The following is a 144,179-nucleotide window of genomic DNA, read 5'->3' on the forward strand; positions in this document are numbered from 1 at the left end:
TTCCATTTAAATCCATGAAACAGAGTACGCCAGGGCGGGCATCAGCATATGTCAGGCAATTACAAGTTTTCTCTTTTTCTGGGACAATAAAAAAAAACCCTTCTGATGGCTAATAATGCTACTTTATATTTTACTTGGTGACTATGTACAGTATATGTTACATTTTGCATCCACCAACTTACCCCTCCTGGCAGCCACAGCATACATGTTGCTCTCCTCCTTGGCAGATGCCCAGCTCCACTGACTGTTCGATTACTCACAGCGGCCGAGAAGGCACATGCATGCACTCAGCTGCACTCTTAACATGCCAGCATGCACCTAGCAAATTCCGGTCCTGCCAATCATCTGTGATCCCTGGCTATATCAGGCATCCTCCTCCTATAAAGGGTGCCTGAGTATTGTATTTTTCTTTGGTATTTTGGTCCTTCTTAAGGTGATTTTCCAATTGTCTCCTAATTCTCTGGTCCTGATTTTGGCTATTCCTGACTACATTCCTGTCTTAGCGACTAACCCCAGCTGCTTGCTCTGGCCTTTGACCTGCTACACCAATGTATGTGCCCTGACCTCTGACTTGTTCCTCAATCGGAAACTGTGCCTCCTACCCGATCCAGATCGTCTGACTACATTTGGGTTCACATTTTCAGGTACGACACCTTGTCTATAGTAGCGTAAGGTGCCACATTACTGGGACCACCTCCAGAGTAATGGCTTAGGGACCCTGCAGTGAAGCCCACATACCAATTGGTGGGGTTAAAGGGGGAAGACCAGGGTACCTCAGGTGTCGTCACTGGATTTGACAATGGAGCAGCATTCCGATGAACCACTTGGGAGTCAACTTATGATATACATAGTGGTTAGCAAGTGGAGTATTTCCTAAATAAACTGGCTGGCTTTGTAGCAGCTCCACTCATTTGTCATGGTTGGCATACATTTCAGCTATAGCCCAGTCAAAAAAATAGTAAAGGAGGCGATGAATTTTCAGTTTTTGCTGAGTTAAGATGGCTAACTCATTAGAACATCTACTGTGTATAGGACCTCCCAACTCTTGCCTGATGCCAGGTAGCTTTCAGTATGCCCAATCCATTTGTCCTTAGGGAGAACAACTGCAGGTAATGTACACCCTACCTCATGCAGTCCCAGGATAAAATTTTGTTATTAAAGGGGTTGTCCCGCGCCGAAACGGGGTTTTTTTTTTTAATAGCCCCCCCGTTCGGCGCGAGACAAACCCGATGCAGGGATAAAAAAAACAAAACGGGTAGTACTTACCCGAATCCCCGCGCTCCGGTGACTTCTTACTTACCTTGTGAAGATGGCCGCCGGGATCTTCACCCTCAGTGGACCGCAGGTCTTCTGTGCGGTCCATTGCCGATTCCAGCCTCCTGATTGGCTGGAATCGGCACACGTGATGGGGCGGAGCTACGAGGAGCCGCTCTCTGGCACGAGCGGCCCCATTCAGAAGGGAGAAGACCGGACTGCGCAAGCGCGTCTAATCGGGCGATTAGACGCTGAAGATTAGACGGCACCATGGAGACGGGGACGCCAGCAACGGAACAGGTAAGTGAATAACTTCTGTATGGCTCATAATTAATGCACAATGTACATTACAAAGTGCATTAATATGGCCATACAGAAGTGCTTACCCCCACTTGCTTTTGCGGGACAACCCCTTTAAGGTTAAGGTCTACATGAGGTTATAAGGGTGTAAGGGCCTTTTAAAAATCACAATATGGAGTAAAAGTTTGCAACAATTGGCTAGTGTCAACTTGTTCAGCGATTTCACGACCAACATGAAATTGCTCACTTGTTGCTGATTGAATCTTTTAGGATTCAAATTATTGTCACTGCTATATCCGCACAAGTAAACAGACATCAGCTGGGCATTAGGAAACCAGACAGGAGGAAAGAAAAGAAAGAACAGCGATCTGTAAAGCGAACAAAAGTGCAATGCAGCAAATGATTATTGCTACATTTAAACTTTAATGACCTGCGATCTTGTCAGTCAGCTCTGGGTTTCACCAATTTACAGTATCTTCACGTATGAAAGGACCCTTAGGGGTAGAATTAGCATGAAGGAGCAGATTAATGATTGCCTTCCTATAGACTACGAAGATTATCACCTCCAGTACACTGTACCTTTAACAATCTTATGGAGTTCTTACCTACATTTCATGCTTACACGCCGGCTCTATACATTACGGATACATGAAGCCTTTGGGGCACCTTTGCTTTTCTTACCTGCACTGTCTTGTCTTGGAGAAGGGTCAAATGTAAAAGTTGAATAGTAATCCTGTGGATTTATAAAGTCTATAAATGATATTTACGAGAACATACTGTGATATTTACAACCGCTGTACTACAATTTGATAATATGATACATCTATATATATAAAATTGAATGTATGCGTGTCTGTGTGTCTGTCTGTGTGTGTGTCTGTCTGTGTGTCTGTCTGTGTGTTTGTCCTTTATGCGCTACTACACCATTCATCCGATCTCCATGAAACTTTGGGAAGTTGTTGAGTACACTCCTGGGAAGATTATAGGCATAGTACAACTATCCTATGATAAATGGCGCGTGCGACCATCGTCGACAGTTACGCCCCCCCACGTAGATCGTTTAATTTCCATCATTGCCACTAATTCTCTCACTTCCCGATGTCGTAGAAACATGAAATTTGGCATGAGCATTGATTATGTCATAAATAGGAAAAGGTAATGGGTCCCAACTCGATTATTCAATTCTAAGTGCCAAAGAATTAGCGTCCAAATTTAACGTACAGAATCTAATTTTCTCGCTTCCCAATGTCATAGAAACTCGAAATTTGGCACGAGCATTGATTATGTCATAAATAGGAAAAGCTAATGGGTCCCAACTCGATTATTCAATTCTATGCGCAAAAGAATTAGCGTCCAAATTTTACGTACGGAATGTAATTTTCTCACATAGAAACTTGAAATTTGGCACAGGCATTGATTATGCCATAAATAGGAAAAGTTAATGGGTCCCAAGTCGATTATTCAATTCTAAGCGCAAAACAATTAGCGTCCAAATTTTACGTACGGAATCTAATTCTCTCACTTCCTCATATATATAAATGAATGTATGTCTGTCTGTCTGTACGTTATGCATTACTACACCATTCATCCAATTGCCATGAGACTTTGGGAAGTTGTTGAGTACACTCCTGGGAAGATTATAGGCATAGTACAACTATCCTACGATAGGTGCCGCGCGTGCGAGCATCATCGACAGTTATGCCCCCCAGACAAAGATCGTTTGATTTCCATCTCAAGCACAAAAGCAAAAGGCATTACGAGCAACGGGATGAGCGTTGAACTACAAAATGATGCATCCGCCGAACGTTTCGCAAGACAATTGCTGGATATTGAGAATGCTGAGGTAAAATGAAAGCTGTGCTGTGATTGGTTGCTATTTCTTATACTGCTGAGGTAAAATGAAAGCTGTGTTGTGATTGGTTGCTATTTCTTATACTGCTGAGGTTGCATGAAAGCTGCACTGTGATTCGTTGTTATATATTATACCACTGAGGTAACATGAAAGCTGCGCTGTGATTGGTTGCTATATATAATACCGCAGAGGTAACATGAAAGCTGCGCTGTGATTGGTTGCTATTTTTTATATTGCTGAGGCAGAATAAAAGTTGTGCTGTGATTGGTTGTTATTTCTCTTACTGCTGAGGTAATATGAAAGCTGCGCTGTGATTGGTTGTTATATATTATACCACTGAGGTAACATGAAAGCTGCGCTGTGATTGGTTGCTATCTAGATATATAAAAACGAATGAATGTATGTCTGTCTGTCTTTGCAGCAACGCGCGACGGGTAAGCTAGTCATTTCATAAAAGAGTTATAGCGTATTCTTTGTAGCCGTGCTTGGTCACTGAATAATATGCGACCAATTATTTATGTAGCTGATAAATTACATAAATTGAATGAATATCAGAAAGGAGCGTCTCTTTAATATGAAAAGGTCATCAATAAATCTCCACTAACAGGTGGTATACCCATCGCAACGGAAAGGTAGAAGGGAACATTTATCTTATAGATAACCTGTAATATCTGTTGTCATAAGATCTGGTGGTAATATCATACCTGGTTATAGGTGGGATTGTACCACAGAATTCTTGAGTATTGTTTAATAATAAATACATTATGGAAAACTTATAGCTGTATCGCTGCTCTATACGCTATCCTCTGAAAAGTAATTGGGCACCTGAGCAAGCTTCAAAAGTAGTATTTGTTTCCATATGTTAATTCTTAGTGGAGCTCCTTTGGCTCTAAAGACATCAGATACTCTCCGGGGTATACTTTCTGCTAACGTCTAATACACTTCAGCTGGTATTTCCCTCTATTCATCCTATAAATGTCTGCTGAGTTCCCTAAAAGAAGCATTCATATTTCCTGACCTGATGTTCCAGTTCATCCCAAAGATGTTCAGTAGGGTTCAGATCAGGACTCTGTGTAGCTCAGTCTAATCATGGAACATCCATATTCTCAAACTATCGTAGAACAATGTTGGATTTGTGACAAGGCACATTGTCTTGTTGGCGGTATTGCTGACTATTCCCAGAGTATTACCACATTGTCAGCAGCACATTATTGTCTATATTGCAGTGTCATACTGGGCTGTAGTGGGCCCAGCAGTAAAATTCCTCTAAAGGCCGACTAGAAAGCTACATGACTCCCCCAAACACTTGATTTGGCTGAGTATTAATTTGTTTTACATGGGAATAGTGGAATAAGCCACTCTCCGACAGCTCTGTCAGTGACTTCCTTCCAGTGGGGACAAATGCATCGGGCTTTTGAATTTTGTTGGTTCCCAGCAAGAGAAACCAAGTAATTTTGTAGATATGATACCTTTTAATGGCTAACAAAAATACATGATGTTATAGCGAGCTTTCCAACCTACTTTGGGTACTTTCTCAGGCTTATGATAATAATAAGTACTCTCAAAATTTCTCTGTCACGGTGTGGCTGGTGTCGAGCTGCATGCGTGGGTCTAGTGTGACATCACAGCATCAGCGCCAGACTACATGATGCCTCTGCCAATGCATCTGTATCATTTGGTGCTGGACATTGAGGTAACAACACCTCTCCTTGAGTGCACCTGTGTTTAGCTGTTTAACCTTTTCCAATCCAATTTGTATCCTGGTTTTCCTAGGGGGCTTACTCTTTTTCTGCCATTATACAACGGCGCTATCTGCTGGCTAAAGCCAGTACTGCATGAGGCGACACGTTGGATAGGCTCCGACAGCAGAGAGGCTGGCAATATACAGTAAGAGAACCCTGACGGACGTCTTCCAACATCGGAGCTGTACAGCCTTAAATCATAAAGTCTTCAGAGGTCAGATAGTGGATTGAAAAGGGTTAAACTGACTCCTCGTTTCAAAGGATGCCAGTTATTCTCAAATGTTTCTGGTGCTACTTAGTTGTGGAAGATGGTTTCTACCTTGCATTTCTGGGTCCTTCTTTATTGTGAGTTTGTTGGCGTCAGTTTGCACTGAATTTTGTTCTTGTTCTCTGTCCCTATCTCCTGAGTTTCTTTCCTTCAGCCTGGTTTATTTCTATCATTAGTATCATTCCCTCTTTTAGTGCTGTTCCTTTTAACTTTATACATTTTTAGGGACTTGCATGGTTTCCCCTAGGTTCCTGTCGTGGGGTCGCTCTTCTCAGGGTGGATTCTATACTTTCAGGCAAGTTCCTTCATGGTCACATTATGGACAGTTCCATCTTCCCCTGAATTTGTGTCTGAACTCTTTTGCTTTTTCTGTGCTCTGCCTCTGTAAATTGGTTATCCTCCAGCCTGTTTCCTTATTTGGAGAGGTACAATGGGACAGTCTCATCCCAGATCAACCTTTTGAGGTGCAATCTATATCTCTAGACTCTCACCATAGTTAATTTCGCCAGTTAATGTGTCATTGACTTTCATTTGCTCTGAATTGGCCATGACTGAGAAAAAGTAGTATTACATGTGGCCATTCAAATGAATGGCTGTGTGTGTAGTACATTGATGAATCGGGTTAACCAGAGTGAGGACTGCTACTTCCTAATGGATGTCCACTTTGGCTCACAGAGAAGAAATCCCAAGCACAGAACCGCCTTCCTCCCAATGACGTCCATACATCCTTTATGACAAAATTGTTGATGTGACGAGGCAACCCTTTTAAATCCCTGTATGAGATAATGAAATCCTTATAAATACTATAGTCGATTGTCCCAAACCTAAGGAAACATTTCAGTTCCATTACCATGACTATTTCCCATTTACAGAAGGATAACCAGTCATTCCAGTAAGGGAGAGGTATAGCTGGCTAAAAAGAACTCAAGGCATTTCACTTACCATGATCATACCCAGCGGATATTTATAATTTACATGGTTGTTTATTCAAGCTTTTTGAAGCCACCTTTAGCATTATTAGTAGAAGATATTCAAATGTGACCCATTCTTAATTTAATTAGAAGTTAATTAAAGAGCTGTAATTCATTTTCTGTTTTCATCCTCTCATTCAGCATTTTGTGATTGCATGCCAGTCATTGCCAGCATTTGCACATTCTCCGGCAATAAGACATATTCTTTTATTATTTCAAAGAGCCCTTTGAATTCCTTAGCATAATTGTCCTTTTTCCCGTGAACGGTGCTGAAGCAGCGGAGAGCTGAAGAATGTTTTCACTGATCAGATTTGTTATTTGTTCTCAAAGAGTAATTTTGTTCTTTCTTATTTATTTATATACATCGTTTCATTTTTTTTTTCTACCTTTATGTCTTTTCTTCCGATGAAATTCTAAAGTTTAGAGCGGTGTAACTGGAATGGCAAAAGGTTCTTCCAAAATAGTTCTTTGAGAAATAGAAACTGGCGTTTCAGAAAGTTTATTCTTCGCAAGAATGTCAGTACCTTCAATAATAGGAAAATAAATTACTGGCTACTGAAGTCCTAACAATAGCAGGGGATAAACCTCTGGGGTTATGTCAGAGATGTGCTTAAACCAACAAATGCAGACTGTTCGGTGACTTAGTTATTACTTACTAGGTATGAGAATGTGTACAATTTGTAGGCCATTAAACCCTTTACGGGCTTTTTTTGATCATGCAGCTTGATGCTTTCTCTTTGGATAGCCCCTTTTCATCTTTCTCTCTCTTTTAAAAATTGAATTCTGGAGATTTTTTCTTGTTAGTAATGTTAAGTTAACAAAACCAATTGGATCCTGTTTCAGGTCGAACTTTGCCAAAAGTTCGGTTTGGCATGACCCCAAACCAAGCCTTTAGCAACATTCAGCCCGGAATAGCGTTCTACTAGTTTGGTTCGCTCAACGCTACTCCTGAACACTGGTGTATAGCACTGTATAAGAGCCATAAAAGCCATATATAACACTCAGTGTTATACAGGGCTCTTATGGCTCTTACACAGTGTTATACATTCATTTTAGAGGGTTTTCATGAACTTACGGTTTGGTTTCAACTAATTTCGTAAAGGTTCGGTAAACCGCCTGGTTCGACATTTTCAAAAGTTCACTCATTGCTACTTGTGGGACTCTCTCCTTCCTTTAATCAATTCAAATCTGTAGAATATATTGTTTTCAGTAAGTTTTGTGAAGTCCTTTAAAGGGATTGTCTTTTCATGTTCAGCTGTGAAAAAAGCTGGTTTACAGCCGAAACATGTCTGGCACTTTGAAGGTTGTCATTTCTCTGTTTTAAAAGTAACATTAATAAAGATTGCCCCACGTGAAACCGACTTTTAATGAATCTTTTCATGTTGCTCTCTCTTCTGGAAATTCAATGTTAGGACTGCTGAGACTGTCTCTCATCCAGTTAATCAGTTGAAATCTATAGAATATATTGTTTTTAGTTATTTTTGTGAAGCCCTTTAAAGGCTTGACTTGTCTGTATATATCCTGTCCATATATCCTATAAAGGTACGTTGATGACATGAATAGTGATCAACTGCTCTGGAACCCTCTCTAGGAACCAGAACAACCATCTGTTGGCCATTTATTAGAAGTGGACAATGATTAACCATTATGGACTTTTCCCCAATGATAACAACTGGTCAGCAAAGTCTGAAGGTTCATTTACACAAGCTGAAAATTGGCCCTCTGTAACGATCACCGAATGACAAAGCATGTTGATCAGCAGCACTTGTTCATTGCCATTCACACATGGCAGTTGATCCTTTGAAGGGATGTTGAATGGTTGAGATTTCACTGGTAAGACCCTATTTTCTTCCCTTAATCAATTGAAATCTATAGAATATGTTGCTTTCAGTAATTTTTGAAAAGCCTTTTAAAGGGATTGACTCATCTGGATATACGCTGTTCATATGTCCTACTAAGGTACATTGATGAGATAAAACATGGTCGGCTGCTGCGGATCCTTCTCTATGGGGCAGAACAACCCTGTGTTGGTCATGTATTAACAACTGATCAACAAAGTTTGAAAGTTCATTTAGACAGGCTGAGAATTGGCAATCGGCAAAGCATGTTGATCAGCCCTTGTTCACTGCCTTTTACACATAGCAGTTGATCAGTTTTCTGTGCATATATCATTGTTAATGCAATCATTCATCCCCATAAGCTGTCATTAGTTGGCTGTACACATCTTCATTAACTTGAGGAAATGTACAGTCGACCAGTTAGAATTTTTATGCTGGCATTAAACACGTATATCACCTGATGAACGATCGTTTGCTTGTGTGCCAGCTGATCATTTGCATCTTTACATGGGCTAATTATCAGGGAAACAAGTGTTGAATCTCTATAGTTGGCCCAAATAAAGGCACCTTTGAAGAGGCAGGTTGCCTGGGTTACATAGTTGAGACTAACTTTTTAATGGTAAGATCTGTGAAGTATGGAACACCAGATAAAAGCCTGGCACTAGGCAAAAACCCCTAAAAACATTCTCAAGGCAGATAGGTGAAGTCAGTTTTTATTTTGATAAAACCAGCAATAAAACATGCTTCAAAGCAAAAAAGTCATAGAATCATAGGTTTTAAAAGGGGACTTCAAGGTCATCGGATCCAACCCCCTGCTCAATGCAGGATTACTAAATCATCACACACAGATGTCTGTCCAGCCTCTGTTTGAACACTTCCATTGAAGGAGAACTCACCACATCCTGCGGTAACCTGTTCCACTCTTTGATCACCCTCACTGTCACAAAGGTTCTTGCAAAAGAGTTCTTTGAGAAATAGAAACTGGCGTTTCAGAAAGTTTATTCTTCGCAAGAATGTCAGTACCTTCAATAATAGGAAAATAAATTACTGGCTACTGAAGTCCTAACAATAGCAGGGGATAAACCTCTAGGGTCATGTCAGACATGTGCTTAAACCAACAAATGCAGACTGTTCGGTGACTTAGTTATTACTTACTAGATATGAGAATGTGTACAATTTGTAGGCCATTAAACCCTTTACGGGCCTTTTTTGATCATGCAGCTTGATGCTTTCTGTTTGGATAGCCCCTTTTCATCTTTCTCTCTCTTTTAAAAATTGAATTCTGGAGATTTTTTCTTGTTAGTAATGTTAAGTTAACAAAACCAATTGGATCCTGTTTCACGTCGAACTTTGCCAAAAGTTCGGTTTGGCATGACCCCAAACCAAGCCTTTAGCAACATTCAGCCCGAAATAGCGTTCTACTAGTTTGGTTCGCTCAACGCTACTCCTGAACACTGGTGTATAGCACTGTATAAGAGCCATAAAAGCCATATATAACACTCAGTGTTATACAGGGCTCTTATGGCTCTTACACAGTGTTATACATTCATTTTAGAGGGTTTTCATGAACTTACGGTTTGGTTTCAACTAATTTCGTAAAGGTTCGGTAAACCGCCTGGTTCGACATTTTCAAAAGTTCACTCATTGCTACTTGTGGGACTCTCTCCTTCCTTTAACCCCTTGAGTGGCACGCCCGGAAATTTTCCGGGACGAGCTCCACTGCTCATAGTGACATAGCCCGGAAGATTTCCGGGCTATGTATCACTATGGGAGCTGCAGAGCACAATGCCACAAGCTGTGACAATGTGCTCTGCCTGCACAGACCCACACAGAGCAGTGCAAGGGCTTTGAAAAACCAGCAGAAGATATTGCCGATATGTCGGCAATCTCCTGCTTTGTTTACAGGTTGCCATAGAGACCATCGCTTGTCAGAAGCAAGCCGATGGTCTCTGTGGCAGGGAGAGCTTGGTGCTTGGCTGTGAGAGGACAGCTAGGTACCTGCTCTTACAGCAGAGATCAGAGAAAACCTCCGATCTCTGCTGTGTTAACCCTTTACATGCTGCAGTCTATGTGACTGCAGCATGTAAAGGGCTGTCAGTGCAGCATGTAAAGGGCTGTCACCATCGGACCCCTGGAATGTGATCAGGGGTCCTGATGGGTCCCTGTGGAAGTCCCCTAAAGGGACAAAAAAATAAAAATTAAAAAAGGTAAAAAATTATAAAAAAAATAATAAAAACACTTGTCTCCCTTTACTTTGTAAAAAATCAAAAATACAATCACACATGTGGTATCCATGCGTCGTAATGACCCAGAGAAGGAAGTTAATACATTATTTAACCGCTTAATGACATGGCCCCTTTTTTTCTTTTTTCCCCATTTCTTTTTTTCCTCCCCCCTGTTTAAAAAAATCACAACGTGTCCCGCAAAAAACAAGCCCTTAGATGGCCATGTCAATGGAAAAATGAAAAAGTTATGGCTCTAGAGGGTTTTTCATGAACTTACGGTTTGGTTTCAACTAATTTCGTAAAGGTTCGGTAAACCGCCTGGTTCGACATTTTCAAAAGTTCACTCATTGCTACTTGTGGGACTCTCTCCTTCCTTTAATCAATTCAAATCTGTAGAATATATTGTTTTCAGTAAGTTTTGGGAAGTCCTTTAAGTTTAAAGGGATTATCTTTTCATGTTCAGCTGTGAAAAAAGCTGGTTTACAGCCGAAACATGTCTGGCACTTTGAAGGTTGTCATGTCTCTGTTTTAAAAGTAACATTAATAAAGATTGCCCCACGTGAAACCGACTTTTAATGAATCTTTTCATGTTGCTCTCTCTTCTGGAAATTCAATGTTAGGACTGCTGAGACTGTCTCTCATCCAGTTAATCAGTTGAAATCTATAGAATATATTGTTTTCAGTTTTTTTTTGTGAAGCCCTTTAAAGGGTTGATTCGTCCGTATATATCCTGTCCATATATCCTATAAAGGTACGTTGATGACATGAATAGTGATCAACTGCTCTGGAACCCTCTCTAGGAGCCAGAACAACCATCTGTTGGCCATTTATTAGAAGTGGACAATGATTAACCATTATGGACTTTTCCCCAATGATAACAACTGGTCAGCAGATTCTGAAGGTTCATTTACACAAGCTGAAAATTGGCCCTCTGTAACGATCACCGAATGACAAAGCATGTTGATCAGCAGCACTTGTTCATTGCCATTCACACATGGCAGTTGATCCTTTGAAGGGATGTTGAATGGTTGAGTTTTCACTGGTAAGACCCTATTTTCTTCCCTTAATCAATTGAAATCTATAGAATATGTTGCTTTCAGTAATTTTTGTAAAGCCTTTTAAAGGGATTGACTCATCTGGATATACGCTGTTCATATGTCCCACTAAGGTACATTGATGAGATAAAACATGGTCAGCTGCTGCGGATCCTTCTCTATGGGGCAGAACAACCCTGTGTTGGTCATGTATTAACAACTGATCAACAAAGTTTGAAAGTTCATTTAGACAGGCTGAGAATTGGCAATCGGCAAAGCATGTTGATCAGCCCTTGTTCACTGCCTTTTACACATAGCAGTTGATCAGTTTTCTGTGAATATATCATTGTTAATACGATCATTCATCCCCATAAGCTGTCATTAGTTGGCTGTACACATCTTCATTAATATGAGGAAATGTACAGTCGACCAGTTAGAATTTTTATGCTGGCATTAAACACGTATATCACCTGAGGAACGATCGTTTGCTTGTGTGCCAGCTGATCTTTTGCATCTTTACATGGGCTAATTGTCAGGGAAACAAGTGTTGAATCTCTATAGTTGGCCCAAATAAAGGCACCTTTGAAGAGGCAGGTTGCCTGGGTTACATAGTTGAGACAAACTTTTTAATGGTAAGATCTGTGAAGTATGGAACACCAGATAAAAGCCTGGCACTAGGCAAAAACCCCTAAAAACATTCTCAAGGCAGATAGGAGGTCAGTTTTTATTTTGATAAAACCAGCAATAAAACATGCTTCAAAGCAAAAAAGTCATAGAATCATAGGTTTTAAAAGGGTACTTCAAGGTCATCGGATCCAACCCCCTGCTCAATGCAGGATTACTAAATCATCACACACAGATGTCTGTCCAGCCTCTGTTTGAACACTTCCATTGAAGGAGAACTCACCACCTCCTGTGGTAACCTGTTCCACTCTTTGATCACCCTCACTGTCACAAAGGTTCTTGCAAAATAGTTCTTTGAGAAATAGAAACTGGCGTTTCAGAAAGTTTATTCTTCGCAAGAATGTCAGTACCTTCAATAATAGGAAAATAAATTACTGGCTACTGAAGTCCTAACAATAGCAGGGGATAAACCTCTAGGGTCATGTCAGACATGTGCTTAAACCAACAAATGCAGACTGTTCGGTGACTTAGTTATTACTTACTAGGTATGAGAATGTGTACAATTTGTAGGCCATTAAACCCTTTACGGGCCTTTTTTGATCATGCAGCCTGATGCTTTCTGTTTGGATAGCCCCTTTTCATCTTTCTCTCTCTTTTAAAAATTGAATTCTGGAGATTTTTTCTTGTTAGTAATGTTAAGTTAACAAAACCAATTGGATCCTGTTTCAGGTCGAACTTTGCCAAAAGTTCGGTTTGGCATGACCCCAAACCAAGCCTTTAGCAACATTCAGCCCGAAATAGCGTTCTACTAGTTTGGTTCGCTCAACGCTACTCCTGAACACTGGTGTATAGCACTGTCTAAGAGCCATAAAAGCCATATATAACACTCAGTGTTATACAGGGCTCTTATGGCTCTTACACAGTGTTATACATTCATTTTAGAGGATTTTGATGAACTTACGGTTTGGTTTCAACTAATTTCGTAAAGGTTCGGTAAACCGCCTGGTTCGACATTTTCAAAAGTTCACTCATTGCTACTTGTGGGACTCTCTCCTTCCTTTAATCAATTCAAATCTGTAGAATATATTGTTTTCAGTAAGTTTCGTGAAGTCCTTTAAGTTTTAAGGGATTGTCTTTTCATGTTCAGCTGTGAAAAAAGCTGGTTTACAGCCGAAACATGTCTGGCACTTTGTAGGTTGTCATGTCTCTGTTTTAAAAGTAACATTAATAAAGATTGCCCCACGTGAAACCGACTTTTAATGAATCTTTTCATGTTGCTCTCTCTTCTGGAAATTCAATGTTAGGACTGCTGAGACTGTCTCTCATCCAGTTAATCAGTTGAAATCTATAGAATATACTGTTTTCAGTTATTTTTGTGAAGCCCTCTAAAGGCTTGACTTGTCCGTATATATCCTGTCCATATATCCTATAAAGGTACGTTGATGACATGAATAGTGATCAACTGCTCTGGAACCCTCTCTAGGAACCAGAACAACCATTTGTTGGCCATTTATTAGAAGTGGACAATGATTAACCATTATGGACTTTTCCCCAATGATAACAACTGGTCAGCAAAGTCTGAAGGTTCATTTACACAAGCTGAAAATTGGCCCTCTGTAACGATCACCGAATGAAAAAGCATGTTGATCAGCAGCACTTGTTTATTGCCATTCACACATGGCAGTTGATCCTTTGAAGGGATGTTGAATGGTTGAGATTTCACTGGTAAGACCCTATTTTCTTCCCTTAATCAATTGAAATCTATAGAATATGTTGCTTTCAGTAATTTTTGTAAAGCCTTTTAAAGGGATTGACTCATCTGGATATACGCTGTTCATATGTCCTACTAAGGTACATTGATGAGATAAAACATGGTCAGCTGCTGCGGATCCTTCTCTATGGGGCACAACAACCCTGTGTTGGTCATGTATTAACAACTGATCAACAAAGTTTGAAAGTTCATTTAGACAGGCTGAGAATTGGCAATCGGCAAAGCATGTTGATCAGCACTTGTTCACTGCCTTTTACACATAGCAGTTGATCAGTTTTCTGTGAATATATCATTATTAATGCAATCATTCATCCCCATAAGCTGTCATTAGTTGGCTGTACACATCTTCATTAATATGAGGAAATGTACAGTCGACCAGTTAGAATTTTTATGCTGGCATTAAACACGTATATCACCTGATGAACGATCGTTTGCTTGTGTGCCAGCTGATCATTTGCATCTTTACATGGGCTAATTATCAGGGAAACAAGTGTTGAATCTCTATAGTTGGCCCAAATAAAGGCACCTTTGAAGAGGCAGGTTGCCTGGGTTACATAGTTGAGACTAACTTTTTAATGGTAAGATCTGTGAAGTATGGAACACCAGATAAAAGCCTGGCACTAGGCAAAAACCCATAAAAACATTCTCAAGGCAGATAGGAGGTCAGTTTTTATTTTGATAAAACCAGCAATAAAACATGCTTCAAAGCAAAAAAGTCATAGAATCATAGGTTTTAAAAGGGTACTTCAAGGTCATCGGATCCAACCCCCTGCTCAATGCAGGATTACTAAATCATCACACACAGATGTCTGTCCAGCCTCTGTTTGAACACTTCCATTGAAGGAGAACTCACCACCTCCTGTGGTAACCTGTTCCACTCTTTGATCACCCTCACTGTCACAAAGGTTCTTGCAAAATAGTTCTTTGAGAAATAGAAACTGGCGTTTCAGAAAGTTTATTCTTCGCAAGAATGTCAGTACCTTCAATAATAGGAAAATAAATTACTGGCTACTGAAGTCCTAACAATAGCAGGGGATAAACCTCTAGGGACATGTCAGACATGTGCTTAAACCAACAAATGCAGACTGTTCGGTGACTTAGTTATTACTTACTAGATATGAGAATGTGTACAACTTGTAGGCCATTAAACCCTTTACGGGCTTTTTTTGATCATGCAGCTTGATGCTTTCTGTTTGAATAGCCCATTTTCATCTTTCTCTCTCTTTTAAAAATTGAATTCTGGAGATTTTTTCTTGTTAGTAATGTTAAGTTAACAAAACCAATTGGATCCTGTTTCAGGTCGAACTTTGCCAAAAGTTCTGTTTGGCATGACCCCAAACCAAGCCTTTAGCAACATTCAGCCCGAAATAGCGTTCTACTAGTTTGGTTCGCTCAACGCTACTCCTGAACACTGGTGTATAGCACTGTATAAGAGCCATAAAAGCCATATATAACACTCAGTGTTATACAGGGCTCTTATGGCTCTTACACAGTGTTATACATTCATTTTAGAGGATTTTGATGAACTTACGGTTTGGTTTCAACTAATTTCGTAAAGGTTCGGTAAACCACCTGGTTCGACATTTTCAAAAGTTCACTCATTGCTACTTGTGGGACTCTCTCCTTCCTTTAATCAATTCAAATCTGTAGAATATATTGTTTTCAGTAAGTTTTGTGAAGTCCTTTAAGTTTAAAGGGATTGTCTTTTCATGTTCAGCTGTGAAAAAAGCTGGTTTACAGCCGAAACATGTCTGGCACTTTGTAGGTTGTCATGTCTCTGTTTTAAAAGTAACATTAATAAAGATTGCCCCACGTGAAACCAACTTTTAATGAATCTTTTCATGTTGTTCTCTCTTCTGGAAATTCAATGTTAGGACTGCTGAGACTGTCTCTCATCCAGTTAATCAGTTGAAATCTATAGAATATATTATTTTCAGGTTTTTTTTTTTGTGAAGCCCTTTAAAGGCTTGATTCGTCCGTATATATCCTGTCCATATATCCTATAAAGGTACGTTGATGACATGAATAGTGATCAACTGCTCTGGAACCCTCTCTAGGAGCCAGAACAACCATTTGTTGGCCATTTATTAGAAGTGGACAATGATTAACCATTATGAACTTTTCCCCAATGATAACAACTGGTCAGCAAAGTCTGAAGGTTCATTTACACAAGCTGAAAATTGGCCCTCTGTAACGATCACCGAATGACAAAGCATGTTGATCAGCAGCACTTGTTCATTGCCATTCACACATGGCAGTTGATCCTTTGAAGGGATGTTGAATGGTTGAGATTTCACTGGTAAGACCCTATTTTCTTCCCTTAATCAATTGAAATCTATAGAATATGTTGCTTTCAGTAATTTTTGTAAAGCCTTTTAAAGGGATTGACTCATCTGGATATACGCTGTTCATATGTCCTACTAATGTACATTGATGAGATAAAACATGGTCAGCTGCTGCAAATCCTTCTCTATGGGGCAGAACAACCCTGTGTTGGTCATGTATTAACAACTGATCAACAAAGTTTGAAAGTTCATTTAGACAGGCTGAGAATTGGCAATCGGCAAAGCATGTTGATCAGCACTTGTTCACTGCCTTTTACACATAGCAGTTGATCACTTTTCTGTGACTATATCATTATTAATGCAATCATTCATCCCCATAAGCTGTCATTAGTTGGCTGTACACATCTTCATTAACATGAGGAAATGTACAGTCGACCAGTTAGAATTTTTATGCTGGCATTAAACACGTATATCACCTGATGAACGAACGTTTGCTTGTGTGCCAGCTGATCATTGTCCACTTCTAATAAATGGCCGGAACAACGATCTGTTGGCCATTTATTAGAAGTGGACAATGATTAACCATTATGGACTTTTCCCCAATGATAACAACTGATCAGCAAATTCTGAAGGTTCATTTACACAAGCTGAACATTGGCCTTCTGTAACGATCACCGAATGACAAAGCATGTTGATCAGCAGCACTTGTTCATTGCCATTCACACATGGCAGTTGATCCTTTGAAGGGATGTTGAATGGTTGAGATTTCACTGGTAAGACCCTATTTTCTTCCCTTAATCAATTGAAATCTATAGAATATGTTGCTTTCAGTAATTTTTGTAAAGCCTTTTAAAGGGATTGACTCATCTGGATATACGCTGTTCATATGTCCTACTAAGGTACATTGATGAGATAAAACATGGTCAGCTGCTGCGGATCCTTCTCTATGGGGCAGAACAACCATGTGTTGGTCATGTGGGGGGTCACAAGGGGACCCGTCAGCTGATGCTGTCTGCTTCCCAATCAGTTTGAATCATGCGAGTATACTCGGAGGAATTCTATGGACTCCACACCGTATGTGTTAACCAAAGAAATGCCTGTTTAATGTACAATGTATTCAATCTTTATACAGTTCTTACGAAGCGAGTGGCTTTATGCCAGATACAATTAAAATTAATAAGCACATATATTGATTTAAAACATCTCGGCCTCTTATCAGTATGTCTTCCTCTGTGTAGGTATAATCGGGAGGTACATTCCTGTAAACTTGTTAGTAAGTTTCAACTAGAATTGTTTAAAGATAAGAGCAGGACAGAAACCTAACGGTAATCCAATTAATATTTCCAGGTGGATCATTCTAACTGAAATCTAACATTTTTCTCAAGTGAAAGTTGAAATGAATACAGATATATATGTGTATTATAGCAGACAAGCAAAGAGACAAAATGGAGTCTCTGTAGTCTATTTTTAAAGCGTCAGCCCTTACACGTATAAGCTTAAACCTTTAGCAGAAGAAGACGCAAATTATAAACACATAATTATTCTGTGAAATACACTTATCTTTCTCTATTTAAAAGCATAAGCCAGAATTAACCCCTCACAGTCCCCCCATTTGGACATAGGATCCACCATCATGCTAGGTACTTCACCCGAGTGGTGCCGATTCCTGCCAGATTCCTTAGAGTCATGTGGTGGTCCCAAAGTCCATCTGGGTTATAGTTTAGCAAAAGCCTTTTCACTACATTTAGTGACACATGAGATTACAACTTTTATGGCTATATACATGCATAATAAAATCATCACAATTTGTAATATACTTTGTAAAATTCCCATGAACCACCCTCCTAAGCCAGAGAACCAATTGGCAGGGTTCAAAGAACTAAATGTGTTACCCCACCAGCTATCTCTGGTTTCTGAGTTTTCATTTGTCTGTGCAAGCAGTTCTTTCGACGGAACAGGAACAGCCAGGAAAGGAAAACTAGTGGCACCAGGTGTGTGTACAAGTCCAACAGTCTTTCACCTGTGAGGTGTTCAGTCCATCTACCAGTATTTGGTGGTGTCTAACAAAGTGGTTCTGGGCATTGTCATTTTGCACCCTCTCACAAGGGCGAAGCATGGAGTGAGGAGTCCAAAAAGTCCATCAATAAACAAAAAATGTCCTTAGTGAGGAGTCCGAAAAGTCCATCAATAGACAAAAAATGTCCTTAGTGAGGAGTCCGAAAAGTCCAACAATAAACAAAAAATGTCCTTAGTGAGAAGTCCGAAAAGTCCAACAATAAACAAAAAATGTCCTTCATTTCCCTTCTCATGAGGGGGGGCAAAGTAGGGCGTGAAAAGTCCCATTAGTCCCAAGACAAGCAACAGTTCCTTCAACTTTCACCGAAGTAGGTGTGGTCAGCAGGACTTGATAGGGCCCCTTGAGTCTGGGCCCTAGGGATTTCCGGACACACCTCTTTACGACCACCCAGTCTCCAGGTTAGGGAGTGAGATCCCTTTAAGTTATCTGGGTCTGGAATGGGAGAAAAAGACTAGATTCTGGGTTATTGTTAGTTGGTCACACAGGTGTTCTACATATCCGGCTATTGTGTCATAGCCCTGCTGTAGGGCCTGTGGATGATACAGCCCCAATCTTGGCATAGAGCCAAACAACACTTCTTTTAACGTAAGCGTACCATTTAGCCTTTTCACTTTGCCTAAACTCTGCGGGTGGTATGGGGTGTGAAACACTTGTTCCACCCCAAGGGCTGACATCACCTCTCGCATCACTTCACCTGTGAAGTGTGTACCTTTGTTTGAGTCAATCACTTCTGGTGCCCCATATCTGCAGATTACCTCATTCATGAGCTCCTGTGCGATTACCTGCTTATTTACTTTGGTAACAGGGTAGGTCTCTGACCTGAAAAGAAATCAACAACAACAAGCACATATTCATACTTCCCAACAAGTGGGAGCTGAATGTAGTCAATTTGCAGTCCCTGAAATGGGTAGAGTGGTCTAGGCAAGTGTTATGTGGCAAATTTATTTCTGCCCTGTTGCTTACGGCAAAGATCATGCAAAATTGGACAAATGATGCAGCAGCTACAGAGAACCCAGGTGTCACACATTCTTGTTCAGTGTCGACGTCATTGCTGTTTTTGATTCTGTGTACCAGTTGGGCCATCATGGGGGACAGGGACCTCTGTAGGCTGTTCTGCTGACTGTTCACCATACGCCGTCCTGTTCTGTTGCTCCCGTCTTTTAGCCCATTTTGCTTTCCTTCCTCGTTGGCTTGTAACTGTAAAGTCCTTGGCATATCAATGTCCAAAGTTTTTATAAATGTCCAAAGTTTTGTCAATGTCCAAAGTTTGGTCAATGTCCAAAGTTTTGTCAATGTCCAAAGTTTTGTCACTGACTCATGCTGTCAGTATCTTTTCTTCTTTCTTCCATGGCTTGATCGCCGCTGCCTTTGCTGTGCTGTCGGTGAGGGTGTCGTCTCTCGCTTCTCCATTGTAGAAATCCGTGTGAACTCTCCATTGCCATGTAGTAGTAGTAGGGTTTCCATGAGACTCTGTACCGCTGCACCATTCTTAATTGTCTGTCCTACTGAGATAACAAGCTGTCTGGCCTTCCATATTGGGCCGTAATCATGAGCTATGCCAAATGCATTCCAGGAGTCAGTGTAAATGTTTGCCGTCTTACCTTCTACCACTCTACACGCCTCAGTTAGGGCCTTCAGTTCCGCTTCTTGTCCTGAGACATGCGGAGGCAGAGCTTCTGCTTTTAGGACATCTTGTTGTGTGACCACTGCATATCCAGTGTGGAGTCGTCAATCACCCCTGGTACCATCTATAAAAAAAACAACTCAAAATATGCATTGTTAACAAGGGCTTTCAGTTAACATAAAAAAGAGACAGTGTCTGCAATTGCATCTTCCTGGACATGTGCCAGGGGGTACTGATGGACCAAGGGGGCTAAGAGCTTGTTCCTCTGCGTGCGTAAGAGTGAGGACAGGGAGAGGTGTCGCTTGGTCTGCTGCCATCCGACAGAAGGTCGGGTGACTTTCAGACCCGGGGTGTATACGAGCCTCACCGGACGGGTGAAGTTTGATACAACATCCCAAGGGTCCCATCACGTTAGTTCCCAATATGCTTTCAGGACCTTCCAGCACAAGGAAGCACGTGAGGCATCGTGACCCTTTAAACATTACCTCAAGCGGTTCAGTTTCTGCCAACTGAATTGGCACTTCTGAAACCCCTTGCACCGATTACCGCTAGACAATCAGGCTGGTATTCTATTTCAAATAGATCATAACCTTGTTGCAAAAAGGAAGAAAAGGAAAAAAAAAAATTAAAAATAGCTGACCTGCAATACCTAGATCACCTATGTCTTCTCCTCCCCCCCTTGAACTAGGGTACCTAATTGGAAGAGTAGCCAGGTTCAAGGTAGTAACAACAGTGAAAAGAATGACAAGAGCACATTGTAGCTGGATTTGACGGGCCAGAAATAAGTGCTTGGGTTGTACTTGCGTGTATATGCTCCGGATGTCATGAGTGGTGAGGACCACTAGGGGTAGTTCAATACCAACTCCGAAGATTTGTCAACCATTGCCTGTACTGCTGCCACCGCACAAACACATGAGGGAGCTCCGCGAGCCACTGGATCCTGCCTCATGGTGTAGTATCCAAGTGGCCGTGGTTGTCCTCCGTGCTTTTGTGTCAATACTGTCGTCACATGGCCAGAAAATTCAGTACAGAAAAGAATAAAGGGTAAAGTGTAAAAGGGTGAGAAATGAGCTTGAAGGGTGAGAGAGAAAAGAATGATTGAAAGACAGTCATAGAGTAGTTGCATAAGAGAGGAAACAGAGTGGATCCATGGGCGGCAGTATGAAACAAGGCCCAGAAAGGTGCGGAGTTTGGCAGCAGGTGTAAGTACAGGTATGGCTGTTTGCGCATTTCTCCTACAGAACATTCTCTCAGAGACAGTACAACACTAACAGCATTTAGCAGTGATACAGACGTCCAACCAATCACAGAACTGACATTTACCCAAAAAGCAAAAATGTACCTTAAAATCCCTATATGTTTTCTATTTTTAAAACCGTATAATTCACGTAATTCATTACAAGTTTCTTATTTTATCAACATCTGTCTTTCTTCTATGACTTTGAATTTTTATCTCGCTATGAAACAGATTTTTGGAAAGCGGCCAGAACATTCAGACTTTACACAACATTAATCTTTTAGTAATTATAAGAGGTATATTTCTCTACACAGACTATCAAACACAGACGGCAGGGGAATAGTTAAACATATAGAAAAGACAACATGCTAAGCGCTTCTAACAGCGCAGCATTTTTAACTCTTGTATTCTTAAAAGCCCCCACCGACGTGAGTGGGGTATAACTTTCTTACACTTTCTTGTAGAAGACTAAGACGTATAACAAAGATTAGATTACATAACATCAAGACATACAAGACAAACAATAATGGTTATTTGTCACATAATTATCCACAGATTCTGCATGAACTTGCTTTATGTCCCAAAGGAACACAAACTATAGAGGATTCCCTTTCTCTGATAACTGCCGTATCTACACTTGCCTCAATCCATCTGTCTACCATGCTTTTATCCAACCTTCGACTATCTCTGAATCTTTCCCAAACTTGTTGGTCTAAGATTCCCAAAATTCTAACCTGCTTTTCTCAACAATTCGCTACATTCTCTCCCCACGGCTAACTTGCTTTCTCTTGTCCTTTGCTATTTCTCTAGCTGTTTTCCATATTGTCTGTTCTTTTTTTTTTTTTTTCTAAACCGGCGTCTCTGATATCTTTAATGCTTTTTCCCGTACTAATGCCAAAACTCATAGTTAAAGGTTCCCGCCTTTTTACCTGTCTGTTTATATATTTTATAGGCTTGCCTACAAATGTCCTTCCCTTCCCCCAATATTATTATTTCAATTGGTGTCAGGAAAGTCTGAGACCCCATTCTGACTATGGACTTACCTCTTGATTTACCACTATTGTCCCTACTGCCGAGTCCGCAACTGGCAGGATACTTATGGACTTTTCAGTCCCTTCTGCCTACGTCCGCAACGGGCAGGATATTTGAGGGCCCTCCTGCCAAGTATTGGCAGGATATTTCTCTTCTGCGAGTCCGCAACTGGCAGAAATACTTTTGGACTTAAATGTCCCTTCTGCCACGTCCCTAACGGGCAGGATATTTATTCGCAATATATTACGAATATATATAACTTCTTACGGGGATAGAGGAAGGACCACGGCTTGCCTTGCTGGGCGGCTTATAGTAATCTTATTACAAATTACAGCTAACATTATGAGTCTGGCAAAAAAAAACAATAATTTCTACAGCACACAGCAGACAGCATGGCAATATACACACAAGGGTTCTTCCGTCTAGCACGGTTACTAAGAACACCGTACATAACAGGCAGAAGTGTCCTATAAACATGCAGCGACTAACCTTCTGTCGACACGTGACTGAAGTCAGGGGAACCCAGAGCTGGAGTGGTAAGTCATGGGCTTACCTTACACCGGTGTTTTGTAGATCTGGGGTCCCGTGGCCTCTGGTCCGGCTGGTCGGCAGGTAGGGTCATCAGATATCAGCTGCAGGTAAGGAGTTAGCTTCTGTCCCTCGTTGGAGCGCCAAGTATTGTGGGGGGTCACAAGGGGACCCGTCAGCTGATGCTGTCTGCTTCCCAATCAGTTTGAATCATGCGAGTATACTCGGAGGAATTCTATGGACTCCACACCGTATGTGTTAACCAAAGAAATGCCTGTTAATGTACAATGTATTCAATCTTTATACAGTTCTTACGAAGCGAGTGGCTTTATGCCAGATACAATTAAAATTAATAAGCGCATATATTGATTTAAAACATCCCAGCCTCTTATCAGTATGTCTTCCTCTGTGTAGGTGTAATCGGGAGGTACATTCCTGTAAACTTGTTAGTAAGTTTCAACTAGAATTGTTTAAAGATAAGAGCAGGACAGAAACCTAACGGTAATCCAATTAATATTTCCAGGTGGATCATTCTAACTGAAATCTAACATTTTTCTCAAGTGAAAGTTGAAATGAATACAGATATATATGTGTATTATAGCAGACAAGCAAAGAGACAAAATGGAGTCTCTGTAGTCTATTTTTAAAGCGTCAGCCCTTACACGTATAAGCTTAAACCTTTAGCAGAAGAAGACGCAAATTATAAACACATAATTATTCTGTGAAATACACTTATCTTTCTCTATTTAAAAGTATAAGCCAGAATTAACCCCTCACAGTCATGTATTAACAACTGATCAACAAAGTTTGAAAGTTCATTTAGACAGGCTGAGAATTGGCAATCGGCAAAGCATGTTGATCAGCACTTGTTCACTGCCTTTTACACATAGCAGTTGATCAGTTTTCTGTGACTATATCATTGTTAATGCAATCATTCATCCCCATAAGCTGTCATTAGTTGGCTGTACACATCTTCATTAACATGAGGAAATGTACAGTCGACCAGTTAGATTTTTTATGCTGGCATTAAACACGTATATCACCTGATGAACGATCGTTTGCTTGTGTGCCAGCTGATCTTTTGCATCTTTACATGGGCTAATTATCAGGGAAACAAGTGTTGAATCTCTATAGTTGGCCCAAATAAATGCACCTTTGAAGAGGCAGGTTGCCTGGGTTACATAGTTGAGACTAACTTTTTAATGGTAAGATCTGTGAAGTATGGAACACCAGATAAAAGCCTGGCACTAGGCAAAAACCCATAAAAACATTCTCAAGGCAGATAGGTGAAGTCAGTTTTTATTTTGATAAAACCAGCAACAAAACATGCTTCAAAGCAAAAAAGTCATAGAATCATAGGTTTTAAAAGGGACTTCAAGGTCATCGGATCCAACCCCCTGCTCAATGCAGGATTACTAAATCATCACACACAGATGTCTGTCCAGCCTCTGTTTGAACACTTCCATTGAAGGAGAACTCACCACCTCCTGTGGCAACCTGTTCCACTCCTTGATCACCCTCACTGTCACAAAGTTTTTTCTAATATCTAATCTGTGTCTCCTCCCTTTCAGTTTCATCCCATTGCTTCTAGTCTTTCCTTGTACAGATGAGAATAGGGCTGATCCCTCTGCACTGTGACAGCCATTCAGATATTTGTAGACAGCTATTAAGTCTCCGTTCCTCATAGGACATGGTTTGCAGACCGCTCACCATCCTGGTAGCTCTTCTCTGAACTTGCTCCAGTTTGTTGATGTCTTTTTTCAAATTTGGGGTGCCCAGAACTGGACAAAGAGGGGGATAATTACCTCACATGATCTAAACACTATGCTTCTCTTAATACATCCCAGAATTGTGTTTTTCTCTTTTGCTGCTGTATCACACTGTTGACTCATGTTCAGTCTATGATCTATTAGTATACCCAAGTCTTTTTCACATGTGCTGCTGCTTAGCCTAATTCCTCCCATTCTGTGCTTTTTTATTTTTCTTGCCCAGATGCAGGACTTTGCATTTCTCCTTGTTAAATACCATTCTGTTAGTCATCTCCATTCAAGCTTGTCTATATTTTTTTGAATCCTCTCTATCTTTTCTCTGGTGTTAGCCATCCCTTCCGACTTTGTGTCGTCTGCAAATATGACCAGTTTCCCATCAACTCCCTCATCTAGCTCATTTATAAAAATGTTGAACAACAGTGGGCCCAGGGCAAAGCGCTGTGGTACCCCACTTGATACATTCTTTATGTGCAGCCATTTATGACCACTCTTTAGTACAATCACTAAGCCAGTTGTGAATCCACCTAACAGTTACCTTGTTGAACTCATATTGAGTCATTTTTTTTCAATAAAGATGGTATGAGATACTTTGTCAAATATTCAACTAAAGTCAAAATATATTCCATCTACCTCTGAATCTTCATCAGTTACACTGGATAGCAGACAACACATGCTTGTTAAAAATAAAGTCAAGATGGAGAGGGAAAGAAAAGGGAGCATAGGTATATATCGAGAATTAGTGAACATGCTTATCAATTAAGGGCAACACATGAAATAAAATGTAATGATATGTCCAGATTCATAAAAAGGTACCCAGGTGTGTAATATATAAAAAAATATGATAAAATTAAGCTTGGTTGTATAGAGTAATGATTACATAAGGGCTATAATGAGAGACAAGCAAGTCTGCATAGGTCTGGAGTAAAATATAAAGTATAAATAATAAATATAGATTTAAATATGTAAATATAGTTTAAAAATGGTGTTAATAAAATAGCACATTCATAGTAAAAAAAAATAGGATTGAGAAATTGAATTGTGTAGTATTAAGAAGACAAAATTGTTCTGTTTCACAATCATTAAGGATCGACATGGTGATCATAATAAAAGTAAATCTCGGAACATAATTCCTGATACAGATAACACAATATGTATAACACCAATAAATGTATAAATAAATAGATCCAAATTTGAATAAATAAATGAATTTATAATGCAGAAACAGTAGTATAGATACGAGGCATAATTCATAATACCATGTAATTGGAATAAACAAAAAACTGAATAAATTAAGAAATGAACGTATGATGCATAATTCACAATACAATTCATAATGTAGTAGCTATAAAAGTGGAAAGATACGAACAAAGGTGGCAACGTGGACTTACCAGCATATCACTGTGGAATGGAGCCGGGGTAAACTAAGTAGTGAACAAACCCTCAGGCACCTGTAATGAGGATGAAGATGTGAGTCCATCAGTAGGATAGATCATGGAAATTGAGGAGGATAGAAAGCTGAAAAGAGTCAGATAGCATTACTCAACGATTTGGGTATCAGATATGGTGCCGCTGTGGGTGCCTCTATAGTGGTGGCTAATAGCGGGACATGCTCGTTATCTGGCATAAATAGTTTCCCCCAGCATTGGACATTATCAGGAAGGTCATGCACTGCTCATTGTCAGGGACGTCGCCGCATGCGCAGGGGATGGCAGCGTCCACAAGGGCCAGGAAACGTGTAGAATGTGCATCGGTCCGAGATAGTGGGGGTCTGAATAGAGGATATAGGTACTTTTGGTGTGAGAAGCGGAGACGGAAAAATCAGGGAGATGTGTGTGATGTGAAGTGAGTGAAATATGAATTTTGTTCAGGTGGAATTAATTAAAAGATGGTTGAAAATATGAAGGATTGCATATATGTATGTCTACATAGGAACCTGGCTAATGGAGTAAAGAAATAAAATAATGGACTTATGAATATATAGAATGGACACGGATGGTGGGGGATAGGTTGAGCCACGGTGTTGTAATTAAGTAAATGAATAGGTATGAATTGGATGCACGGTTAGAATCCATTAATAAACTGATCAATTGATACACTAATTACATAGATTAATGAATGAAATCATTAGAGAAATAATGAATTATACAATGAATAGTGTATTAAAATAATCTAACAAAATAATGTAATAGAATAAATAACATACAGAATAATGTAAAATCCTTGTAATAAATTAGACCAATAGGAAATCCTCAAAAAAATGCAATTTTAAAACAGGGAATATAAATATAGCCAGAGGTTCCTAATTGTCTAACAAATTACGATATAAAATGATGATCAAAGTCAAAATAAAACTTTCTGGTCAAACAAATTATATAGTACTGGAATTTGTCAAGCTTAGGTAGGTATTATTGTATCTTGATGCCACCGGAAATTAGGGGTTTGACGGGGCTTAGATGCAGAAACGCCCCTGTCATGCCCCTAGCTCCCGATTGGCTGCATTCTCTAAGGTCCTAGCAGCACAGTGTGTGGATTGTTTTTTGCCTGCCGTGGAGGGTTAGGGTTAAGGAATCATTCTCGTTTTAGGCTTACTTTATTACCTGTAAATGCATCCATGTTACAGCGGTAACAGGTAGTAATGTAAGCCTTAAACGAGAACGATTACCTAACCCTAACCCTCCACGGCAGGCAAAAATAAATCCACACTTTGCCCGGGGAACATACACCCCACCCCATACACTGGAAGCCAAAGTGCAGCGATGATGACACCGCGCCCCACCGGCGCTTACCACTGCTGACATGTGCCAAGCGCAGCCTCTCACCTTCCTCCATGACGGTAATGAAAACGGCGCCAGGGACACCAGTAACAGGACATAAAGTGTAAGGGTAGGATAGAGTTATGGGCTGCAATGATATTTATTTAAGTACAGATAGTCCATTACTATAGAAGTACTCTGGTTCAGGGAATAGTAGTTCGCTTCTGAAGTTAGGATAATATTGGGAATCTCAGTGGATGTTGGGCCCAGGGTCCATAAAAATTCTGTCTTATATTGGGCAGAATTAGCCCTGATAAATGTTTTCCAGGCGTTCGTTTAGACCCATGGACGTTAAGGTGTTTAGTTTAAAAATACAGAATAATTCATGTTTAGTCAGGACTTAAAATCTGTTTATTGTGGTCTGAGAATTTGTTCTATTGCCGTTATTGTGAGGGCACTGAAGTCACAATTATGTGTTACTGCAGCATGTCTGGATACACTATGTTTTACATAAGCTTCGCTGACGTTCGATCTGTGTTTATTGATACAACACTCTAAGGCTGTGTGGTTCATTCCACGTTCTTAGGTGGCAAGACCATTCTAGCACATAAATCACAAAGTCGGATCAACAGTTGAAAAACGTTTTGATCTCTCTGGTCACACTACTTGTAAAAGACCTTTTTCTTTTCTATATTGAACTTGATACTGTCAAAGCTGATACTGGCATGGATATCCGACAACTGAAAGAAGCAGTGCAAAACCAAAAGATATAGAGGGAACTCGGCTTTAGGGTCACCGAGGGTTGTGAACGACTAAACGGCCAAGAGTTTCTTTATTAAGGCAATAGAGGCATTTACTTCATCAGAAGTAACCTTTCATTTTAGGAAATAATTGGCTGCAGGAGGAGTTTTTAGGGTTAAAGCAGCAAAGATTACTAGGGGCCAGTGATGTTTTTAGAATTCTGGCTCTCCTGAAGGCCAGTTGAGATGTAGATGGAATTCTCCCTCTAGATACGGATCCTGAAATAAAATTGGCTAGTCTTTTTCTAGAATGGTCCATACAACCTTATGATTTGAATTGAATGTGGTGATAAAGTTGTGGCTATATATGTTTACTTTCCATTGTTTTCGGGTCCTGCGTAGTGCTAAATAATTGGCTAATAGATATGTGGATTCCTTGCTTTGTTTAGGGCTGATTGGATAAGATTAATAGGATACTTCTGTCTAAATCTTTCGGCTATAGTCAAAATCATTCCTTTTCGTACATTTTTGTTTGACCCATCTAAACTGGCCATATGTAATGTTTTGTTTCCACTTCTTGTAGTGGGCACTGCGAAATTCAGTAAGCTGTTACTGCTGATTGGCTTGAAACATGTTTTCGTAATGATGGTACTTCCTTTGTTACTTTGGTGTGTGTGGGAGAACTTTTGCCTGAGAATGTGAGGTTTCAATAATTATTTTTGATTCAGATATGTTTTGAAGACTTCAAAATCTTGCTCTGATCCTTCCTAGATGAATATAAGGTCATCTATGTAGCACTTGTAAAACCTAATGTTCTTAAACCAGTTGTGATTGCAAGTAGTGAAGATTTTTTTCAAAGGCACCTACGAAAACGTTGGCAAAACTGGGCATGAATCTCGTGCCCATTGCTGTTCCTTTCATTTGTATGTAGAATATGAAGAAGATCTTCTTGAGCATGAAGAGAATACCATCAATTATTAATTTCTTCTGTATGGGTGGGATGAGTAGGCTGTCTGCCAGGACTGAGGAAATGACTGCAATCATATAAAATATTGGAGTACAATGAGGAGATACGTAAGGTGGTCCAAATATTGGAGAATATACATTCAATTTCTGTTAGCATAGATATGAGAGGGTTGTCCTGGAGGTAAGATCCCAAATTGCTAACATATTTTTGCAAAAGTATATCAATGTAATGTGATAAGTTGCATGTAATGGAGTTGATGCCTGATATTATGGTTTTTCCTGGAGAGTTATTAGCAATTTTCAGTAGATGATCGAATATAGACAAGCCGAGGGCCTCAATTATTAGATAGTCTCTTTCATTTTTCATGATTACCTTGTCCTCATAAGTTTTGAGAATTCATTTAAGGGATTCCTTTTTGGCCGGTGAGGTGGGGTCAGATGTTAATGGCAAGTAGTATTCGGTAGGCAATATGATGCGCATGGCCTTATTTAGGTAGGTTGATTTGTCCTGCAGTATGGTATCACCCCCTTTGTCTGCATTTCTGATGACAATATCATGATTGTCCTTTAGATTGAATAGCGCAGATTTCTCCTCTTTGCCACATTTCTTGTTTATGTTTCTGAATTCGGCAGAGACCAGGAAGTAAAAGTTCTCTATATGACCCCCTCTATTGGATAAAACGCTCAATTTTGATTTTAAGGTGGTCTGGACAGGAAGAATAGAAGAGCAAGTCATGTTTGTGGTGGGATCTAAACTAGTGGTTGCTTGCTTGGATTTGAAGATTTACTTGTATTATTATCACTGTATCCACACTTCATGATTGTAGGGAAAATAGTAGAGACAGCGCCTTGGGATTCAGAAAAAGATTAAAAAAAAGCTGTGGGATGGTCAATCCACCTGTAATCCACAGTGAGTGGAGAGCTGCAATAGTAAAGAATAAACCCCCCACCAAGAAGAGGGGGGGTCATGCAATCAGAGAAAAGAATATCCTACTGCGCTCATACATAGATGGATGAGACTATACTCACTCAGGAGAGGGGAGAAATTAACCCAGCGATCCCAGGGTAGATATCCTACTGCGATAGATATCTACCTTGGGATCGCTGGGTTGATTTTCTCCCCTCTCCTGAGTGAGTACAGTCTCATCCATCTATGTATGAGCGCAGTAGGATATTCTTTTCTCCACTTCATGATTGTGAAACAGATCAATTTTGTCTTTTAATACTACATGACTCAATGTCTCCATCCTTTTTTAAAATTTTATTATGAATTTATTAACATCATTTTATTAGCTATATTTACACCTATATTTATTATCTATACTTTATATTTTACTCCAGACCTATGCAGCCTTGGTTGTCTCTGTTATAGCCCTTATGTAATCATTATGATGTACAACCAGACTTAATGTCATCGTATTATTTTATTGTATTATATATTACACACCCGGGTCCTATTTATACCTTATATCAACCTCAACATGTCTTGCTGCATTATCTGTATTCATATACCCATGCATTTTTAGATTATTACATTGTATTTCATGTGTTGACCTTAACTGATGACGAAGCTGACTGATTCTCGCTATGTGCCTATGTTCTCTTTTCATTCCTTTGTAACTGATGAAGAGGCTGTTTTGCCTTGAAATGTGTTTATTTACTGGCTTTATAAAAAAAAAGGCAACTTCACCTTTCTGCTATAAGAATGTTTCGTTGGAGATTCGAGCAGTGTACCAAGCTTTTATCTCATTTTCTACATTGTCACTCATGAATGAATGTTCACCTGGTTGGTAGCACCTCCAATTCACTCCTACCTACACTTTCTGCCTCAGGCACACACCTAGGTTTGCTTCACCACAAGCTTTGTGAAGGACGCAGCTTTTTTCTTTGTCTACTGCGTAGAGTTTTAAGATGGGACCATTATCTCTTAGCTATAGGACTTATGACCAAGCATGGTCCAGGATAGGAGATAAATGGGTAATTGCTAGGACTCTCACAATTACAAGAACAGAGGCACTTGGCACATTGCAGAGGCATTTGAATGGAGTGGCAATTAAACATGCATGATGGCACTCCATTAACACTAAATGACGTTGATGAAAACAGCTAAACGCAATCTCTGTAAGCTTCATGAGTTTCTGTTAGCCTCACACCAGTGATGTCAGACTTGGGTATGGGTATCACTGCTATGATGTAATAATGAGCATTGCTTAAAGGGTAGATTTTGGTTTTGTTGTAATCTGTGGTACTTTTGGGACAGAACTTTTGCACCAGAGCCCGTGAGCCCTGGGCATAGCTAAAGGCTCACGGGCCCGCGTGCAAAACTTTATCTTGGGGCCCCCCAACTTCTCTTAACCCCTTAACGCAGAGGCATAACGTGAAGCTCCTGGGCACCAATGCAAAACCTGTAACAGGGCCCCAAACTATAATTCTTTATTCATAGTACTGGGCTCCCTATATGGAGAGGAGAGGCCTTATGGGCCCCTTAAGGCTCCTGGGCCCGGGTGCAATTGCATCCCCTATAGTTACGCCAGTGCATGAGCCCTTAGTTACAGCCCTGTATGAGGCAGATTTGTATCCACTAAATGCAACCAGTGAACGCTCCTACTGACTGATATCAAGCAGAGATCTTGAAGACCATGTGCAATTAATACAGAAAGTTTATTGGAAAATTGTATAAATCAACATTTAGCACAGATTTGCTGAAGCAAGAATATCCCTTTAAGAGTGTGGTGAGGGATCATCCGTTAACAGTGGACATTGTACTTTCTGTGATATGAACTTGGTGAATTACAATTAAGTCACTGTCAGTCATTGCTCATATGTGGAGATGGATAGCATACTGCTCAGATCATATCCTCTAAGGCATTCATGTCATTACCATTTATTTAAAGGGGTTGTCCCGAGGCAGCAAGTGGGTCTATACACTTCTGTATGGCCATAATAATGCACTTTGTAATGTACATTGTGCATTAATTATGAGCCATACAGAAGTTATAAAAAGTTTTTTACTTACCTGCTCCGTTGCTAGCGTCCTCGTTCCCATGGAGCCGACTAATTTTTGGCCTCCGATGGCCAAATTAGCCGCGCTTGCGCAGTCCGGGTCTTCAGCAGTCTTCTATGGAGCCGCTCGTGCCAGAGAGCGGCTCCGTGTAGCTCCGCCCCGTCACGTGCCGATTCCAGCCAATCAGGAGGCTGGAATCGGCAGTGGACCGCACAGAAGAGCTGCGGTCCACGAAGACGGAGGATCCCGGCGGCCATCTTCAGCGGTAAGTATTGAAGTCACCGGACCGCCGGGATTCAGGTAAGCGCTGTGCGGGTGGTTTTTTTAACCCCTGCATCGGGGTTGTCTCGCGCCGAACGGGGGGGGGGTTTAAAAAAAAAAAAAACCGTTTCGGCGCGGGACATCTCCTTTAATGTCATTATACTGTGGCTTTTTGTTTAAAGTAACTATAGAGAAAAGAATATGGGATAATTCCATCCCAAATTATACTTTATTATCAGACCGTGCAATAATGTAGTGCACTATAGAGTGACCTTCATGTTTGACATCTGCTCAAACTTTGACTTTCAGTAATGGGGATTATGGGCCTAGTGCTTTTTTTACTTTGAATTTTCCCATGAAAGGATGCAGTTTTGTTTTCCTTTGTTTGCACTTCAATTAGAGGGCTCAGTCACACGGGCGCATCGGCACCCGTACACCGGTGCCGATGCACCCGTGTGACTGAGCCGTTACTACAGAAAGAAGACGGATGGACCTCAAGACGGACGTCTCTCTGCAGCGCTGATGAAAGAACACATGAACGGCAATGAAGCCGGTCACATGTTCTTTCCTCCGGCACTGCAGAGAGACGTCCGTCTTCAGGTACGGCCGTCTGCTATCTGCAGTAACACGGGCGCAGATGCGCCCGTGTGACTGAGCCAGAGATGGAAAGCTTTGATTAGATTGCTACCACCTATTATGGAATGAGGATGGGGCCAACTAGAACCAAGATCCTTCTTCTTTGTAGGCCTCATAGCAGCTACCTTTATGATATCTCATACACTTGCTTCACTGACTTAAATAGGTCATTATTATGGTTTTCCAACCAGGGTTGACCTCACAGCATCAGTCCCAGCTCACATGATCCACACGCATGCTTTGTGTCATTTTGGCATTGGATGTCAACCTGTTCACTTCTCTACTGGTCTGTGAATGAATTGGTCGGCTGGGAGGTGTATTTCATAGGCGACCAATCAGTGCTTGTCCGTACATATTTATTCCGGCTCCTCCTCATTGAGGACACCAGTTATACTTCTCGTCTCAAGGTGTTCCTGGTCAAGTCGGCAGCTCCTGTCCTGTACTGCTGGCAGATAAGACTGTTTGGTGTTAAGGATATTTGAGATGTTGAAACATCTATCTCTTGACTTATCGCTATTGCTGCATTAGTGTATCATCTGGTGGATTGCGCTCTTTTTAACATCTATACTGCATTTATTGGAATAAAGGTATCACTTTTATCCAACTGGGGAGAGTCACAGTCACCCCAGGTTCCTGATGTGGGGTTGCCCTCGTCAAGGCAGGTGCTCTGCTTTTAGGTAGAGTCCCATCGCATTAGTAGGCTAGGGTCAGATTTCCAGTTTCCCCACTTCTTGTTTTGAATATAAATATTTTGTGTTCTCTGCGTTAGAATATTGTGTCCTTAGACACAAGAATATCCAACCTTTTAGGAAAATTTACATCTCATCGGGACAAGGAGTTTTGCATCCTGCTCGGACATAACAGTCACACAAGTTTTTGCAGAGTTGTCATCAAAATGCTGTGATGCATAGGAGCAATTTATAAAAGCGCTTTAGAGATGTAGCATAAAAAAGTTATTTTTGTATAAGTCGTAGTTAAGCAAAAATTTGCGACTCTGTCTTTTTTGTGGTTTCCTCATCATTTTTTTTTTTTTTAAATGGGGGGCTGGGCCACTCACAACCCAACAGATTTACTCTAATTCATGCCAGGCTTAAATTATAGCGCTCATACTCTAGCTGGCATAGATTTGACTCTCTGGTGCATGGACAGCAAAAGATGCAACAAATGTATTAGGCGGAGTGCACACTTACTAAATTCGTGCATCTTACTCCAGTAGCATTACACTAAGATCGCCGTATAAAAAGGTGGTTTTAGCTACATGTATTCCACAGTGCTTGATTATGTAATAAATTATATAGGCCATTTTTAAGACATAGTTAAAGCATTTCCCAGAACCCAGCTACTACTAGCGTTACATTGCATATCCAATGGCATGAATACATCTGTAAAGCCAAAGAATGTTCCGATTGATTTGAAATGAAATATGAAGCAACTTTAAAAAGAGTTGTGAGTATGAAAAAAAAATTCTGTTTTACGTACACTATATATATATGGTATTCCACTCCATCAACTCTTCTACTACTCTGCCCAGGGGCGTAACTATAGAGGATGCAGGGGATGCGGTTGCACCCGGGCGCAGGAGCCTTAGGGGGCCCATAAGGCCTCTCTTCTCCATATAGGGAACCCAGTATTATGAGTAAAGCATTATAGTTGGGGGCCCTGTTACAAGTTTTGCATCGGGGCCTGGGAGCTTCAAGTTACCCCTCTGACTCTGCCTATAGCCTGACAGATATGGGAGAAGAGGGTGGAGTAATATATGATTGCAGGATGAAATTACCTGGGGCATAGATGGTTGGTTAGCAGCTGATGGAGCATTTGCTTCAAGTATTTGGTACCAAACTGAATGTCAATAAGCTATTCTGCTTTAACTGAGAATCGATACAAGGCTAAGGGCTCGGTCAGACGAGCAATTTTTTTGCGTGCATATGTGCGCAAAAAATGTTTTCCACGGATCTGCAAATGCACAGGGCTGAAGCTCTATACAGTGGCAGAGGACCACAATGCTTTCCCATTCCTTTCAATGGGGTCAGCGCTGGGATGAAGGCAACTCGGTATGGATTTTTGGGGAAGGGCTTGAAAATAAGCCCTTCCTTGAAAATAAGTCCTAGCTGCTTGAAAAATAAAAAAATATATATACATCACCTCTCCGACTCTGTCCAGCTCCTGCGCGTCTTCTCCCCAGCTCCCCGGCACTCTTCTGAAGAATTTTCTCCTGGCTGAGGATTTAAAAATCCCCGCCTCCTGAAAGCCCTGGGTCTGATTGGCTGAGCGCTGTAACCCATCACAGACAGCGCTCAGCCATTCATTGAATTCAAATAGAAGATGATTCAAAAGAGTGTCGGAGAGCCAGGGCAAAGACCCTCCGGAGCTGGACAGTGCCGGAGAGGTGATGTTTATATATATTTTTTCATTTTTTCAAGCAGCTAGGGTTTATTTTCAGGTAAGGACTTATATTTCAAGCCCTTTCCTGAAAATCCATGCGGGGGTTACCTTCATCCCATTGCTTTCAATGGAGCTACAGCAGCGCTGGCCCAATTGAAAGCAATGGGATGACATCGCAGTCCACTTCCACAGCTGTGACAGCTATGAGAGGGGATTCTTTCATCCCCGCGGGGAGTCCCATCATCGCTGAACACTGTGACAGTACTATCACAATATTCAGTGATGAGAGGACTCCCCACGGGGGTTAACGGAACCCTCCAGGAGTCCTCTCATCCCCTGTCACATCTGTAACTTTACGTGCAGCACGGACCTTACAGGCACGCATACTCTATCTTTTGTGAACACTTCGTAGGGAACCAATGGTTCTAATTTTTGCCCAGGTGCAGGAGCATACAACTGCATAGACAATGCGTAGGCATTGCAGTCTTTAAACAGATTATCCAAGAATTTAACCAAATGGCCACGATTCTTGCAGCCTGTGATTAATCTATCCTACAACAGGTGAATGCATCTCTACATTGGAAGGAAAAGGGATGGGACTGCTGGTGGGAAGACGGAACCTAGCATCACGCTATTAGTTTCAGTCAGGCTTACCATACAGCCTAACAGGAACAAACAATGTGGCATTATGTCACTTACCCTCCCAGTCTAAAGAAGTATTCACCCATTCTAGGAAGGGTTTCTCACAGGCTGCAAAGATGGCGGGCATTTTGTTGAATTCTTGGACAACCCCTTTAACTATGGAGACCTTCTTATAAGCTATTATAATATAGGAGTCAGTTTGTTATGAACCCCTTGGGGTAAGCCACTGGGCCTCAAGCTGAGGTATCAAGAAGCCTGGGCTTGACTGGAGCCCAGAGGTGATCAGCGGGAGTCAATGGAACACCCTGTCCTCTCTCCTGCAACTTAGCTTGAGCCAAAGAACATAAAAGCACTTGCCTGTTCCACATGTTGCCTAAACTAAACATGATGTCTTAAATAATTAGAAGCAGTTTTTGTTCAATCTGATGGCCCCTTAGTATGCAAGCAGATTCAGATTTTTCTTATCGGTGACAAATATAGCATCAGGTGTTTTTGGAGGAGGATCCCCCGACACCAATGCAAAACCTGTAACAGGGCCCCCAACTATAATGCTTTATTCATAGTACTGTGCTCCCTATATGGAGAAACTTACAGCAAGTTCTTAACATCTCCGTGTCCTCGAGGCTGGGGAGAAAACAGGAACATATTTTAGTTTGTCTGTCTTCACTAATATAAACATATATCTATTGTCCCACAACATTAAAGTTCTTAATCCATGGTTTGTAGAACTGCCCATTAGTTAACTAAATCCTGGGTTGAACAGTGGGGTAATAAGGGAGAAATGCACTGAACATTACACGGTCCATCTTCCCATCTTCCTGTACTTCTTACCCCCCAGCTTGCAGTAGAGGATGCTGATTTAGACAGCAAATGTACATCTGCTTTCCACTTTGAAGCTTGTCCAGTTTGCATCAGGCTTCCTATAAAGCAGTTAGGTAGCAGATATGACGCACTCTCCAACGATGACAGCATACGCTATAGAGTTCTTTCCTCCAATAAAAGATATTTGCTAATGGAAAGAATCTACCAGATAAGAGCAAGTGTGTGGGAAATTACCCAGGACCCCAGCTTTTGTGATATTATTTTAGATTCTACTGTTTTAAAGAAATCATTTCTTGTATTAGCTTTAGGCCTTGCTAGAATGTCAGCTTGACTTAACCAGCAATAAACCATAACTGGTGACTAGTCAGGCGATGGTTGAAGTACAGATATAAATTGATAAGAAGCAAAATCGTACCAGGTTGCAGCTGATATAACCAATAAATTTACCTTAAAATAAAGTCATAAAAAGTAAACATGTATTAGGGAAATAACAGAATCGCTGAAGAATGGAAAATTTTAGGTATTACGAATAGACTTTGATCGATCATGTGGCAAGTTGCTGGATGATGTAAACAAACTATGTCATGTTTGGCTCAGAATCAACGTCTATTTAAATATGTAAAATGTCTATAAAAAGGACGCGCAATGAGTAATAAATTAGAGCTGATTTGGTACACGAATAGGCTAACGGTGTGCTTATTTCTGCTCTCTATATCAATTGATATACCCGTACATACTGACGGTTTTTCAAGTCTGCAGACTTACTTATTTTATTTTTAATTTGGACGCCGAATGACATACTAAAAGGGAGTTTTTCCCTAACAAACTTGGTGCCAAAAACCCTTATGAAGGCAGGAGATCTTTCCCCTTGGACCCCAGACCTAGCAGTGGAGGAGCGATGATACCAGGAAACCACAGATTTAAAAACAGCGCTGTAACAAGGTAAGAGATTTTTATCTTACCATAAAATCTGTGCTTTTCTGAGATTCTCCTCTTTCCGTCCGGAGCTAAGTGGGTAAGTGTTTTTATCTCCTTTTAAAAGCCTGATTTGCAAAGAACCTGTAAAAGGGATCTGGTATGTCATTTTGGCGGGTGAGAATGTTGCGTCCCATGTTTTATGTTTTCCCATCAGCATATACTAGAGCACTGCTAAGCTTACTACTGTACTTTGTCCTCTTAATTTGGGTGTGTATGATTACGGAATCCTGTAGACAGGAAGAGTTTTATAGCCCTTTAAGTACGAAGATCCCCTTTTAAACTGCGCCTTGGGAAATAAAATAGCAAAAGGCTATTTTATATAGACTATATATATATATTTATATATCTTGGTCAGGGAAACACCCTTCTTAGGTAAAGGGTAGGAATTAAGGCCAGAGGAATAAAAAGCGGGAGGAAGTACAGGCAAAAATAAAGCGGAAAAACACACACCCAAATAGCAGTAATGGAAAACCGCTAGGAAAATAGAAAAAAAAGGACAAAGGGCAGTAGGAAAAAAGTAGATGTATTCAGTTGCTAAGAGCAGCAGGTTTAAGAGAAGCTGGAATTCTTGAATCTTCCTTTTTGGGAAGACTTCAGGAATTGCCAGGGGGGGGGGGGGGGGGGATGGATTGCAGCTAAAAACATATATGGGATAATAAACAGCAGGATAAACAAGCGAAGATATAAGTTATCAATGAAAAGAGTACAAAGGTATAATGTATTACGCTCTTAAAATACAAAATCCAACAGCCTATGATTATAATAAAAAAAGTTACTCACAGAGGAAAAGGGTCCTTACTGGACTTGTGGGCTGTAGACTGCAAAAATCCATGGTAAAGAGAGGTTTGTGTTGCCTGTGTTGCGGGCAGACTCTCTCAAAAGCACAGCAATAACTTTTTTTTCTCAGCGCATCTGTAAGCAGGAAGTAGCAGGTAAAGAGCCTTTGGCCCCAATGCCTAAAGGACTTTACCCTGTGATTACTAATAAAGTATAGCAGAGTCAAATCTAGAGGAAACGGCTATGGAAAAAATCATTAATGAAGCAGTGGATTTAAATGGTACAGTCTATAGAGATAGAAAAGGTATACAGTCCAGAAAAAGAATACTGTAAGGGTCTCCAAAAGTGGGCTAGTGAAAGGCTACGGGAATCTTCCCTTTCCCTGTTCACTGTGATGCAGGAAAAGGGTGAGAGTGTGAAAATTTATGCGGCAAAATTACATAATAATCTGCTCTCTATCAATTGATATACCCGTATATACTGACGGTTTTTCAAGTCTGCAGACCTACTTATTTTATTTTTAATTTGGACGCCGAATGACATACTAAAAGGGAGTTTTTCCCTAACAGCAAGTTACCCTTGTGGCCATCCAATATATACAGTTATCATCCATTGCCTTCACAACCATTAGAGATGAGCGAGTATACTCGCTAAGACACATTACTCGAATGAGTAGTGCCTTAGCCGAATATCTCCCCGCTCGTCTCTAAAGATTCGGGGGCCGGCAGCGGGCGGGGAGCGGCGGGGGAGAGCGGGGAGGAACGGAGGGGAGATCTCTCTCTCCCTCTTCCCCCCCTATCCCCCCCGCACCCCGCCGCAACTCACCTGTCACTCGCGCCGGCCCACGAACGGAGAGATACTCGGCTAAGGCACTACTCGCTCATCTTTAACAACCATCAATGACGTATCAGAAGATCATTTACTTTGGATTTCCCTTTTGGAGCCTGGCCGTTTACCCTACTGCCTTAGGGCAATTGGCTTATAATCCAGCTTCTACTGCTTAAATATGGCCTCAAGTCTTTCAATGAACTCACAAATATATCTTGTGGCTACCTGTATGTTCCATGGAGTAACCTTTGATATTACAAACAAGGCATGTCGGAAGGTGTTATGAGAACTTAAATCGATTCCAGCAGGTAGCCTGCCAAACATCATAGAGTAAAACATATTTCTCAAGCTCGTAAATGGATTTAATGCTCACATGTCATTCATTATTAGAAATGAGCGAGCACCAAAATGCTCGGGTGCTCGTTACTCGGGACGAAATTATCGCGATGCTCGAGGGTTCGTTTCGAGTAACGAACCCCATTGAAGTCAATGGGCGACCCGAGCATTTTTGTATATCGCCGATGCTCGCTAAGGTTTTTATTTGTGAAAAACTGAGCAATTCAAGAAAGTGATGGGAACGACACAGCAACGGATAGGGCAGGCGAGGGGCTACATGTTGGGCTGCATCTCAAGTTCACAGGTCCCACTATTAAGCCACAATAGCGGCAAGAGTGCCCCCCCCTCCCAACAACTTTTACTTCTGAAAAGCCCTCATTAGCAATGCATACCTTAGCTAAGCACCACACTACCTCCAACAAAGCACAATCACTGCCTGCATGACACTCCGCTGCCCCTTCTCCTGGGTTACATGCTGCCCCCCCCCCCCCCCCCGCACGACGCAGTGTCCACAGCGCATACCAAAGTGTCCCTGCGCAGCCTTCAGCTGCCCTCATGCCACACCACCCTCATGTCTATTTATAAGTGCGTCTGCCATGAGGAGGAACCGCAGGCACACACTGCAGAGGGTTGGCACGGCCAGGCAGCGACCCTCTTTAAAAGGGGCGGGGCGATAGCCCACAATGCTGTACAGAAGCAATGAGAAATATAATCCTGTGCCACCGCCATCAGGAGCTGCACACGTGGGCATAGCAATGGGGAACCTATGTGCCACACACTATTCCTTCTGTCAAGGTGTCTGCATGCCTCAGTCAGACCGCGTTTTTTTATAAATAGTCACAGGCAGGTACAACTCCGCAATGGGAATTCCGTGTGCACCCACAGCATGGGTGGCTCCCTGGAACCCACCGGCTGTACATAAATGTATCCCATTGCAGTGCCCATCACAGCTGAGGTAACGTCCGATTAAATGAAGGTGGGCTTCGGCCCACACTGCATGCCCCAGTCAGAATGGGGTTCTTTAGCAGTGGACACATGCAGTTACAACTCCCTGTGGACCCACAGCATGGGTGGGTGCCAGGAAGCCACCGGCGGTACATAAATATATCCCATTGCATTGCCCATCACAGCTGATGTAACGTCAGCTTTAATGCAGGTGGGCAAAAAATTAATTGGATTACACTGTAGGCGAGGGCCCCAAAAAATTGGTGTACCAACAGTACTAATGTACCTCAGAAAAATTGCCCATGCCCAACCAAGAGGGCAGGTGAAACCCATTAATCGCTTTGGTTAATGTGGCTTAATTGGTAACTAGGCCTGGAGGCAGCCCAGTTAAAATACAAATTGGTTCAGGTGAAAGTTTCAACGCTTTAATGAGCATTGAAACGTATAAAAATTGTTTACAAAAATTATATGACTGAGCCTTGTGGGCCTAAGAAAAATTGCCCATTCGGCGTGATTACGTGAGGTTTCAGGAGGAGGAGCAGGAGGAGGAGGATGAATAGAATACACAGATTGATGAAGCAAAAAGGTCCCCGTCTTTGACGGTGATAGAGAACAATGCTTCCATCCGCGGGTGCAGCCTACGTATTGCTTAGGTATCGCTGCTGTCCGCTGGTGGAGAAGAGAAGTCTGGGGAAATCCAGGCTTTGTTCATCTTGATGAGTGTAAGCCTGTCGGCACTGTCGGTTGACAGGCGGGTACGCTTATCCGTGATGATTCCCCCAGCCGCACTAAACACCCTCTCTGACAAGACGCTAGCCGCAGGACAAGCAAGCACCTCCAGGGCATACAGCGCGAGTTCAGGCCACGTGTCCAGCTTCGACACCCAGTAGTTGTAGGGGGCAGAGGCGTCACCGAGGACGGTCGTGCAATCGGCTACGTACTCCCTCACCATCCTTTTACAGTGCTCCCGCCAACTCAGCCTTGACTGGGGAGCGGTGACACAGTCTTGCTGGGGAGCCATAAAGCTGGCAAAGGCCTTGGAGAATGTTCCCCTGCGTGCGCTGTACATGCTGCCTGATCTCTGCGCCTCCCCTGCTACCTGGCCCTCGGAACTGCACCTTCTGCCACTAGCGCTGTCGGATGGGAATGTTACCATCAGTTTGTCTGCCAGGGTCCTGTGGTATAGCATCACTCTCGAACCCCTTTCCTCTTCGGGTATGAGAGTGGAAAGGTTCTCCTTATACCGTGGGTCGAGCAGTGTGTACACCCAGTAATCCATAGTGGCCAGAATGCGTGTAATGCGAGGGTCTCGAGAAAGGCATCCTAACATGAAGTCAGCCATGTGTGCCAGGGTACCTGTACGCAACACATGGCTGTCCTCACTAGGAAGATCACTTTCAGGATCCTCCTCCTCCTCCGGCCATACACGCTGAAAGGATGACAGGCAAGCAGCATGGGTACCCTCAGCAGTGGGCCAAGCTGTCTCTTCCCCCTCCTCCTCATGCTCCTCCCCCTCCTCCTCAACACGCTGAGATATAGACATGAGGGTGCTCTGACTATCCAGCGACATACTGTCTTCCCCCGCCTCCGTTTCCAAGCGCAAAGCGTCTGCCTTTATGCTTTGCAGGGAACTTCTCAAGAGGCATAGCAGAGGAATGGTGACGCTAATGATTGCAGCATCCCCGCTCACCATCTGGGTAGACTCCTCAAAGTTTCCAAGGACCTGGCAGATGGCTGCCAACCACGCCCACTCTTCTGTAAAGAATTGAGGAGGCTGACTCCCACTTTGCCGCCCATGTTGGAGTTGGTATTCCACTATAGCTCTACGCTGCTCATAGAGTCTGGCCAACATGTGGAGCGTAGAGTTCCACCGTGTGGGCACGTCGCACAGCAGTCGGTGCACTGGCAGATTAAACCCATGTTGCAGGGTCCGCAGGGTGGCAGCGTCCGTCTTGGACTTGGGGAAATGTGCGCTGACCCGGCGCACCTTTCCGAGCAGGTATGACAAGTGTGGGTAGCTTTTCAGAAAGCGCTGAACCACCAAATTAAAGACATGGGCCAGGCATGGCACGTGCGTGAGGCTGCCGAGCTGCAGAGCCGCCACCAGGTTACGACCATGCCTGGTTGGAGGCTCAGCGGCGAAAGCCAGCGGTCAGTCTGCTCTGTCAGACCCTGCAGCAGTTCGTGGGCCATGTGCCTCTTCTCTCCTAAGCTGAGTAGTTTCAGCACGGCCTGCTGACGCTTGCCCACCGCTGTCCTGCCACGCCGCGCGACACCGACTGCTGGCGACGTGCTGCTGCTGCTGACACATCTTGATTGCAAGACAGAGGTTGCATTGGAGGAGGAGGAGGAGGGTGGTTTAGTGGAGGAAGCATACACCCCCGCAGATACCAGCACCGAGCTGGGGCCCGCAATTCTGGGGGTGGGTAGGACGTGAGCGGTCCCAGGCTCTGACTCTGTCCCAGCCTCCACTAAATTCACCCAATGTGCCGTCAGGGAGATATAGTGGCCCTGCCCGCCTGTGCTTGTCCACGTGTCCGTTGTTAAGTGGACCTTGGCAGTAACCGCGTTGGTGAGGGCGCGTACAATGTTGCGGGAGACGTGGTCGTGCAGGGCTGGGACGGCACATCAGGAAAAGTAGTGGCGACTGGGAACCGAGTAGCGTGGGGCCGCCGCCGCCATCATGCTTTTGAAAGCCTCCGTTTCCACAAGCCTATACGGCAGCATCTCCAGGCTGATCAATTTGGCTATGTGCACGTTTAACGCTTGAGCGTGCGGGTGCGTGGCGACGTACTTGCGCTTGCGCTCAAACAGTTGCGCTAGCGAGGTCTGGACACTGCGCTGAGAGACATTGCTGGATGGGGCCGAGGACAGCGGAGGTGAGGGTGTGGGTGCAGGCCGGTAGGCACTCGTGCCTGTGTCCTCAGAAGGGGGTTGGATCTCAGTGGCAGGTTGGGGCACAGGGGGAGAGGCAGTGCTGCAAACCGGAGGCGGTAAACGGCCTTCGTCCCACCTTGTGGGGTGCTTGGCCATCATATGCCTGCGCATGCTGGTGGTGGTGGCTCCCCAGCTGATCTTGGCGCAACAGAGGTTGCACACCACTGTTCATCGGTCGTCAGGCATCTCTGTGAAAAACTGCCACACCTTAGAGCACCTTGGCCTCTGCAGGGTGGCATGGCGCGAGGGGGCGCTTTGGGAAACAGTTGGTGGATTATTCGGTCTGGCCCTGCCTCTACCCCTGGCCACCGCACTGGCTCGGCCTATGCCCACACCCTGACTTGGGCCTCCGCGTCCTCGCCCGCGTCCACGTCCTCTAGGCCTACCCCTACCCCTCAGCATGCTGTATTACCAGTAGTGCAGAAACAGAATGCTGTAATTAAATGTGCCGCTTATTGGCCTGTGGTTGGAGGCTGACTTCGCTTACGGAACGCACAGCAGAGGCAGGAAAGAATTTTGCGCAAGCCTGCTGTAACACTTAGCTGGCTGCGTATGAATTAGGACAACTACCCCCAGCAGAGGCCCAGTACACTTGTGGACAGGAATACAGCGGTGATGTAAGAGGCAACACAGAGGCAGGAAAGAATTTTGCGCAAGCCTGCTGTAACACTTAGCTGGCTGCGTATGAATTAGGACAACTAACCCCAGCAGAGACCCAGTACACTTGTGGACAGGACTACAGCGGTGATGTAAGAAGCAACACAGAGGCAGGAAAGAATTTTGCGCAAGCCTGCTGTAACACTTAGCTGGCTGCGTATGAATTAGGACAACTACCCCCAGCAGAGACCCAGTACACTTGTGGACAGGAATACAGCGGTGATGTAAGAGGCAACACAGAGGCAGGAAAGAATTTTGCGCAAGCCTGCTGTAACATTTAGCTGGCTGCGTATGAATTAGGACAACTACCCCCAGCAGAGACCCAGTACACTTGTGGACAGGAATACAGCGGTGATGTAAGAGGCAACACAGAGGCAGGAAAGAATTTTGCGCAAGCCTGCTGTAACACTTAGCTGGCTGCATATGAATTAGGACAACTACCCCCAGCAGAGATCCAGTACACTTGTGGACAGGAATACAGTGGTGATGTAAGAGGCAACACAGAGGCAGGAAAGAATTTTGCGCAAGCCTGCTGTAACACTTAGCTGGCTGCGTATGAATTAGGACAACTACCCCCAGCAGAGACCCAGTACACTGAGGACGGTCACAGGCAGCCCAAATAGATTTTTTTTCCAAAATGTTTTTGGAAAGGCCCACTGCCCATATACACTAAATATGTCTTCTGTCCCTGCCTCACCACTACTGGCCCTGGACAATGTAAAATTACTGCAGGACGCAATGCTCTGCACAGCCGATATACAAAAAAAAAAATGTGCAACACTGTAAAAAGCAGCCTCCACACTACTGCACACGGTTAGATGTGGCCCTAAGAAGGACCGTTGGTGTTCTTGAAGCCTAAAATAACTCCTAACGCTCTCCCTATAGCAGCTCCGGCACCAGCAGCACTGTCCCTGATCTCTGTCAGAATGCATCTGTGGCGAGCCGCGGGAGGGGCCGATTTATATATTCGGGTGACACCTGATCTCGCCAGCCACTCACTGCAGGGGGGTGGTATAGGGCTTGAACGTCGCAGGGGGAAGTTGCAATGCCTTCCCTGTCTTTCTATTGGCCAGAAAAGCGCGCTAACGTCTCAGAGATGAAAGTGAAAGTAACTCGAACATCGCGTGCTACTCGTCACGAGTAACGAGCATCTCGAACACGCTAATACTCGAACGAGTATCAAGCTCGGACGAGTACGTTCGCTCATCTCTAGTAATAATCTTCCCATATAAATGGCTGTTAATGCTAGCTCTCCCTTAGTCTTTCCATAATCTAACCTTCACACTGCCCCTAACACCGTACACCACTGTCCGAAATTAACCATCAGACCTTATCTAAAACACTCTCCCTGACAAACAATGAGAGGGTTCTAGAAGCCCAAGACAAGAAAGACAAACAAAGAAAAGCTGAATATGAGGCAATACTAGGCAAAACAATCATGGAAGGAGCAGACAAAAAAAGCACAGGGCTAGAAAGTAAAAATTAGATTACACATAACCATACAAACAAGACTACACTGAGAAGAACAAGCTAAACTAAAATAACATACTAGATCTAAACAAGGAATACCGAGTTTAACTTCTTTCTGCCCCATGTATGTCATGGGTATTAAGCGGTCCCCTTGAAATGCCATACATGTACAGTGTATGGATGACACTTTCTGTAACAGAAGCTGCCTTTGACTTACAGCCCAGGGTCCAGTTGCAATGGTGGGAATTAGGGAGAAAACTGATCCCCACCAATAATCCTTTACACTCTGTGATCAATGTTGATTACACTATGTACAGAGTTAACAGAGGAAGGGAGGTCCATCTGTAAAGCTATCCAATTGCAGAGGACCAATGGGTTGCTATGACAACCAATCAAAGGCCTTTAGGTCTGCCATGGTTTTTAATGTGAATAAATAAAGATAATACACTGTAGCACATACGTACTGCAGTGTGTTATCTGAGCGATCATAAGATTGCAGGTTATTGTCCACTGGATGATTTTCCGGAACTGGCTTATATTTAAAGTCCTACCCCAAAAATCACTGCAGGGGTTGCTGGCAGCCCATTGCTTTCAATGGGGCCGCCGGCAGCAGCAGCTGGACTATTGAAGGCAATCGTGCACAGAGCTTCATTCACACGTGTTTTTGCACGTACATGGATGTGCGGTTTTGTGCGCACCTATGTATGCACATAAACATGTTCGTCTGAATGAGGCCCAAGACTCGTAGCACTTTTATTTTTCTGGCAACAGAGCTATTTGAGGGCTTCAGAGATGTAGTTTTCTATTGGTACCATCTTGAGGTATGCATGATCTTTGGATTGCTTTTTTTTACGAACAGAAGAAAAATAGCAATTCTGTCATTACGTTTTAAAATTATTTTTACAGCATTTACCACGCATGATAAATAACAAAATCTTTTTCTTGCCTGGGCTGTTATAATCATGGTAATACCTATTATATGTTGCTTTTTTAAACATTTTTTGGTGCATTTTATTCATTTAAAAGGGTTTTTGTGGGGGAAATTGGAATTTTTTTAAAACTGAACTTTGGTCTTTAATTTAAACTTTGTTTAACTTTTTTGACACTATTTTTCAGTCCCTAAAGGGGACTTGAAGATGCAATTGTTTGATCGTGAGGATAGTACACTGCATTACTTATGTATTGCATTCTACTTAGCCTATGACAGCAGCGTATTAGACTTTGCCAGAGGTAGGGCCTAGTAAGCTGAGTTACATGGCAAACACATAGGCCTTTGTCAGGCTTGCTATGGGAACCCATTGGTACCTTGCGATCGCACTGCAGGATCTGAGGTTTCTCTACTCCTGGCAGTAAGATCAGGAGCCTGGCTGTCAGTAGTCAGCCAAGCCATTGCCTTAAAAAGATGTATGCGCAGGTTTAAAGTCCATTAGGGAGGTCAGCAAAAAGGCGTATTGTCGTCACGACAAACACACAAGCACGCATTGTTACTGCTATAACCAGCATCATAGTGTAGAAGCCAAGAATATTTAAAAAGAGGCCAGCCAATGAGGAGTTCCTTACCAAAGGAGGCTGGGCTTAAAGAATTCCTGCTTATTGTAACACTAACAACTGACCCAACAACACAAGATGACTCTTCCTTCTATTGTCATTACAAAATATTGGCTTCAACCACCAAAAATGGCAGCCTTCAGCAAGTGTCTTTTAGATAAACATTTCAGTTCCAACTGATACCATGCATTTTACCTTGTTCAGAGCCTGACTAGGCTGTGCATGACAAAATAATTCATTGGTGTTTCGGTGCTACACTCCACCCCTTCTGGCCTGCCTTTGGCATAGCACAGAGTATCTGTTCCTTTAAGATCTGCATTTCAAACAGAAGGAAAAAACACAAAAACTTTTATATCTGTTTTTTTTTTCCCTACAAAATTCTGCTGACGGCAGCATTTCAATAGTGTCTGTTGCAAATATCATTATTATAATATATGCATTTCAGTTTGCTTAATTTGCATGTTCATTAGCATTTTGATTATGCACACCTGCATGGAAAGATATATCAACTGCAACAAGCAAACCTAAGATGCAATTATTAAAGACAGCGCTCGTAGAGAGTATACAGGAGTAAGTTAGCAAATCAATTCTTCCCTTACCCTTATAGCGAGGCTTTATAAATCTGCACATAGGATGCCTTTTCCTTCCCATAGATCTTGCAAGCAAAATGTACTTGGCATGTCATCCAGATATTAAAGGGGTTGTCCCGCGAAACAAAGTGGGGGTATACACTTCTGTATGGCCATATTAATGCACTTTGTAATGTACATTGTGCATTAATTATGAGCCATACAGAAGTTATCAGAAGTTTTTCACTTACCTGTTCCGTTGCTAGCGTCCTCGTTCCCATGGAGCCGACTAATTTTCAGCGTCTAATCGCCGGATTAGACGCGCTTGCGCAGTCCGGTCTTCTTCTTTTCTGAATGGGGCCGCTTGTGCCGGAGAGCGGCTCCTTGTAGCTCCGCCCCATCACGTGCCGATTCCAGCCAATCAGGAGGCTGGAATCGGCAATGGACCGCACAGAAGCCCTGCGGTCCACCGAGGGAGAAGATCCCGGGGGCCATCTTCAACAGGTAAGTAAGAAGTCACCGGAGCGCGGGGATTCAGGTAAGCACTGTCCGGTTTTCTTTTTTAACCCCTGCATCGGGGTTGTCTCGCGCCGAACGGGAGGGCTGTTGAAAAAAAAAAAACCCCTTTCGGCGCGGGACAACCCCTTTAAACAACATTTTATCACTGGAATGAGCAACACACTGCTACAAATATATCAACATGTTAGTGGAATATTTCACATGTTCGCCTCAGAAGGAAGCCTGAGCTTTATAGGTGTTCGACGTGAGGAATGAAACATTATTGCACTTTAATTTACAAGCCTTGAATACTTCCATTTTATTGAGGAGGCACATGGGGATATTCATCAAAAGTTCTTATTCATCATGTGGAAGGTAAAGCAAAGCGGAAGTAAGTTGTTAAAATATTCAGCCCATTCTGAATAATATTCTAGCCAGTTCTGTCTACATAATTTGGTGGCTGAAATGAAAAAAAGAGAGCCACGTTTGTTTATGGGCCGAGTCTGGTATTGTAGCTCATCCCAATTCAATGACATTAAAAGGAACCTGTCATTTCCTTTGAGGCCCATAAACTATGTTGTGGAGCTCAAAGGTGAAGGAATAGAGGGTCCAGGGAGCTACTTGTTCCTGTGCTGTGTCCACGCAAAGTTGCACACACTGCCTGGCTCTTTTCAGCCGGCTGTGTACATGGGCACTCCCATTCATCTCTATAGGAGAGCGGGTGCACATAGCCGGCCAAAATAAAGTGTCGCACTGTGTGGCAACTTCACGTGGACACAGCGCAGGAACGGGGCGCCCAGTGAGTATGATACACAGCTCCACAGACGGCCCATTCCCTCACCTTTCAATCCCATAACATAGTTTATGAAGCTTGAAGATGAGGACAGGTTCCCTTTAAATATGCATGGTCATGGACAACCACATCCCACTCCAACCCTCCTACTGTGTCATAAATGTCCTAAAGCTTCTGTACTTTCCATAAGTTATGCAGCCACTTTGGACTTAACTACAGACAAGTTCTGATTACAAGTCCTATTAAGGTACATGGACGTCACTGTGAAGGTGCCCCTTTCGGGACTCTATTCTATTACCAAGACCAGGTGCATATGTATAAAGTCCCCGTTTTTGGTGCTGATTAAGACTTTATTTATATATGTGCTGTATATTTCTGTTGCTCTGCTCCATCATAGGAGCTGAAGTGCCAGATATGGAACATGACAGGTATGAATGCAGCCAGTGCACCCATTGACTATAACTGGGTTTCCAGCATACCATCCATTTTTTTACCAGATCTGTGTTAGAAGCCTAACATTATCACAACCTAAGATAGGAGAACTTTGCATTGTAGGGCCTGTAGAGAGGGAATCAATACACAGGTGTTCACTACTAGAGATGAGCGAACGTACTCGTCCGAGCTTGATATTCGTGCGAATATTAGGGTGTTCGGGATGCTCGTTACTCGTAACGAGTACCACGCGGTGTTCCGGTTACTTTCAGTTTCCTCTCTGAGACGTTAGCGCGCTTTTCTGGCCAATTGAAAGACAGGGAAGGCATTACAACTTCCCCCTGTGACGTTCAAGCCCTATACCACCCCCCTGCTGTGAGTGGCTGGGGCGATCAGATGTCACCCGAGTATAAAAGTCGGCTCCTCCCGCGGCTCGCCACACATGCCTTGTGAGTTAGCTGAGGGAAAGTACTATCGTGCTGGTGCTGCTGTAGGGAGAGCGTTAGGAGTCAGTGTAGGCTTCAAGAACCCCAACGGTCCTTCTCAGGGCCACATCTACCTGTGTGCAGGCTGCTGCTAGCAGTGTTTTTTTTTTTTGTTTTCTCAAAATCGGCAGTGCAGAGCATTGCACCCGGCATTAGGGACAGAAGTGGTGTATGGGCAGGGAGAGTGTTAGGAGTGAGTGTAGCCTTCAAGAACCTCAACGGTCCTTTCTAGGGCCAAATTTAAGCGTGTGCAGTACTGTGCTGGCTGCTGTTAGCAGTGTTGCATTTTTTTTTTCTTCTAAAAATCGTCTGTGCAGAGCATTGCACCCTCCATTGATACTACAGGGACAGAATTGTGTAGGCAGGGCCACAACACAGTTATTGTTCATTGAATATACGCAGTGGGTCCTTCCCTTTGCTAAAAAGGACAAAAAATTATATTTGGCCTGCCTGTGTCAGTCCTAAGGTCTCCGTGTACGTGTGTGCTGCGTGGAGAACGTACAAAAATCAGACGCAACCAGCTACGGTTTACTGCAGGCTTGCGCCATTGTCTTTCCTGACTGGCAAATACCTGCTCTGCTAGAGTTAATAACTCTGCTACACTAAAGTTGTGTTACTTTTTCAGGGCCACACTACAGTTCTAAAAGTTATTGTTCATTGAATATACGCAGTGGGTCCTTCCCTTTGCTAAAAAGGACAAAAAATTATATTTGGCCTGCCTGTGTCAGTCCTAAGGTCTCCGTGTACGTGTGTGCTGGGTGGACAACGTACAAAAATCAGACGCAACCAGCTACGGTTTACTGCAGGCTTGCGCCATTGTCTTTCCTGACTGGCAAATACCTGCTCTGCTAGAGTTAATAACTCTGCTACACTATAGTTGTGTGACACTTTTTGAGGGCCACACCACAGATATTAAACTTCTTGTTCATTGAATATACGCAGTGGGTGCTTCCCTTTGCAAAAAAGGAAAAGAAATTATATTTGGCCTGCCTGTGTCAGTCCTAAGGTCTCCGTGTACGTGTGTGCTGCGTGGACAACGTACAAAAATCAGACGCAACCAGCTACGGTTTACTGCAGGCTTGCGCCATTGTCTTTCCTGACTGGCAAATACCTGCTCTGCTAGAGTTAATAACTCTGCTACACTATAGTTGTGTGACACTTTTTTGAGGGCCACACCACAGATATTAAACTTCTTGTTCATTGAATATACGCAGTGGGGTCTTCCCTTTGCTAAAAAGGACAAAAAATTATATTTGGCCAGCCTGTGTCAGTCCTAAGGTCTCCGTGTACGTGTGTGCTGCGTGGACAACGTACAAAAATCAGACGCAACCAGCTACGGTTGAGTGTAGCCTTGCGCCAATTTCTTTCCTGCCTGGGAAATCAAATCACTGGTAATACAGCATGCTGAGGGGTAGGGGTAGGCCTAGAGGATGTGGACACGGCCGAGGACGCGGAGGGCCGAGTGGGGGTGTGGGCACAGGCCGAGCCAGTGCGGTGGCCAGGGGTAGAGGCAGGGCCAGACCGAATAATCCACCAACTGTTTCCCAAAGCGCCCCCTCGCGCCATGCCACCCTGCACAGGTCAAGGTGCTCTACGGTGTGGCAGTTTTTCACAGAGACGCCTGACGACCGACGAACAGTGGTGTGCAACCTTTGTCGCGCCAAGATCAGCTGGGGAGGCACCACCAACAGCATGCGCAGGCATATGATGGCCAAGCACCCCACAAGGTGGGACGATGCCCGTTCACCGCCTCCGGTTTGCACCACTGCCTCTCCCCCTGTGCCCCAACCTGCCACTGAGATCCAACCCCCCTCTGAGGGCACAGGCACTACCGTCTCCTGGTCTGCACCCACACCCTCACCTCCGCTGTCCTCGGCCCCATCCAGCAATGTCTCTCAGCGCAGCGTCCAGACGTTGCTAGTGCCACAGTTTGAGCGCAAGCGCAACTACGACGCCACGCACCCGCACGCTCAAGCGTTAAACGTGCACATTGCAAAATTGATCAGCCTAGAGATGCTGCCGTATAGGCTTGTGGAAACGGAGGCTTTCAACAGCATGATGGCGGCGGCTGCCCCGCGCTACTCGGTTCCCAGTCGCCACTACTTTTCCCGATGTGCCGTCCCAGCCCTGCACGACCACGTCTCCCGCAACATTGTACGCGCCCTCACCAACGCTGTTACTGCCAAGGTCCACTTAACAACGGACACGTGGACAAGCACAGGCGGGCAGGGCCACTATATCTCCCTGACGGCACATTGGGTGAATTTAGTGGAGGCTGGGACCGAGTCAGAGCCTGGGACCGCTCACGTCCTACCCACCCCCAGAATTGCGGGCCACAGCTCGGTGGTGGTATCTGCGGCGGTGTATGCTTCCTCCACTAAAGCACCTTCCTCCTCCTCCTCCTCCAACGCAACCTCTGTCTCGCAATCAAGATGTGTCAGCAGCACGTCGCCAGCAGTCGGTGTCACGCGGCGTAGCAGCACAGCGGTGGGAAAGCGTCAGCAGGCCGTGCTGAAACTACTCAGCTTAGGAGAGAAGAGGCACACGGCCCACGAACTGCTGCAGGGTCTGACAGAGCAGACCGACCACTGGTTTGCGCCGCTGAGCCTCCAACCGGGCATGGTCGTGTGTGACAACGGCCGTAAGCTGGTGGCGGCTCTGCAGCTCGGCAGCCTCACGCACGTGCCATGCCTGGCCCATGTCTTTAATTTGGTGGTTCAGCGCTTTCTGAAAAGCTACCCCCACTTGTCATACATGCTCGGAAAGGTGCGCCAGCTCTGCGCACATTTCCGCAAATCCCACACGCACGCTGCCACCCTGCGGACACTGCAACATAGGTTTAATCTGCCAGTGCACCGACTGCTGTGCGACGTGCCCACACAGTGGAACTCTACGCTCCACATGTTGGCCAGACTCTATGAGCAGCGTAGAGCTATAGTGGAATACCAACTCCAACTTGCGCGGCGCAGTGGGAGTCAGCCTCCTCAATTATTTACAGAAGAGTGGCCCTGGTTGGCAGCCATCTGCCAGGTCCTTGGAAAATTTGAGGAGTCTACCCAGGTGGTGAGCGGCGATGCTGCAATTATTAGCGTCACCATTCCTCTGCTATGCATCTTGAGAAGTTCCCTGCAAAGCATAAAGGCAGACGCTTTGCGCTCGGAAACAGAGCCGGGGGAAGACACTATGTCGCTGGATAGTCAGAGCACCCGCCTGTCTATATCTCAGCGCGTTGAGGAGGAGGAGGAGGAGCATGAGGAGGATGAGGAGGAGGGGGAAGAGACAGCTTGGCCCACTGGTGAGGGTACACATGCTGCTGGGCTGTCATCCTTTCAGCGTGTATGGCCTGAGGAGGAGGAAGAGGAGGAGGAGGAGGATCCAGAAAGTGATCTTCCTAGTGAAGACAGCCATGTGTTGCGTACAGGTACCCTGGCACACATGGCTGACTTCATGTTAGGATGCCTTTCTCGTGACCCTCGCGTTACACGCATTCTGGCCAATACGGATTACTGGGTGTACACACTGCTCGACCCACGCTATAAGGAGAACCTTCCCACTCTCATTCCCGAAGAGGAAAGGGGTTCGAGAGTGTTGCTATACCACAGGGCGCTGGTGGACAAACTGATGGTAAACTTCCCATCCGACAGCGCTAGTGGCAGAAGGCGCAGTTCCGAGGGCCAGGTAGCAGGGGAGGCGCAGAGATCAGGCAGCATGTACAGCGCAGGCAGGGGAACATTCTCCAAGGCCTTTGCCAGCTTTATGGCTCCCCAGCAAGACTGTGTCACCGCTCCCCAGTCAAGGCTGAGTCGGCGGGAGCACTGTAAAAGGATGGTGAGGGAGTACGTAGCCGATCGCACGACTGTCCTCTGTGACGCCTCTGCCCCCTACAACTACTGGGTGTCGAAGCTGGACACGTGGCCTGAACTCGCACTGTATGCCCTGGAGGTGCTTGCTTGTCCTGCGGCTAGCGTCTTGTCAGAGGGGGTGTTTAGTGTGGCTGGGGGAATCATCACAGATAAGCGTACCCACCTGTCAAACGACAGTGCCGACAGGCTTACACTCATCAAGATGAACAAAGCCTGGATTTCCCCAGACTTCTCTTCTCCACCAGCGGACAGCAGCGATACCTAAGCAATACGTAGGCTGCACCCGCGGATGGAAGCTACGTTCTCTCTCACCATCCAAAACGGGGACATTTCTGCTTCATCAATCTGTGTATTCTATTCATCCTCCTCCTCCTGCTCCTCCTCCTGAAACCTCACGTAATCACGCTGAACGGGCAATTTTTCTTAGGGCCACAAGGCTCACTCATAATTTTTCTAAACAATTTTTATATGTTTCAATGCTCTTAAAAGCGTTGAAACTTTAACTTGAACCAATTTTTCGTTAAACTGGGCTGCCTCCAGGCCTAGTTACCACTTAAGCCACATTAACCAAAGCGATTAATGGGTTTCACCTGCCATCTTGGTTGGGCATGGCCAATTTTTTGGATGTACATTAGTACTGTTGATAGAGCAATTTTTGTGGGCCCTCGCCTACAGTGTAATCAAATGAATTTTTAGCCCACCTGCATTACAGCTGACGTTACATCCGCTGTGTTGGGCAATGCAATGGGATATTTTTGTGTATCGCCGGTGGGTTCCAGGGAGCCACCCATGCTGTAGGTGCACACGGAGTTTAACCTACATCTGTCCACTTGTAAAGAACCCCAGTCTGACTGGGGCATGCAGTGTGGGCCGAAGCCCACCTGCATTAAGCACGACATTACTACCTCAGCTGTGTTGGGCAATGCAATGGGATATTTCTATGTACCGCCGGTGGCTTCCTGGCACCCACCCATGCTGTGGGTCCACAGGGAATTATAAAAGCATCTGTGTCCACTTGTAAAGAACCCCAGTCTGACTGGGGCATGCAGTGTGGGCCGAAGCCCACCTGCATTAAGCACGACATTACTACCTCAGCTGTGTTGGGCAATGCAATGGGATATTTTTATGTACCGCCAGTGGGTTCCAGGGAGCCACCCATGCTGTAGGTGCACACGGAGTTTAACCTACATGTGTCCACTTGTAAAGAACCCCAGTCTGACTGGGGCATGCAGTGTGGGCCGAAGCCCACCTGTATTAAGCACGACATTACTACCTCAGCTGTGTTGGGCAATGCAATGGGATATTTTTATGTACCGCCGGTGGGTTCCAGGGAGCCACCCATGCTGTGGGTCCACAGGGACTTCACAATAGGGAGTTGTACCTGCCTGTGTCTATGAATTAAAAACCGCGGTCTGACCGGGGCATGCAGACACCTTGACAGAATGAATAGTGTGTGGCACATAGGTTCCCCATTGCTATGCCCACGTGTGCAGCTCCTGATGGCGGTGGCACAGGATTCTATTTCTCATTGCTTCTGTACAGCATTGTCGGCTATCGCCCCGCCCCTCTTAAAGAGGGTCGCTGCCTAGCCGTGCCAACCCTCTGCAGTGTGTGCCTGCGGTTCCTCGTCATGGCAGACGCACTTCTAAATAGACATGAGGGTGGTGTGGCATGAGGGCAGCTGAAGGCTGCGCAGGGACACTTTGGTGTGCGCTGTGGGGGGGAGGGGGGGGGGGTTGGGCAGCATGTAACCCAGGAGAAGTGGCAGTGGAGTGTCATGCAGGCAGTGATTGTGCTTTATTGGAGGTAGTGTGGTGCTTAGCTAAGGTATGCCATGCTAATGAGGGCTTTTCAGAAGTAAAAGTTTTTGGGAGGGGGGGGGGGGCCCACTCTTGCCGCTATTGTGGCTTAATAGTGGGACCTGTGAACTTGAGATGCAGCCCACCATGTAGCCCCTCGCCTGCCCTATCCGTTGCTGTGTCGTTCCCATCACTTTCTTGAATTGCCCAGATTTTCACACAAGGAAACCTTAGCGAGCATCGGCGAAATACAAAAATGCTCGGGTCGCCCATTGACTTCAATGGGGTTCGTTACTCGAAACGAACCCTCGAGCATCGCGAAAAGTTCGTCCCGAATAACGAGCACCCGAGCATTTTGGTGCTCGCTCATCTCTATTCACTACGCATTAAAAGAATCGATTCTGGCAAAATAGGCTGGGCACCCTACCTCCAATAGTCCAATAGCAGCTACATGGGCTGCCTCTACGGTATGTTTACTCTTAGTAAGTGCGGAGGGTCAATAGTGCATTCAGCTTGGTTATGTACAGTTTAATGTGGTCATCCATTTGAATGGGCACCATGTTGTATTATATTTCACACAAATTGTATGACCCACCATAGCTTCCATAGTATCAACTAGTTTAAATGGGTTTCAGAAGGCAGAAGCCAGACTCGTGTCAATCACGTAAATGTCAGGTCATTTGGAAAAGGGAATGTGTAATCCAAAAATTACCTATTGTATCAATCATGTTTTTACTTTAAACATATTAAAAAAAAATGGTGACTTTTTTTACATTCCATGTCACGAGCTATGTTAAAAAAATACTGAAATCTTGCAGTTTTCACACTGACCACAAAGCCTAATAATAGGCTGACACTTCCAGTTCTGTAGAGATCACTTCCCAGTAATCATCTCATTATTATTACAGACAGGATTATGATGGAAGGTGACACTTAATTATAGATGACACAGAATCCACCATTCACAGTAGATCTTGGTCACATCTTACCTCCTCCCCTGCCCTGTACATGTCACAAAGCATACCCACAACAATTTCCCATAGAAGTCAATGAGTCATTGCAGTGTACAGGTTACTATGGTTCATGATGCTGCTGTAAAGCACATCTCTAAATGCTAATAATGACAGCTCAGGCAAGATGGCCACCTCCAAAGTCAAGTATAGAGAATAGATTAAAACGTCTACAATCAGAAAATAAAAACGGATTAGAAAATAAGAATGTATGTCAGTATCTGGTTTTAGGCCCCCTGCACATGGGCGGAAATTCTGTGGCGGGATTTCCCACAGAATTTCCGCCCGGTGCCGCTGCCATAGGATTGCATTAGAAAACACAATCCTAGGCAGACGGCCGCGATTTGTCTGCGTGAAATCACACGCGGAAAACAAATCGTGGCACATTCTATTTCTGTGCGGGTCTCGCAGAGGCCCGCGCAGAAATGTCAGTAGACACCCGCCAGCTCCACTTTGCGCATGCGCCATCTGGACAGCAGCTGGCACATCACAGAGTTTTGGAGATGCCAGGAGTGGGTGAGCCGCAGGCCTCTGCAGAGGCATGGGTCTGCATCCTGCTGTGAGAATTCTCGCAGCGGTATCCGACCCTGCCGTCTGCAGGCGGCCTTAATTAGTAAAAAAATATACATGATACATTCCCTTTTACAGAGCCCATAAATTAGATACTCCAGTTTAGTGAATACTATGTTCCCATTGTTGTTATCCAGAGGCGTAGCTTGAAGCTCCTGTGCCCAATGCAAAAACCTTCATCCTATTAGCAAAAATCCTAAGAAATTTCCACAACTGCAAGCACTTCTCAACATATTTTATACAGAAAATGCAAGTATTAATCTTTAACTTCAATTTAAAGAGATTACATCTCAGAATCTTGGCTTAAACGTGGTTTTACCCCTTAAAACTAAATTATAAACATTCCGTTGTCAATTTAATTACTTCTCCTAATCTATGGATTAAGATTCATTGGCTATGTACTGAAGCTGAATTGATAGCAGTCAGCATGGGATGTTTTATAAATGTGACCTTATCTCTCACCTATGCAATCTTAAAAGTCATTCCAGTGCAAACATTAGACTGGAAATATCCAACAACCACAGACTAAAAATCTCAGTGAAGTTAAAGGGGTTGTCCCGCGAAACAAAGTGGGGGTATACACTTCTGTATGGCCATATTAATGCACTTTGTAATGTACATTGTGCATTAATTATGAGCCATACAGAAGTTATTCACTTACCTGTTCCGTTGCTGGCGTCCCCGTCTCCATGGTGCCGTCTAATTTTCAGCGTCTAATCGCCCGATTAGATGCGCTTGCGCAGTCCGGTCTTCTCCGTGTTGAATGGGGCCGCTCGTGCTGGAGAGCAGCTCCTCGTAGCTCCGCCCCGTCAAGTGTGCCGATTCCAGCCAATCAGGAGGCTGGAATCGGCAATGGACCGCACAGAAGACCTGCGGTCCACCGAGGGTGAAGATCCCGGCGGCCATCTTCGCAAGGTAAGTAAGAAGTCACCGGAGCGCGGGGATTCGGGTAAGTACTATCCGGTTTTTTTTTTAAACCCCTGCATCGGGTTTGTCTCGCGCCGAACGGGGGGGCTGTTGAAAAAAAAAAAAACCCGTTTCGGCGCGGGACAACCCCTTTAATCATTTGGATGACTAGTATCAGACTCAGTATGCAAGTTCCATTCAAATAAATGTATTTATGCGCTTAAGAATAGGCGAGAGACTTGGGTAATAGTTACAAATAAGCTAGTAGACGGTAGTAATCAATGTCAAGGAGCTGCTACGAAAGCAAATAACATTTTAGACACGTCTCTCAAGAAAACGTATATAAATTGAATTTTATTAAATACTATAATTATAAACTATGTAATAAAATAAAACAACTTTTAGAAATGTGCCCTATCTCTGTCACAGAGTGCTCACAGCAGGCCTAGTTCATCATGATATAAACCACAAATGCTAAAAGACCCCTAACACCAAGAAACCACCATAAGATCTTTAGTAGGATCAATCTGCTACAGTGAAGTGAGGTCAGGAAGTGCAGACCCCAACAATCTTAGGCTCGCTGGGCCAGGAAGGCTCGGCAGTGGGTTTACCTTCTCTGATGGACAATGGGCCATCCTCTCTCATAGGCATCGGAGCCGCATACAGGTCAAGTCCTAGATTTGGCCGCGCTGGGTTGGTGAGTGGTCGGCTCAAGTAGTGGGCTCAGCCATAACTGGTGCACCAGAGTGTCTGGGCAAATGACTCAAACCAAAGACTGGCAAATGATTTATTTGTAACTTGAACAACAGTTCTTTGCAAGCGGCTTTACCTCTTTCGCTCGAGGTGTGTTGGTGAGGATTGTGAACAGAGGAGCCATAAACAGATCAATATCCTAGTCCAGGAAAACCATTAATTGTTGAAAAAGATCTTACCTTACCTTGTCGCTGACCACCACTTCCAGGCTTCGGGAAGTGGCCATGTTTTATGAAAACACCCTATGCTATCTATAGCTTGCAACTACGTGCAAGATGCAAAACATTGGAAACAAATTTGAGCCATCTTAGCGCATTCCAATAGTCAAAATGTGTTGAGAAGCCTCAACATTAAAGGGTTTGTGCCAAGTTATAAAGTCAGCCCCTATCCACATGATAAGGGATAATTTTATGATCAGTGGGAGTCAGACCGCTGGAACTCCCAGCGATCTTGAGAACGGGGGTCCTGAAGGTCCCCACATGAATGAAGCAGTGGTCATGCAAGCGCACTGCTGCTCATTCATTTCAATGGGAGATCCAGAAATTGCTGAGTGAGAGCAGTTGGCTATCTATAGTGCTGAAATTAAAATGAATAGAGTTGCCGTGCGCATATGTGATTGTCACTTCATTCATGTGGGGACCTTTGGGACCCCTGTTCTCAAGATTGTCTGGAATCCCAGCGATCGGATCCCCACTAATCATAAAGTTATTCCCTATGCACAGGGCAGGGAATAACTTTAAAACTTGGTACAACCCCTACAATCACCACCAGTTTTAAGGGGCTGTGTGGGATCATTTCAACTAATGACATCCTCCAGACAGGTCATCAGTTGTTGATGGACGGGGCTCTACCACTTGGGATCCCTGTCCATCAGCTGATCATCCAGTCGACACTCCAGTGCGTTGGGACAGATATTGTCATTAGCAGATAGGCGAGGAAGTGTCGGTGCCAGTTTCACTCCCGTTGAAATCAATAGGAGAGCCTTGTTTCTGCTGCACTCCCTGCTCAGGATGTCCATAACAGGAGCAGGAAGTGCAGTAGCAGCACAGCTCCCCATTGATTTCAATAGGAGTGAAGCTGGCACCTGTACTTTGTCCCCTGTCCACTGATGACAATAACTGACCCACTGCACTGAACAGTGTGATAGACAATCAGCTGATGGATGGATCCCTGTTCATCAACTACTGATGACCTATCCAGATGATAGGTCATCAGTTGAAACTAGCCCAGACAACCCCTTTAAAGCCATGTCGTTTTTAGGAAAACCATTCTGTGCTGTTTTTTTTTCTTTAAATATATCTTTGTAGTGGATAAATCTCCATTTCTCTGATGCGCCAAATCCCCTCTGTAGACATAGTGGCAAATTATAAAATTCAGGCTGCCACCAATAGGGGGAGCTTAGAAGCAAAACGTTACCATGCAGCGGTTTCTGGTCCTCCCGGGGCGGTGGTGTGCGGGGTCCCGCGGCTTGCTGTCCGGCTACCAGGGGCGCAGCTGCCTGGCCGGCATGGGCGGCACATTGGTGGTGGCGCACGGCGCCATGCGCGCACCTGTGAGTGCAGCTGCTGTGCAGGAGCTCCCTTTTATTATGTTCTGTTGGAAGCTCACTGTCTCCCTCTCTCCGCCCCTGGGCGGAGCCTTTTAATTAAAGGTCGGGCAGAGACTGGCAATCACTGCCAGTTATTGGTTTCTCTCAGTGTGCTAGCTAGTCTGCCTCGGTTGGTCATCTTGTCTGCTATACTTTGCTATTATCCGCCAGGTGTTTCCATCTGCCTCAGTTCTGCTTATTATTGTTCGTATTGGTTAATTACATCTGCCTTTTCTGTCGGTATTCCACCCTTTCCATCCAGGTACGCCAGCGTCTCTTTTTCGGTCCCTAGTGACGCCTGGGGTTAGCCAAGAGTGGAGGCAAGTAGGCAGGGACAGGGGTTGTGAGTGAGATCTAGTGCACCTGGGCTGGCGTGTCAAGGGTAGTATACCGTAACATAAACTGTATACACGGTTTCCCCCTCTAGTGGTGGCTGAAGGCAGAATATTACCCTTTCACGCTAGGCAGGGGATTTATAGCTTTGCATCAGGAAAATGAAGCTCTAACCCCCTATATGAACATCATTTTGGACAGCAGCCTTTTAAGAAGGCAAATAGTTCTACGTCAAGATACATTTTTATAAACCACATATTTTTGCACTTTAAAGAAAATGTTCTTTTTGAAATCACTCGAAGACTGCGAGAAAACTATTTGCATGTAATAATATAGTGACATACATAGGAAATGTGAATTAAAAATAGAATTTTTATACAGCAAGCAACCAAGAATTTAATATTATTCCGTACACTGCCAAAGCTTCATAAAAAATCCATTACATTCTGCAGGCAGGTCTGAAATGAAGTCGGCATTCTCAAAATATTTAGAGCTTTCTTTTCAAAAATATGTTCTTCTAGAGATGTGAGAGACAGTTCTAATATCATTAATATGGCTTTATCACAATAACGGCATGCTGATGACTATTGCTTTATCACTTTATTATAAATGTATCGCAGCTGTCCATTATAGCGCCATTACGATTATATGAAGATGATTGGAGCACGATGATTACAAATGTTTCGTTTTATTTCATTAAAACTATAGCTACCAGTGTAACAACATCAGAAAGAGGACGAATTCAACACATGTCGTGGATAGACTGACCATTCAGGCACTAGGGCTTGGATACCCATGGCTCCGAATCAGGTAGAGCACACCTTAAAGGGGTTTTGCTAAGTTACAAAGTTATCCTCTTTCCTAACAGTCAGACCCCCACTGATCTCGAGAATGGAATTTTGAAGGTCACCGCATGAATTAAGTGGCAGTTGTGCATGCTGTGGACATGTGGCGCAAAGGTGCAACTGCTGCTTCATTCATGCATGAATCTTTAGGTCCCCTATTTTCGAGATTGGTGGGGTTGCAGTGGTCAGACCCCACTTATCATAAAGTTATCCCTATCCTGTGAATAAAAGATAACGTTATAACTTGACACAACCGCTTATGGTGTGTTTGGCACAACCTCTTTAAGGTGACCCCCACCAATCATAAAGTTGTCCCTTATGTTGTGGATAGAGGATAACTTTATAACTTTTTACAACTGCTTTAAAGAGGTTTTCACCTTTGATCTATTGATGACCTATCCTCAGGATCAGTGGTGTACATATAAGAAAAGGTGCCCCATAACAAAGATAGAAACGGGCCCCTTGTTAAGGTATTCTATGACTCTTAAGACATTTCCCAACCCCATTGTTTTTGAGTAATTAATTTCTTCTGGAGAGTTAAGTCTTGCACCGCTTCCAATCACCAAGGAGAACGTGGGTGGAACCAAACATCATTGGGCTCCCTCTCTCCTTGAACCCCATAGCAGCCATACGGTCTGCCTCTATGGCCCTTGCTCAGAACAGGTCATCAATTGTTGATCGGCAGTGGTCTGCTACCTGAGAACCTCACAGATCAGCTGGTTGCCGGGCCACTGCACTCATGTGGGGAGCAGATGTGTTGCTGAAACAACACCGCTCTGCATACTCTGCAGTGGCCTGGGGTGGTAGGATAGCCATCTTGATTGTTTCCCAGAAAACCTTGGTGCGGTCAGTGATGAGCAAGGTGAACAATTCCACCAAGATTTGAAGGTCATGGAGGGACGGTATCAGGCTAGATGGGATGCACATATGATGGCCGACTTTTGTTGGAGCATCAGGCGAGACTGTCCACAGATTGAACACTAAAGGAAAGGCTATAAGCGTAAATTTTTACCTAAACTGCTAATATTAACACAATTTGACATACAAAAACAATATATCCTTTGTATGGACAAGATCATTTAAAATAAACATTATATTCAGGTAATTTTTGATTTTCCATTATATGTACATTTTGTATGGTTTTTGAGAAACTTGGAGGGGATCCTGTATCTTAAAAAGTTGATGTGATAAAGAAAAATTGGGGTCATTTTTGGTTTCAGAATCCAAAAGTTAGGAAAAAAATGTAATATCTAAGTCAATGAAAATTGTGTTCCCCAGTGTGATATGTGTAATAAGTAGCGCGCTAACAACCCCCCATAAACCACACACCCTTTTATCTTGGATGGTATCTTTGGTGACAAAGCTGAAAACCCTAGCCAGGGGAGACTTTTTAGACCCAATGGATCCTCTGGCAGGATGTGAAGAGAGCCTAAGAGTGAAGGAAACCAAAGAAACTGTGAACATCAGTTTGAAGAGAACCTCAAAGCATTACTTCTGAATGTAGCTATAGACTCCACATTTTTTCCTCTCTGATTTAGCCGGTAACACAAAGCAGTTCCTAAGCCGCTTCACTCGTGGACTGCAGGAGTACCGTGTGCCATGATCCCTCTGTCTAGCGGTGATTGACATAGAGTTGGGCAAGTAGGTAAGATGGAGTCACTCAGCGAGGCTATACTGGGTGCTACATATATTGTTGTCCTGAACCATCTCAGTTTCTTCTCTAGTGTAATTTTTCTGAACCATGTGACCATTTAAAGAGACCCTAGAGCGTAACATTATTCAGAAAGATATTATTCATAGCATGTTTGGAATCTCGATTCCTGCCCTCCTCTCAGTACATGACAGTTGATGAATGTACACCGAGCCATTTCGGGTAAATGTAATCATTAATAAATGTTTTCTGTGCCATCTTAGAGCTGTCTGCTTGAATTATTGCCCTTCACAGGTATAGACTAAAAGAATATAGTTTATTAGAAACTCTTAAAAACATATACGGGCTGACTAACAGTACTAACATACATTAACACGAAAAAGAGGAGAAGATATATTTAGCTGCAAGTTTGAATTATGCATCCAATGTCTCCAATGTAGATGATGGTCACAATAGCATGGTCAGTATAAGTGGATAACTTTAGTGCATATACAGAGTTCCTGCACTGAATGACTGGTGACAGTCGTATGTAGAGGTCGCAGAGAACTACGGCTCTGAATGACTGGTGAAGTCACAGAGAAATACGGCTCAACGCGTTTCTCCGCTCGCTTTAGAGCGGTTCATCAGGAGCCACAGATGTATATTTGACCAAAAAATCTTTAGTGGGATTAATAGCGTCAATCATTTAATTGACTAAGCTATCTTCCTCTTTTAGGATATATAATCAGTAGGATTAAATTGGCAAGAAAGTGGGTTGTCTGCGAAGATGTCGCCAACAGGTATATATATATACCAGACACCGTTAGACAAAAAGCCAGCAGGGTACGATGGTATAGTGGCTACGTTGGTAAAGAAGGAAGGAGGACTTGGATAAAGAACTTATGCACTGACAGTAGTCACAAGTCAGATGCGTGTCTAGATACGTCAGCTATAAGGATCCTGTATTTAGCGCTGTATACCTATCCTCCTACAAGTGTTGCAATGTTAGCAGCACTAATGTAGAGTTTCTAGTCATATGCACTGACATTAATAGAAAGTCAGGTGCATGTTCAGATAGGTCAGCTAAAGAGGATCCTGTATTTAAAGCTGCATACCTATCCTCCTCAAAGTGTTGCAATGTCAGCAACACTAATGTAGAAATGCTAGACTCCTATCAAAAGTTCAGACAACCAATCTAATATTCAAGCAGGCAGCCAAAAATAGGCTTCAACAAATTTTTCTGCTCAAACAATAGGTCCCCAAGATAAGGCTACCTAGTGTGCCAAACATAGAGTAAAATAACAAACAGATAAAGCCTGTGGCCCTGATGGTGAGCCACAGGTAAATGGTTAGCTAGTGCAAGATCAGCGCTGTATATACCAGGGAGAGAACCTCCCTGTGGGAGGGATTTGATGAATACACCAATGAGGGCTGCTGAGAGGAAGAGATCTGTCAATCATTCTTAATTAGGCCAAAAAAAAAAGGGAAACACACTTCTAGGTTTACAAACATGTGGCCAGGTAGAGTACTTAATCCTTATGTTGATTATCTACCATTCGTGCTCCTTGATCATGGTGCAGTACCGGCGATTGTCCGTTAGTGATACGAATATAATGCCCATAACACGGACGTAGAGTAGTGACTCTGCGCATGCGCCCGTGACGCGATGACGTCAGAGCGTCAGATCATGTGCTTACAAAGGGGCGGAGACCCGTTGTTGTATCTCTCTCTCCGTGAGAGTATTCTTCCTTTGGTAAATAGATAAGGGACACGTCATAGTTATGCTAATGTGTGGGCGGTGTTTCGCTATAGGTAAGCCGATCATTCAATTCATAAATATTACATCGGGTAATAGTGACAACTCGAGATACAAACGGGTTGTTCTTTCAAATACTTTATGCACCATAGATGTATAGCTGATATAGGATATATATAGATTGATTAAAAGGAAGATTTTTGCCTAGCACATTAATAGTTGCAAACTCTTTTTTTTTTTTTTTCTTTTTTCTTTCCTTCTTTCCCCTTCCCTTTTGCCTAGCACATTAGTAGTTATAAGCTCTATTCCGACCTAGTGTGAAAATAATAGCATCTGAGAGTGATGCCATAAAGGTACTGATAGAGCAGTCAGGCGTTGTTAAAGGGGAAGTAAATAATGTGCTGCAGAGAATGATTGTTATATCATTTATACTAAAAGGAAGACATCACGATAAGATGTCCAGTTTGCTTCATATAAGGTTAGGAGGATACAAATAGAGCAGCAGCCTCATTGAGGAGTATAGGAATATCGGTATAGTGCTTGCCATCAATCGGTATGGAAAGAGTTAATGATGTCTATATTATACATAGTTTCAGATGATGTTCCTAATAGAATTGGTAAGGATACCGTACGATCGATATTCTCAGGAGGGATAGTGCGGAACAAATAATGAGAGTTGGGAAAAGGGGCTATTTTACAAAAAGCAGTTAAAACATAAACTCTCATTCCAGCCAGCAGGGCTTAGGGTGTTCATACGATATATCCAGGCTGCCTCTTTTTGTAAGAGGCGCCTGTCAATGTCACCTCTGCGTCCGAAAGTCCTCAAGAGTTCAACTCCCTGAAATTTGAGTGAATTTGCATCACCGCCATGTAGGGACCAAACATGGTCGGCCAATGGTGTTGACTCTTTGCGATTTATATTGCCCACATGTCCCAAGATCCTACGTCGGAATTCCTGAATGGTTTTCCCCACGTAGACCTTGGGACAGGGGCACGTCGCCATGTACACTATGTTTTTGGTCCTACAGTTAATGAAACTGCGGCACTTGTATACTTTATTGTTGGAGGCACATTGGAAAGTATCACTTTTCAAAATGTATGGACAAGCCATACAGCCATGGCAGGGGAAGGTACCGTTTGGTCTAGCAGATCCTAGCCAGGTTTTTTTGGTGTCATCTTGATACAAATGGCTCTTGACCAGATGGTCTTTGAGGTTATGGCCTCTCCGATATGTAATTAGTGGCATGGGTGATATTGAATCGCCAAGATCCATATCATTCTTCAAAATATCCCAGTAGTGACTTACGATGTTTCTGACTTGTTTGGAGGCCATATCGAATGTGCCTATAATGCGTGTGTACTGGTCAGTTGGACGTTTGCGAGGTGTTAAGAGAGTAGTCCTGTTTTGTTGCATAGCATGAGAGAAGGCACTTTGAATGACGTCTTCTGGATAATTTCTATCTCTAAAACGTGTCATCAGTTTTTGGCTTTCTTCTAGGAACGTGGAATCGTTCGAGCAGTTTCGTCGGAGCCGCAAGAATTGTCCCTTAGGGATTCCGCTTTTTAAAGGGACTGGATGATAGCTCTGCCACCCCAGTAAACTATTTGTGGCGGTAATTTTGCGGTACAATGTTGAGGAGATAGTGCCGTCCTCGTTCTTCTGGATCATTAAGTCTAGGAAAGGTAGACTGGTGGTGTTAAATTCACTCGTGACATGCAGATTTAAGGAGTTCTGGTTCAAAGAGTTCACAAAATCTTGGAAAGAGGATTCAGTTCCTCTCCAAAGGACAAGAATATCATCAATAAATCTAAGCCATAGTATGATATTATTTGACCATTCCATATTGTTGTAGATGACCCTTTCCTCCCACCAGCCCAGGTACAGGTTAGCATAGGATGGGGCACATGGCGTCCCCATCGCTGTACCCCTGAGCTGGTGGAAGTACTCGGAGTCAAACAAAAAGTAGTTATGGCGTAAGGTGAACTCAAGGAATTCCAGTATGCACTCATTATGATTGATGTATTGGGAGCCCCTCTGTTCTAAAAAGAATTTTACTGCCTCAAGGCCTCCTTCGTGCGGGATAGAACTATAGAGTGCTTCTATGTCGAGTGATGCGAGGAAGGTATCTGGCTCAATTGAGATTCCATCGATAAGACGAAGAACGTCCATTGTATCCCTGACATGTGAGCGCAGGGATACGACAAAAGGGCGTAAGATGTTATCTATGTATGTACTTAGATTCTGGGTAAGGTTGTTGATGCCCGATACTATTGGTCTCCCTCTGATCGGGTCAATACCTTTGTGCACTTTTGGCAACGAGTAAAAAGTTGCCACTGTTGGATTAGTTGGATAAATAAATCGAAGTTCTTTCTCACTTATGCACCCCAGATCTCGTTGTCGTAGCAGTAGGTTCCTCAATTTGAACAAAAATGTATTAGTAGGATCGTTAGTCAAGCGACCATAGGTCGATGTGTCGCTAAGAAGTTGTCGACACATGTTGACATATTGCGATCTACTCATTACAACAATATTACCGCCTTTATCGGCGGGTTTCACAATAATTTGTTGATTAGATTCGAGGTTCTTTAGTGCTACGAGTTCACCTTTTGTTAAATTAGGATGTACGTTCTTTGGAGTACGAAGTGCCTTCAGATCTTTTTTAACCAACTTCTCAAAAATGTCAATTTCCGGACTTTTCAAAGCTGGAGGATTTGATTTATTGGAGGGTTTAAGGGTCGTGAAGGGGCCAGTACCCTGGTCTCTCTGGTTTTCAGCTTCTAGATCTAATAGGACTTGTAGTCCCAATTGGTCAGAGGGCTCTAGGCCCATTTCATTTAGCTGTTCTCTGTTTTTGATGCTGAAATACTTTTTCCAGCGGAGTTTGCGTGTGAAGAGGGAGATGTCCTTCGTCCACATGAACGGATCATGCTTGAATTATTGCAGGCAAATGGATCGCCGGCGCTCAGTTTAACATTTGGTGCCTTTTAGCGATAAAAAAAATATATAAATCGCCCCTCATTGTGTACGCCTGATTAAACATTTATCATTTGTAATTCATCATTTTAATTTCTCTCTTACTTTGCTTGGGTGACTCTTCCATTTTGTTTCAAATGGCAAAACAATGAACGGATCGGAGAAAGGACCTGTTTTTAACTCCCCACCTGCTGCATATGAATTTTCGATTTTGAGCCAATTAAGAAGCCAAATCATTTTCTCACTGGTATCCGTAGGCAATGAAAACAACTTTTTATAGGTGTCGGGTGCTCTTTTTTAAAAAAAAATAAGACATATATAAGGCTACTATTACAGGAGTGTAGTGGCTGCCACTAGTGCTCGCATTTTGCCGGTGATAGTGCACCCTAATAATTAGCGCAGTTACAGGAGCGTTAATGGCAAAAAATGTTCAAGACCGCGCTCCAAAGATGAATAAGTATAGTAAAGCGAGATTATAAAAAAGTGAGAAATGAACTCAACCGACAGGCTTCCACACCGCTGGTCCAAATCTAGGGTCACTATACAAGGTATAGCCAGCTGGACATTGGAGTAACTTCAGGAGACTTTTATTCCATAAAACAAATGGGCATACACAGACAAGGAAAGGATACTGGTAAAAACGTCACAAGTCATACTTCACATGCAACGCATTTCGGGGGATCAGAAATTGCCTTCTTTTTCAAGCAAATATCCTTACTGCAGGTTGTTCACGATAAAGAGATATAAATATATTAAAGGACAAGAGGTGCTGTGACCGTAGCGGCGCTTGTATAATAGCATCCTAATAGACCTTTTACACAGGCTGGAACGTCACTGCAGGACGCACTGCAACACACAGCTGAAGCTGAAGCTGCGAAAACCTGCATCAAAATCTGCATGTGCCTGTGTGGAATCTGATTTAGAATTGCAGGCAGAATTAAGCTATTTTCAATTCCGCATCAAAATCCACACAAAAACGTGCAGCGTTTTTTTTTTTGTTTTACAGCGGTAATTATACAGCATACGACAATACCAAAATTATATATTTTTCTTCGGGTTTTCCACTTTGTGAGAGCATGTTTTTTGCATGACAATTTGTAGTTTATAGTGGTAGCATTTTGGGGTACATGTGGTTGTTTTGATTACTTTTACTGGAATTTTTTTTAAAGTCAAAATAAAAAAAAATGGCTCAATTTTTTAGCTTTTTTTTACATTCTTTGCTATTTAGGATAGAAAGTAGGTTCAGAGAATCATAGAATGGTAGGGTTGAAAGGGACCTCCATGGTCATCGGGTCCAACCCCCTGCTCAGTGCAGGATTCACTAAATCATCCCAGACAGATATTTGTCCAGCCTTTGTTTGAACACTTCCATTGCAGGAGATCTCACCACCCCCCGTGGTAACCTGTTTAGAGATGAGCGAACGTACTCGTCCGAGCTTGATGCTCGTTCGAGTATTAGCGTGTTCGAGATGCTCGTTACTCGAGACGAGCACCACGCAATGTTCGAGTTACTTTCACTTTCTTCCCTGAGAAATGTGCGCGCTTTTCTGGCCAATAGAAAGACAGGGAAGGCATTACAGCTTCCTCCTGTGATGTTCCAGCCCTATACCACCCCCCTGCAGTGAGTGGCTGGGGAGATCAGATGACACCCGAGTATTAAAATCTGCCCCGCCCACGGCTCGCCACAGATGCATTCTGACAGAGATCAGGGAAAGTGCTGTCTTGCTGTAGCTGCTATAGGGACAGTGTTAGGTGTTATTTTAGTCTTCAAGAACCCCAACGGTCCTTCTTAGGGCCACATCTGACCGTGTGCAGTACTGTTGAGGCTGCTGGGAGCAGTGTTGCACAATTTTTTTTTTTTTGTATATCGGGCGTGCAGACCATAGCGTCCTCAGTCTGCAGTCATTTTACAGAGTATAGGGGCAGTACTGGTGAGGCAGGGACAGTGGGAAAGGTGAAAGAGATATACTGGCTATATAGGCAGTGTGGTTGTTCCCAAAAAGTTCAAAAAGATACAATATTTGGCCTGCCTGTCACTGCCTTCAGTTTACTGCGTCTCTGCTGGGGGTAGTAGTTGGTGAATTAATACCCAGCCTGGCGCATAATTGTTTCCTGCCTCTGCAGTGCGTTATGTATGCGAAGTCAGCCTCCAACAGGGAAATCGAAATACAGTGTATATCACAGGCAGTGTGGTTGTTCCCAAAAAGTTCAAAAATATACAATATTTGGCCTGCCTGTCACTGCCTTCAGTTTACTGCCTCTCTGCTGGGGGTAGTAGTTGGTGAATTAATGCCCAGCCTTGCGCATAATTGTTTCCTGCCTCTGCAGTGCGTTACGTACGCGAAGTCAGCCTCCAAAAGGGAAATCGAAATACAGTGTATATCACAGGCAGTGTGGTTGTTCCCAAAAAGTTCAAAAAGATACAATATTTGGCCTGCCTGTCACTGCCTTCAGTTTACTGCGTCTCTGCTGGGGGTAGTAGTTGGTGAATTAATACCCAGCCTGGCGCATAATTGTTTCCTGCCTCTGCAGTGCGTTATGTATGCGAAGTCAGCCTCCAACAGGGAAATCGAAATACAGTGTATATCACAGGCAGTGTGGTTGTTCCCAAAAAGTTCAAAAATATACAATATTTGGCCTGCCTGTCACTGCCTTCAGTTTACTGCCTCTCTGCTGGGGGTAGTAGTTGGTGAATTAATGCCCAGCCTTGCGCATAATTGTTTCCTGCCTCTGCAGTGCGTTACGTACGCGAAGTCAGCCTCCAAAAGGGAAATCGAAATACAGTGTATATCACAGGCAGTGTGGTTGTTCCCAAAAAGTTCAAAAATATACAATATTTGGCCTGCCTGTCACTGCCTTCAGTTTACTGCGTCTCTGCTGGGGGTAGTAGTTGGTGAATTAATACCCAGCCTGGCGCATAATTGTTTCCTGCCTCTGCAGTGCGTTATGTATGCGAAGTCAGCCTCCAACAGGGAAATCGAAATACAGTGTATATCACAGGCAGTGTGGTTGTTCCCAAAAAGTTCAAAAATATACAATATTTGGCCTGCCTGTCACTGCCTTCAGTTTACTGCCTCTCTGCTGGGGGTAGTAGTTGGTGAATTAATGCCCAGCCTTGCGCATAATTGTTTCCTGCCTCTGCAGTGCGTTACGTACGCGAAGTCAGCCTCCAAAAGGGAAATCGAAATACAGTGTATATCACAGGCAGTGTGGTTGTTCCCAAAAAGTTCAAAAATATACAATATTTGGCCTGCCTGTCACTGCCTTCAGTTTACTGCGTCTCTGCTGGGGGTAGTAGTTGGTGAATTAATACCCAGCCTTGCGCATAATTGTTTCCTGCCTCTGCAGTGCTTTATGTACGCGAAGTCAGCCTCCAACAGGGAAATCGAAATACAGTGTATATCACAGGCAGTGTGGTTGTTCCCAAAAAGTTCAAAAATATACAATATTTGGCCTGCCTGTCACTGCCTTCAGTTTACTGCGTCTCAGCTGGGGGTAGTACTTGGTGAATTAATACCCAGCCTTGCGCATAATTGTTTCCTGCCTCTGCTGTGCGTTACGTACGCAAAGTCAGCCTCCAACCACAGGCCAATAAGCGGCACATTTAATTACAGCATTCTATTTCTGCACTACTGGTAATACACCATGCTGAGGGGTAGGGGTAGGCCTAGAGGACGTGGACGCGGGCGAGGACACGGAGGCCCAAGTCAGGGTGTGGGCACAGGCCGAGCTCCTGATCCAGGTGTATCGCAGCCGACTGCTGCGGGATTAGGAGAGAGGCACGTTTCTGGCGTCCCCACATTCACCTCACAATTAATGGGTCCACGCGGTAGACCTTTATTAGAAAATGAGCAGTATGAGCAGGTCCTGTCATGGATGGCAGAAAGTGCATCCAGCAATCTATCGACCACACAGTCTTCTACGCCGTCCACAGCTGCAACTCTGAATCCTCTGGCTGCTGCTCCTCCTTCCTCCCAGCCTCCTCACTCCATTACAATGACACATTCTGAGGAGCAGGCAGACTCCCAGGAACTGTTCTCGGGCCCCTGCCGAGATTGGGCAGCAATGGTTCCTCACCCACCGGAGGAGTTTGTCGTGACCGATGCCCAACCTTTGGAAAGTTCTCGGGGTCCGGGGGATGAGGCTGGGGACTTCCGGCAACTGTCTCAAGAGCTTACAGTGGGTGAGGAGGACGATGACGATGAGACACAGTTGTCTATCAGTGAGGTAGTAGTAAGGGCAGTAAGTCCGAGGGAGGAGCGCACAGAGGATTCGGAGGAAGAGCAGCTGGACGATGAGGTGACTTACCCCACCTGGTTTGCTAAGCCTACTGAGGACAGGTCTTCAGAGGGGGAGGCAAGTGCAGCAGCAGGGCAGGTTGGAAGAGGCAGTGCGGTGGCCAGGGGTAGAGGCAGGGCCAGACCGAATAATCCACCGACTGTTTCCAAAAGCGCCCTCTCGCGCCATGCCACCCTGCAGAGGCCAATGTGCTCATAGGTGTGGCAGTTTTTCACTGTGCAGACGACCGACGAACTGTGGTGTGCAAGGTTTGTCGCGCCAAGATCAGCCGGGGAGCCACCACCACCAGCATGCGCAGGCATATGATGGCCAAGCACCCCACAAGGTGGGACGAAGGCCGCTCACCGCCTCCGGTTTGCACCACTGCCTCTCCCCCTGTGCTCCAACCTGCCACTGAGATCTAACCCCCCTCTCAGGACACAGGCATGACCGTCTCCCGGCCTGCACCCACACCCTCATCTCCGCTGTCCTCAGCCCCATCCAGCAATGTCTCTTAGCACTGCGTCCAGCTGTCACTAGCGCAACTGTTTGAGCGCAAGCGCAAGTACGCCGCCACGCACCCGCACGCTCAAGCGTTAAACGTGCACATAGCCAAATTGATCAGCCTGGAGATGCTGCCATATAGGCTTGTGGAAACCGAGGCTTTCAAAAACATGATGGCGGCGGCGGCCCCACGTTACTCGGTTCCCAGTCGCCACTACTTTTCCCGATGTGCCATCCCAGCCCTGCACGACCACGTCTCCCGCAACATTGTACGCGCCCTCACCAACGCGGTTACTGCCAAGGTCCACTTAACAACGGACACCTGGACAAGCACAGGCGGGCAGGGCCACTATATCTCCCTGACGGCACATTGGGTGAATTTAGTGGAGTATGGGACCGAGTCAGAGCCTGGGACCGCTCACGTCCTGCCCACCCCCAGAATTGCGGGCCCCAGCTCGGTGGTGGTATCTGCGGCGGTGTATGCTTCCTCCACTAAACCACCCTCCTTCTCCTCCTCCTCCTCCTCCTACGCAACCTCTGTCTCGCAATCAAGATGTGTCTGCAGCAGCACGTCGACAGCAGTCGGTGTTGCGCGGCATGGCAGCACAGCGGTGGGCAAGCGTCAGCAGGCCGTTCTGAAACTACTCAGCTTAGGAGAGAAGAGGCACACGGCCCACGAACTGTTGCAGGGTCTGACAGAGCAGACCGACCGCTGGATTTCGCCGCTGAGCCTCCAACCGGGCATGGTCGTGTGTGACAACGGCCGTAACCTAGTGGCGGCTCTGCAGCTCAGCAGCCTCACGCCTCAAAGCCTCACGTCTTTAATTTGGTGGTTCAGCGCTTTCTGAAAAGCTACCCACACTTGTCAGACCTGCTTGGAAAGGTGCGCCGGCTCAGGGCACATTTCCGCAAGTCCAAGACGGACGCTGCCACCCTGCGGACCCTGCAACATCGGTTTAATCTGCCAGTGCACCGACTGCTGTGCGACGTGCCCGCACAGTGGAACTCTACGCTGCACATGTTGGCCAGGCTCTATGAGCAGCGTAGAGCTATAGTGGAATACCAACTCCAACATGGGCGGCGTAGTGGGGGTCAGCCTCCTCAATTCTTTACAGAAGAGTGGGCCTGGTTGGCAGACATCTGCCAGGTCCTTGGAAACTTTGAGGAGTCTACCCAGATGGTGAGCGGGGATGCTGCAATCATTAGCGTCACCATTCCTCTGCTATGCCTCTTGAGAAGTTCCCTGCAAAGCATAAAGGCAGACACTTTGCGCTCGGAAACGGAGCGGGGAAGACAGTATGTCGCTGGATAGTCAGAGCAACCTCATGTCTATATCTCAGCGCGTTGAGGAGGAGGGGGAGGAGCATGAGGAGGAGGGGGAAGAGACAGCTTGGCCCACTGCTGAGGGGACAGATGCTGCTTGCCTGTCATCCTTTCAGCGTGTATGGCCAGAGGAGGAGGAGGAGGAGGATCCTGAAAGTGATCTTCCGAGTGAGGACAGCCATGTGTTGCGTACAGGTACCCTGGCACACATGGCTGACTTCATGTTAGGATGCCTTTCTCGTGACCCTCGCGTTACACGCATTCTGGCCACTACGGATTACTGGGTGTACACACTGCTCGATCCACGGTATAAGGAGAGCCTTTGCACTCTCATTCCCGAAGAGGAAAGGGGTTCGAGAATGATGCTATATCACAGGGCGCTGGTGGACAAACTGATGGTAAACTTCCCATCAGACAGCGCTAGTGGCAGAAGGCGCAGTTCCGAGGGCCAGGTAGCAGGGGAGGCGCAGAGATCAGGCAGCATGTACAGCGCAGGCAGGGGAACATTCTCCAAGGCCTTTGCCAGCTTTATGGCTCCCCAGCAAGACTGTGTCACCGGTCCCCAGTCAAGGCTGAGTTGGCGGGAGCACTGTAAAAGGATGGTGAGGGAGTACGTAGCCGATTGCAGCACCGTCCTCGGTGACGCCTCTGCCCCCTACAACTACTGGGTGTTGAAGCTGGACACGTGGCCTGAACTCGCACTGTATGCCCTGGAGGTGCTTGCTTGTCCTGCGGCTAGCGTCTTGTCAGAGAGTGTGTTTAGTGTGGCTGGGGGAATCATCACGGATAAGCGTACCCACCTGTCAACCGACAGTGCCGACAGGCTTACACTCATCAAGATGAACAAAGCCTGGATTTCCCCAGACTTCTCTTCTCCACCAGTGGACAGCAGCAATACCTAAGCAATACGTAGGCTGCACCCGCGGATGGAAGCATCGTTCTCTCTCACCATCCAAAACGGGGACATTTCTGCTTCATCAATCTGTGTATAATATTCCTCCTCCTCCTCCTGCTCCTCCTCCTGAAACCTCACGTAATCACGCCGAACGGGCAATTTTTCTTAGGGCCACAAGGCTCACTCATATAACTTTTCTAAACAATTTTTATACGTTTCAATGCTCTTAAAAGCGTTGAAACTTTAACTTGAACCAATTTTTCGTTCAACTGGGCTGCCTCCAGGCCTAGTTACCACTTAAGCCACATTAACCAAAGCGATTAATGGGTTTCACCTGCCATCTTGGTTGGGCATGGCCAATTTTTTCTGAGGTACATTAGTACTGTTGGTACACCAATTATTTTGGGCCCTCACCTACAGTGTAATCATAGTAATTTCTATGTTCTTCGCCTGCACTCATGGTACAGAAAGGTGTGTGGGGTTGGCCTACACTTTAGCTACATAAATGTCTATACTGCAGCTACTGAAATGTGAAAGAGACTGTTATCTCCCTAAACTGCTGCAATGGGAATGTTACTGGGGCCTGTCTTGAGTGCTACTATTACTGAAATGGAACTAAGACTGCGCTCCCCCTATACTGCTGCTAGTGATATGTTAGTGGGGCCTGTCCCTAATGCTACCGCTGAAATGTTAATAATTGTGGGCTCTGCCTATACCGCTGCTAATGGTATGTCACTGGGGTGTGGAAACAGAGGCTTCACAAAGACATGATGGCGGCGAGGCCATTTCCCACCAACGCTGTTACTGTTAAGGTGCATATAACCACGGACACGTGTAGAGGACACATAGTGCCTCCAAAACATCCCCCTCCTCCTCCAACAATGAAAACATTCTTGGCAAATACCTTTGCATTGGTCCGTCTGGTGGCAGTCCAAGAATTTCACCTTTAACGACACAACAAGAGAGCACCACCACCATCCCCCCGCCACGGCCCACTTAATCCTGGCCAAATTCCGAAAACCAACTACATAAAACCGCGCTACCAGGTCCGCAGTCACCACCACATTACCACCAACGAGGTTACTGTTAAGGTATATATTACCAGTCAGACTGGGGCATGCAGTGTGGGCCGAAACCCACCTGCATTAAGCATGACATTACTACCTCAGCTGTGTTGGGTAATGCAATGGGATATTTTCATGTACCGCCGGTGGCTTCCTGGCACCCACCCATGCTGTGGGTCCACAGAGAATTATAAATGCATCTGTTTCCACTTCTAAAGAACCCCAGTCAGACTGGGGCATGCAGTGTGGGCCGAAACCCACCTGCATTAAGCACGAAAATTCCTACCTCAGCTGTGTTGGGCAATGCAATGGGATATTTTTATGTACCGCCGGTGGGTTCCAGGGAGCCACCCATGCTGTCGGTCCACAGGGACTTGTAAATGCATCTGTTTCCACTTCTAAAGACCCCCAGTCAGACTGGGGCATGCAGTGTGGGCCGAAGCCCACCTGCATTAAGCACGACATTACTACCTCAGCTGTGTTGGGTAATGCAATGGGATATTTTTATGTACCGCCGGTGGCTTCCTGGCACCCACCCATGCTGTGGGTCCACAGAGAATTATAAATGCATCTGTTTCCACTTGTAAAGAACCCCAGTCAGACTGGTGCATGCAGTGTGGGCCGAAGCCCACCTGCATTAAGCACAACATTACTACCTCAGCTGTGTTGGGCAATGCAATGGGATATTTTTATGTACCGCCGGTGGGTTCCAGGGAGCCACCCATGCTGTCGGTCCACAGGGACTTCACAATAGGGAGTTGTACCTGCCTGTGTCTATGAATTAAAAACCGCGGTCTGACTGGGGCATGCAGACACCTTGACAGAATGAATAGTGTGTGGCACATAGGTTCCCCATTGCTATGCCCACGTGTGCAGCTCCTGATGGCGGTGGCACAGGATTATATTTCTCATTGCTTCTTTACAGCATTGTGGGCTATCGCCCCGCCCATTTTAAAGAGGGTCGCTGCCTAGCCGTGCCAACCCCCTGCAGTGTGTGCCTGCGGTTCCTCGTCATGGCAGACGCACTTATAAATAGACATGAGGGTGGTGTGGCATGAAGGCAGCTGAAGGCTGCGCAGGGACACTTTTGTGTGCGCTGTGGACACTGGGTCGTGCGGGGGGGTTGGGCAGCATGTAACCCAGGAGAAGTGGCAGCGGAGTGTCATGCAGGTAGTGATTGTGCTTTGTTGGAGGTAGTGTGGTGCTTAGCTAAGGTATGCATTGCTAATGAGGGCTTTTCAGAAGTAAAAGTTGTTGGGAGGGGGGGGGCCCACTCTTGCCGGTATTGTGGCTTAATAGTGAGACCTGTGAACTTGAGATGCAGCCCAACATGTAGCCCCTCGCCTGCCCTATCCGTTCCTGTGTCGTTCCCATCACTTTCTTGAATTGCCCAGATTTTCACAAATGAAAACCTTAGCGAGCATCGGCGAAATACAAAAATGCTCTGGTCGCCCATTGACTTCAATGGGGTTCGTTACTCAAAATGAACCCTTGAGCATCGCGATAATTTCGTCCCGAGTAACGAGCACCCGAGCATTTTGGTGCTCGCTCATCTCTATTAAATAGTCATTTCATAGAGGAGTTTCCAGGACTGTGACCCAACTGTTTCCCAACTCCAGTCCTCAGGGACCCCCAACAGGTCATGTTTCCAGGATATCCTATGGTAAGAACACCTGTGGCAATGTCTGAGGCACCGACAATAATTACATCACCTGTGCAACACTGAGGAAATCCTGAAAACATAACCTGTTGGGGGTCCCTGAGGACTGGAGTTGGGAAACACTGGTTTAGGGCTCTTTCACACGGGCGTCAGCGTTTTTATGTTCGCCCACAATCTAACGTTAGTGAGCCCGTTCAGACGTCCCAAGTCCGCCATATATACGCCAAGTCCGCCATATATACGCCAAGCCCGCCATATATACGCCAAGCCCGAAATGCTGTCGGGCAGGGGGATACGGTTTAGCTCTGCTATACTGTCTCCCCCTTCCCTCTCCCTTGCCGGCACTAGCTTAGCAACTAGCCTCACCCCCGTCTCTCCCCCTCCCAATGCAAACAGCTGACAAGGGGCGGAGGCACGCTGCTAAACTCCCTCCCACCGCCCTTTTTCGGCAGCTATCATTGGCTCCCATAGGAGTCTATGCAGCAGCCGACGTATTCCAAGCAGAAAGATAGTTCCAGGACTATCTTTGCTGCCCAGCGTAAAAGCGCCCAATGCTATATTGTCCGGCTGGGCGCTTTTACGCCGCGGGAATGCGCCCATCTGAACTGATGCATTGGAATCCAATGCATCAGATGTTAGAGTATATCGGCTGGCTGTGAAAACAGCGGCCGATATACACTCGTGTGTAAAGCCTTAGGCTAATGTATTTGAATGAGTATGCAATACCAGACACAACCAATGAACAAGAGTGGTGCTGTTTTTGGAAAATAAAATGAAGATTTGTTTTTTAATCCTGGACAACTTGTTATGCTACATAGGCCAGATTCACATGAGCATATGTGCATTATCGCGCTGTGTTTTTATGGAACAAGCGGTGCTTTCTTTTTGAGCGCACAGCAGTGTATTTTACTGTACTTTCTGCACATGCACAGAAATGGGCACCAATCCTCCCAGCCAAAATTACTCTAATGAGTTCAAGTTGTGTTCCTTATTCTGCACAATTCCACAGTATTTTTCACATCTGCTAGCGTATTGCGGCACATTTGCGCATCCCCAGTGACTTCTATGCGCAAATACAGTCATGTGAAGCCAGCCTAAATCTGAATATACAATTTCAGATTTCCTGTATCGTTCCTGCCATCCATCATCGAAACAGAATTGGATTTGCTGGAGTATGCTTTCCGTTTTCTTTTTGCATTTGTCATTTCCCCAGCTAATTGGCACAATAATAGCATTGCTTTATTACTTTTAGACAATTCCATAATTTATTCTCAAACGTAGTTTTACAACAAAATATCACAAATGCAGCGCCTCATTCATAGTATATCCAAGGATGGACGGAATATATGTGCAAACCTGTGAGGCTAATACGGCCCACCACGATATCTACTAGATTATATCTTAACGTTGTCTTCATAATCTGAGCTTTTCTCGTTTTCTTCAGTCCAGCGCTGTTTCTGTAGCTCTCAATGATGTGAATGAGAGTCACGGAAACAGTGTAGCAAGCTGTACTATGCCAAGATGGGAATACCCCTTTACGGGCCTTTTGCATGGAGTGATTATTGGCTGAGTGATCTATAACTGCCCAGTGTAAATAGGAGAAGCAGTCCAATGACAAACAATAATTCATTTGTTTGTGAACCAATCCCATTTATTAGGTAGACATAAAAATTATCGGTTTTTTGCTAGCACAACCCCTAATGTAAGCAAGGAATGTACAGCTGATCAAAGTGGACATCAATAGGTCATTCCTTACCCAACAATTGCCTGGTGTAAAAGGTCTTTAAATGTGAGCGATCGACATGCTATGTCATCAGTCAGGGGTCGTTACGGTCAATTAAAATATTTATTCAGGCATAACATTTTTGGGCAAAGGTAATGACCAAGATAACATATTCCCTTCACCTGGTCCCCCACTGCTCTGTTCCCAACAGCGTCTGGTCCCCCTCTTCGTGTAATAGTCCAGATGATGTTCTTACAATGGGAAATGTGATCGCTGCAGTCAGTCTCTGATCAAAATAAGCTGATGATTGGCTGCAGAGGTCACATGTCCCTGGTGTTAGTGATGTCATCGCTGCAGCATCATCAGAACAGGAGTTGCATGGGATTGGACAAGAAGAGTATGTCTTCTTTAGGGTATGTCCACATAGGGTGGATTGGCCATGGAGTGTCCACAGTGGATGTTCTACAGTAGATCCGCAGTGCAAAATCTATGTCAAATTCCACAACATTTGGAGCAAATTTTGATGCGGAATTTGGTGTGAAATTCTGGAGGCCCTCATATATATGATAGTCAGACAGTCCTGGTTATATCAGCAGGTTCAGTCAACTTTTCCCTAGTGTGTATGGGGGCCTTTCTGTTCAATGAATTTAGTGGGCACCATGCAATGCTTCATTTCCCCTGCGGGCACTGCAGGGAAATAGAATAACTTATCAGTGGTGGCCCCAGCATGACTACGCGCTGTGATCAGGTTCTTCTATGAGAACCCTCTAACAAAAATGTTTTTCTGAATGTGACAAAATATTTTTGTATTAATATGTGTTTTTTTTGTTTACAGGGAGACTCATGAATTCTACAAAAACATCAACTCCTCAAAAGACCCCAGACAAGAAGTTGGTGAAATGTGATGCAGAATCAGGATGGGATTGAACTGCAGACAATAAATGTGTTATCTTTGGAGACCAGCTTGACCAGCGAATGTGTCTTTATCGTCAGTGACTCCAAATTTAGCACTCAATATGCACAAGGAATTTTCTTCCAACGTTCTTGCAGAATAGACTGTGCAACTACTCGTCGGTGGTCTTCCTCTGGCAAAGACTTGGGATCTGCACTCAATGCTGTACTGATGAGGAGAAAAGTGAAAAAAGGTGGCTCGTCCTTCACATTATAAGTTACTGTATTCTCAAATACTAGAGTGTACCAAGGAGTCCCCACGCTGGGGCATCATTTACCATGGCTAGGCACAGAGGATTTGTAATGCCAGCTCTCTGCTTATGGATGTTTGTTCTGTTTGCACTTTTATACACCGGTAAAGTACAGGCAGACTGCTGGCTGATCGAAGGTGACCAGGGTTTTGTTTGGCTTGCAATCTGCAGTCAGAACCTGCCACCTTATGTGTCTATACCAACGGAGATTGATAGCACCGTAAGGGACCTGAGGCTCAATGAGAATAGAATAATGAGCGTTCACTACTCTTCACTTTGCCGATTCGTCAACTTAACGTACCTCAACCTCACTAAGAACGAGGTGTCATATATAGAAGATGGAGCTTTTGCTGGTCAGTCCAATTTGCAGATGCTCCAGCTTGGTCACAACAGATTACGAAGTCTGACTGAGGGAATTCTTAGGGGACTGGGAATGTTGGAGTTTCTCTACCTCCAGGCAAACCTAATTGAAACTGTGACTCCTAATGCCTTTTGGGACTGCCCAAACATTATAAACATTGACTTATCTATGAACCGAATCCAGAGGCTGGACAGTAATACTTTTGTGGGCCTCAGTAAGCTGACTGTTTGTGAGTTGTACAGTAATCCTTTCTATTGCTCATGTGAGCTTCTGGGCTTCCTAAAGTGGTTGGATATATTCACCAACATGACTCGTACTTTTGACCGCATGCAGTGCGATTCTCCACCTGACTATACAGGTTATTTCTTGGTGGGTCAGGGTCGATCCAGTTATCATAATGCACTTGGCATGCTGTCATCTCTCTGCACAGATGGGTCTTATACAATGATGCCATATTTGATGTCTCCGAAGTACCAAGCCACCACTGGTCCACCTGAAAGCCCTTGTTCTGATGAAGACTGTTTCTCCGGTGATGGGACTACACCCCTTATTATTGTCTATACTCCTCCTGCCAATTCCAAAGTCAGCCTAAGTGTGAACCTAAACACAGAAACCCATTCAGATGCAGTTCTAGTGGCCGAAATACCATACCCTTACAGCAATATGTACATCTTGGTCCAGTACAATAATAGCTTCATTACTGACATTCGAAACCTGAAGGCAGAGAAAGAATCCATAAAATTGGACGGGTTGAAACCCAACACAAATTACACTTACTGTGTCGCCTCTATTCGTAATTCTCTCAGGTTCAACCACACCTGCATAGCCTTTTACACTCGCAGCCATACCAAACAAGAACATGTGCCTACCCCATCCACCGCCACTCACTATATTATGACTATTATGACTATTCTTGGCTGCCTGTTTGGTATGGTAATAATATTGGGTATCATATACTACTGCCTGCGCAAAAAGCGCCAAAAAGAGGAAAAGCACAACAAAGCAGGTGGTAGTATGAAGAAAAGAATCATTGAACTTAAATATGATCCTGAAATGGAGACACATAGTATAAGTCAGCTGTCTCAAGGACAGATGATGGGTCCAGAATCAATGTCCCGCATCCTCTATTTGCCGTCAGTGGGGGAAGTGGAACAGTACAAACTGATAGAAACCAGTGAAACCCCTAAAGCCACGAAGGGGAATTACATGGAGGTGTGAACTGGTGAGCAATCTGAGAGAAGAGACTGTGAACTGTCCATGCCACCGGACACTCAGAGTTCAGTGGCAGAGATATCCACCATTCCTAAGGAGGTAGACAAGGTTAACCAGATTATAAATAATTGTATAGATGCCTTGAAGTCAGAGACAACATCATTCCAAGGAGTAAAGTCGGGAGCTGTCTTTACAGCAGAGCCTCAGTTGGTCTTGATATCTGAACAGATTCCCAGCAAACATGGTTTTCTTTCTCCAGTATATAAGGAAAGCTAAACCCATCCCTTACAGAGGCATCACAGCATGGAAGCACCTCCAAAACGCTCTAGCACATCTTCCAGTGGGTCTATCCGCAGTCCAAGGTCATTTCGTTCCAAAGGGTCTGCACATAAATCAGAAGCAAAGTATATAGAGAAGACTTCTCCAACTGCTGATACCATCCTCACTGTGACCCCCGCTGCTGCAATCTTAAGAGCGGAAGCTGAAAAAATCCGTCAGTATACGGAGCACCGGCATTCCTATCCGGGCTCACATCAAGCTGAGCAACAGCAGCAGCCGCAACAGCAGCCTATGTCTCAGCATGAAAACATAGTAGGTCGCAAAACCTCCATACTGGAACCTTTAACTCGACCGCGTCCAAGGGAACTGGCTTATTCCCAACTTTCACCTCACTACCACAATTTGAGCGACACCTCCAGTCCAGAGTACACGTGCAAACCCTCCCACAGCATCTGGGAACGTTTCAAACTGCACCGCAAACGCCACAAAGAGGAAGAGTATATGGCAGCCAGTCATGCCCTGCGCAAAAAGGTCCAGTTTGCCAAAGATGAGGATCTCCATGACATCCTGGACTACTGGAAGGGCGTCTCTGCCCAGCACAAGTCCTGAGTCCTCACCTCTTCCCTTTGCCTTCAGCTACTCGTGACTTAACTCTTTCTTTCGTAAACCTTAACCCTGTCCTAAAAAGAGTGCTCAGCAGAGCATTGTGGGTACATGGTACACAGATTCTGTAGGTCCCTTTAGCGGTAAAGAGGTTAACAGGACCAAACTCCAACTAGCAGCAGCTACTTTTTATTCAAAACTGTCTTTACGAATGGAAAAAAAAACAAACAAAAAAAACTATTATATATAATCTAACGGAAAAAAACAATACAATGGCTTAGAAACCTAAATAACGAATCAAGTCAATAAACATGAGCATATGCAGCAAATCAGGAAAAAAACAAAAAATATACGCTAAAACTGTGAAGAGGAATTTCTTTTTATAACAAAAGAAGAGAAAAAAAATCAAGCAAAAATAAGAGCCGTGTGAGATAGTAGGAGCGGTCGGAACTCTGTAACGCATTATCGCATGTTATCTCATATTCTGACTTGCGTGGTTTGACTCCTGTGAAATTTTGTTCTATCCCTTCATCACTGCAGGACAAAAATGAAACGGAAAAAAAAAAAAAAAAACAGCAACAAGAACTGGAATAAGACAGTAAAACTCCTTTCCTTAATGTTAATTTGTATTTCAACTGAGTCTTCCAGTGCCGACTTTGCCTACAAGAAGGCTCCCATTTAAACACCTACAGCTGCATTCAAAACTGTCATCACTATTACACTGTACAGATAGAAATTTCTATATTTGCAACGTTTGCTGTAAAGAGAGAGAGAGAGAAATTAAATATGAGAAATAAATCTATAGATAGATATATATACCTAGAGCTTAACCCTTTGGCAGCCGGTACAACACACAATTGCAAGGCCTTGCTCGTCTTTCCAGGACCTGCTAAAGGGTTAAAATAATACCATGTTAGTATCAGGTTTTAATCATGGGTTTTAGAAGAGGTCGTTTTCTATTATTTCACTTTATTTTGTTTAAAAAAAAAAAATTCTACGTTTGTTGCTTTTTTGGGGGTCAGTTTCTTTTTTTCTTCACTGAATGATTGTTTTTTCCGGAAGAAGTAAACTGCAATGAGAAATAGAAAAGATGACACTCTTACAAAAATCTCCAGTCTTGTGTGTCGTTTATTGACGATGATTAGATAAATATATTATTTTCATAAGAAATCACATTGGGACCATTAGCTGATGTACCATCATCATACTAAACCAGTTCCCCACTCTGGAAAGGTTCCAACAATAGAGTTTCAAGAATCCATACAACTTCATGGGTAGTGTTGAACCAACCTTCGAAAACTTTGGTTCAGCCAGATCGCCAAATTTCAGCAAAAATGTCTGTTCAGTCCAAATTATTTCAAAACAAACCAGAACTTCACCAATACCCCTAAAAATTATTGTGTAACATTAGTGGGGGTGGTCCAGTGGCTAGCACTGCTGCCTTGCTAGGCTGAGGCCCTAGCTTCAAATCTGAGCAAGGACAACATCTGCATGGAGTTTGTATAGTTTTCCTGTATTTCATAATAATCATCTTTATTGATATAGTACATACATATTACATAGAGCTTTAGATCACTTGATATTTACTATCCCATTGGTGCTCGCAATTTTTATTTACCTGTTAGTATGTTTTTGGAGTGTGGGCGCAAACTCACACAAACAGACATACAAACTCCATGCAGATGTTGCCTTTTGGCAGAATTGAACCTAACCACTGAGCCATTATCCTTCTTCTTCTTCTTTCTCTTCCTCCTCCAGAAGAGTTAAAGGAAGAAGGAGGAAGAGAAGGAAGAAGTGTGGTCATTCAATGGTAAGCACTGTTGTCTGGCAGTGCAGAGGTCCTAGGTTCAAATCTGACCACGGACAACATCTGAATGGAGTTTGTATGTTCTTCATTTGTGTGGGTTTATTCCTCCTAAAAATGATCATCTTTATTTATATAATGTATACATTTGTTGAGGGGAAGCAGCAGCAGCATGGTGGCTCAGTGGTTTGCACTAATATTTTGAAGTGTTGGGATCCTGGGGTCAAATCTGACCAAGGACAAACTCTGCATGGAGTTTTATGTTCTTGCTGAGTTTGAGAAAACATACTAATAGTGAATATAGATTGTGAGTCCCAGTGGAGACAGAAAATATCAAGCCATGTAAATATTATACGTATGCTATAAAAATAAGGGTGGCTATTATGAAACACAGGGAGAATACACAAACTTTATGCAGACATTGTATTTGCTCAGATTTGAGCCTAGGACCCCAGCACTGCAAGGCAGAGCTAACCACTGAGACACAGGATCACCACTACCTTTTAGTGGGTTCGTCTAGGATGTACCGCCCAAGGTTTAGCAATGTTCGACCTGAAACAGGGTTCAACTGGTTCAGTTGGCTCAACACTATTCATGGGTATCTATATCATATTCAGAGGGGTAGTACAGAAGGATAAGAACGGGTACCATAGAAGAATCTAAATTGAGGCTTCACAATATGTCATCAATAGCTGATTGGTAGGGGTCTCCTGTTCAGGACCCCGGCTGATGAGTTGCTCTCCTGGTGGCTGTCAGTGTGTATCTCCTGAGGATGGGTCATCAATGGTGTAAAGACGCACAATTCCTTTAATGTTAGTTAAAGCATACACAAGCCAAAACTAAGGAAAACAAGAAATGACAAAGCATGTCTATCACATTTGATTCCCCCAAAATATTCTTGTATTACCCATAAAGGTACCTAATTAACTTTATTTATCAGTAATACAGGAAATAAATGTGAGAATACAGTAGTGTTTGCTTTATGTACTATACTATACACAGGGGCATTTCTTGTGTTTTAGGCAGTCAGCTCCCATTGAAGGCACCTAGATGTAGTAAAGTTGGAGCATGTCCAAAAATGTGGCTTATGAAGCTTTTAAGGATGGATAATAGGTAAAAATGCATTATTTATGATGTTTGGGTCTGTCATAAGAAATGACCCAGTCTTGTTCCTGTTCAGTTCTGGGTATTACACCTCATGGCCTTTCTACAAACAAGGGCATCTTTGATTCAGCAAGACATTGAGATTCAGCCCATGCTTGTAAACCTACCACCATTATCTATCATTCTCTTGAAGGAAATGCTATTAGGCATATGGTAAACCAACCATGTAATTGATGTATAGGCATCTAGCATTCACTGCATTGTACCAATGATATTAGCATCAAGTATGAGCTGCTCCTTCAGAAAGCCACTTACTTTGCCCCCAGGGTCCTTCACTCCATGACTCAATAAAAAAATGTAAGAAATAATGAACAATCCCATTGCTATGCAGAAAACACATGCCCTGGGCAGTCTCGGAGTAAGAAGGCATGCCAATTGTTCTCTATTAGTGCCTAGAAACCTCCAAGCCAGAATTTGCTAATGTATCTCTTACTCCTACTCTAATACTATGTTTCTCAGGTCTAGGCCATGAGTACCCTCAGGTCCAAATTATAGCCAAAGCCTACTTTGCTGACCAGAAGAGATTTTGTGGTTAGGAAAGGATCTTGCATGTAAAAAGGCAACATGCAAAGGCTTGTTTCCAGGGGTGTAGCGAAGGGCCATGGTGCAAATACATTGTAGACTGCACACCTGTAAAACAACTTTTATCAAATAACAGGCGAAGTTATAGTAGCTCAGCTCTACGTATGGTAGTGCATCTTTATAATGCAGTCAGATAGCAGTGATAGTGATTACAGTGCAGTTACCTCCAGTGACTCAAGTGACATCTCTAAAGATTGGAGGCACATGCTTTCACCTTTTCTTCTCCAACCAGCCCAGATCGCTAAGAAGATTTATTCCAGCTACAATCAGTCTCGGCATGTAAACTCCTCATCCTGCTGCTATGCTCAGTGCTACTCTCACTGCCCCTGTACAGTAATAGTGCCTTCCACACGCCTCCTTTTGTACACAATAAAATAATAGTGCTGCCACACAGTAATAATACCCCATTTTGCCTCCACATAGTGATAACTGCCTCCTTTGTGATCCTATGCAGGAAAAATTACCCTCTCACAAAATAATGCTTGCTTTGTGTCTCACAGTCAAAGTACCCTTATCTGTGCAAAGTAATAATACATACTTTGTGCACCACCCATAGTAATAAGCATCCCACATATGGCAATAGTGTCCTCTTTGTGCCCACCACCCATAGTAATAAGCATCCCACATATGGTAATAGTGTCCTCTTTGTGCCCACCACCCATAGTGATAAGTATCCCACATATGGTAATAGTGTCCTCTAAGTAATTATTTCCCTTTGTTCCTCTGCAAAGTAATAGTGCCCTCTCTATGCCCCCATAGTAATACTACCTCCTGCTGTCTGCACAACCAAATTGTAGGCTCCACAGCCGCCAGCCATTATTTCTTTATTAGGGCTCCTACCCAATAGCGTTTTTTTTCAATGCTGCAATATCGCTGCTTTTTTTTCAATCGGACTTTCTAATGTTAAAATTGCATCGCACAAAAATCGCAAGTTTGGGCTTTTGCAATTTTTGTGTGATGCGATTTTAACATTAGAAAGTCCCATTGAAAAAAACGCTGCGCTATCGTAGCGTTAAAAAAACCGCTAGTGGGTAGGAGCCCTTATATTGTTACTTGCTCTTCTTTCTGAGGCAGCAGCATATGCATCCTTAATCCTCCTCCTCTGTCTTTTCTTCTCTGGTGCCTTAAAGTACCAGTGGAACTAGAGAAGAAGAGACAGGGGAGGAGAATATAGCATGCACATGCTGCCACATGCCACCCGCCTTAGGGAGATAAGCAGTCCAGAGTACAGTTAGCCTTAGGGCATGTTCACATAGTGGAATCTGACACACATTTTCTCACTATTCCCTGTTGGCAGTAACTACAGTGGCTGCAGTTGCAACCAGGTCCCTTAGCCAGGGGGGGCCAAAGGCCCCCTAACCATATTAGGGGTGTGTTCACATGGCGGAATCCAATGCAAATTATTCCATGTGGATCCTGTCTCTAAAAATTGCAGCAGAAATCTACTATCAAGCCGTGTATTTCTGCTGTGTATTTTGCCCTGGATCCAAACGTGAATTTAGACCTGCGAATAGGCAAAATCCGCATGCAGAATTTCTGATGCAATTCCACGTTAAGAAATGACGTGTCACTTCTTAATGTGAATCTGCGTGGAATCGCACTGAAAATTTCACACATGGATTTTGCCCATTCACAGGGCTAAATCTGCATAGAAATCGGTCGCAAAATATATGGCAGAAATTTGCAGCTTAGCCGTATATTTCTGCCGCAGTTTTGAGATTCTGGCGCAGATTGGATTCTGCCATGTGAATATAACTCTTTGTGTGGTTAGAGGGCTAATGGGCGCCCTTGACTAAGAGGCCCGGTTACAGCTTCACCCCCATATCGACTGACACTACAGGGGAGTGGGACTTTTTCTACACAGATTATATTGTCACCAGATCCTGCCGACCTCAGCAATTACATAAAGCGTATGGCCAGCATAATCTATCCCTGCGTTACAGGGCTGAGTTAAGGGGTAGGGGCTTACACAAAGCCTTTGTCCCACAAAAAGCCTTCCATCAGCCTTGACCCAGTCCGTTATAAGTTATAACTTATAACCCCACGGGTTATATTTTTAGTATTGTACAGGTGATATAAGTATTGTCAAGGTATCAGGATTTGCCATGGGTGGTTTTTTTTACTATTGATGATCCTCAAATCATGAAATTTAGAGGCACCAGAAGTCTGAGATTGAGAAACATTGCTGTAGTTGCCTATACGTTCAGGTGTATCATATATTACAAGCCTGTATGGGCAGATTTCAGCCACTAGGTGTAAAAACTACGAAAAAGGTTTCCTTTCACTGACAGCAAGTAGAGTTCTTAACAACTGTTACACAAAGTTCATCAGAAAGCTGCATTTAAGTTCTGCTGGAGATGCCTGAAATGCGACTAATAAGGTATTTGAGAAATTAGTTTTATAGACACCAGATGTGAGCAGGTAAGGCGACAGTCTCCACGATGCCGACCATCGCAGATAGTAGAAATAAGGTTATTACCTGCAAAATGGCTGACAGCTGCGAATAAAATAGAGACTCTTGACAAAATTGTGAAGCCTTCTATCATCAGCCATCACGACTATGAAGAGCCTTCCCATCCCTTTAACCCTTTGCTATCCAATTTTGGATTCAGGGTTTCCTAGTGGTTTTTCTCTTTTTGCCATTATACAATATCGCCATCTGCTGGCTAGAGCCAGTACTGCAGTATGGGACATGCTGGAAAGACCCTGACAACAGAGCGGCCAGGAATCAACAGTAAGAATACCCTGCCGGACATCTTCCGACATCGGAGCTGTACAGCCTTCAATCAGAATGTCTTCAGACAGTAGATTGGAAAGGGTTAATTGGTTGTGTACATTGATATTACACTAGGAATTTTCATGTCTGTGTTTAAGGCCACATGCAAATGAAAATATAGGAACTGCATTTGAGAAACGAGGGCACATCTTGCATTGCACAGCATGCAGGTACCCATCTGTGTGCTGTCTGATATACGCTGACCTGCAGATTACATATGCCATTCTCATCTGCAAAAACGAATGAGAATAGGACATGCAGCAATCAGCATGTGAATAGCCTTCTAGGCTACTATGGGGTCATTTGCTGTCCATGGAATACCCAGATAGCATGAAACCCAAACCCACACCATCTGAATGGTCACTTAGTTTGAAATATTCTATTATTGATTTGAGATTTTGATAGAGTTCTGATTTTTTAAATCTGAGCCACAGTCATTAGAAAAACTAAGTACACCCTGTTTGAATTCCTGTGTTTTATTTTTCAGGACATAATGATAAAACGTCTAGTCTTTAGAAGTTCTTAAAATGAGGTAAATGCAACCTCAGATGAAGAAGAACACATGACAAATGACACCGTGCCATTGTTTATTTAACGAAAGATAGGCTAAAATGCAGAAGCAGTGTGTGAAAATTAAGTAAACTCCCTTGAATCAAAGGTTTATAGAACCACAATGACTATCTGGCGGTCTGGGTGCTGAAACTTCCACTGATTGCTGAAATGAAGGGGTATAAGCCCTCGGGCAAGTGTTGTGCCTCTTCCACCGTGATCGTTCAGCAATTTAGAGGCTCATAGACTTTCTATTCATGCCTGTACGTTGCTCAGAGCAAGAACAAAAAGAGAACAACCAGCACAACGTTCAGGTGAACATTTCTCCCCATTTATTTTAGCAATTGGTGGGGGGCTCACCTCCCAGACCCTACTAGTCAGACTTCTGACATGTCACTATAATATCTCAGAAATCTTTCAAAAGTTCATGTACTCTGCATAAAAAGTGGGATTACTCTGTATATACTGTACATTAGGGTGGCCCATAGAGATATGGCAAAAAATTAAGTGGCAGCTATACATTAAGACACCTTCCCAATTTGTTGCATCTGCTAATAGTAATGTTAGGGTAAAGTTTTAGCTTTAAATTCCAACTGCAAGATGGGGCTCAAAGCGGATGTATATTATGAGAAATGGCGCTTATGTGCAAGATTTCCAATTCCACGAGCTACAGCATTAATATTAACAATGTGCTTTTGCAATAGAACCGCTATACTTTAAAACATGAAGTATTGACAATGGTATTTGTGCTGACAATCTACACATTTGTGCTGTTCCTGCAAAAATACCTCCAAATATATGAAAATAGTCAAAATTACGACACAAATACTTGTCAGTCTGCGCTTAAGGACCGGACAGCAGACGTCTGGGGAAACTGTGTGGGAACAGCCTTGCAATTTGCTTCCACGACTTGAAGCAACAGTTGTTTTTCTTCTTCGTCATTAGTAAAAAGTCTGAAAATGCATGGTCTTTGAGCGCAAGCTTGTCGTAGACAGAAGAACCTGAAACTGACCCAGATAAAGGGTTGCTAAAAGGAAAAAGTTAGAGGGTGTCTTGCTTTGTAGTTGAAAGTTGAGTTTTTTCGGCCACCCTGCTGTACATTGCTTTACACGTCTTGTACTGATCCAGTTACAACCTGTATTAAAGAGGTTCTGTCAAGATGGATTTGCATCGCCTATCCAAAGGGGTCTTGCTGTTGAGAACCCCACAGATCCAGAGAACAGGAGTATTTTCTCCCCATACATCCCCACTGTAGGCTGACTGCACCCATGCAGGGAGGAGGAGATTGAAGGGAGCTATAGCCGCACATGTGTGGTGCATTAATTTTCAATGGGGTTGCCGAAGATAACTGAGTACAAGCAGTGGGCTATTTTCATCAGCCCCCTTGATATTGAATGGAGCAGTTATGCATGTCCGGCCATCACTGCATTCTATCTGATGTCACTGTGGGTGGGAGAAGCATCCCTGCAGAGACAGAAGAGAGAAAGGTAGGACCCCTGTTCTCAGGATAAGTGCTTGTTTACTGCTGAGACCCCCACTGATCAGACTAAAAGTCTATCTTAGTACAACTCCTTTAAAGCAACGGGAGGGGGAGGGGAATATATTACCTGCTGCCCCCCTCCCCCGATCCACCAGTTTTAGATCTTTTTTCGGCCATTGGCTGACTGCAGCGATTTTCTTACTGCTTAATGCACACTGTGCACTGCTTTCTAAATGGCCAGTGCTGGTCACATGAACAGTTTTGACCAATCAGAGAGCAGGTATAGTGCATTGGTAGTCTAACACTACCAATGCACAGTGGGGATTAGTTGGCCTGAAGATTTCGTCACCCATGTTGGACAGCTGAAAATAAGACCCAAATCCGGCAGATCGGAGGGATGGCAGAGAATACATGCAGCTACTATACTCCCCTCCCCTGCGGTTCCAGGACAGAATTTTGTCCTTAAGCTGTAGGGTCACTTACATGGCAAGAGCAGTATTCACAATTCTGCATGCTACAGAGAAATCTCCCAGTATTCCTTGATACCTCAGTGTCTGCTGATAAATTTCCTCTTCACCTATGTGATGTAGAATATAGTAATTACTCCCCTGCATTGTACAAGCCTAGCTAAGATCTTAGGACAAACTTCTTCATTGTTTCCAATAACAACCAGCAGAACTGTGAATACAGAATTGGAGTATAACATAGGCTGTACATCAGGATCAGTAGAAGATATGTAATGTGATGTATATACAAAGTTACTCAAGTCTTAATGTATATAATATTCAAATATAAATTGGAAAGTGATTTTCAAAGGTGGACATATACTATGAAATAATAAGTGGTAGAGAAAGCTATCAGACGTGGAGCCGCCCCATCCGCTCAGTTGCTCCTCCTCTCATAGCAAGAGCCTTACACACTGAGAAACTGCAGCTTCATCCCCTTCCTCCCCTCCTTCTCCAATCTCCGGTATCTTCTGTTACAATGTTACTGAAAATGACGTTTTTACTGATGGGGGTGGCTTTACTGAGAATAGACATTTAATAATAGATTTTATAGCACTAAAACAATATTATTTGCATAGTCAAAAAAAAATCTTTGAATGAAGGATTACGTACGATGAAGCGCCAATGATCAGAGCTGTTAACCCTTTAAATGCCGCAGTCTATTCTGACAGCAGCATTTAAATGTCACGATTGATGTTTGGTGGTCCTGCACTCCCCTCGTGATAAGATCACGGGTAGCCATGCAGTTGCCATGGCAGCCAGGGCCCTTCTGGAGGGCCACAGGGCTGCCATTGCAGATTACCTATCAAGCTATACCTGTGCCTGTCAGATCGCGGTATAATGCAATGTTTTGTCATTATATCACACTGCAAGAGCGATCAAAGCATCCTAAGTTCTTGCTCCCTATGGGAGCTAAAAGAAAATGTAAAACGTTTTATTAAATATTAAAAATATAAAAGCTAATAAAAGTTAAGAAAAACTAAAAACTTTGCCATATTTATATATATAAAGCTGAAAGCCCTCACTGACTGACTGACTCGCCAAAAGTTCTCCAACTTCCCGATGTCGTAGAAACATGAAATTTGGCAGAAGCATAGATTATCTCCAAAATGGAAAAAGTAATTGGGTCCCAACTCGATTATTCAATTCTAGCGCAAAAGAATTGGCGTCGAAATTTTACGTACGTAATCTAAATCTGTCACTTTCCAATGTCATAGAAACTTGAAATTTGGCACGAGCATTGATTATGTCATAAATAGGAAAAGCTAATGAGTCCCAACTCGATTATTCAATTCTATGCGCAAAAGAATTAGCGTCCAAATTTTACGTACGGAATCTAATTATCTCACTTTCCGGTGTCATAGAAACGTGAAATTTGGCACGAGCATTGATTATGTCATAAGTAGGAAAAGTTCGTAGGTTCCAATTCGATTATTCAATTCTAGCGCAAAAGAATTGGCGTCAAAATTTTACGTGCGGAATGTAATTTTTTCACTTTCCGGTGTCATAGAAACGTGAAATTTGGCACGAGAATTGATTATGTCATAAATAGGAAAAGCTAATGGGTCCCAACTCGATTATTCAATTCTATGCGCAAAACAAATATCACCGAGGGAATCACTAGTGTTAAAATTTAACTTTTATTTGAAAATAAATTAAAATGCGTGAAGGCCTCGTTTTTTATCTCTATAATAAAACCTCTATTAAATTTATGTGGTGTTCTCAATTGGTTTCAACAATTGCTTGTATATATATATCTCTCTCATCTAGGAGATTCTTTTATGATCAGGAGGGTATCTATCACTACTTAGAAGATAACTAATAGCGTTTAACACTAACAGCGCCAAATGATATCAGTGATATATCATACCCCCAAGCCAGTCTCCTATTACAAGCAAAATTGTTTTTTCCAAAGAATCCGGTGATAAAGTTTACATCCACTTGATCACCATGTTGGATTTGGCTCATTGGGATTGCATACCAGATTCTTTTTGCAAGACCAATTGGAAGAATATAAAAAAAGGAAAAGAAACCAGCATCTAATATATAGTGCTGAGTATTTTTCCTTTGCAACGGCAATGAAAAGCACCGTCTCTGCTCTTTTTAAACTTATGCCTTTATGCATATGAGTGATCAAACTAGTGGGTATAGTGAGATTCCTCTTGATTTTACAGGGATATCTCAATGCTTTAACCCCTTTTAAATGTTTGTCACCCAAAATGTCTGGGAAACATTAGGCTTTGATGGTTACATTTTTCAAACCCATCAACAATATATGGATGCCCAATGTTAACCCTGATACTACTCTGACAGCCCCATCGACGCGTTTCTACAGATCAATTTCTTATGACTGTGTCATCAGGATGGTTTGTTTAAGGTGCAGACACGTACAGCCTGACGGCTGTGTTCAACTGAGCAGCATTAGTAGGTATACCTCAATTAGAGGCTTATAAGTGAAAGACCACGCCTCCCTTCCCAAGGGGCTCGTCTCGGCCAGCCAATAGGCATATAGCCACTTCCCCCGCTGTCATCACTATGGACGCGGTGGTGAGGCATCACTGCGCATGCGCATTGGCGCCTGGAGCGCGGCGCCAACCACTGCCAACCAGTGACGTGGCAGCCACCGCGCCCCCCGGCAACCAAGCGCAGTATAATGGACGCGATGGTAAGGCGTCGCTGCGCATGCGCACTGGCGTCGGGGACGCGGCGCCAACCACTGCCAACCACTAACGTGGTGGCAGCCGCGCTACCCGGCAACCAAGCGCAGCATGATGACGTAGAGTTGTGGATTGCCGGACTAAGGTAATCCCCGGATGGGCTTTTAAAGAACGGGATTTCCCAGTACATAGATATTCAGCAAAGGAGTTTATTCAGATAGTACTTGAATGTTATACTATAGAGCACAATGCATATATTAAACTGAACGGACATAGTAGGTTCAGATGTTAACTAGATAAATGACATTATTTATTAAGAATGCTTTTCAGCCATGATGCATATGATCTCACCATTAGATAAAAGATCAATAAAAATCAAATGTATATTGGGTCATTTATTGTGTATTTATTGTTTGGTTACACCCACCTGTTTAGTTATGATTTTTATAAGGCAAATCCCTCTATCAATTTTATTCGCAATTGCAATACCTATCTTTGTTATCATATTGCTTTGCAACACTGTACTTAAGCATAAACCAATTAATGATCCGTAGTTATGCAGTAGCTACCCATAGTTTATCATAGATGATATAGTAGACATTTTAAACACTCATTGCTGGCATATAAATCTGTAATTCAGCCTGATTACATACTGAGAGAATTTAAATAAATGCCGCAAAAGATAAATTCTCATTAAGGCCTTTAGGCACGCATGAATTTAATCGATGAATCCATCTGGTCTCCTTTTGCATCAGTTTCCTGTACAAATTTCCCCTTCTTCCATTATCTCTGATAATCTCTATGCCTTGAAATGTTACGGACTCTGGGTCATTGTTATGTTTCTCCCGTACATGCATCGCAAGGCTTGTCTTTTCGCTACGAATTGTACGTCTTATGATGACTATGAAGTGAAATCTAAAGAGATGAGTCAAAGATTTGCCGACAGGGGATACCCACAAGAAGTGGTGGCGGTGGCTGAGGAATTTGCTAAGAAGTCAAGCAGAGATGAATTTCTTAAGCCTAAGAAACGTTCTAATGCACCTTAAACAAACCATCCTGATGACACAGTCATAAGAAATTGATCTGTAGAAACGCGTCGATGGGGCTGTCAGAGTAGTATCAGGGTTAACATTGGGCATCCATATATTGTTGATGGGTTTGAAAAATGTAACCATCAAAGCCTAATGTTTCCCAGACATTTTGGGTGACAAACATTTAAAAGGGGTTAAAGCATTGAGATATCCCTGTAAAATCAAGAGGAATCTCACTATACCCACTAGTTTGATCACTCATATGCATAAAGGCATAAGTTTAAAAAGAGCAGAGACGGTGCTTTTCATTGCCGTTGCAAAGGAAAAATACTCAGCACTATATATTAGATGCTGGTTTCTTTTCCTTTTTTTATATTCTTCCAATTGGTCTTGCAAAAAGAATCTGGTATGCAATCCCAATGAGCCAAATCCAACATGGTGATCAAGTGGATGTAAACTTTATCACCGGATTCTTTGGAAAAAACAATTTTGCTTGTAATAGGAGACTGGCTTGGGGGTATGATATATCACTGATATCATTTGGCGCTGTTAGTGTTAAACGCTATTAGTTATCTTCTAAGTAGTGATAGATACCCTCCTGATCATAAAAGAATCTCCTAGATGAGAGAGATATATATATACAAGCAATTGTTGAAACCAATTGAGAACACCACATAAATTTAATAGAGGTTTTATTATAGAGATAAAAAACGAGGCCTTCACGCATTTTAATTTATTTTCAAATAAAAGTTAAATTTTAACACTAGTGATTCCCCCGGTGATATTTGTTCTAGAATCCATTTTGGGAATTGTTCTGTCACGGTGACAAATCTATGCGCAAAAGAATTAGCGTCCAAATTTTACGTACGGAATGTAATTTCTTCACTTTCCGGTGTCATAGAAACGTGAAATGTGGCACGAGCATTGATTATGTCATAAATAGGAAAAGCTAATGGGTCCCAACTCGATTATTCAATTCTATGCGCAAAAGAATTAGCGTCCAAATTTTACGTGCGGAATGTAATTTTTTTATGCAAAATGGTGAACATATGTTTTTCCTCGGTATCTCTAAAGTAAGCACGACTTCATAAGATTTTCCGTGTGAACACCAGATAAACACCAGTACCAAATTAACTCGGGCGAAGCCGGGTATATCAGCTAGTATACAAATAAAGACGAAAGCCCACACTGACTGACTGACTGATTCACTGACTCGCCACTAATTCTCCAACTTTCCAATGTCATAGAAACATGAAATCTGGCACGATTATTGATTATGTCCAAAATAGGAAAAGCAAAGGGGTCCCAACTCGATTATTCAATTCTAGCGCAAAAGAACTAGCGTCCAAATTTTACGTACGGAATCTAATTCTCTCACTTCCCGATGTCATAAAAACATGAAATTTGGCACGAGCATTGATTATGTCATAAATAGGAAAAGTTAATGGGTCCCAACTCGATTATTCAATTCTAGCGCAAAAGAATTAGCATCCAAATTTAACGTACGGAATCTAATTCTCTCACTTCCCGATGTCATAGAAACTTGAAATTTGGCACGAGCATTGGTTATCTCACTTCCTGATGTCATCTATATATATAAAGCTGAAAGCCCTCACTGACTCACTGACTGACTGACTCGCCAAAAGTTCTCCAACTTCCCGATGTCGTAGAAACATGAATTTTGGCGCAAGCATAGATTATCTCCAAAATAGGAAAAGTAATTGGGTCCCAACTCCATTATTCAATTCTAGCGCAAAAGAATTGGCGTCGAAATTTAACGTACATAATCTAAATCTCTCAGTTCCCAATGTCATAAAAACTTCAAATTTGGCACGAGCATTGAATATGTCATAAATAGGAAAAGCTAATGGGTCACAACTCCATTATTCAATTCTATGCGCAAAAGAATTAGCGTGCAAATTTTACGTACGGAATCTAATTTTCTCACTTTCCGGTGTCATAGAAACCGGAAATTTGGCACGAGTACTGATTATGTCAGAAATAGGAAAAGTTCATAGGTCCCAACTCCATTATTAAATTCTAGCGCAAAAGAATTGGCGTCGAAATTTTACGTGCGGAATGTAATTTTTTTACTTTCTGGTGTCATAGAAACGTGAAATTTGGCACGAGCATTGATTATGTCATAGATAGGAAAAGCTAATGGGTCCCAACTCGATTATTCAATTCTATGCGCAAAACAATTAGCGTCCAAATTTTACGTGCGGAATGTAATTTCTTCACTTTCCGGTGTAATAGAAACGGGAAATTTGCCACGAGCATTGATTATGTCATAAGTAGGAAAAGCTAATGGGTCCAAACTCCATTATTCAATTCTATGCGCAAAAGAATTAGCGTCCAAATTTTACGTGCGGAATGTAATTTCTTACTTTCCGGTGTCATAGAAATGTCAAATTTGGCACGAGCATTGATTATGTCATATATAGGAAAAGCTAATGGGTCCCAACTCGATTATTCAATTCTAGCACAAAAGAATTGGCGTCGATATTTTACGTACGGAATGTAATTTTTTCACTTTCCGGTGTCATAGAAACGTGAAATTTGGCACGAGCATTGATTATGTCATAGATAGGAAAAGCTAATGGGTCCCAACTCGATTATTCAATTCTATGCGCAAAACAATTAGCGTCCAAATTTTACGTGCGGAATGTAATTTCTTCACTTTCCGGTGTAATAGAAACGGGAAATTTGCCACGAGCATTGATTATGTCATAAGTAGGAAAAGCTAATGGGTCCAAACTCCATTATTCAATTCTATGCGCAAAAGAATTAGCGTCCAAATTTTACGTGCGGAATGTAATTTCTTACTTTCCGGTGTCATAGAAATGTCAAATTTGGCACGAGCATTGATTATGTCATATATAGGAAAAGCTAATGGGTCCCAACTCGATTATTCAATTCTAGCACAAAAGAATTGGCGTCGATATTTTACGTACGGAATGTAATTTTTTCACTTTCTGGTGTCATAGAAACGTGAAATTTGGCACGAGCATTGATTATGTCATATATAGGAAAAGCTAATGGGTCCCAACTCGATTATTCAATTCTAGCGCAAAAGAATTGGAGTCAAAATTTTACGTGCGGAATGTAATTTTTTCACTTTCCTGTGTCATATAAACGTGAAATTTGGCACGAGCATTGATTATGTCATAAATAGGAAAAGCTAATGGGTCCCAACTTGATTATTCAATTCTATGCGCAAAAGAATTAGCGTCCAAATTTTACATGCGGAATGTAATTTCTTCACTTTCCGGTGTCATAGAAACAGGAAATTTGGCACAAACATTGATTATGTCATAAATAGGAAACGCTAATGGGTCCCAACTCCATTATTCAATTCTATGCGCAAAAGAATTAGCGTCCAAATTTTACGTACATAATCTAAATCCCTCACTTTCCAGTGTCATAGAAACATGAAATTTGGCACAAGCATTGATTGTGTCATAAATATGAAAAGTTAATGGGTCGCAACTCGATTATTCAATTCTAAGCGCAAAAGAATTAGTGTCCAAATTTTATGTACATAATCTAATTCTCTCACTTCCTGATGTCATTTTATATAAAGGAAACGTTGCATGGTTGCCTCCACGTGGTGTTTTCTGGGTAACGCAGAGAACTATGCAAAATGGTGAACATATCTTTTTCCTCAGTATCTCTAAAGTAACCACGACTTCATAAGATTTTCCGTGTGAACACCAGATAAAGACCAGTACCAAATTAACTCGAGCGAAGCCGGGTATATCAGCTAGTCTATAATAAAGGAATCTAAATAATAAAACCTCAAAACATATTTGATATCGCTGCATCTGTAAAAGTCCAATCTATCAAAGCAACGCATTATTTATAGCGCTCCGTGAAAATCATCAGAAAAAAAACACCAGAATCGCTTTTTTGGTCAACATGTCTCCAAGAAAAAATGTAATATAAAAGCAATCAAAGAGTTGTATATACTCCAAAATGGTATCAATAAGAACTATAGGACATTCTGTAAGAAATGGCAAACAAATAGTTTTTTTTCCTATTTCACTCTACTTAGAATTTTTTTAAAAGTTTTTCAGCACATTATATGGTACATTAAATAGTGTCATTAAAAATACAACTTGTCCCACAAAAAACAAGCCTTCAGACAGTTACGTCAATGGATAAATAAAGGAGCTATGATTTTTTTTTTTCTTAAAGGGGGGAGGAAAAACAGAAAATGGAAAAATAAGGGCCGGTGGTTAAGGAGTTAAACAAACAGAAATTCAGGGCAGGCGGCATTCATGGCAATACGTGGGCAATACAATGGGCCAAGGTTACACTAGGCAGAGTTTGGGAAATGCAAAAAAAAAAAAAAGGTATAAGAGCTCACATCACAGGTGAAAGTGATGGATGCCCAGATGGAGACGCTGCGCCGGTATTCAGGAATACATCCACATGTAGCAGAAGATGGGAACTCCAGCACCGAATGAAAGCAGGCTATTTTATTTAGACATGGTTAAAAAAAGACACCCGAGTGCTGACACATTTCAGCTTCTATAAGCCTTAATCATAGTATGACAATAATGAACCGAGAAGAAGGAAATGATGCGGTAACAATGTGGCAGCGACATCAACAATGTTTGATGTCCAAATGTCTACTCTGTCATCTTCAGGGAATAATGAAATTACCACCACTATGAACTTTCAAAGGATTCCCAATCCATATTTTTATCGTATTCAATTCAGAGTACCAGCAAAGAACGAACAGCTTTATATCACCAACAATGCACTACACCCTCCAATCTTACAGCAAATGAGCAGAAAGCTTTTCAAGATCCAAAAAAGCAATCCATAGACCATCATACGTCCGGCTGACAGGGGAGGCGCAGTGCTGATTCTGGACAAGCAACTCTATGAACAACTAATCAATACAATGTTATCAGACAATACACCACATACAAACGTTCTCTTCTGATCCTACTCATCCTGTTACATATATATTTCTGCAGGAAGGTCTAGTCTTGGACACAATTGATTCTAAACAACAGGAATATTTTTTACCCGATTTTCTCGTTTATCCAATACTACATGGCTTTCCTAAAAATCCATAAAAATTGCTTTCCACCTCCATTATGTCCAACAATTCCTCCCAGAATGTCTGAGTATCTGGCTGGACAAGATCCTTCAACCATTCGTACTTCTGGTTATATAAAGGACACATTGCTCCAAATGATGAATTATTCACATTAGAGAGACCAGTCTTCATGAATGACTTTAGATGTCACGTCTCTCCATACCATTATACCGCATGATAGAGCCATTACAGCATTGGGACAGCATTTGGACAAATACAGTCATTTTTCTTTGATCTCAAAGTGTTCATCATAACAATTGCTACTTTTGAAATATCACATAATATTTTCATGTCGAATAACCATTATTATTTACAGCATCGTGGATGCCCAAAGGGCACTAGTTTTTCTCAGTTTTTAGCCAACTTATATATGTCCTCTCATATTTGGACTCTCATCTATATAGTCCCCATAACCATTTCCAATATTCCATTGGGTGGTATGGGAGGTATATAGATGATCTAATCCTAAGGTTGGCAAGGAACCTTCAAGAGCATACCAGAATTCATTAATTATCTTAATTCCAACAAGGACAATTTATCTTTTGTACCCCCTACACACCCAAATACCATTGCTGTTTTCGATGTTTCCCTTACCGGTGATTCTACACACCGATACTCTTCTACCCACTACTAACTGCCAACCTACTCACATTATTAAAGACATTCCTATTGGTGGGTTCATTCGTGCCAAATGCGCCTGTTCATTTGTACTAGATTATGAAAAGAAATCTCATATTATTTCTTGTTGCCTCAAACAACGAGGCTACAACAAGCATCTTATTAATGGAGCTAAATGAATCACAGATTCTGAAACCTGTTCATATTCATGCTCCCCAAATCTGCTAGTGAAATAGATGGATCAGACTTTGTTTTTTTCCACAGCATATACTGCTCAATTTACCCAAATTAAATGTGTTATACAAAATAACTAACCTAGTCGATTTTAATACCCTAACTTTTCAGTTTTTCTTATTATTACATACCTAGAACCATAATTTTTGAATTTTTCCATCGACATAGCTGTATGAGGGCTTGTTTTGTGGGACAAGTTGTATTTTTAATTACATCATTTTGGGGTACATATAATGTATTATACAACTTTTATAATTTTTTTAGGGGAAGTGCGGGGGAAAGCAATTCAGATATTAGTTTTTTTGGATTTCATTTTGACAGTGTTCAAAGGGAGAAAAGTGGCGTTTTTACTTTTTTAAATTTTGTCATTTTTTTATTCCTTTTTTAACTTTTTATTTTTGTCCCACTAGGGGACTTGAATATCATCATCTTTCATCATTCTTATAAAGCACTGCTATACTTTAGAATAGCAGTGTATTATAAAATCTATAAAGTTCAGCCAGAGACTGAACCTCATAGACCAACATAGCTGGTAGACCCAGAGGCCATATTCAAGCCTCTGGATGCCAAAGCAACCCATCGGGACCCTGCAATTACATTGTGGGAATCCGATGAGTGACAGAGATCAAATTGACTGTAGCATATAAAAAGTTTTAAACAGCAAGGATCGGAAGTTTCTCAAGTCCCCGTTATTTGAGCAAGTATGACATGGGAGACTTATGCCAGACGTCTTATGCAGCGTCGCAAAAAGGTGATTGCATCAGAACAATTTTACACTCAGGGGTCAGATTTTTTTTTTAAAGTCTCCTGCGTTAGCCCAGTCTTTATCGCCTAGTTTGTATTCCAAACCACTAGCACCTCATTCACGTTGGTTAGATTTCAATGGATTGTATAAATGCGCTTTACCGCGACGTGGGCTTTTGCAAACACATTAATCAAGGTAAAGTCCAACCATGCAAACAGAACTTTTCATAGAAATACTTTTATAAACTACAGCAGTAATTATGTCGTTTATTTAGTAGAATGTACTTTATGCCATGAACAATATGCCAGCTGTACGTCTCGCAGCTTAAAAATCCGTATTGCAGAACACATAACAGGTGCTTCTACTACCACCAATGACCTATCAGGACGGGCCCTTTCCAGGCATTCCCATCATGTTTTAGATGCACATAAGTCTGATGTTACATACCTACAAACAACAGCAGTTGAAAGCATCAGTCAACCCATTAGAGATTGGCACAAAAAGCTTCTATCCAGAAAAGCTTTCTGAATAATGCAACTAAGTACTCAATTTCCAACTGCATTAAATCTGCGTTCTGACTTAATGTTTATCTATTAGTGTTCATGTATTTTCACTTTATTTACTTTGCACACTAATTATCCTGTATATGATGATGAAAGGAGGTGTCGCTGCCACATTGTCACCACCTCATTTCCTTCCACACCTGCAATCAGTTTATTATTGTTATACTACGATTAGGGATTATAGTTGCTAAAACGCGTCAGTCATTAAGTGCATCGATGGTTTTATGTTCTTTTAAAGGGGTTGTCCCGCGAAAGCAAGTGGGGGTATACACTTCTGTATGGCCATATTAATGCACTTTGTAATGTACATTGTGCATTAATTATGAGCCATACAGAAGTTATAAGAAATTTTTCACTTACCTGCTCCGTTGCTGGCGTCCTCGTCTCCATGGTGCCGTCTAATTTTCAGCATCTAATCTCCAGATTAGACGCGCTTGCGCAGTCCGGGTCTTCTTCTTTTCTGAATGGGGCCGCTCGTGCCGGAGAGCGACTCCGTGTAGCTCCGCCCCGTCACGTGCCGATTCCAGCCAATCAGGAGGCTGGAATCGGCAATGGACCGCACAGAAGCCCTGCGGTCCACCGAGGGAGAAGATCCCGGCGGCCATCTTCAACCGGTAAGTAAGAAGTCACCGGAGCGCGGGGATTCAGGTAAGCGCTGTGCGGTTTTTTTTTTAAGTCCCTGCATCGGGTTTGTCTCGCGCCGAACGGGGGGGCTGTTGAAAAAAAAAAAAAACGTTTCGGCGCGGGACAACCCCTTTAACTATGTCTAAATAAAATAACCTCCTTTTTTCGGTGCTGAGTTCCCATCTCCTGGTACATGTAGAATTCAAGAAAACTGGATAATTAGGCAAAGGCTCCAACCGGAAAACAAGCAGAATCAGACACATGACCACTACGAGCCTATTACTCAGGCACCGCCCAGTGGAAGAAGGTACCTTAAATAAAATGGGAGGAGCTGGGATATGTGGGGATAGGAAAGCTGGATGCACTCAATGGCTCTTTAAAGGGAACCTGTTATCACCTTTGCATACTATTTGCGTATGGGGCTCAAAGATGAGAAAACAGGGAGCGTTAGGAGCAGTGTTTCATTCTCACTGGGCGCCCTATTTCAGTGCTGTGTCCCCATGAAGTTGTTGCACGCACATAGCGTTACTCTTCAGCCGGTCTGTGCACGCTCTTCCATTCATCTTTATTGTAGAGCATGCACACACAGCCAGATGAAAAGAGTCAACTTCCCTGGGACACAGCGCTGGAACAGGGTGCACAGTGAGTATGAAAAATAGCTCCCCAGACCCCTTGTTCCCTAAACTTTGAGCCCCATAACGTAGTTTGTGGGGCTCAAAGCTAATGGCAGGTTCCCTTTAAGAGGTAAGCTAAACAGGCATGTGCACCCTATAGGCCAAGGCAGCAGCTGGAGAAAGGTCTCTGCTACCTAGAAGATGGAGAGCAAGAGGATGCCGATGGCCATGACCTATAGGTGAGAGAGGTGAGAGGAGGCACTGCCTGCTGTGCCCAGAGGCCATAACAGCCATAGTGTAAACATAATATAGTATTCGGCCTCCTGGACTGTAGAACAGAGAAGCCTAGATCTGATTGGTAGATAATGATAAAGACTGTCATGTCCACTGGGCGCACCTTGCCACAGCATGGACGCAGTGTGACGCTCACACAGAACGTAAAGAGAATACACCAAAACTATGCTAAACAGTGAACACCTCTCCAGGAATAATAAGATGCAAAAACCTGTCCCTACGTAACGGGGAAGTGAGGAACCCCTGCCTGTAAGTAGAGTAATTGTCCGGATTAGGACAGCCCCGCTGGGCTCTGACTATACCCTGCAGGAACCCCTGGAGAGATGGACTGACACGGCAAAACGAAATAATAAAGGTAACAAAAAACAACAGAAATAACCACCAGTACTTATCTGTATTCGGAAGTATTTCACCCCGCATAGAGGCACAAACCAACTCCAATCGCTCCTTAAAAGCAGGGCTTCCCAACTCTAGTCCTCAGGGACTTGTTTTCAGGGCATCCTATGGCAAGAACAGCTGTAGCAATGTCTGAGGGGCCAACAAAAATTACATCACCAGTGCGACACTAAGGAAATCCTGAAAATTTGGCAGTCCCTGAGGACTGGAGTTGGGGACCCCTACTTTTAAGAACTGAAAATCAACAACAAGGGTAAAAGAGCATGGTAGGAATATAAAGCTCTCCACACCTGCTGATAGGTAGAGCAACTAGCAATCTCTGTACGATGTGCATTAACCTTTGTCTTACATAGTAACAGGGTGACGGGTCAGACCCTGTGTCATGGCCACCATGCCATGACGTCGTCACGACCGACAAGCCGCGACAAAGACCATATAAATATTCTCCACCAGTTTTAGATTTCATCTTCTTTTAGGTGTCATCTTTTAGGTTGGCAGTCACCCAAAAGAGATCAGTATAAACGGCAGCAGGAATCTGGTGTACAAGTTACAAAAACTTTATTCTTCCATCTAAAATCACAGCGACGTTTCGACAGTCAAACGGTCTTTATCAAGCATGAGTAAACACATAATTTTCCCCCCTTAAATAGTAAAATACATAGCATTGCTGCCGAGCGGAGTGGTCACTCCCACAAAGACTCCTCCTCCAAGGTGTTCCCACACGGACATTTGTGATTAGCATAGATCACATACCATCTTACTGCTATTTGACTCTATGCGAGCTCCAGGTGCACATAGCTGCGGTCAATAGGCCTCTCTACGTCTAACTGACCTCCTGTGCTTGTCACTGACGTCACCATCCATCTTAGTCTCACGGTGCATGCGTCAACCTCCTACATCGCGCCACTACATCATTGTATCGCGTGGGGCTCGGCACTTGTGTATATTGCGCATGTCCATCCGCCCATAGCATATACCATGCAGCGCATGCGCTGGTGTCCCTGACGACTGTCCTAAAACCACAATCTTCTTTATAATAGCGCATGCGTTCCAGGTGCAGGCTCTTGTTTCAGCTTGGCTGCAGTTAGCGCTACCCCTCAACCAATCAGCTTCTTTCTTCTGCTGGGTCACGTGATCCGCAGGTCCTGTTGCTGCATACTGAAAATTTTACCCAGGTCCTCAAATGATTGTTTTACAGTGAAATTGCTAATTTAAATTAACTATTTAGTTCCCTATCCTGACTCCATCTTCTTATTAAACAAATTTCAGCATCACTACCCTTTGCTAACTGAGCTGTAGTTAAGACAGTTGCTCTAGACTTGCAGTTAGGTACTTTTATACTTTAGTGCCACACTTCAGGTCACTACACATGTGAGTACTGCAGCCGATCACTTGGCTTAGTGGTTACCTGCTTTTCTAACTAGCACCACTGCACAGCAGATGATCACTGTCCTCAGCCATTGCATACTGTTCTTACTGCCATCACCACATATCAAGCAGGAGTTTTTTTTCCATTTCAGGACAATTTTTCTGCTGATTCATTGAACTACTGGACAACAACTTTACAAGAAAGCACCAGAGCATCAAAGTCTGCGCCCAGACACCAAGCTGCAGTGTATAGTTATAATACAGGCTACAGAGTGCTCCCTGGACATTGTTTTGGGAGTATAGCGCCACCTAAACCCTTACCTGATTGCGCACTAAGCAAGAAGCCGGGAGGAGGTAAAGATAATTGCCACAGGGTCAGCCAAAAAAACAAAAGGGTCAGCTGCTCAGTAAGTCTGCCTTTGTGCGTGTGTGTACCATGTTTACCTGAAAATACGACCCTGTCTTATATTAATTTTGGCCCCAAAACAGGCACAGGGTCTTGGGGGATGCCTTATAATACTTACCTAGCAGGCGACGTCCGGGTCCCTCCCACTTGTTCTCCGCAGTTTCGGCTGGCTTCCGTGCAGTTCTCAGCCGCAGCAGGACATCGCTTGCTGGTAACAGGGTTTGTAAACCCTGCCTCCAGCAAGTGATTGCTCTGATTGGTTTATCAAGCGCCACAGTGGTTGGCTGTGCCGCGGCGCTCGAGAGCCAATCAGAGCAATCGCTCAGGCAGCAGAAGGGTTAGGCACAGCCCTGCTCCCAAAGTAATGTCAGCAAAGTGTCTTGGCAAGAAGTGCACAGGTGTCCTCAGAGACAGACAGAAATGGCCCCTATTGCAAGAACAGTACATGGGCCCCTTGCTCTCAAATAACTGATCATATAGAACCCACCTTAAGGATATGTTTACACGTTCTGGACAATCCACACCAAATTCCACATCAAAACAGCGGCTGAAAAGACGTCAAAATCAGCGCCATTGAAAGGGCGACATCTGCTGTACATCCACTCCAAAGGCGCAGATTTTGACATGTTTTCCCTTGCAGTTTCGATGTGGAATTTGGTACAGATCGCATACTGTGGATAGCCCACACCATTTTCCGGTACATGTAAACATGCCCTAAAGAAATTGAGCTCTCGGCAACAATCCACCAGCAACTCATTAGCTCAGTCCCTTACATGCTAATAATCTGTACAAAGCTCCCCCCCGTACCCCGCCTGAACCTCCATTACTGTCTGGACTGTATTTGTCCTATTGTTTTGATCACATCTCCACTGTAAACTAACTGTGAAGCATTCAATGCCGTACATCAATCTGTCAGTATGTATATTTGAAAGACAGTACATCGTGCAAAATGAACAAAGGCCAACCCAAATCAAGTTCACAGCTTGTCAAAGTTTTTCTAAGAACAATTTAAGAACGCCCGGAATGCAGCAGGATCCGGGGAGGAATTTTAAAAACAGTGAATATTTTATGTGCATTCTGTCAGTTTTTCGCATTTTGCTATTTTTGCTTCGTCTGGAAAATAAGGTAGAACGACTAGTACAAGCCTGTAACAGTAAGACTCCCACCATCTCACAATGATGGACATGTTGAAGCTAGAACTGTAATTTTTTCACATAAATCAAAAAAAAATACAGTAGGCTATAAAATATAGATTGAACTTAGTTATGAACTTGCAGTATACAAAAACTCTTATGCAATATTTCCCACTGAATGTCTAACGAAATACAACTAGAGAGTTCTGTAACCATTGAGTCCTACAACAGCATCCTTAACGATAGAAGCATTGTCAGCCCTTGTGTTGAGGACATCACCTTGTGTTCCTGGGTAATGTTATTTTATTTCTTGGGTCAATTGCTCTTTAACCATTCTATAAAACCCACTTACCAACTTTTGTGAATTCTTGATTGATTACCCTACAATTCAACATTTCCAGACTTTGTGCCCAAAGTGGGTAATTCAAACACTTGCAACCCTACGGAACTTATTGAGAAATGCTCCCTTTTCATATTATTGTACCCACTGAGCGGCACCTATGAGTTACAGTCTAGGTACACTAACGCATAAAAATCACCAGCCCTTGTGGTGAACAGTACAATTCCAAGACTAAAGTAATATATACTAATTTTTGGATATTTTAGATGGGAATATACAGTTTTATACAAAAGTATTACGGCCATATTTATGTGCCCATAATACAAATGAGTGCCCCAACCCAACCACAGTTCTACTAACCTGAACTTTCAGCATCATAGCAATGATGTTGTGGGTTCAGGCCAGTACACTCCTAGTCAGATAATGAGTGGGTGACCTCAGTGAGTCACCCGGCCTGTGAGTTCCTCATCTGGAAGCTGACAAAGTAAATCTGCTCTTTGATTTTGGAATTCGTGTAGAGCTCTATGGTTTGTTTTTTGACTGATCACTGCCTTAGGGTGCATTCCTACGAACGTATATTGGCTCAGTTTTCACGCCGAGCCGATATACGTTATCCTCGTGTGCAGGGGGGGGGGGCATGGAAGAGCCAGGAGCAGGAACTGAGCTCCTGCCCCCTCTCTGCCTCCTCTCCGCCCCTCTGCACTATTTGCAATGGGGGAGAGGCAGGGCAGGGGCGGGGCTAATTTGCGGAACTTAGCTCCGCCCCCACCCCACCTCCTTTTATTGCAAATAGTGCAGAGGTGTGGAGAGGAGGCAGAGAGGGGGCGAGAGCTCAGTTCCTGCTCCTGGCTCTTCCATCTTTCCCCCCCTGCACACGAGGACAACGTATATCGGCTCGGTGTGTAAACCGAGCCGATATCCGTTCGTGGGAATGCACCCTTATTTACACAGGGCAATAATTGATAATGAGTGTTCATGATCGCTCGGCCAATTATCTGCCTGTGTAAGGGAATGAACAACTGTTTGTCCTCCATACAGATTGCATCAAGCCTTATGGTAGTTTTACATGGGCCAAATATTGGCCAAAAATGATTCAAATGAATGCTTTTAAGTGATAGTTGTTGTGTGTAACAGAGTACTGAGCAAGAAATCACTCATTAGTCACTAGTTGCTTTGCTTCAACTCAATGTAAAGAAGAAACTAATGAACAACTTCTTTCTTGCTCAATATAAACCGTCAGCTGTTCATCTTTGAATGACTGCCTGTTCACAGTGAATGGAGGCAGGTGGCTGAAAGAGGTATCTCGTGCACTCTGCCTTCACTCTCTGAACAGTTATTGCACTTCTGCACCCCACATTCGCCTTGTGTAAAAATACCCTTAAACGAGCACCTCGTCATTGACCCACGTTTCAGCTTAGTCCCGTTTTAAGTTGAAGCAGTGACCCAGTTTGGTCCGTATGGGATATTACACACTAGAGTCAGTATATTTTGGATTGGCTAAAACTTTTTTTTCCAAAACTTTTTACATTTTTTTTATTTTTCAAAGGTGCAGGACAACAAAATATACTAATCATGTGTTTGTGACTAGTATAGTGTATCAGACTAAATTGTATACATAAGCACAATATTAATACGTGAACGGTTCAGCCCACTTAGTAGTAAGCACTAACAGAGCACTCCTATAAGGCTTAATAGAAAACAACACTTCTCATCCTCATCTCGAATAGAAAAGTTAATTTTACTGATTTTGTGTGTGGCAGTCATTTTGAAACTCTTTTTGTAATGTTAATAAGGCCAGTAATTGACATTATTACATTAATACAAAGGATAATGGTTCCCGAACCATGAATAATAGAGATGTAATTGCATGTAATAGTCGGAGTGACCTATTCACGTTACTACCAGATACAATGCCAGATCTACAACATGCAATTATATAAGAATCATCTCCAGGCTGGATATTGCTGGAATTAAGAAATAAACATAAAATGGATACTGCATACAGTATAAGAATATACTTCCCATGTAACGTAAGAGAAAGAAACTGTCTTTATAGCATCAGAGCAGAATTATTGCTGTTGAAGTGCAGATAAGATGTACTCAGCCTGGCACTTGAAATCCTGTTCACGATTGCGGAATGAAATCCCTGCAAAATGAACTATAGGGTATGATGTTTTAGAGAGAGAATTTGAAGAACCAGTTTTTCTTCTACTTCTATATGTCTTTCACTTAAGAGCTACATAGTGTTGCTGATTTTGAACATCTTGAAATCACGTATTTTTGCTCATCAGACTTTCAAAAGGTTCATAAAAAGTTAATATAGGGGCGTACAGTTCCTCGAAGCTCCTGGGCGCTAATGAAAACTCTGTACCACAGCACTCACCTACTATGAGCCATATATAATACTGGTGTCTTTGGCACAGTGATCTTTGGGTATATTTTACCTCTGCACCTCTGTAGCTCTACGCCTTCATTAATGAACATTTATATTCAGGGCTAGGTTAAGGATAGCGGAGACCCTTTGGTATTTAGGAGCCATTCCTTATCAAGCAATGGCCACATTATTCGGTCAGTAGTAGTAAACAGCACATTGGCACACTCATGGTTAATGGCACTCTCAATTAGTCACTCTCACTCAGACCTGAATGAGTAAGTGGGTGATTGGGAGTGGTACACTGCAGAAGCCACATTTATCACCAACAGCCCAGAAACAAAGTTGGATGTAGGAAATGGGGCAAACTTAACTGTTGAAAACTTAGGGTCAATTTGCCCTTTCTCCTCTCAATTTAATTTGTTTATATCATAGTTTCTGTAAAGACAACTAAAAACAAGACTATTGGTCAAATCTACCAGTTTCGGCCAAATCCAAGACATACTTTTAGACACTACCGACTCTGAATATGCTTTTAATATCGATTTCCGAAGTTATATATTTTTGACAGCCGCCAAAGAAAAGAGGAGTGAATAGTAAAATCAAAATGTTGCCCGCTGCTTGTATCAATGATGAGCAGCACTTGCTCCTTCACCCTTAAAGGCCATCCCTATTGGCTATCCCTCCTTCTGATCAATTTACTCTTTGGGAGAATTCTACAGTGCAGAAATTATTGAACTCCAAGGATGGAGAAAGGAAGGGATGACCTGAGGGTGAAACGTACATTCATATAGCCTAAGGTCCCCATACACTAGGGAAAAGTTGTCCAAGCCTGCCAATTTTGACGTGACCGGCTAAATATTATGTGTATAGGGGCCGCCTAACTCTTCCCTATGGATGATGCTGGGAAGCAGAAGGATTGGCCATGCCAAATATCAACGCCCAAACTTTTGCTTTCCCTAGAGATAAGCCGCCACTAGAGCTTACTTTCCTTTGCCTATGGAAAACAAATGAATGCTCAGCCGTACTGAGAATCAATTAGGAAGTTGAAAGAAATAACATTGTTGTTCGGCGGACAGCTATTGAAGGTCTATGGGCACCTTTAGCTCTTTGTACTATGGTTTCCTATAAAGATAAGCCAATGCTGGATGTATCAGGCTATTCTCTACTCTCCAGCTTGCATAGACATGAATAGGTAATGCACTATAACCATGTATGTACCGCATATAGGATGATCTTTCAGATGAGAATAAAGATGCAATCTAATGTATATACAGTATAATAGACTAACTTCTCCCTAAACTTTTTAAGTTCCCAATAATGTACATATCAACCATTAGTAGAATATCTGTGCAGAAGTTCAGTTTGTAGAACATTCTGGTATACCTTTTCTTTCAAATCAGCCTCGGTCCTTCCCAAAGTCTCTGAAGGCCAAAAGTAATATTTTAAAGCACTGTCTTACCAAGTCATTAATCATGCAGACACACTGAACTAGCTTTTTGCTTCCAGCTATGAGCGATTGCTGGAGAATATTTTTGCTGCCAAAGATATTGAAAGGGAAAAATAACCAAATTCCAAGAAACTTCAGGCAGCTTCCTAATCTCAGTGCGGTCAATGAATAGAAGAGTGCAGACAAGTGAACGTAACTCTTATAGCTGCAACAGGTGGGGGCTTGACTGTCACGGACCCTACCCTACTGTCTGTTAAAGTGAACCCTATAAAAGACAGGGCATTATAATATACTAGTAGAAAGCCCGTCCCAAACAGCAACTGTAATTTAGTTATATAAATGTCCAGGTTCAGGAAAATTAGATAGTGGAATTGTGAATAATACACAAAATACTCAGGACGAACCCCAGTGTTGTCTCAACCGCTGCTTGTGTGGATGTAGAAGATGTGAGGCATGAAGCTTGTTGTAGATGCTATGGTGATGATGAGTGAATAGAGTGTGAGACATACGTACCATGCAAAAGTTTTAGGCAAGTATAGAAAAAATGCTTTCAAAACTAGAAGTGTTATTAGTTTCTTTTGCCAATTAACAAAATCCCAAGAAATGAACAAAAGAGAAATCTAAGTCGGCAGGGAGGTTGTTCCAAACATCTTGGAAAACTAACTATAGATCTTCTGTGGATATCGGCTTGCTCAAATCCTTCTGTTTCTTCATGTAATCCCAGACTGATTCTATGATGTTGATATCAGGGCTCTGTGGGGCCAGATCATCACTTCCAGGAATCCTTGTTCTTCTTTACACTGAAAATATTTCTTAATGACATTGGCTGGATGTTGGGAGTTGATGTCCTGCTGCAAAATAAATTTGGAGTCAGTCAGACACCTCACCTTCAATGTTTTCTCTTGAAATAGAACTCACATTTGCTACTTTTTGGGCAAAACACCAAGACAGCAATAGTAAAAATAAATATTTCATAATTTTTTTTAGCTTGTTTTCTCCCAACCAGTATATGTGATGTAGAGGCAGCAAGACATCAGAAAATATGTATAAATTCAAATTCAGAGATCCCCATCTGGTAGCTCTTTAGTCCCTCCTTTGGCCTTCAGAACTGCAGCACTTCATTGAATTGGGCATCTACAGGTATCAGAGGACCCTGAGTATGCCAAGAAAATATTTCCTCCAGAGTATTACTCCACCTTCACCTGCCAGAACTGTTGATGTCTGACAGGAAGGATTCATCGATTCATGCTGCTTCTACCAAATTCTGACCTCCTATCAGCACGGTGCAACAGAAATCTACATTCATCTGACCGGGAGATGTTCTTCCACTGCTCAGTGATACCACTTTTGTGCTTATTTGCCCACTGAAGTTTTTCCTTTCTGTTTCAGCTAGACAACAATGGCGCTGGAACTGGTTGTCTGCTGTTATAGTCCATCCGTGTTACGGAACAATAAGATATGCATTGCGGCACATTAGTTGGAACACCAGCATTGTATTTAATTGCAATTTGCCTAACTGTGCAGTGCCTATTTGTCATAATAATTTCTTAGATGAGTTGTTTCTATCCACAAGATCTGCTTTCGCTGGATATTTTTCTTGATCCCGCCACTCTTGGTATACCCTCTACACTGCAGGATGAGAAAACCCCAGAAAACTGGCTTTGAAATCTTGTCCCCGACTAGTCTAGCACCAATGACCAGGCCTTGTTGGAAATGACTCAGATCGCTGGACTTTCCCATCTTAACCCCTTAAAGACCCAGAGCGGTAAATGTACAACGCTTGGTCCTGGGCTTTAATCCTGGCCAACAGCAAAAGTATGGCATGGGATTAAAGCCTCTGTTCCTGCAGTCAAGCAGGAATAGGTCCTTGGCCGTAAAATACAGCCAAGGACCCGGAGAAGAGAGAAGCAGTTTTTAACCATTTCTGCCTTCTCCTTTCTATGCTACATAGCGCTCAATGAGCGCTATGTACTAAAGAATGAGAGTGGAATTATTATTTCCACTATGCAACCCAGCGATCACGTGACCGTTGGGTGCCCCTTTTTACAGTAGAGCTGCAGGGTCCTAGCAGATCCTGATCAGCTCTTCAAGCAACTACTGTCACTACAAGTCAGATGCTGCTCCTATAGATGTCCCAGCTACAGTGGAAAAGTGTGAAATTAGTAGGAAAAATAAGTTTAAAAAATTACAGAATATAATAAAAATACATACATAAAAAAGAAAACGACCCTCCACTGACGCCAACCAAAACAGTCGCCATATATACAAATTATGTATCAAAATATCCAAAACAAAAGGAGAAACACATTCCCTTACTTTTTATACTAATTTTAAAATAAACTATAATATTTTTTTAAAATCTTTTTTAGCTTTTTACCCCTAATAAAACTAAAAAACGGGGAAAAAAAGTCAGTGAAGAAAAAGTTATAAAAAAAATAGCCCTATATGTCACGAAAAAAAAAACGCAGCAAAAATAATTCTGGTAGCTGAAAAAAAAAAATAGGGCAGTAAAACCGCCACATGGGTAAAATCCCTCAAGTGTCTGCTCTTTTAGGTACAAAACAACCTGGTCCTTAAGGGGTTAATGTGGACTCACACTGAGACCGATCCACAGAAAACATGTGTTGTGATTTTGTGCTGCATTCCGGGGTCATGGGTCTAATTTCTATACAGCAAAATGCCAATCACGAAATGGCCAGGGGGTCTATAATAGTGACCACTTACTTTACTCTATTCTATAATACTTGATGCTGAATAATAAGGCATTACTGTCTAGTTTCAGCTGCAGGATACTACACTTGGGAACTACAGATTTTTCCGGCCATTTTGGAGAAACTAAAACACATAGATTAATAAATCATATATTTTTTACAATTTTGGCACGTTATCATGTACTTTCCGTTCCCACAAACCTAATCAAATAAATGAACAGGTTACTGAGTCCTACAAGATCAACATACTCATTTCTTGCCACTGTCATCAATCCGATGTCCTGAATGCCTACAGAACACTGTCCTCCCACTCTTTATGGCTCTCCTACTTTTGTATGGTGTTAATTTCTGTCCTCTCTAACTCCATCAAATGAATGGACAGGTCACTACTTCCTGTAAGATCAACACATTCATATTTTGCTGTCATTAATCCAATGGCCTGATCATGGACAGACATATTGCCTGTGCATCCGGCTCAGCTGCACAGAGGTCCAGAAGGTGAATGGAGCCCTGGGCCAAATAGCTCTGACCCTTGATTAGGGTTGCCACCCAGCCAGTAAACCAGCGACGTGGCCAGTAATTTGCTCTTGAGGCCAGTCCGGTATTTATTTTTTACCATCTAGGTAGCAATCAGTATGCACTTTAACTAACTTAAGCTTCATCTCTGACGCTGGTCCAAAAGCTGTAGTTAAAAAATGCAGTACAGATGCTCAGGGACAGGAGTTAAGGCCTTCACTGAATATAGCAGTGGCATCTGGACTAGTGTCGGAGGCAGAGCTTGAGTGAGTGAAAGCACTAGCGGTCCAATCAGAGGTTCACTATTACCACCGATGCCATTAATGAGGACAGTATTATGATTGGAGCCACCAAGAGTGGCCACTACTACTATTAGGGCTGCTAACACTGCTACGGCCACTGAAGGGGCCCTATTACTATTGAAGCCACTAATAGTGAGCTCTACTACAATTGGTTCCACTAAGGGGAGGTACAATTAATAGGAGCCACTAAGGAGGAACTATTACTATTGGAGCCACTAAGAGGGGGCCACTATTACAATTGGGGCCAATAAGGGGAAATACTATTTCTACTTAGGCCACTAAGAAGGACACTACTACTATTGTTGGCACTATTACTACTTGGGGCCACTGAGGGGGCACTATTACTTTGTGGGGACACCAAAAGAATGGGGAACTATTACTTGATGGGGGTACTGAGAGGAGGAGAGAGTGGCAGGATGGGGGGTCTGTGCAGAGCCGAGTCATGGCTGGAAGACATTTCTATGGAGGTCTGAGCCCAGATCAAGAATTAAGAAAAAAATCACCAATCAGAGACGACATCTGTGATCACTGGAAGTAACTGCACTGTAATCACTATCACTGTGAAAAGCTGGTATTTATTATTTGTGTCTGCATTATTTAAATGCATACTAGACCTGAGCTGCTGTACCTAAATCTGTCCCCGTGTTGTCTTAAAATGTGTGTGTTTGGGTATACAATGTTTTTTGGTTGGGAGGGAAGGGCAGGCACATTCTTTTAACAGGGACCCAGTGCAGTCTGCATCTGCCCCAACATAATGCTTTATTCCCGCCCATGTCATGGCACTACTTTAATGGCTGTTGCCTATCATCACTTATCAAATCACATGAATGGACTGGTCACTTCTTCCTGCAAGATCAATACACTCATCTCTTGCTGCTGTCATCATTCCAATTATACGATGGTTTGAAATGTTTCTTTTCGCACCCATTAATATGTTGGCTACACAAAGAGAGGAGATGATGAATGATAACAATTCAGTACAAGGTATAAAGGTACTGTCGTGTCGTAGGTCCTTCCACGCCTGTCGCACTCCGCTGACATACACCCACACCTCTGAGTCTGACATCACAATGATCAGAGAGTGAATTAGCAGACAGGAATGGCGATAATGTGATAAACATTTTAACGAATGATTGGAAACTTAATGAAAAATATAAATAAATTAACATCCCCTTCTACTAAGTCATTCTGGGCCGTCTGATACATGCCATGGGAGCTTCTATCCTGCCGTAACTTGAATACAAATGTATTCTGGCTGTAAACAATGACTCCTTGTGCCAGGGGGGAGCAGTACACATTGCTGAGGAGTAGTTTGCATGCTAATGTGCTGAACGTTTTGCAAATTGCCAAATTACTGAGATACATGCTGCATAATTGACATCCAAGGTGCTATTGCATGATGAAATTAGCGGGTAGAAAACATTTACAATCATGGCTATGGGAGATTGACAGGAAAGTCATGATTGGGGTGATAATTGGTGTAGAGAAAATTACTTTTCAAAAGAGACAACTTTATTAGGAAAGAGTTGGTGAACACTGAATGGCCACTTTACTAGAGACCCCTGTCTAGGAGCACATTGGACCTCTTTTCGGCCTTCAGAATAGCATCAATTTCTCATCACTTCAGGAAGAGCCTTGTGTGGCACAGAGTGTTACAGCATTAGAAATGCTCTTGTTCACAACCTGAAGGTTGGCAGTTCAATTCATGCTTGGTTCAGGTAGCCGGTAAAACGAGTACCCAGCTTGCTGGTGGGTAAAAGATGACTGGGGAAGGCAATGGAAAACCACCCCACAAAAACAGTCTGCCAAGAAAATGTCACAATGTGACATCACCCTAGGAGTCAGTAACTTTTACCTTGTGAGTTCCATCCAGAGGTATCAGAGGGCATTCCCCATACCATTACTGCACCTCTACAAATCTGCACTGCTGCCACCTGACGAGAAGGGTTTATCGATTCATGCTGCTTTTGCCAAATTCTGACCTCCCATCAGCATGGTGCAACAAAATTTTGGATTCATCTGACCAGCTGATGTTTTCCCACTGCTCAGTGATCCAATTTTTGTGCTCTTTTGCCCATTGGAGTTTTACCTTTCTGTTTCTCTTAGACAGCAAAGGCTCTAGAACTGGTCATCTGCACTTATAGTGTAAGGTCCCACAGCAACCAAGACACAAGGCCCACGCTGAGGAGCTGGTGGGGTAGAGATGGCACTTGTCATGGTGGCTCTACCAGACTCTTCCCCGGAGGGACGCATGTAACCTCGGCCAAGGTACTGCAAGGTCTCTTCCAGGCAACACTGGGACAGCAGTTACCTGTATAAGTGTAGTGGACCTGAAGATGTCACGTGTGACGCCAGCATTCTTTTTCACACTGGCAAATCCTCAGCGGTAGAAATAATTACAGTCCACACACCTCAATCAATGGGAACAGGCAGTGACTGGAAACTTTACTGTGTACTTGAAGAAATATAGCTTACTCGCACGTGCAGAAAGGAAAGTGTTTCAGTAGATGGTCAGGGAGGTGAACACAGGAGGAAACCCAGCCCACAGTCTACGTTATCTGTAGTGCTCCGCTCCTGGACACACACACACTCCGGGACTCTGAGTACTTCTGGAGGGGAACACAATACTCCACTGACACTCACTCAGAACTTGCTTGTAGAACACTGCACGGCGGACTTCTTCACTCCTCAGAGGTGATTCCTAGAATGGCGGTAATCTAGATACATTCCCTCTTCTTCCATACTTCACCACATGAGGGTTGAAGGTACCCTCATGTGGCCGGCACTCTTCCTCCTCTCACAGCCGTTGAAGTAGAAGGACTTCACCTTGCTCTCAATCACTCATGACACTTTGCACAGTGCATCCACATAAAAGACATGACATGTATGACAATTATGGAGGGGCCAGATATATATGCTTTGGGCTACAATAGCCCATCTGTGCTAAGGAACAATGCGTTGTGCATTCAGACATGTTAGCTGCGTTCACTTAAATGTGCACTGCCTGTTTGTTAGAGGGATTCTTGACATCCTCCTCTGACCCCTTTTTTCAAAAGTTGTTTATATCCACAGGATCTCCTTTCGTTGGATATTTTTCCTCAATTACACAATTCTCAGTATACTCTTGACAGTGCTGCATCCCACATGGATTACGCTGCACTTCGGGGTCACATTTCCAGTTTCCATACAGGGAAACAACAATCATGAAAGGGTGGATGTCTCTAATAAAGTGGCCATTCATTGTATAGTGTGTATTTACTAGAGGAGTATCGGACTGTGATACCTTGGTCTCTCCAGAGCAGGTGATTCTGAGGTCCACCATCTATACAGTAGTAGTGATGTCTACTTTTAATTGCATTGTAATTTTTGTTGTTGTCATTGTACACACAGGACATATCAAAAATAAGAGCTAATAGGTTAATTGTGAATTATCCCATAAAACATAAACCCTATAGGCAAGTTTGCCAACTGCAAACCCTGTATGTAGTTGGATCCTACAGTCTTGTGTTACTTCACTCCATCAGTTCCCTCTTCATAAAATTCAAAGACAAAAAAGTCTTTCCGCGCTACTGTCGGAGCTCCTCTTAGTGAAGAAATGAATATAAACTGTCGTAGCAGACAGTGATTGAATATACAATTCGTTGGTTTTAATTCCAAAAATAAAATACAAAATATGCTGCAAGAAATGACTTTGCAGCAATGATCTTTACAACGCGTTTCAGCGTTCTATAAACGCCTTTATCAAGTATAAATAACAATCAAAAAGATCCCACATTATATAGCAAGTCTTACCTCTCTGGAGGTGGGAGTTCCCGGTGGTTAGCGCGCGCCTCCGTGCCGTGTCGCTCTGGCGCGGTATCAAAGTGTCATAGAAGGATAGCGGAGGGGGTGTTCTGGCGTAAATGTACGCTGATAATGAACGTAAACTCCGTAAATATAGAGAGGGAGGCCCGTCAATTGCGTAACTCTCGATCTCCTAGAATAAAAACGGGGGGAACTCCAACCTCCAGAGGGAAGAATGTAACATAACTATTTAAAACAATCTTAATCAATTCCAGATAAAACCAAAACAAAGAATACAGGAAAATATGATATTGTACAATTATATAAAAACTTATGGATATTGGTCTATAATAAAAATATGTTTCAGACACTGAAAATAATACTTGTTTTCAAAAAAGGTTTTTGTGAAAGCCACCTCCCAAAGATGAATTAATGCCAATAGATATATATAATAAATATACATATAAATAGATATCAAAATTTCTCAAACATCGGGTTCAAAAGGAATTTGTGAAAGCCACACCCCAAAAATAGGTCAATGCCAATAGATACATATAATAAATATACATAAAAATAAATATCACATTTTACCACACATCAAGAAAAAAACTGTAATATAGATATATAAAGAAATATAAAAATTAATAATAACGGGTTTGACTATTAAAATTTCTCTAAAACTTCGTTCAAACCAAAAGGGGTTAAGGTATTTAATCTAAAAATCCAAAACATCTCTCTCGTTCTCAAATGTGCAAACGAGAGAGTGTGGATGTGTTCTAATGGTTTAGAGAAACACAACAAAAATCCCAAGGTTATAATAGTCAAACCCGTTATTATTAATTTTTATATTTCTTTATATATCTATATTACAGTTTTTTTCTTGATGTGTGGTAAAATGTGATATTTATTTTTATGTATATTTATTATATGTATCTATTGGCATTGACCTATTTTTGGGGTGTGGCTTTCACAAATTCCTTTTGAACCCGATGTTTGAGAAATTTTGATATCTATTTATATGTATATTTATTATATATATCTATTGGCATTAATTCATCTTTGGGAGGTGGCTTTCACAAAACCCTTTTTTGAAAACAAGTATTATTTTCAGTGTCTGAAACATATTTTTATTATAGACCAATATCCATAAGTTTTTATATAATTGTACAATATCATATTTTCCTGTATTCTTTGTTTTGGTTTTATCTGGAATTGATTAAGATTGTTTTAAATAGTTATGTTACATTCTTCCCTCTGGAGGTTGGAGTTCCCCCCGTTTTTATTCTAGGAGATCGAGAGTTACGCAATTGACGGGCCTCCCTCTCTATATTTACGGAGTTTACGTTCATTATCAGCGTACATTTACGCCAGAACACCCCCTCCGCTATCCTTCTATGACACTTTGATACCGCGCCAGAGCGACACGGCACGGAGGCGCGCGCTAACCACCGGGAACTCCCACCTCCAGAGAGGTAAGACTTGCTATATAATGTGGGATCTTTTTGATTGTTATTTATACTTGATAAAGGCGTTTATAGAACGCTGAAACGCGTTGTAAAGATCATTGCTGCAAAGTCATTTCTTGCAGCATATTTTGTATTTTATTTTTGGAATTAAAACCAACGAATTGTATATTCAATCACTGTCTGCTACGACAGTTTATATTCATTTCTTCACTAAGAGGAGCTCCGACAGTAGCGCGGAAAGACTTTTTTGTCTTTGAATTTTATTTTTCACCCACTGAGGGGATTCTCTCCCTTTGGGGTTTGTTTCTTTCCTGGCGACTCTCCTTCCTCATCGAAGGATATTGGAAGCTTCTTCATTCACTACGGGTCTACCTGGACTACAGGTGCCAGCGGGTAGCTCCCGTAGGATCTCACGGTCTATGGGAACCCCGCTGAGCACCAGGTGAGTCCTTTTATACTATTTATTCTTTGGTGGCGCGGATCATTACTTTAAATTTTAGTTCCCTCTTCATGATAACCTACAGGCAGGAGAATAGGGGGAATGAAGAAAGAGTAACATGTGACTACAGGATCAGATGATCCACGGGACTTGTCATGAAGACACAAATCTGCATAGAATCTTTATATGTCAAAAAGAAAAATATATGTTTTAGTGATCCTACACCGAGCAGGGGGTTGGAGCCGATGACCCTGGAGGTCCCTACCAACTCTACCATTCTAGGATTCTATGTTGTTTAATGAAGTTACTCTTATCTATTTTAGATGGAGCAGATTTATAAAAATGCCTAAAATGAAAACAGTCTCAGTTGCCTCTAGCAACCAATCACAGCACTGCTTTCATTTTACCAGAATACAAAATGAAAGCTACTCTGTGATTAGCTGCTAGAGGCACCTAAGATAGTTTTTCTTTTAGACAGTTTCATAAATCTCCCCATTATGTAGAAACTCTACAGAAGTACTTCTCTCAGTCTGGATGGTTCAGCATGGCCCCCTGTTATTGTTATGTAACACTGTATACTACATACAGTAGCAGTCTAAAGTTTGGGCACAACTTTTTAGATCATGTTTTTTTTTTTAATTTTCTACATTGTAGATTCTTATTGAAGAAATGAAAACCATGACGAAACACATGGAATTAAGTAGTAAATAGAGATGAGCGAGCGTACTCGGAAAAGCACTACTCGCTCGAGTAATTTGCTTTATCCGAGTATCGCTGTGCTCGTCCCTGAAGATTCGGGTGCCGGCACGGAGCGGGGAGCTGCAGGGGAGAGCGGGGAGGAACGGAGGGGAGATCTTTCTCTCCCTCTCTCCCGCCCGCTCTCCCCTGCGACTCACCTGTCAGCCGCAGCGGCACCTGAATCTTCAGGGACGAGCACAGCGATACTCAAATAAAGCAAATTACTCGAGCGAGTAGTGCTTATCCGAGTACGCTCGCTCATCTCTAGTATTTATGTAATTCTGCTTTATACTCGGCTGCTCTGGTCCGTGGGATGCAAGGGTTAATATGTCAGCTGCTACTAATTGGTTTTAAATATTCAGATACAGAAGAAAGTGATGCAGTCTGTGATGAAGGTGATCCAGATTCGTACTGCGGATTGAAACGCCTCCTGTCTTTGCATCTGACTAGAGATGAGCGAGCCTACTCGGCCACGCCCCTTTTTCGCCCGAGCGCCGCAATTTTCGAGTACTTCCGTACTCAGGTGAAAAGATTCGGGGGGCGCTGTGGGTGAGTGGGGGGTTGCAGCGGGGAGTGGGGGGGGAGAGGGAGAGAGAGAGGGCTCCCCCCGCCCCCCCCCCCGAATCTGTTCATCCGAGTACAGAAGTACTCGAAAATAGCAGTGCTCGATCGAGTAATTACTCGAAATGAATATACTCGCTCATCTCTACATCTGACCTTTAAACATGTTCACACTGATGTAATAAAGGCTTTGGATGTTTTTCCCTTTTAAACGCAGCAAGTTTTTTTCTGCTTCTTATTCCTGATCGTTATTGCCGTGGAGGACTGAGCGGTGAAGCTGCCGAAGTGATAAACCAAGCCGACATGAAGAGGGTGTAACACGGGGAGAGACGGGGAGCACTTTTCTCTTTTTTTCTTCTACTCACTTCAATAAGACTCAGCATGCAGTACCAGCCCAAGCCACTGTTCAATGTACGAAGCTGTCTGCCATCTACAGCAAAAAACACAAGAAACAGAGCAAACCCTTTAACCCCTTAGTGACCACCCCAATTTTTTTTGCTCCCTGGTTTGCTGGGCTTTAATCCCCAGGGTCGTAAAAACACGCTTCCTCTGGGGATTAAAGACCTGCAGGCTATGGACATGACAGCTCCATACTGCCAGCTGCTGGAAGTAGCTGACAACCTGGAGCTGCCATGGGAAGCTTTCCCCGGTCACACAATTGCCGCTATCCACCTGGATACCGGCGATCGCATTAAAGTCAATACAAAGTTAAAAAAGTTAAAGTTTTAGCTCCCCTTACGGACCAAATCCGTGAGAGGAGCTGAGAATACTCACCCCCGTCCTCCGTGATGTCCCGCGGCGTTCTGGTCCTCAAGGACCAGACGCCGGGGTCTGCGTATGTGCGCCAGACATCATTATGTTATGTACACAGGGCTGGCAGGCCAGGGAAATGTAAAAGCTCTCTGCTCCCGGCTAGTATGAGTAGCCGAGAGCAGGGAGCTGTCACCAGGAGCCGTTGTATGCGGTTCCCCGTCACATGACCGCTGCTATCCAATGGATAAAAGCAATCATGTTAAAGCTAAAAAAAAAAGTGTAAAAAAAAAAGTTTGTTTCATCTCCCCTCATGGATCATATCTATGAGGAGAGATGAAATTACATATCAGAGGGGGAGGGGGGGGCGTGGTCCTTTGTCGTGTGAATGTCGCTATTCAATAGAAAAACAGCGAACACGTAAAAGTAAAAAAAATTAAGCTTCACCCCCCATCTCTGATCTGATCCGTGAAGGGAAATTACTTACCTAAGGCATCCGGCGATGTCCGCCGATGAGATCTTTATCAGCGGACCTTTCCCCAGCTTTGGCGCATGCGTCTGTGCCAAAATAGCAGACACAAGCGCAGAAGCTGGGGAGGGCCCGGGAAATGTAAAACGTCCTTGCTCCTGGCTACTGAAGGTAGCGAAGAGCCTGTAGCAGTGACCGAGGGCCGCGGTGAGCTGTCTCAATGGATAATGGCCATCAGGTAAAAGACAGTTGAAGTTTGATACTCAGTGCGGTTTGGGCCCCGTTGTGCATCCAGACATAAGATTAGGGCCACAATGGGTATGTCTCTGAACACAGGACAAACAGGGGTATCCATTTTGGGGTGAAAGTCTTCATTCTGATGTGTGCTGTACAATAAAAAAAACTTTTTAAAATGACACAATTGCCAAAAAAAAAAAAATTGCTATTTTTTTCCTTCTGATTTGCTTAAATTCATTCAAAACTGTGCGGTCAAAATACGCTGCACCCCCCTAGGGGAATTCGAAGAGGGGTCTAGTTTTCAAAATGGGGTCATTTGTGTGTGTGTGGGGGGGGGGGTCTCTGTTTTTGGCCACTCAAGGGCTCTACAAGTGGGCAGTGGGCCCTCAAACACAATGCCACGCTCCTTCAGTGGGTTATTTCCTTACATTTGGTGTATATTCTCTTTTTGGTCCCTGTTGCCTTTTTCTCTAAGTGCCGCCTGCTTACGGTCCGGCATTACAATCTTACCTCCATAGGAAATGAATAAAAGCAAAAAAACACTAAAGCCTCTAAAATAAAATCTCTGTCTCGTCTATTGGGGGACAGCTTAGGACCATGGGGTATAGCTACTGCCACTAGGGGGCAGACACTAAGCAATAAAGTGTGAGCTCTTCCTGCCAACTGTTCCCCTCCCGCAGGCACCAAGCTAGCCAGTTTGTACGCAAGCAGTAGGAGCAGCAAGTAGACTAGGAACAGGTTAAAAACCAGAAACAATGTAACAGAGTTCAGAACCACGAGTTAAAGGGGTGAGCTCTATGACCTCTTCAGCCCTCTGCACACAGGCAGAAATGCCGTGGCACGATTTCCCGCAGAATTTCCGCCTGTGCCCGCTGCCATAGGATTGTATTAGATAATGTAATATGCAGACAGCCATGATTTGACACGGTAAACAAATCACGGCACGTCCTATTTTTGTGTAAGCTTCCCAGAGGCCCGCACAGAAAAGTCACCGCTGACGCGCCGACTCTGCACTGCGCATGAGCAGCTGTGCGCCAGCCGGCACATCCCAGTGCAGAGAGAGTAGATGCCAGACGGGTGAGTATAGGTGAATACCGGGGCATGGGTCGCATCCCGCTGTGAGAAAAGTCAGCCCACCCCACTGATTTGATATAGATGACCTATGACAATATGGAAGACCCAGAAAACCCCTTTAAACAAACAACTGATGTCACCGGGTGCCACATACTGCTTCATGTTCCCCACAGTTACTTAGTAGCGGACCTGTACATATAGAACATCCCGCTCATTGATGAGCAGTAGTGATTTCTTACATTCCCCCCGTGTATCGGCACATCTGCTTCTATATCATCATAATGCAGAAGCTGTAACGCATCCCACCAGTCACAATGTGAGAACCAAGTTCTTCCAATGCCCTTGCCAACGCCCGGCAATTAGAGATGACCCCTTTCTGCTACAACCTGAACTCTGCGGTCATAGCTTGTTTGTGTCACAGCAAGACCTGGAATAAATCACCATATGGAATATATCGGATGAAACCAGAAAGGTTTGGTGGGTGGTGGATACACCATAAAGCCCATTTAATGTCGGTGGGTCGTACCTGCAATAGCGTGATTATGGGGTCCACCTTGTAAGCCAGGAAACACAGCTGATTAATCAGACTCTTGTAATTGTACAACATTTTCTTCCCCGTCTTTGGATCCAGACTGCGAACTCCTGAAGAAATCCCATCAGTTCAGCATTCGTAAAAGTCCCTCATTCAATCCCCCTGAGGAGGACAACTCACCCTTTCAGTAACAGATAACGCCAGCTCGGCAGCCGCACAGGGCCTTGTGGGTTGTGGTGGTCCCAACATCACAGTGTACAAAAGAAGAAGGCACAGTGGGCGTGGCCTGGAAGGGGAGCGGGATGGACGCACGTTGTCACAGCTCTCCTCCTAACCTGTCTAGTGACTGAACAAGCGATGGGAAAACCAGCTCAAATCACTGCCATTCTACCCCTGGAGACCACCACCCTCTTACAATATGCCCAAAAGGGTGAAAAAGCTCTCCCCCAAGAAACTTTTATGCCACACGAAGCCGGCGAGAGGAGCTTAAAGATGGCAGACCCGGATTCCTGTGCTCCGTGGGAGAGGAGGGGCCGCAGGACGCCATAATAGGATCTGCTGGGGGAGACACGGGCCGCGGCGGAGGAAGAAGCCTGCCCAAACTACCTCCAGGAAGGAGGAATCTCCCCTCTCTTTCACCGTGTGAGACACTGCTGACAGTGGTCGCCACTGATATGGAGGGCTGCCGCTCAAAGCAGAAGCCGGGAGATTCCCCTGCCGCCGATGTGGTCGGCTCCCCAGTGGATTTCCCTGCTATGCACCCTGACGCCGGTGCCGAGGGCTGCTCGAACCAGAGTCCCGGAGCCTCCCGTGCCACACCTGCGGGATCTTCGGCCGCGATCTGTATGGAGGCAGGCAGTGACAGCTCATCCAGACGCATGAAGGCTCTCCTGCTCTTCCCGGGCACGCAGCTGCGCCGCTTGCTGTTAGTGCTGCCGCTCACTTAGACCGGGTGCATACAACTTCTGCTGACATGGTGGACTGCCCCCGGACTGTCTCAGTAGCGGGGCTCCCAGCCGGGATCGCTTCTTCAAGCCCCAATAAATGCCTGCACCCTTTGGTGCCCCCGCGGGCAGGGGAAGTCCCTTTCGGGAGGCATCTCCTGCCAGTCTTTGGGCCGCCAGCCCTGGGGCGGACGCTGACAGCCGTCTTAAGCCGACAATTAAAGCCTTCACCAATACAGTGTCTGCTTCCTGGGCCAGTTCAAATGCTGAACTACATAAGCCAGGTACTTTCCTGGAAGATCACAATAACCCAGCATGGGAGGATGATGCCTCTTCAGACATACGAGCCCCTCCTCACGCAACTTCTCCTGAGGAGTCTCTGAGAAAATTGGCACCCATAGCTGACAACAGCCAGCCAAACCGGGCATGCAAAAACCACACCGACATCTCCTCTGCCAACTATGCCGTGACTAGCAGCAAGAGAGGAAAGCAGAACTCGCCATCCAATACAGAAGTGACAAAGAACAAGAAATCAAACTCTTCCAGCCCTTGAGGCAGCGAGCTCGCTACTCCTCTAATCCCGATTACTCGCCCGAAATGACCCTACAAGATATGCCAGCTTACAACCAAGCAGCCTCTGAAATGTTGATGAAGGAAGCAATGCTGGCATTACCCACCTCAATACAAAAAGACATTGCCAACAGCCTCGCTGGCATAAGCGCGTCGGTGGAAGAATTGGGAGGTCGAGTGGACCATACAGAGTGTAAAATGGGAGAATTCGCCCACAACTCATTGGTGGACTCACATCACAACTAAGAAGAACTTGAAACTTTGCGAAACAAAATCGGCGGATATTGAGGATAGAAACCGCCGGAATAACGTCAAATCCAGAGGTATCCCAGAATCAACACCCCCTACTGAACTCGCCTGATCCGGGCGGTCATCCCACAGTGCTCCTCTTTAGATCTTACCATCGACCGAGCCCACAAACTACCAAGAGCTCAGAATCTTCCGACTTCCTGCCCTCGAGACAGTATTGCACGAATCCCCTTTTTTCATATTAAAGACCAACTGATGCGGGCCTCGAGACAACTGCGGGCATTACCAGCTCCTTCCAGAACATTACACTCTTTGCCGACCTCTCAAGCCACAATAACAGCAAGGAAAAAGTTGGCCCCTTATTGTAAACTTTTGCAGCAATGCAGGTGAGCCATTTGTAGAATTGATGTAACTAGAGGATGGCAGTTGTAGTGCTCACCAGCAATCATTAGTTTGGGATGAAACAAGCGGGCATCTTCCTCTAGTCTGTCGCAGTCTATATAACCGGCGTTTGGATTCACCTGAAACGCAGCCGCATAAATCATCTCATAATAGAAGAGCCATATAGACAGAGTGCATGAAACCAGAGAATAAGTGACATACAAGGATGCCCTCAGTGTAACGGCCATCACCAGAGCTCTGCAAGGACCCGCTGCAATGGCTGCTTACCCGGTACGGCATAGATCCAAAGAAGATGGATGTGGCAGAGGTTTTCTTCTTGCCAGTCATGAAGCCATGGGTAAGGTGCCCCCCATCAGGCAGGTCCAGTCCCATGATCCGTCCATGAGGCTCCACCAGAGCCGTGTACACTGCAACGTTTGCAGGGGAACCTGAAACCAGAAGTTAAAAGGAGATTAGAGCAATAAAGTCCATCAGGTGACGGATCCAGCGCTCCACAACACATCCACAATACCCCGGATGTCCGCATCTTCTGGCAACCTTTATTCAGTCAGGAACACGTACAAAAGACCCCCGTCTGTGAGGGAAGTGTAGCCAGCCCTATATAAGTGACCAGGCCACACTAGTTTCTGCACAATGCCTGGTGAGGGCGCTGTTGGACACGGATAAGCAGTGAAGGGGCCACAGTGCTAGATCAGTGCTGCAGTCACTTCATCAACCAGCGAGGAGCCCAGCGATGGTAAAGTGCCGACCTCCATCAGCAACATATCACCAGTGTATAATATAGGAATACTCCCTTAAAGCAACCCTCCAACCCTGGACAAACAGACGGCCGGACCGCTATGACCATCTGATGCGCATGTGTGTTAGTGTGCAGCCGCAGTCTAAGGATGTGTTCACATGCGCAGTCCGTCCTTTAGTCTCTCCCTTTATGAGCCTCGCCCGGTTCTGGTTTCAAAATCCCCATCCAAACCTCCATGTGTGAATGAAGACATTCTGAGACACGGCACGCTGCTCCGACTGGTTAATGCTGCCCACGTGGGCAACGCTGGCCAATCACAACAGGTGTAGTGTCTTAGACTACCGATGTGTACTCATTCACAGTGTGCAGCAGTCAGAGAACCAGTGCGGCCATGTTGGGTTGTCTAGGACTGGAGGGTTACATCAGGCTTTAGTATCCCCACTGAGACTAGTGTCACACGGCCGAGCGCTGTTTCGGGCAAGGAAACTGGTCCGAGTATCACGCTTGTGCGATGTCCCTGCGGATGCTGGGCATGTGTGTCAAAAACGCCTCCCATGACTTCAGTGCGGCTGCGATCCAATGGGAAACCTTGCATCGCACGCTGTGTAATATATCCAGCCCCATTAAAAACAAGGGGTGAGGCGCCCAGAGATAAGACATGCAGCGGGGGAGGAGAACAAAAAGCTCATGCATATTACCCCAACCAAGAGAACAGGGCTCATATTCGTGCGTCTCGCAACGCAGGATTTTCTTGCCTGCATGAAAGCAGCCCGAATGGCACAAAGACCTCCAATACTGTGGAGTGTAACATGGCATAATGCAGGTGTCCACGACATGCAGAATCCATGGAAAGCTGGATGACAACTGCGATGGCCACCGTAATGGATTCCATTAGTGGTCAGCACAACAACAATCACAGGAAATGGCCGTATACTTACTAAGTAAGGAGGGCAGATTGCTGCATCCTCTCACCATGCAGGTAGCAGACTACCAGATGAGGGAGCTAATTACACCTGTGAGGGACACTACATGCAAGGAACCCTGACGAGGTTAGTGGGCCGATGTATCTTGGCCAAAATCCAACTAATGCCTTGCATTTATTATCTATCATTCACATGCAGTGCGGCTTTAAGGCTCCAGGGGGAGCCCAGGGTGGCGGTACCAATGTGGTTCACTGTTTAAGGCTGCATTCCCACAAACGTATATCGGCTCGGTTTTCACGCCGAGCCGATATACGTCGTCCTCATGTGCAAGGGGGGGGGAGGATGGAAGAGCCCAGGAACAGGAACTGAGCTCCCGCCCCCTCTCCGCCCCTCTGCACTATTTGCAATGGGGAGAGGTGGGATAGCGGCGGGGCTAATTCGTAGAACTTAGCCCCGCCCCGTCTCCTTTCGATGCAAACAGTACAGAGGGGCGGAGAGGAGGCAGAGAGGGGGCGGAAGCTCGGTTCCTGCTCCTGGCTCTTCCATCCCCCTCCCCCCCCCTTGCACATGAGGACGACGTATATCGGCTCGGCGTGAAAACCAAGCCGATATACATTCGTGGGAATGCAGCCTGAGGTGCAGGGCAACCCGCTTAATTATTATGGCGTCATTAATAGGTTGCTGGTCTGCATGGTGCACTACATGTATCAGAATAGTCTGCCACTTTGTGTCTACTCTGTGTGGGAGTATACACCAAGCAGCCACCCCCACTATATAGGAGGCTGTGTGAGTGGCTGTCTCATCGGTGTCCCTCACAGGTGTAATTAGCTCCCTCATCTGGTAGTCTGCTACCTGCATGGTGAGAGGATGGCGGGAAATAACGAAGGCGGGAAAAAACCAGGATGCAAAAAAGGACGGCATCCTTAAAGGGTTAAGGGGCAACTTGGGACCAAACTTTGTACCCGCTGCGGCTCACCAGCAATCACACTACTTAAAGAACGCTACCATAAACTAAATCCCCATCTGCCGGGGGAAAAGGGTGACCTCCTCCCCCTCCTCCTGACAGCACCCGACCACCGGGGCAGAGGCCGACCTTCACCCAACAACCACCGTCCACAGGAGCAGAGGCCGACCTTCACCCAACAACCCCCGTCCACCGGAGCGGAGGCCGACCTTTCCCCGACAACCCCCGTCCGCCGGGGCAGAGGCCGAACTTTCCCTCCCCCCATGTCCCCCGCCGGTGCCGAGAGCGACCTCCCTACCCCGACAACCCCCGTCTGCCGGGGAAGGGACCGAACGCTCTCCCCCGCCCTTTCCCAACAGCACCCGTCCGCCGGGGCAGAGGCCAAACTCCACCCGACAACCCTCGTCCGCCGGGGCTGAAGCCGACCTTCCTTCGCTCAGACAATCCCCGTCCGCCGAGGCGGACCTCAATGACAGCCAACTTGATATCACAGTACAGGCCGCCCGCGCCCCCCTCCGCGCCCCCAGCTCCTCTGTGGACCCCCGGGCTGCCCCCCGTACACCCTCCCCGGTCACTCACCTCTCCGCCGCCCCCTGTCTGCTCCCGGTCGTACAGCTCAGCACACAGTCTGACAACCATAGCTGGGCGCTGAAATCTCACTGTCCAATCATTCAGAGGCACACGCAGCGATTGACCAATCACTGTCAAGTACTCCTTCTCGTCAGCCAATGAGAGGACTGCAAATTTCACGCGGGAGAACGCAGTTTCTGTCGAAGTGACAGACGGGATGAAGGAAGGAGAATGTGAGAGACTGATAAATGTCCTGCTATGTGTCCGTGCAGGGGCCCCGGGGGCCACAGTGTGGGGGATATTACCTCAGAGGGCAGGACATTGCTGGGCTAGCAATCCCTGCCCTGTCACACACTGTGGGAGGGATTGCTAGTCCAGCAATGTCCTGCCCTCTTCTGCCCTCTGAGGTAATATCCTCCACACTGTGGCCCCCGGGGGAGTTTGGCCTCTGCCCCGGCGGACGGGTGCTGTTGGGAAAGGAAGGGGGGGGGGGGGGGGGAGTGCGGTCCCTTCCCCGGCAGACGGGGGTTGTCGGGGTAGGGAGGTCGCCCTCTGCACCGGCGGGGGACGTGGGGGGAGGGAAAAGCGGCCTCTGCTCCGGCGGACGGGGGTTGTTGGGCGAAGTTCCGCCCCAGTCTCAGCGGATGGGGGTTGTCGGGGGAAGGTCGGCCCCTGCCCTGGCTGACGGGGGTTGGGGGAGTTCCGTGTCTGCCCTGGCGGTCGGGTGATTTCAGGAAGAGGAGGAGGTAGCCCTTTGCCCCGGCTGACGGGGGTTGTTGGGTGAAGGTCGGCCTCTGCTCCTGTGGACGGGGGTTGTCGGGTGAAGGTCGGCCTCTGCTCCGGTGGACGGGGGTTGTCGGGTGAAGGTCGGCCTCTGCTCCGGTGGACGGGGGTTGTCGGGTGAAGGTCGGCCTCTGCTCCGGTGGACGGGGGTTGTCGGGTGAAGGTCTGCCTCTGCTCCGGTGGACGGTGGTTGTTGGGTGAAGGTCGGCCTCTGCCCCGGTAGACGGTGGTTGTTGGGTGAAGGTCGGCCTCTGCCCCGGTAGACGGTGGTTGTTGGGTGAAGGTCGGCCTCTGCCCTGGCGGACGGGGGGTTGTTGGGTGAAGGTCGGCCTCTGCCCTGGCGGACGGTGGTTGTTGGGTGAAGGTTGGCCTCTGCTCCCATGGACGGCGGTTGTTGGGTGAAGGTCGGCCTCTGCTCCGGTGGACGGGGGTTGTCGGGTGAAGGTCGGCCTCTGCCCCGGTGGACAGTGGTTGTTGGATGAAGGTCGGCCTCTGCTCCGGTGGACGGTGGTTGTTGGGTGAAGGTCGGCCTCTGCCCCGGTAGACGGTGGTTGTTGGGTGAAGGTCGGCCTCTGCTCCGGTAGACGGTGGTTGTTGGGTGAAGGTCGGCCTCTGCTCCGGTGGACGGTGGTTGTTGGGTGAAGGTCGGCCTCTGCTCCGGTGGACGGTGGTTGTCGGGTGAAGGTCGGCCTCTGCTCCGGTGGACGGGGGTTGTCGAGGGAAGGTCGGCCTCTGCTCCCATGGACGGCGGTTGTTGGGTGAAGGTCGGCCTCTGCTCCGGTGGACGGGGGTTGTCGGGTGAAGGTCGGCCTCTGCCCCGGTGGACAGTGGTTGTTGGATGAAGGTCGGCCTCTGCTCCCATGGACAGTGGTTGTTGGGTGAAGGTTGGCCTCTGCTCCGGTGGACGGTGGTTGTTGGGTGAAGGTCGGCCTCTGCTCCGGTGGACGGGGGTTGTTGGGTGAAGGTCGGCCTCTGCCCCTGCGGTCGGTGGTTGTTGGGTGAAGGTCGGCATCTGCTCCTGTGGACGGGGGTTGTTGGGTGAAGGTCGGCCTCTGCTCCTGTGGACGGTGGTTGTTGGGTGAAGGTCGGCCTCTGCTCCTGTGGACGGGGGTTGTTGGGTGAAGGTCGGCCTCTGCCCCGGTGGTCGGGTGCTGTCAGGAGGAGGGGGAGGAGGTCACCCTTTTCCCCCGGCAGATGGGGATTTAGTTTGTGGTACCGTTCTTTAAGTAGTGTGATTGCTGGTGAGCCGCAGCGGGTACAAAGGTTGGTCCCAGTTGCCCCTTAACCCTTTAAGGACGCCGTCCTCTTTTCCATCTTGGTTTTTTCCCGCCTCCGTTATTGCCCCGTTGCTGTCGCTGTTATCAGGGTGTTTTGTTGTAGTTTTCCGCGGTTCCATATAATGTGCAGGAATCCTAAATGCAGTAAGATGAATAATCCGACATTCCGGCGTCTTCTCGTTTGTCTCGTTTCTACGGCACAAAAACCGCAACAAAAGTGACAGAACGTTATTTTCTGTGAGATTATTGTTTTTCAGCCATTTAATGTTTTTGAGTTGTTCTGCCGCCGTCCTCCGACCGCTGTAACTTAGTTATTTCCCCGTCGCTGTGCGAGGGCTCATTCTGCGCGGTACGTCCTGTAGTTACGTTGCCGCCATCTTGGAATACATACAACTGTTTGATCGCTTTTCATTGCATTTTTACTTTGAGACTAGTATTGGTGGGAACGGTCGCTAATATTGGTGATCCTTCACCAGCAGCAGCTCTTGTCAGTAGCCGGCCACCTAATTACACGGAGGATGTCCTGCCCACGGATAAGACCCAGTCAGCCGGGCGTTCTGGATGTTCATCAGCTGATTGGGGCGCATTCAGGCGGGCGGATGATCGGGGAAATAAACCTTCTGACAAATGTCAAGCGCTGCGGAATATGTTGGCGCTATACAAATAAAGTTTATTATTATTAAATGTTTGTTCCCATGTAAAAGGGTCTTACAGAATGACCCGCACATCCAAGTCTCCAAGGCATCTTGTTTCCCTACATTGGGTAATAGATGCCGGGTGCTGACCACTAATGCTACGTCACAGAAGGGAAACATAAACCAATCACAGGTAACGGCCATATACTTACTGACTAAGGAGGGCAGATTGCTGCATCCTCTCACCATGCAGGTAGCAGACTACCAAATGAGGGAGCTAATTACACCTGTGAGGGACACCGATGAGACAGCCACTCACACAGCCTCCTATATAGTGGGGGTGGCTGCTTGGTGTATACTCCCACACAGAGTAAATACAAAGTGGCAGACTTACTGATACATGTAGTGCACCATGCAGACCAGCAACCTATTAATGATGCCATGATAATTCGGCGGGTTGCCCTGCATATCCATCAGTGAACCACATTGGTACTGCCACCCTGGGCTCCCCCTGGAGTCTTAAAGCCGCACTGCATGTGAATGATAGATAATAAATGCAAGGCATTAGTTGGATTTTGGCCAAGATACATCGGCCCACTAACCTCGTCAAGGTTCCTTGCATGTAGTGTCCCTCACAGGTGTAATTAGCTCCCTCATCTGGTAGTCTGCTACCTGCATGGTGAGAGGATGCAGCAATCTGCCCTCCTTAGGGCTTATTCAGACGACCGTATATCGACCGCGTATTCACGCAGGCCGATATACGGCGTCTCTCTCTGCAGGGGGAGGAGGCTGGAAGAGCCAGGAGCAGTGCTCTGAGCTCCCGCCCCCTCTCTGCCTCCTCTCCACCCCCTCTGCACTATTTGCAATGAGAGGAGGTGGGACGGGGGCGGTGCTAATTAAAAACCCCCCACAACTTAGCCCCGCCCTGTCCCGCCTCCTCTCATTGCAGATAGTGCCGAGGGGCGGAGAGGGGTGGAGAGGAGGCAGATAGGTGGCAGGAGCTCAGAGCACTGCTCCCGACTCTTCCTCCTCCCCCTGCAGAGAGAGACAATCCCGGCAGCGGTGTCCATCATGGAATGGGAGTAACATTTTGTAATTTAGTGAAATGTCTAAATGTGAGTATTGTTTTAGCTTATGTTATGCTTGAAAAGGGCGAGCTTAGGAACTTGCCGAAACGTGTTGCATGTAAAATAAAGACGTAATATACGGACGGCAGAGTCCTACAGCGTATCCTTGGGATCCATGAGCGCGGGGAACTTTTTGTTCATTTTTTGGATTGCTGCTTTGTATCACAGCCCATGGTGGGCTGCATCCCTTAGTCGACTCTTCACAATTCGGATTTGGAACCCAGGGTGGTTTACGGGCGATTGTGGATATGGGGTGCCAGCGGGCTCTCAGGTTGGGAGTCCCGCTGAGCACCAGGTGAGTTTGTTAATTATTCACCGAGATTGAAATCTCTAAAAACTATGAGCCGCTGACACCCAACCTTTATATACTGCAGAGAGAGACGGCGTGAATACCCGGCCGAAATACGCTCGTCTGCATAAGCCCTAAGTCAGTAAGTATACGGCCATTTCCTGTGATTGTTGTTGTGCTGACCACTAATGGAATCCATTACGGTGGCCATCGCAGTTGTCATCCAGCTTTCCATGGATTCTGCATGTCATGGACACCTGCATTATGCCATGTTACACTCCACAGTATTGGAGGTCTTTGTGCCATTCGGGCTGCTTTCATGCAGGCAAGAAAATCCCGCGTTGCGAGACGCACGAATATGAGCCCTGTTCTCTTGGTTGGGGTAATATGCATGAGCTTTTTGTTCTCCTCCCCCGCTGCATGTCTTATCTCTGGGCGCCTCACCCCTTGTTTTTAATGGGGCTGGATATATTACACAGCGTGCTATGCGCGGTTTCCCATTGGATCGCAGCCGCACTGAAGTCATGGGAGGCGTTTTTGATACACATGCCTAGCATCCGCGGGGACATCGCACAAGCGTGATACTCGGACCAGTTTCCTTGCCCGAAACAGCGCTCGGCCGTGTGACACTAGTCTCAGGGGGGAAACTAAAGCCTGATGTAACCCTCCAGTCCTAGACAACCCAACATGGCCGCACTGGTTCTCTGACTGCTGCACACTGTGAATGAGTACACATCGGTAGTCTAAGACACTACACCTGTTGTGATTGGCCAGCGTTGCCCACGTGCGCAGCATTAACCAGTCGGAGCAGCGTGCCGTGTCTCAGGATGTGGTCATTTACACATGGAGGTTTGGATGTGGATTTTGAAACCAGAACCAGGCGAGGCTCATAAAGGGAGAGACTCAAGGACGGACTGCGCATGTGAAGACATCCTTAGACTGCGGCTGCACACTAACACACATGCGCATCAGATGGGCATAGCGGTCGGCCGTCTGTTTGTCCGGGGCTGGAGGGTCGCTTTAAGGGGGTATTCCTATATTATACACTGGTGATATGTTGCTGATGGAGGTCGGCACTTTACCATCGCTGGGCTCCTCGCTGGTTGATGAAGTGACTGCAGCACTGATCTAGCACTGTGGCCCCTTCACTGCTTATCCGTGTCCAACAGCGCCCTCACCAGGCATTGTGCAGAAACTACAGTGTGGCCTGGTCACTTATATAGGGCTGGCTACACTTCCCTCACAGACGGGGGTCTTTTGTACGTGTTCCTGACTGAATAAAGGTTGCCAGAAGATGCGGACATCCGGGGTATTGTGGATGTGTTGTGGAGCGCTGGATCCGTCACCTGATGGACTTTATTGCTCTAATCTCCTTATAACTTCTGGTTTCAGGTTCCCCTGCAAACGTTGCAGTGTACACGGCTCTGGTGGAGCCTCATGGACGGATCATGGGACTGGACCTGCCTGATGGGGGGCACCTTACCCATGGCTTCATGACTGGCAAGAAGAAAACCTCTGCCACATCCATCTTCTTTGGATCTATGCCGTACCGGGTAAGCAGCCATTGCAGCGGGTCCTTGCAGAGCTCTGGTGATGGCCGTTACACTGAGGGCATCCTTGTATGTCACTTATTCTCTGGTTTCATGCACTCTGTCTATATGGCTCTTCTATTATGAGATGATTTATGCGGCTGCGTTTCAGGTGAATCCAAACGCCGGTTATATAGACTGCGACAGACTAGAGGAAGATGCCCGCTTGTTTCATCCCAAACTAATGATTGCTAGTGAGCACTACAACTGCCATCCTCTAGTTACATCAATTCTACAAATGGCTCACCTGCATTGCTGCAAAAGTTTACAATAAGGGGCCAACTTTTTCCTTGCTGTTATTGTGACTTGAGAGGTCGGCAAACAGCGTAATGTTCTGGAAGGAGCTGGTAATCCCCGCAGTTGTCTCGAGGCCCGCATCAGTTGGTCTTTAATATGAAAAAAGGGGATTCGTGCAATGCTGTCTCGAGGGCAGGAAGTCAGAAGATTCTGAGCTCTTGGTAGTTTGTGGGCTCGGTCGATGGTAAGATCTAAAGAGGAACACTGTGGGATGACCGCCCGGATCAGGCGAGTTCAGTAGGGGGTGTTGATTCTGGGATACCTCTGGATTTGACGTTATTCCGGCGGTTTCTATCCTCAATATCCGCCGATTTGTTTCGCAAAGTTTCAACTTCTTCTTCTTAGTTGTGATGTGAGTCCACCAATGAGTTGTGGGCGAATTCTCCCATTTTACGCTCTGTATGGTCCACTCGACCTCCCAATTCTTCCACCGACGCGCTTATGCCAGCGAGGCTGTTGGCAATGTCTTTTTGTATTGAGGTGGGTAATGCCAGCATTGCTTCCTTCATAAACATTTCAGACGCTGCTTGGTTGTAAGCTGGCATATCTTGTAGGGTCATTTCGGGCGAGTAATCGGGATTAGAGGAGTAGCGAGCTCGCTGCCCTTAAGGGCTGGAAGAGTTTGATTTCTTGTTCTTTGTCACTTCTGTATTGGATGGCGAGTTCTGCTTTCCTCTCTTGCTGCTAGTCACGGCATAGTTGGCAGAGGAGATGTCGGTGTGGTTTTTGCCTGCCCAGTTTGGGTGGCTGTTGTCAGCTATGGGTGCCAATTTTCTCAGAGACTCCTCAGGAGAAGTTGCGTGAGGAGGGGCTCGTATGTCTGAAGAGGCATCATCCTCCCATGCTGGGTTATTGTGATCTTCCAGGAAAGTACCTGGCTTATGTAGTTCAGCATTTGAACTGGCCCAGGAAGCAGACACTGTATTGGTGAAGGCTTTAATTGTCGGCTTAAGACGGCTGTCAGCGTCCGCCCCAGGGCTGGCGGCCCGAATACTGGCAGGAGATGCCTCCCGAAAGGGACTTCCCCTGCCCGCGGGGGCACCAAAGGTAGGGGGCAGGCATTTATTGGGGCTTGAAGAAGCGGTCCCGGCTGGTAGCCCCGCTACCGAGACAGTTCAGGGGGCAACCACCATGTCAGCAGGAGTTGTATGCGCCCGGTCTAAGCGAGCGGCAGCGCTCACAGCAAGTGGTGCAGCCGGGCGCCCCGCTGCGCGGCCGGGAAGAGCAGGAGGGCCTTCATGCGTCTGGGCCGAGCTGTCACTGCCTGCCTCCACACAGATCACGGCCGAAGATCCCGCAGGTGTGGCTGGGAGACTCCGGGTCTCTGGATCGAGCGGCCGGCGGCAGGGCAGTCCACTGGGGAGCCGACCACGTCGGCGGCGGGTGGATCTCCCGGCTTCTGGTTCGAGCGGCAGCCCTCCATATCAGCAGGGACCACGGTCAGCAGTGTCTCACACGGCGAAACAGAGGGGAGATTCCTCCTACCTGGAGGTAGTTTGGGAAGGCTTCTTCCTCCGCCGCGGCCCGTGTCTCCCCCAGCAGGTCCTAGTATGGCGTCCTGCGGCCCCTCCTCTCCCACGGAGCACAGGAATCTGGGTGCGCCATCTTTAAGCTGTGCCGATACATGGTGGTTATGTAATAAATCACTACTGCTCATCAATGAGCGGGGTGTTCTATATGTACGGGTCCGCTACTAAGTAACTGTGAGGAACATGAAGCAGTATGTGGCACCCGGTGACATCAGTTGTTTGTTTAAAGGGGTTTTCTGGGTCTTCCATATTGTCATAGGTCATCTATATCAAAACAGTGGGGTGGGCTGACTTTTCTCACAGCGGGATGTGACCCATGCCCCGGTATTCACCTATACTCACCCATCTGGCGTCTACTCTCTCTGCACTGGGATGTGCCGGCTGGCGCACAGCTGCTCATGCGCAGTGCAGAGTCGGCGCGTCAGCTGTGATGTTTCTGTGCGGGCCTCTGCGAAGCTTACATAGAAATAGGACGTGCCGTGATTTGTTTACCATGTGAGTTTTCACGCTGTCAAATCGCGGCTGTCTGCATAGCATTGCATTATTTAATGCAATCTTATGGCAGCGGGCACAGGCGGAAATTCTGCAGGAAATCGTGCCACGGCATTTCTGCCTGTGTGCAGAGGGCTGAAGAGGTCCTAGAGCTCACCCCTTTAACTCGTGGTTCTGAACTCTTACATTGTTTCTGGTTTTTAACCTGTTTCTAGTCTACTTGCTGCCTCCCAATAGACGAGACAGAGATTTTATTTTAGAGGCTTTAGTGTTTTTCTGCTTTTATTCATTTTCTATGGAGGTAAGTATATTAACGCCGGACCGTAAGCAGGCGGCACTTAGAGAAAAAGGCAACAGGGACCAAAAAGAGAATATATACCAAATGTAAGGAAATAACACACTGAAGGAGCGTGGCATTGTGTTTGAGGGCCCACTGCCCACTTGTAGAGCCCTTGAGCGGCCAAAAACAGAGAACTCCCACAAATGACCCCATTTTGAATTCCCCTAGGGGGGGTGCAGCGTATTTTGACCGCACAGTTTTTGAATGAATCTAAGCAAATCAGAAGAAAAAAATAGCAATTTTCATTTTTTTGGCAATTGTGTCATTTTAAAAACAGTTTTTTTTGTACAGCACACATCAGAATGAAGACTTTCACCCCAAAATGGATCTCTGTTTGTCCCCTGTTCAGAGACATACCCATTGTGGCCCTAATCTTATGTCTGGATGCACAACGGGGCCCAAACCGAACTGAGTATCAAACTTCAACTGTCTTTTACCTGATGGCCATTGAGACGGCTCACCGCGGCCCTCGGTCACTGCTACAGGCTCTCCGCTACCTTCAGTAGCCAGGAGCAAGGACGTTTTACATTTCCCGGCCCTCCCCAGCTTCTGCACTTGTGTCTGCCATTTTGGCACAGGCGCATGCGCCAAAGCTGGGGAAAGGTCCGCGGATAAAGATCTCGTCGGCGGACATCGCCGGATGCCTTAAGTAAGTAATTTCCCCTCACGGATCAGATCAGAGATGGGGGGGTGAAACTTTATTTTTTTTTACTTTTACGTGATCGCCGTTTTTCTATTGAATAGCGGCATTCACGCGACAAAGGACCGCGCCCCCTCTGATATGTAATTTTATCTCCCCTTACAGAAATGATCCATGAGGGGAGATGGAACAAACTTCTTTTTTTTTTTTACACTTTTTTTTAGCTTTAACATGATTGCTTTTATCCATTGGATAGCAGCGGTCATGTGACGGGGAACCGCATACAACGGCTCCTGGTGACAACTCCCTGCTCTCAGCTACTCATACATGTATATTTCCCTGGCCTGCCAGCCCTGTGCACATAACATAATGACATCTGGCGCGCAGACGCCGGCGTCTGGTCCTTGACGACCAGAACGCCGCGGGACATCACGGAGGACGGGGGTGAGTATTCTCAGCTCCTCTCACGGATTTGGTCCGTAAGGGGAGCTGAAACTTTAACTTTTTTAACTTTGTATTGACTTTAATGCGATCGCCGGTATCCAGGTGGATAGCGGCAATTGTGTGACCGGGGAAAGCTTCCCATGGCAGCTCCAGGTTGTCAGCTACTTCCGGTAGCCGTCAGCATGGAGCTGTCATGTCCATAGCCTGCAGGGCTTTAATCCCCAGAGGAAGCGTGTTTTTACGACCCTGGGGATTAAAGCACAGCAAACCAGGGAGCAAAAAAAATTGGCGTGGTCACTAAGGGGTTAAAGAGTTTGCTCTGTTTCTTGTGTTTTTTTTTTTTGCTGTAGATGGCAGACTGCTCCATACATTGCTCAGTGGCCTGGGTTGGTACTGCATGCTGAGTCTTATTGAAGTGAGTGGAAGAAAAAAAAAGAAAAGTGCTCCCCGTCTCTCCCCGTGTTACACCCTCTTCATGTCGGCTTGGTTTATCACTTCGGCAGCTTCACCGCTCAGTCCTCCACGGCAATAACGATCAGGAATAAGATGCAGAAAAAAACTTGCTGCTTTTAAAAGTGAAAAACATCCAAAGCCTTTATTACATCAGTGTGAACATGTTTAAAGGTAAGATGCAAAGACCGGACGCGTTTCAATCCGCAGTACGAATCTGGATCACCTTCATCACAGACTGCATCACTTCCTTCTATATCTGAATACTTAAAACCAATTAGTAGCAGCTATATTAACCCTTGCATCCCACGGACCAGAGCGGCCGAGTATAAAGCAGAATTACATAAATACAGCAAAATACATAGAAGAAAAAGTAAGCTTTATCATGTACAGAAATAATAACTGCCCCCCCCCCAGCCCCAATAGGTTCCTAACAAATGTATAACAGATCAGACCTACAATTTGTGAGACCCGCACAGTAATAGGGCGTGCCGCGATTTGTTTGCCGCGTGTGTTTTTTACACGGACAAATGGCGGCCGTCTGCCTAGGATTGCGTTTTCTAATGCAATCCTATGGCAGCTTCCACGGGTGGAAATTCTGCGGGAAATCCCACCGCGGAATACCGGCCATGTGCAGGGGTCTTTTGAAGAACACTCAGGGGCTGGCTGCCAAATTTTAACCTGGGGGCAAGCAGACAGCACTGGTCCTTGAGTGGAGACCCTTATACACGAAAAATGGGAACTGTGTGCAGAAATTGTCAGACACACATAAGAGACATCCGCCTGCAGAATGCAAATACATAAAGGGCTTTTCCAGGTACAAACCTATTGATGGCCGATCCTCAGGTTAGGTCATCAATAGTTAATCACTTGGGATCTCTGGTGATGCACTGATCGCCCAGCCCGCTGTCAATGCAGCAGCCCCAAGCGTCGTCATAGGAGAGGACAGCCAAAATGTCATAGATGGCTTCACTGACTGAAATCAATGCAAGCTGAAGCATCTATCACACTTCTGTCTCTTCTGCCTCTGACACCGGCATGACAGTTTGTTACATTAGTGCATGGGGAAGGGGCTGTCCAGGGGTGGTACAACTAGGACAACCCCTTTAATCACATGAATCATTGCCTGTGGCAGACCCTAATGTGATCACTTCTACAATATACTGCAATACTCCAGTATTGCAGTATATTGTATTTTTTACATTCAAACAATTGTGAGTTCAGGTCCCCTGAGAACACCAAAAAATGTATAACTTAAGTGAAATAAAATTTTAAAAAATAAAGTGGAAAATGTAAAAATATCCTATTTGTCATCACCGCATCTGAAAAAGCCTGTCCGCGACTGTGACAGAATATCGCTAGTGATATTCCACCACAGGGGAGGAGGGGGCGCACTGACAGGCCTCCATGATGAGCCTATCTGATAGATGGTCTCACTGAGGCAGATCACAACATGCCGCGATTTCAGTCCTGCGAGCGGAGAATCGCTATGATTCTCTTCTTCTGGACGCCAGGCTGCACTTTCCATAATTAGCCTATGGAAAGCGTGTCATGCGAGGTCTTTGGGGGCGATTTATCATCGCGGATCTCACAATGACAACTCGCCCGTGGACGGACGGCCTGAGTATCACATTATTTATCAAACACTGTCAGAAAACACAAGTACATAATGCCATAATAGCCCGTCTGGGCCCCCGACTTCACAAGTAAAATTATATAAAAGTGATGGAAAGTTGTCTGTACTCCAAAATAGCACTAAAACTACAGAAAACAAGTCCCCCCCCCCCCCCTTCCCCCATCGACGGGAAAGTAAAGATGTCGCGGGGCTCAGAATCGAACTAGGAAAAGTTAACTTCTAAGAAGTAAACAATGAAAAAACTCTAAATCTGGAATCCTGGTAACGGTGCCGGCGTACAGGATGAAGGGGACGTCATTTGTAAGTCACCATTTACACCACCAAATATCACATAGATGCGTTTTTTTTCCATTTCTCCCCACTTAAAAATGTATAATTATATGGCACATTAAATGGTACAATTAAAAACTGCAACTTGTCCTGCAAACTACAAGCAGGCGCTCCGTGGCTGCCGGCGGGCAAAGGAAGGGCTCAAAAACAGTTATAGCTTGGAACGGGGGGATGAAAAAAACAGGAACCCGAAAAATCTCTAGTAGTAAAGCATTAAATGTGACCCCAGTGTACGGGGCACGGAGATAAAACATTACTTTATTATAGTCGGAATACAGCAGATAAAGCATTTTCTATCATTTAGGGGGAAAACTAATAAAACTGAAAGATAAAGTAATCTTCCTAAATGTTGTGTGAATGTGGCGGGAAGCAGAATAATGGCGTCACTTCAGCTCTACGGCGTCACATCTCACACCATGATATAAGGATATCCATATAGTGAGTCTGCAGCTACATCTGTCACCATGGCGACAGCATCAGTGACCAACCAATAGGATCGCAGGATTGGAGTTTGAAAGTCTTCCAACTGTCACTTGTGCTCAGTCTGTTAGAGCTCAGCAGTGAGTGACGACGGACAGCCGCACGTTTCTGCGTGATGTCAGGTAATGGAATGATGTCTCTTCTATGTTCTAAGGGGTTGTGCCAAGTTATACAGTTATCCCGAATTATCAGTGGGGGTCCGATGGCTCCATTCACTCAGGAACTGACCAGAACTGTGTTCTTGGGATCGGTGGGTTTCCCAGCAGTCGGACCCCGCTGATCATAAAGTTACCCCGTCCTGTGGATCCTGTGGAGAGGAGGCTCTTTATAACTTGGCACAACCCCTTTAATTCACAGTTCTAGAAAGTTCCTGATGACTCCATTGTATTATTCCCCTGTAATGTAACCCAAAGACGCCTCCAGTATAAGCACTTGTGGGTGGAGCCGGGCGGTTATGTAATAAACGAATATTAATATGTATACAAGGCTGATTTTGTGGGGTCACATATCTATATGAGGACTTAATGGACCATATAATGTATTGGAAGACTTTTATGAAAGAACTTTTCTCACCACTTTTTTCTTTGTGCTTTGGATGTGATGCAGGTTATCAGAGACAATGTGGACTACAGAGCCCAGCAGCCTCGGCTTTGGATCAGGTAGGACTCTTCATTGTCTTCATCATCTGCTGTGAGGGATGGCTCTGCCAGGGCCGGGACAACGGGTAGGCAGGGGGCAAAATAACCCATGCAAGAGGGCTCCAGGGTACACAACATATGTTTTGGCCCCACAGCTGCCTTTGTCCGGGGCGCCCCCTTGCATTGGTTATGTGTTTTTATTTATAAATGTGTAATTACAATAAAGATCTTGTTTTATATTATGGTGTGATACGGGGTTTTCTTTTTTGGTTTTTGTCTTGTTGTGTGGCCATGTTTATGGGAATTTTTCCCTGGTCACCAATTGGCTGAATGTGTCCAGGTTTTTTTTTGCCTTCTTCTGGATCAACAATGTTAGGGCTAGGTGCAGTGTAATATTAGTATACATGTAATAACAGTGTAATATT

The 144,179-nt window shown here is 44.5% G+C and overlaps 1 protein-coding gene across 1 annotated transcript; it reads left to right on the top strand.

Annotated features, from left to right (window-relative positions):
- The first annotated feature begins 16,864 nt into the window (after positions 1-16,864).
- Positions 16,865-83,246, top strand: LOC136577644 (protein ELFN1-like). Its single transcript, XM_066577554.1, has 2 exons — positions 16,865-16,937; positions 80,200-83,246. The coding sequence occupies exon 2, from the start codon at positions 80,595-80,597 to the stop codon at positions 82,143-82,145; it is 1,551 nt and encodes a 516-aa protein (XP_066433651.1). The 5' UTR covers positions 16,865-16,937; positions 80,200-80,594; the 3' UTR covers positions 82,146-83,246.
- Positions 83,247-144,179: the final 60,933 nt, after the last annotated feature.

This window comes from Eleutherodactylus coqui, chromosome 8 (assembly GCF_035609145.1).
Source record: "Eleutherodactylus coqui strain aEleCoq1 chromosome 8, aEleCoq1.hap1, whole genome shotgun sequence".
In the NCBI taxonomy this organism is placed as follows: Eukaryota; Metazoa; Chordata; class Amphibia; order Anura; family Eleutherodactylidae; genus Eleutherodactylus; species Eleutherodactylus coqui.

Excerpts from the sequence above, each read along its gene's own strand:
- LOC136577644 (XM_066577554.1), top strand. The coding sequence starts at position 80,595 with ATGGCTAGGCACAGAGGATTTGTAATGCCAGCTCTCTGCTTATGGATG.